Below are 128,251 nucleotides of genomic sequence, written 5' to 3'. Positions count from 1 at the left end.
CAAATAGGGGTTTTGGAATCTATCAGCAGGGTGAAAATGTATGATGGAATAAATTAAACATAACTTGAAAATGTAACTGCATAAAATAGCTACAATATGTATTTTATGGCGATGATGGAGTTTAAGGGCAGTAATGTGATCTATATGACATGGATCATTCAATTAACCTGCAGTAGCTCGTGCCTGACATCATATACTCAAAGGGAAAAGTAACTCTTGTATTTAACGTGGAAAAATTATGACCCATATTTTAGCTTATTAAATAACTGTCACTTTCAGCCCTCTCAATTAACATATGATTTTGACACTTGTTAAGCAGGTCGTGTCTGAACTTGAGGTAGTGAAAGTGATGTAGAAACATGGAGATCCATGTCTTTTTGGGAAGTATGGCATTTAGTTATGTTGGGTTTGATAATTGATTTGGATCTGCAGTATGAGTTAAGAATTGCAATAACAATTTAAGGTAGTCTCTAAGGTGGCTCTGAAACCATCAAGTAAATTCTTAGTCACTCACAGTTGCTTATTCAATCATATCAAAGCTGTTTTTTTGTCTTTGATAATATCTAGATGACCACACCAAGCTTTTTGCCATTTGACACTTTTTCCAACCTTCTGAAGGTTCTCATTTCACCATGGATAATTTTGAACAAAAAGATTACTATAAAGATTTGTTCCTTTATTTTGATTGGAGCAAAACCAAATCACATGCTAATATTTTCCTTGCTTGTACATCTGCAGAAGGAGGCTGTTGATGTGCTCTGGTGTTTAAGATGACCAAGAATGAGGACGTATTAAATGATACGAAATATAATAGAGACGAATATTAAGCTGAATACCTACTTGTTATTTTTTTTAAAATTTAGATCCTGACTAGACTGTTGAATACTTCTGAAAGGGCTAAATTAACATTTGCTACAACACACTTTACCTTTCCAAATCAATCGTCCTTTCAAAATCGAGAACTGCATCAAGGCTAGAGAGCAAACTTTTATCTTCTGTCGCCTCCATGGCTTCAGCTGCCTAAACATTCAAAATGAAATATGTCTAAGCATACTCATTAGACAAGACACTGGTTTCTGTTATGTTTGTAGAACGTTGTGCTTAGTGTGAGAAGTATGAGAGAAATTCTCATGGTATACAGTAGACCTTCCTTTTGCTGAATATTTTTGTACAAAGTATAGATACATCAGATGTGATTGAAGTAAAGGGTTGTCCTTACAGGGCCCCCTCTGCAGAACCACTAAATTCTTGGTCGGATAAAGAATACTGGAATGAGCCTTTTGTGTGATCACTGCTGGTTTGAAACTTGTGAATCCCTATCGAAGGCCACTCTCAGCCTGTTTCAAAAAGCGTCATTTGAACATGTCTTAGAATTACTTTGAGAATTTATAGTTTGAGTGCAGCCCTTCATATGTCACTATCAAGGCTTTGATACGAATTGTTATTTTGGTGTTTATATTCCTCCTGAATCAAGTAATTCTAGAAAATATTTTCAAAAATAAAACACTGCCAACTCTGTGTTGCATATCCTGGACATCCCAGCTGTGTGTTCTCCACCCCATGTATCATACATACACAGAAGGCAAACAGAAAGCATCTCTTTGATAAAACAACACATTCAGCATAGTCCATAGATTCGCTCAGTAATTCAGTTGCATCATAAGACAAAGCAGCAGTACTGTCCTGACCTCTTTCTGCATACAGTAATCATAAACCTGTGCTTTATATTGCACTAATATAGAACTGGGAAAACAGTGTGCTCAGATTTGTGGCTTTGGTGTGTGCATTTTGGATTAGTGGTAGTTAATAGTTGTTTGTCATCTCACCATATGAGTGCTATTAGCTTTGTTGACAGAAGGGGTCTGAGTGATGGATAGATACATATATATCCCGCACACACCCTCATAAGTGTAGGAGTGTGTGTGTGTGTGTGTGTGTGTGTGTGTGTGTGTGGGAGATATTGCTGGAAAAGTCCCCAGTTTGTGTCTCCATAATTGTGTGATGACCCAGAGAAGCTTTTGTGTGGTGAAATGTTCTGAACTATTTTGCTTTATGCCATTTGTTTAAAACATTCTAAGTAGTTTACTATTTCTGTTTTTGTTGAGATCTAAATTAGATCCCAAATGATGACACTTTTAAATCTGCTATAGGGGACATGTATGTAGAAAAGTGGTTTTAAATATGCAGAGAATTTTTTCTTGATTTTGTTCTTTTTTCTGATTGCTGCATCATGGTATCTCTTAGCAATTTATCACATATTTATTGTGTTCACTGAATCTGACTTGAGTGATAATACTCTAAATAGCTCTGTTTATGGAGACAAAGTAAAGCTACATGAAACTATCCTTTAGTTCATGTAAGTGAGCAAAGAGGGGGGTTATCTAGTTTAGCAAGTGGAATAACATAAAGAAAATAAACTACATTTTTAGATTTTCAACAAGTTATTTCACATTTCTCATAAACTATGAGCCTCTGTCAAATTAGAGCAAAAATATAATTTTATCATTGGCTTTTTAAACAAAAGAGAAAGTCAACAACTCTGGCCAAGGATGTCTGGGGCATCTTACATGTTTATATGATTAAGCCTGGAGTTTATTAAATGTCTTGTCCTAGTCGTACTCTTGTTGAGAATGGATACAATACTTTGAATTTTAGAACAACCTTGGCTGTTTATAGGCTTTTATTTCCCTCTGTGTAGTGGATTGGCGGGATGGTTTAAACAGCCAAGTAATCATTTGGTGCATTTTTCCCTTTTTCCAATCTGAATATCTGTTCTTAACTAGATAACTATAGACAAATGTTCTTTCCTGACCAGCTTTTGTTATTGTCCTGGTATTTTAATGTTTTACCCCCATTGTTTGAATGTATATGTTTTAATGATTTTAATGGCACAAAGTAAATACACGAATGCATCTAACCTTAACCTTGACAAAAACAGAGATGGAAACAGCACTGCAATGCTTGTATGTCAGACTCACAGACACTGGTAGAAATTTCCCCACTGACTCTGTGATGTTCTGATGTGATGGACTGATGAATATTGTAAGCCTAAATGAAATGAGGTGGGTTTGTTCCTCAGTAACTGAAATCATTTCCATAGCTTTGTCTCAAGTGTCATATGAAGAGCAGTTCTTTACACATGTCATCTGAGTTTTATGGGTAGTGCTGATTTTTCTTTTTATCATTTACCACAGCTGGTTCGTCTGCTTTGTTTGACTATCATCAATAACACACGTATGAAGCCAAAACTTCAGGGACTACAGATGAAAATGAGCTTTAGATAACTCATGATTTAGATGACACATTTACATGGATCTGAAACTGAATTGTTGGTTAGTGTGTGCTGTTCTTGCAAAAGAAAGAAAGAAAGGAAGAAAGAAAGAAAGAAAGAAAGAAAGAAAGAACATTGAAAAAAACATGGAATTCACTATGCTTAACTTTCTTATGTATAGATGTAGAGAAAGACAGAGGGGATTGGGCAGAGTGGTATCAGCACATGACTGAGGATCCGGAAACAGGATCCGGTTCCTGTCCTTCAGTGGTACTGACCGTAAGGGTCAAGAGCATGCAGGAAACTCCTAGGGAATATCAGGACTTCAGCCCTCAACAAAAACAGACCCACACATACCCATAACAAAAAACAAAAACAAAAACAAAAACAAACAAACAAAAAAAACATATGGTGTAAATAAAGAATACATATATTGCAATATATATATATTTTTTGTAAGAGAAAATGTCGCACACTGTGGCTGTTGCTGGGTGAAAGATAAATGCGTAATTTTATGGTCTGTGCCTATCGTATAGTGAAATATGGTACAGGCCTCCATTTTTAGATTCTCTACAATATGAATAATAACAATAATGAAAAATATGTTATGTTATGTTATACATTAGTTATGGCTTGATATTATTGATTAAAAGATGTACACATAATATCATGAGGGTTACAAACCAAAATGGATTACATTATCTACATTTGGAGAAAAAAAAGGATAGAAAAAATGTATAGAGTGTATCATTTGATTTATTTTTATTTTTGTATACAGTTCTGCTTCCAGTTATCAAGAAAAAAAAAGATATCACAATCTAGTTTGTTGCTCACATTGTTTAAGTTGTATATGAAAACAATTATAAAGGTGCACAAATACAGATACAATACAAATAAGTGAACTGAAATGTATACTTATATTTTCAATGTCATATACAAATGCTTATGTAATTATGAGAGGGGAAAATGCAGGGCTTGTTTTCATTTAATCAAGGACATAGTGAATATGATTTCCAAAATGATCTCCAACCTCTGGAAATCAAACCCTTCATTCTGTTTATTAACACCTTAATCACTGGTTATTTTCAGTGATTAATTAAATATATTTGTAATTCCCTGTTATTGAGTCAGACAGAAATATGGTCATTGATCTCCATTTGATAACAGACTTTTGGGTAATTACAACTTCTTTACTTGAAGCATTGCGAACTGAGGCATAGAATTTTTGGAGTATGTCAGTCAGTCATTAGCTGCTTCAATGTTTGTGAGTTCTGAGCTTGGACAAAGACCATCATGGCAAATTTAGCGTATTTGAATTTGAACTGTATAGTTTTTGTTTGACTGAATCTACAGGCTGTTTTGTGGTTTTAGATTTCCATAAGTGTTTGATGTAACAGCAGAGAATGCTACTTACTTCATCACAAAAGTTGTCTGGCTGCAACGTTTTGAAGGACACTAGAACTCTGCATCTAGTGTTTAAGACCCAGCTGGCTTTGCAAGGTGGAGAAAGGGCCCCCCTTGCAGTACGTAATAGCAGCCCAGTTCAAAATATGTGTAATCCGTATTCACCTAGTCAGAGGACTGTACAAGTAGAGCTATTTTGACAGTGTACTGAATGTATAAACGACAGATATTCCTAGCTGCTTAAGAATGAAAAAAAAAAAATAGAAAATAAGGAGGGGCACCCTAACTTTTGTTCTGCAGTATAAGTAAAGCAAGTGTGTTTCCCATTTAGGCCTCTTGTTTATGGAGTGATATGTATGTTTTCTTGCTGCTAGATGCTCATGGTAGCAATGGATGTGATTATTAGAGTTACAGCAGACAAATACACACTGCTTTTATATTCGATATCTCAGTAACCACGGTGACGTTTTCTAGAGATCTTAGAGTGGCATGTATTTGCGACGTCATGCCAGGGGACATATTCTGACTTGGTGCTATTTTTTGATCCATTTCATGGTGCTCTGGACCAGAGAAGACTCTCTGCATCACAGTCATTCAAAGCACTCTGTTCTTGCCAATGATTAATATTACAGTGGATTTCTGTCAACTGCAGAACAATACACACAACATAGGATTCTTGCTTATACCACTGTACATGTTCTGTGCACTCGACACTGGTATTTGACACAAATAATGGAGCCAATCATTAAGAGCAGAGCAAGATGTGAAGAAGAGAAAGTAAAAAACAAAAACAAAAAAAACAGATAAAGTCAAGAGGACAGTGAAGATCTAAGTTTGTAAAAGTCAAGGTCAGAGCAAACCTGTTGAAAAAGAACCGTTTAAGGAGCTAGATGACATGATGGTATTTGAGGATTTACTGAAAATGACTTTTTGATGTGTTTTATCTAAAATGGTACCAGGATGTTGAATTTCGCTGGTTTTAGCTATTATATTTAGATCGTACCCCAAATTATTCATCAAATTTGATTCAAGCACCCAAGTCATTAGAGACCTTCATTTCCAAGCTCTCACATTCATAAATGTTAACCCTCTTGGTGGCCTCTTCATGCAAAATGTATTTTGTTTTGATTTGATTGTATGTGTCTTTTCACACACACACAATGCAACATGGATGTACAATGACTGGTTTTGATTCTGTCTTCCCAGTCTCAACTCAGTCACTGTCTGACCAGGATGGTGCTGCACTTTATAGTGCCTCTTTGTGGACATCAACCCCCCTGTAAAACAAACAAACAAACAAAAAAAACTGTCATATTCAAAAATGGAAATGATTCCTTACAGCATGTCATGATTGTTTATGATTAATGTATGTCTCCATATGTGTTAACCTGTTACCACTTGCCAGCACAGACAATGGACAGAATGTAAGAATGCATCAGATTTTTTTCCCACTTCTCTTTTACAGTAACCAGTTCATCAAATGTGTGATTTTTGGGTGTGTCTTGAAAAGTTTGTCTCAGTTTGGACATGTGAATGCTTACTGTTTATGTTAAGGAAATGTAAGTACTTACAGTCTTTTGTACAGTTGTATAGTTGTTTTTCAGTGAGATCACATAGATTTGTGGAACATGTTATTCCACTGCATGCTTTTGTGTTTGTCCCATACTTTAGCCAAACACAACCAAACAGCAGAGTTCGTGTTAGTATCTCCTCCAAGGCACACATGCGGTGTTGTTTTCTGGTCTTTCTTTCACTTTGGGTAAAAATTTAGTTAATAGAGGCTCCCATAGGGTTAACTATGTGTCAGATCATGAAAGAGAGAAAAAAATCCCTGACATCTTTGTCTGAAAAGGTGAAAAACATCCTACCAAAGCTGTATATATGACATCATTCATCTTTTCAGGTGCTCACCAGAGCTCAGAGGGACGCTTTAGGCAGTCCCTTGAATCTCTGTCATCTATATTCTGGTATGGTTTCTCTTCTATATTTTTACTGTTCGGCTACCGGCTACATAGACGTCACCATACAGTACAGTTAGAGACTAGAGAGCTAGAGAGGTGAAGAACTACACGTGCTCCTTTGCTTTTGCCACCCCCTTTCTTTCCTTCTTTCTCTCTTTCTTTCTTTCCTTCTTTTTTTTTAAAAGAAATTGAAATTAATCTTTTTTGGTGGGGGGTGGATGATAAAAGGAAATGTCCTATTGGCAAAAATTCCCAATTCCAAGTTGCTGAATCTCACATAATTTGAAACTGGGGAACTAAAATGTTTGGAGATTCCATTAGAAAAAGGGACATGATAGAGGAATTCCTTGAGTGGTAGTTTGGAGCAGTGTGGTATTGGGGGAACACCTGTCTGTTAGATTTATATTGGTCACAATGTCTTGTGAGGGAAAATGGTAGTTTTGCTGAAATGGTTAGTGTTGCATCAAAGTACCAGTCACACTCTCTCCACTCATTCTCACATTCACCCCAGGTAGGCTTAGTAAAGCTGAACGAGTCAACATTTTCAAATGCTAGTCTCATGTAACCTTAATTCTGCTTCAGAAATGTTTTGTATTTTGATATAATAAAACTAGCCAAAATTAAATGTTTGTATTAGCCTGTTGTGTTGAATGAATATAAGATTTACTCGTTTCCTGATAAATGTTCTGTCAAAGGAATAACAGGTTAAAAAGCATATTCAGAGGTTTTGTGGCGCTCTCAAAATCTCAGCGCGGAGATCGACTTTAGCCGGAGCAGAACAGAACACGCTGGATGTTCGGATGTATTCCATTGGGTGGCGATGTTGTAAGAGTGCTAATCGTGGCCTGGAATATTCAGAATTACACACACACGCACACACAAATAGACAAGCAAATAAACACCATCCTTCGACTGTTATGTCAGTGACACTGTTGGATTTGTTTGCTGAAGTCATGAAAATACAAAAACTTACATTTTAATGGAAATTTTAGATATCGTATGAACGACTGCGTACATTTCATAAGTATTTACTCTATCAGAAACATGCCTATGTACCTTGCAAAGACACTGCACTAAAAATAACGTGCTTCAACATGCTCGACGGTAAGAGATACTATCAGTCCCAATCGCCAGTAGCAGGCAGCTCTCCACGACCGCGGCTGCGCGCAATGTACACCCCTGCGCGTTCACAACTTCCAATGTTCAGCGAAAGTCTCCGCTACGAGTGGCAGTGCGGCTTTCAAGCACAGATTTTACAATGTGTTCACGGGTGAAACGTGCACATGGAGTACAACATTGCATTGCCCTGGTGACATAAGCAGCCGCGTTTCAAGTTAGACGACAGGGTTATTAATATCTGTCTAGTACGGGAACGCCACAAGAAACAGCTGGTTGTGGTTCCAGCTAGCTAACTAGCGTCACAGCTAGCAATCTCAAACCGATAAGATGATTTTACGCGAACATTTAGAACGCTGATGTTAAATTTCACAGCTCTACAACATGTAACATTTTGCGCGTCGTCTTTATTTTCGTTCACAGTACTTTGCGTTTTTTCAGAATCTTTTTTGTAGTTTTTCGCAATGCGGCTCTCTGGCACCAGTTTACCACGCTGTATTTCAGTACTTTCAAACGGAGAGCAGTGGAGAGAGAACTGCTAAGCCTCAGAGTATCTCCAGATAGACGCTACCGGCCAGGTAAGCCAGGTCGCCCGTGGTCATTTTAATGTGGCCACGTTCACCTGTATACATTGTACATATTCTTTATTAGTTGAAGTAGCTTCGTTCTACAGATGTGTTTCATCCTACAGTGTTGTCCATGTATACTCGCGCGTGATTAACTGACCTCTGCGTGGTCACTTGTGGTCTGTAGTTAGCAGTATTGGCGGGCTGTGTCTCAGTCTGATGAGGTCAGGTAATTTTTTAATGTCAACGACATTGTCCGTTACACTCATTCCTCGCGGTGGGAAGACAAGTTTTTTCCGTTATAAAATTCCGTTAGGACTCTCCTGGGTATACGCACCCTAGGTGCAGAGATAATTTCGAGAATCATTCACGTACGACGCCTATGCGGGCTCTATGTTTTAGTGCCTAGAAATTGCTTGCTGACTGTATAGCACCTGCGTGTAGCTTTTATCCTCCCCTAACGTTTACAGATATACAGGCACAGCCTGACGCCTGCAATATATGTCACGTCAAAAGATGTATTAAAATCGAAATATTGCCTCGGAACTTTCCAGTATATTACATCAAACGGATTGACAACTTAGTGGTTAATAAATCCACGGAGAAATGTTTTGATTCTGAGAAAAGTATACGTGTCAGTCATTTCATGAGCTCAGATTTTTAGCCTTTAGAAACACACCTAATCTTTGTACTGGTATGCAGATATGACTCTCAGTCTTCCTTGCATTTGCCAAGTTCGGTAATACACCTTCGGCTCTCTCACCCCCACGGGGACGTGTGTTCTCTTCCTCAAGCTATATAACTAAAAACTGTTCAGAAGGGTACCTAAAAGGGTTCAGTGCTACGTTCGACTGTCCTCGGCACACCTTCTGTCCTACGATTAACGCAGCTCAACGATTTAGTGCCTTGGTTTTAATTTAGAGAGCCCTCAGGGCTATAACTGGGAAAGACTAACTTGGCTTACTTTACATCTTAAAAAACAAGGGGTCAAGTCTGTTCCTGTTCTCCCCTAAGTCTGGATGTGTATGTTGAAGCACTTTGTGCTTTTTGCATGAATATTTTAAAAAGCACAACTTCACTCTCTCTGAGACAAATATAAACGTTCCAGAAATGAGATAAACTCATCACAGTTCTGATGTTATGGTCGGCTTCTCTGCTGCTGTTGAGCTTCACTCTCATTTTGGGTGAATTATGAAAACTGGGATTTTCCTATTCAGAATATCAGTCATCAGGCTGAGTGTGCTCCTGTTATTCAGAGGCTGAAAAGGAATCCTGTCAGGGGGGAAAAAGCCCACCCTAGCATTAATTACTGCACTGTACACCAGGGTAACATTGGTTATCTGATATTGCCCTAATCCTCCTGGTTGTCAGGGTGTCCGCGGTCGTGAATTAGCTGAAACTGACGCTTCCTCTTGTTAATGGCATGAATGGCATGATGACAGAATATCTGAGCAGTCACCGCCAGGTCCACAAAAAAAAGTGTCCCACAGACAAGACTGACTCTCTCCTTTCACTGTGCTGGAAATTTGTTGCCTGTATTGTAGCCTGTATTGTTTTGTTCTTGTCCTGTCTGTTTATGCAGGCAGTGTACAAATATTACTGAAGCACTTTAAGAAGTCCTTGGAAGACGGCGCTCCCCACACAGTGCAACGTTGTGGTACTCTCTCAGTCATGACTGAGGGATCCTCACAAGAATTCCAATGCCCTTATACATTGTACTTGGGCCTTATAGCAGAACTTCTTAACAATGTATTGAAAATACATGTAATGGCTTCTGTTTGCTTTGAAAGGTTCTGAATGATCATATTAAGCTGATGATAACTGAAAAGCTTTCGGCCTAATGCAGAGAGCTGTTTTGGAAACAGACACACACCCCAATTGCGTTCTGACAGCCTTACAGCCCTCTTGTGTAGATGGCGTGACTCGTAATGGAGATCAAAGTTGATGCGTAGATTTTTATGTATTCCACAGCTCTGAGGCGTTCAGCATGTCTGCGTGGAATAGGACATGATGATCTGCTCTACTTATGTGCGTAGTCCAGCCCTTTAACGAGCAGGAAGGAGGAATTTTCCACCCTCTATTTCTCCACTGTGTTTATAATATTATTGCTACAGTGCTTTTTCTGTTAGAACTACTCTGTCATTTTAGTCTGTGCTCTTAAAGCATCTCCCGAAAAGATTTCTGATTTCTGAGAAACAAAGCACATTTGTATGAAGTGAATGCGACCCATTGTTGAAAGGTCAGGATGAAAGAGTTGTCTTCACTTATTAGTGTCTTTGACTCAATATTCAGCAATGTGCTACACTCCCATTGCCTGAGGTTGCCCGGTCGCCTTCTTTCACATCTTTTCACACTGGCTGATGTTGCAGTTCTCTGAAGATGTTGGGCTTATAGGTATTCGTCACAGTTAGACTCCATATTCTCTGCTTTCTGTCAATCAAGAATATTAAACTCAGTTTGGTCCTCATGGGATTATGTAGACAGGAACGTGAACAACTTTGACTTGTTCAGCTGAATAGTTATGTCAACCTGGAGCTTTAAAATTTCACTAAAATACTGAATTGAAACTGTCTAAAACAGCACATGCCTCATCCACACAGGTCCATATCTTTAAGAATACTCCATTTTCCCCTAAACTGTGCATTTAAAAAAAAGAGGAAATAAAATAATGATTTGTAATCAGAGTGGACCTTCATGTCGTCTTAAATGTTTTAGTCAACATTTAGCATCTGTTTGTATTTGTTCTTATGTTCCTCATTCACTGCTTTGTGACACAGTGAAATCTGACTTAATCATTTTGAACAGTTGTGTGTTTCAAAAAGGCCATTGGATGATTTGCAGTGCCATGGTTGTTACCTCCCTCAAAGTTCTATGGTAACAGTCACAATTAGAGATGCTCTCTTAGTTTCTCTTTGGACCTAGGAGGCAGACAGATGGGTGAGTATGTTTTGAGGACTGATGAAAATTTGGCCCTAACCTTTGTAGCAGTGTGGAAACAGGTAACACTCTTTTAGGCCATATGTAAATTTTTGGAAAGAGGATCCAAATAAGTTCCATGCAGATAAGTTCTTTAGAGGTGACGTAAACCAAGCAGGAGGTTGTCTTCTTTTACCTTTGTTTGAAAGCAGAGAAACAGAGAAGAAAAGATTTGGTTTTCAGTAAGGTGGTAGACCACATTGCCAAAATCCCTGCAGTCTTCCTTAGACCATTATTTTCTCCCTATTTTGAACCACAGGCCTGCTGGTCCACTTTAAACAGTGCTGGATGTAGAGTGATACTCATATTTTTATTATTCTTATTTGCCTAAGTGCTGCAAGTACAGCTATTTATCACCATCTGTGCCAGCTAACTATGCTGAAGTAATTGCTTTGTTAAACACATATGCTTTGGTCAATATCAAGCTCGAGATATAACTTTTTACATTTTACTATTTTGAATGTTCTTCGGGAGTTAGGCTCTAAAACATGGACCAGTTAGCAGGTTAGAAAACCCTAGTCACTGACAGGTTATAGATTGACAATAATGGGATTTAATGAATTTATACTGTATGTTGTTCACATTGAATGCTGTGTAGTTTGCTACAGTGAGCCAGTTCAATCATTAACGCTTCACACCTCAGCTGGCCCTCTGCCCTATGTTGGATCCTTTAAGATAAGGCCATGGCTAATGCAGAGAAAATTGGTACATTAATATGAAATATAGTTTTTTTGCACATTTGGAACATGTAGGAACATATTGTTAATGCACAGCATCAGAAACAACACTTCTACAACAGTTTTACAAAACTTCTTACCTGAGGGAGGAGTAGGATAGAGGAGGTGTCTCTTAGTTTATTGGAAACTATGGTAAAACCTAGAGACAGGTCTGATCTTTTATACAGCCATTCAAATTCTAGTAGAAACCCAGAGATCCTCCCTTTTTTAGACTCTGAACAGCCATGTGCTGTAGAGAGATGTCTTCCCCGATGGAACACTCCTATTCTGCATTGCTTGCAAATTCAGTATGAAGGAGTCTTAATCATGCGTTTGCTCATTGGTACAATGTCACAGAGACATCATTGCTTGGTGCTGAGTAGCTCTTTTAAAATGGTCGAGCAAATTTTATGCCATTTATAAAAATATCACGAAGTTATGGCATAGCGCAGATGAAAAGCCAAGAAATAAAAATTCTGTCCTCGGAAGTGACTAATGTTATATGATCAACAGTGAAATTTTTATTTTTGTGTATCAGTTATGTGAAATACTGTAAAATATTGTGAAGCTACAGGACATTGTTTATGTTCGATATTCTCATAATATTTTGATAAATTAGAAGGATTAAGTTACCATACATTTGTGTAACTGTGACAAAATGTCTTTCATTTTTATAAACACATGAAGACCTTGGGCTAAATCTGTGCTTTTTAAAGTTGCAGTTAAGGTGTAACAAGCGGAGGGAAAAGATATTAAATTCTCTAAGCCATGCTGATTAGGTTGCCTGTCCTGTCAAACTGGACAGGCCCATTGGAAGAATTGCACTAGGCTAGGACCGGGCAATAGCACGATCTCGAAACGGGATCGCGATAAAATTTATGTCGATAACAATGATAAGTTTTGGACATTTTTACCTGATATGTATAGCTCTAACAGCAGAAATAAACAAAACAATAGCCAGTCTGTCTGGAGTTTTTGGCTTGCATGTCAAAGTACACGCCCATTTCCCAACCACAAAGCATTGTTTGAGCTACGGTGAGGAAGCTCTGGAAACAAGGGAAAAAATGAGTGGAACCGGTGAGGGGCACGAAAGAAACGGTGAAAGTGAACTTGTGTTATCCTCCAAAGCTGAAGAAATTGTTGACAAAAAAGGTAACACGATGTCAATTATGTGGAAGTGGTTTTGATATCTTAAAAGCAACAAAGCACAGGTTAAGATGGTCTGCAAAATGTGTCCTCAGTCTGTGCAAACCAAGACAAATTATACATCGTGATAAATACTGATATTGATCAATATGGGAAAAAACTAGTGTGATCATATTTTTTGCCATATCGCCTAGCGCTACGCTAGGCTATACTCACTGTAAAGGTATGGTAAGCATGGATGGTCCCATTGGATGGACCATACTTAATGTAAATGTAAGGTAAACATAATTTATGTCCTGACCACATCTATTACAAAGTGTGTAATACATCAGGTTGCTCTGTTGTTCAGAATACTCCAGGTTGTCATGATGCCATCACAGCAGTAGCGACGTGATCAAGATGTGGCCAGATTTAAAACTTGGTTCGTCTTTGTGTGAATGAAGTCGAAGAGTTTCTGAGTTCACACAAGGGAAGGTGACACATTTCTGTGGCTCTTATTTTCTGAATTTAAAAAAAAAAAAAGAAGAAGAAAAAAGTAATAGAATTCATTTTTTTTACTGCTTGTTGCCTCATACTGTGCTGTTTCCTGTTTTCACTGCCTGCTGATGTGTACTGCCGCAATGCATCTGTCTCCAGCCTCGGCTGACGCTAAAACTCTAAATTCGCTTTGGCAATGGATATGTCTGGCCTTGCCTATAGCTGCATAAGAGCTCTTCATTTGACTTTATCCCCTCATTGATTCAGACCAGAACTCTAGGCTGTGATGTTTGCTTTTATGCTGGTCAAAGGCATGCTGTGTTATGTCACATCACATTGGTCTGCTTAAAACACTTCACATTGGCATGTAATCATGGTAAACTTTCTGATATTACAGACTTTGGCCTGTTTCCTCAAAATGGTCAAAATGGACACAAACTGTTCTCTGAGCCGCTGTCAGATGCGATTTGACAAACACTCCTTCATACACAACCCGGCTGTAGCCTAATAGTGCAGCTGAATGGTTTATCATTCAACTGGGCGTTCCAGTGAGGCCATGGCGCCGTGTTTCCATGGAAGCTGGACTCTGGCTGTTGTTTGGACAGGGTGGATGTAGTGAAGGGGCTCAGGCCATGATGAGACCTGTGAATGAGCAGTGGGGACAGACAGCAAAGAGAACAAACTCACCTTCTACTGGAACTGAACGTGCTCACACGTCTCTTGTCTGCATTTTTCCTCTTTGGGCCTTTCAGCATCAGTGGTAACGCAGGGCTTTGTCAGGGCTGCTGAAAATGAAAGTGATGGGCTTTGTAAGTGGTACGCTCTTACATTAGCTGCTGCGGCGCTGTGAGCCTGCTAACAGGGCAGGTCCCAGGACAGGAGATGGCAGAGCCCAGTACTGTGGAGTTAAAACGTGGATCTTCTGCTGGTGGTCTGAGACCGTCAACTTCTGGAGCATTATTATCTCTGAGTGTTCTGGCTGGCAGAATACAGAGTAGAGAGAAGTGGATTGCAGATGACTGAGGTTTGTGGTTCTCCATATTCATAACATCAAACAGGCCTCTGACCATCCTTTCATCCGCTCTCAGTGCATGTGGTACTATCAAAGGCTTCATTGTGTCCTGACTGCTATTCCTACCGCACATAAAGCCTGGGCTGACCTCTGACCCCTGTTCCTGAATGCTAAGGGGGTACTGTGTGAGCAAAGCGGGCTTTGTTATTCCATTCTGCATGTTCATTAATGACTGGAATCCCATACAAACACACTGCTCCTCAACCCCACACACTAAGTGCCTGAATCCCCCAGAGCATGAAAAGCATCTCTACTGGCTAGCAGCACACAGAGATGCCATGGAATTCCCTATCGGATTCTTTCCACGTAAACAGTTCCCACGTTGAGAGAGAGTTGGATGACAGCCAGGGAATTCCTATAATGGCACTATAATGAGGAGCTGGTGACAAAGGGAGTTCTCATTCAAATTTCAGTTGGCAATGTAGTGTATGCAGGGCTAGTGGAATGCAAAGGAAGGCCAGTGCATAGATACCTGACTCTTGTGTGCGTACCACAGCTCCCATTGTTAGCATGGAGGACAATCTGCATTTGGTCCAAATCACAAAAATGAAACGCTTAAATGATTAGGCTAACGCTTAAATATCTTTTGTTTGTTTATTTGTTTGTTTGTTTTTTTAACACAAGCAATCAGTTTTTTCAGAGGGAAAAAACTGTGCTGATAAAGATGGTAGTGTGATCAGGACTTGTGACCAGTACTTCTTAAGGCCAAATGTTGATCAGTTGGTATCTGAGTCCAAATATTGAACAGCATGGAATGATATACAAGTAAACATTTTTTTTTTCTCATTGCACTGCATCAGGATGTGCATTCCTTAGCTATTACAACTCAGCCTAAATAAACTGTGCAAAATAAAAAACAGTTAACTAATTTTAAAAACATTCTTCCAGATTCCAAGCCATATGTGTCATGGGATGAATTTCATCTGCATTAGCAGAAAAGGAGATACAGTAATTGAGACATGTGGATAATAATGAGTGAAAAGACAGTCCTATCAGTTCCACAGTTTCAGAGCCCATAATGGAAACGGATTGCAGAGGATATATTCATCTCCAGCGTTGGTGGTAAGTATCCGAGAGCCATATCCACAGCTGTGGGAAGGACCAGTCAGAACAATGACTCATCCACTGTGAATCCTCATTGAATTTCCATCTGAACAGATGGCTGAATTTTCTCCCTGTTTTCAGTGTATATGACTTAAATACAGATAGAGGTGAGTCAGAACTGCCACTGTTTTGACTGTAAAGACTCGGGAAAGTGGCGAGGTGAAATCTGAAATGTGTGCAGAGGTGCGTGGCCACGATGGCTCATTCCAGACACAGTCAGTAAACAGTGAAGCCTTAGAACCCGTAACTGTAACTTCCCTTACTTCCTTAGCCAGTAGCGTAGTGTTTTTTTTTTTTTTTTTTAAATCTCTAAGCTGATGCTGCAGGGTGTTTGAGAGTCCTTTTAAGACTATTGAGGTAAGACTTTGAACAACGTCAGGGCTCGAGAACGTCCATGTGAAATTGTACCACAAGCTGCCATTTTGTGATGTTTGTGATGAAGTTGAAGTGAGAGAGATTACTATGGCTGTGCCCATGTCGTGATCATTTTACAGAACTGTGACAAACATAAATGACTCCTCAGTGAGTCTTTGTCTGATAGGACGTTCTCTTTTTGCTCTTCTCTTCTGCCAGTTCCCTGCTCCTGTGTGCTTCCTGTGGGGAGCCCAGCAGGAGTAAAGCTTTAATTAGGCTACTGTCTGTGTGTGCTCAGACATGTGGAGAGGAAGGTAATCCCTCACACCTGTAATTGGATTGGGATTTTGAGATTAGGTCAGGCAAGGTCACCCATGTTCAATTTGTGAGACCCACTTGGTATTTATGAGTGATTGGGTGAAGGCTTGGCGTAACGCTGGCACGTGGACTTAAAGGTGACTTCAGTAAGCCTTAACAGGAGCCTCACAAACCTGTAACTGTATAACAGTGATGTCAGTAATGTGTAGTTTGCTTTTGTACATGCTGATTGGGTGTAGGGCCTAATAAAGGTGCCTTTGAACCAGTGACATTTCTGGCAGATCCAGTAACCATAATTAAAGGGCAACAGAAAACGTGTCTAATGCCTGATGTATGGTTGTGGAACTGCTAATTTTTACAGGTTAAAAAGTAACACCATTCAGGGAAAAGACTTTTTTTTTTTTTTAGCTTCTTAAAGCTGTTGAAGGAGGAAATATTTTGTTGGTTGAAATCTTTCATTGAGGCTACTGTGATAAAATGTGATGAATTTTAAATGTGCTTTCAGAAGGATGGTCCTTGGCAGGAAAAAAATGTTTCTAAAAGTCTTTCAGAGGGAATTGGTTGGCCTTAGACAAATGAGATGAGTTGGCCTATGTTCCGAGCACTGAGAGAGATATGGTATGAAGCACACTTGTGAATGGAGATTTAGTATTGGTCCATGTAACATAGAACCAAATTTCAGCCATCAAATTTTCTGAAAAAACAAGCAAACAAACAAAAAAACAAACAAACAAAAAACCAACCAACCAAACAAAAAAGAACCCCCAGAAAACAAAACCACCACCACCAACAACAACAACAAAAAAACAAAACAAAAAAAGGATCATTTTAACTAAAGTAATGGTTATTAGGGAGGTCTCCTGTAGTTTTAGGGGAAAACTTAGAAAAGTGAGCCACAGTAAAGACAGTTAGAAAACACTCAGTAACCTGTCAGCATGCTTATAGGCCTAATACTCTGTCCACCAAACATGTTCACAGCGGAGTCCTTCACTTGGCTTTGGTAGTTTCCAGAGGAAAATGATCTTATTTAGACCAATACATTATTGCTGATAGTGAGAAGTTCACACCAAGGCAGATTTGGGGTGAAATACGGACCGTCTCTCTGATTGGTGGGAGTGGACATATTAGGACATGTCAATAGGACAGACCCATGGCTCTCTCCAGGCATGTAGGGCAGAACCATGGCTCTCTGCAGGTGTGTGTTCTCCCATAAAAGCTCGGTTTCAGTGAAAGTTCCCAAGAGCACTCAAGACCATAAACTATATGTGAAACTGAATAATTCTCTTGTATTTGAAGTTTATGAACATTTATTTCAAGAATATGTTATGTTCTGAACATCTCACTCCTAATGTTACTTGAATCTCTATAGATAATTAAAAAACACTCTGCCACACCCCAAATGTCTTCATCTATATAGATGAATAACCATTTGTCATAAGCTTTTGAGGGTGTTTCAAGAGGGTGTTTCAAGGTCAGCTGCTTGCCTAGGCAATCTACTGTGTCATAGTTTTCATACTTATAATCTGGTTTTGATGTAATTCCAAAATAACACACACACATGCAGCAAGTACAGGGGGAAAAAAAGTACTAGAAATTTCAGCAAGAGAGGTCCTTGTTTTTCAGCTTTGCTCCAGTAATGTTTAGAGGATGGCCTGCATTATTATGGGCTGAGATACATAAAGGTGTTTTTTACAGGACGAACTAATGTAAGTATGTCATAAATCAGTCAGCTACTGAAGGCCCTGACAGTCACTTTGTCCTGTCCATTTCAAGTTTTGGATTTTATACTTTGCCATCACCGAAGAGTGATGTGGAGGAAATTTATTTCTCTGTTTTGTCTTTCTTGTTGCCACAGGGCACCCTGTGTCAGCCGATCAGACACTGGCAGTAGCTTGGTTCAGGCTGGTGATGGCCAGCTGTCTGCATTGGCAGAGAACCACTAGAGGCCCTCACACTGTAGTGCTGCTAGCTACAGGGACTGCACAGCTCCCTCTCAAAAGGCTTTACTGATGTGGCACTGATGGGATCCTTCAGTCATCAGTCTCTCTCTCCCTCTCTCTCTCAGCCTCTGACCTCTCTCACTCATACACCCATTGTTGCCAAGATACAGAAATGATCATCTGATGTGTGAGATGGCTACAGACTTTAACTGATTTCAGAAACTATTTATTTTATTGGCCAAGTAAAGAGAAGTAAGGAGAAAATTCTCATCTTTCTCTTAGTTTTGCAGCATCCTCATGCTTTGCAGTTCTCTGTATGTTATGTGGTGGGAAAGGCCCTCTTGTGCTCAGACTTTGTCTCTGTTATGGTGGTTTCTGGCCTTGTACGTATAGTACAGCACACACCCACCCCGCACATCTAACCCTATACACATGCCCCCTCACACACCCACCCACAGGTCCACTCTTAGGCACCCATCAGCCCACACTAGAGGTGTAATGGTTCACCCTATTCATGGTTTGGTTTCTACCCTTTTTTTGGGCCATGATTCAGTTTGATGGTCAATGGTCACTGTTTGGCTTGAATGAGAATTCAATTCAGAACTGAAGATTTTCTTTCCTTTTGAACATATAATGAATTAAACACAAAATAATAAATTTAATACAAATAGTAACAAAGCTCTTCAAAAAATGAAAACAAAAGAAAAGTAGTCTTCAGTTCCTTTTCAGATCCTTTATTTTAAGGTTTCTTTTAACAATCCTTTATCTTAGGGTTCTTCTTTTAGAAAATGAGTGTAAAAAAACTAAACTCGAGCAACAGTTGTTTTAAGGCTCTTCCCCATGACAATAAGTGTAAGAAATCTAAACATTGGTATCTTTTAAGGCTCTTAATCTAGAAGATAACTGCAAGATTTCCGCTGTAAGTGAGAGCAAAACCAAACTACTTCCACATCAGTGATTTGAATGAGGCAGGAGGATCCTCTGTCACTGGACTGTTAGCTGATGCAATTTCAGCAGAAAGAAAAGCAAATGACAACTGCAAAATGTTGACCAACTGCTCTGACCTTTATTCAGGTCAGTGCACAGCTACTTCAAATAAGAGACACAAAACTCCACGTAGAGAAGCCTAGAGATTACATCTACTTTATCTGTTTATGTAGATTCATATATTTCAATACAGTTTTTTGTCATGATACCATAATACTCAGTATTTTGTTATTTAAAATGGTTCCTTGCCTGCCATTGTCATTAAAGCTATTGTAAACTGTTAAAGCATACATCCACATGTAAGTACAGTCTGTACATGTTTTCACAGTGAGAAATGAAAAGGTGTCCCAGATCCCAATGAAATGAAAAAGTGATTAACTTTACTCTGAATGATCAAAAGTGCAAACATGGAGCAGTTTTCTCTTTTACTGTGAACATTTATTTCCTGTGATTTGGCATCAGGTTCCCGTGCTTCCAGTCCTGTCCGTGTCATCTCATGTTTGAGTCCTTAATAATTTATCAACATGACCACATATAGGTTATACAAATATTTTAAATCGAGTGACTACAGACCATCTGCACAGTGGAATGATTTGATTTGATGGGGAACCAGATGTGACTTACCAGATATGAATCAAACTGGGGTGTTTGGAGAGCAGTCAGTGATCTCCCAGTGCTGCTGAAATATGAGTTGGTCGGTCAGAGCCGCACAGGGTAATCATATAGTTAACACAGTTACCGACTGAAATAGGAGCCAGTCCTGTTCAAGCAACACAAAGCTTTAACAGGGAAAACAATCATATGGATTGCAATGAATGCCTTTTTCAGACTTCATACAAATCTCTCTCTCTCTGATCTCTACTCTCTCTACGCACACACACACACACACACACACACTTATGTGTGTATATACACTGCCTGGCCAAAAAAAAAAAAAAAAAGTTGCACACTCTAATATTTCGTTGGACTGCCTTTAGCTTTGATTACAGCACACATTCACTGTGGCATTGTTTCGATAACTTTATGCAACGTCACAACATTTATTTCCATCCAGTGTTGCATTAATTTTTGGCTGAGATCTTGTTGACAACGGGAGAGTCAAACCATTCCCTAAAGTCTTCTCCAGCACATCCCAAATACTTTGAGTGGGGTTAAGGACTCTGTGGTGTCCAATGCATGTGTGAAAATGATTCCTCATGCTCCTTGAACCACTGTTTCACAATTTGAGCCTGATGAATCTTGGCATTGTCTTCCTGGAATATGCCTGTGCCATCAGGGAAGAAAAAATCCATTGATGGGATAACCTGATCATTCAATACAGTCAGGCACTCAGCTGACTTCATTTTATTGCCACATAATGTTGCTGATCCTAGACCTGACCAACTGAAGCAACCCCAGATCATAACACTGCCTCCAGAGGCTCCAAATCCAAACGAATCCAATCCAGGCTGTGTGTGTGTGTGTGTGTGTGTGTATATACATACATATATATATATATATATATATATATATATATATATATATATATATATTAGGGGTGTAACGATTCACTGATACGAATTGGAAACCGGTACGACTACTGGTCTGAACTGGTCAATGGCCCAATTCTAAAGTTACAAATCGGTTGACCGAAGCGTTGCTGCTAATTCTACTTTAGTATAAACTAAGCTGCTGCAGGAGACTCACTGATCTAATGTTACAAGTCATGTTACTTTCAAAGTAATAATGACTGCCTCTCATTCGCTAATAAATCTGCACAGCATCTCGCGTTGACCTTTTACGAGAGTAACATCAGCATTGCTTGTGAGGTAAAAACAACAACATGCCTGACAACACTGACACGGTTTACAGTATGCCATCATATCTAAAATCTAAAGCTTGGGAGACATTTGGATTTTACTGGAAGTAAAGAAAATGCTGTCAGTTCTTCAAATGCTAAAGCCTAGCTCCCACAGTCATACATGGATATACACAGATTTTTTTTTACCGGTAAAGGGGTTGAAGATGAAGCGCGAAGATCCTGTCATGCTGAGCCAGGAAAACAAGACGTGTTTATATGATTTCCAAGTTACATGAGCAAGATATGAGCAGAGCATAAGTTATATACAGATAACGTACTTTGCATCGCATTGTAGCCAGTTAGCAATGATAGCTTAGTTGTGCCTCTCCTTGGCTAGCGACACCAAACTAGCCTAGTCTCGTGTTAGATAGACAAAAGTTTTATATTTTAACGGCCTGGTAGTGCTACAAACAGAGAGGCGAGGCAAGTTGTATGACCAACTTTTTTTCTGATAATGTCAGCTTCCATAAAACAAAACTTTAGGCTACTAGCCGAGCTGATAACGTTAGTCAGTTTAAAATGTTGGCTCATTCACAAGAGATGTCAGATTAAACTAGGAAATGAAAACTAAATCTAAATGATTTAGATGTGTCACACACACACGCACACATCACTGTAGGTCACTGATAGTGGTCATAAATGATCATGAATGTAACTGGAGTTAAACAAATTGCCATACCAGTTTGCACTTTATCTGCAATTGAAAAAAAGTTGCCATTGTCATTGCTCTGTGCTCCTCACACTCTGTATTGTAATTTGACAGGCAGCTGACCACCTTCCCAGTCAACAACCCGTGGTTCTAAAAATGATGTGGTTTATTGATAAAAGGTGAAACTAGATCGAGAAAATAGAAAACCTCACATTACCTGACGTTACGTTACCTACCTAGGTGTCTGATATGACACTCATTTTGGTTTGAGACATTCAAATTGCTGGAATATTCATGTGCAGATGAAATGGTAAATCAAATCCAAACCCTTCCTTCCTTCTCCAGTTTTCACATTTTTTAAGCAATGTGTAGCCCTCACATGCAAAAAAAAAATGCATGGTAATAGTCTATATAGATGTACGATTTTAAAAGCTTTTTGATGAAGAATAATCTGGACTCCTGATTGTTAACAGTCTAGCCAACACCCTGGTTATAACCAAATTGCTGGTCATATATATATTAGAGCCCGACCGATATACGACTTTCAAGACCGATACTGATTTCGATATTTGAGGATTTAAAAATCCAATAATGATATATTGGCCAATATTCTTTTTTTTTTTTTTCCCAGTAACACAACAGATCTTCCCTAACATTTTTTATGTGTAATTTATTCAAGAGTCCTCTCCAAGATAACATGACATAATGCAGTTTAAAAATAAACTTGTTTTATTGTCATAAATAGTACTTTGAAGTCCAACAAAATACATTAAAGTTTTGATAAATAATGCAGTAGACTCATACAGTTCAACTAGAGTAAATGCTGTTGTTGAATGCATCTAATAGGCCTACTACATGACTGTCTGCAGTGAGAGCTTGTGACTTCACAATTTCACACTATGCGTTTGAAAGAAAAGCTAGATAACTTTGTTTGGCTACCAAGGCGTGTTAGATACTTGTTCAGCTCACGTTTATTTGCGTGTCCCCTCTGGTTTAATAATTCCCAGTGCACCAACTGTAACTACAAACATGCGAGTCGCAGATATATTTACCGTTGCTTCATTTAGGCAGAATAAGTTAAACACTGTAGTTTAATCGCCCGTTAACATAAGTGATCTTCCACTGATGGCATTAGCTAGCTTTGTGGGTAACCTGTTTTAGCAGTAGACAGTGTTATAAGCTGCTGTAAGTGATGTTGCTAGAGAATTTTTAGAAGTGACCGGGAAGAAATGACAGGACTGTTCACAGTGTTGAATGCTAAGCTGAAGTCAATGAACAGAATTTTGACGTAAGAGTTCGGGCTGTCTAGGTGGGTCAGGGCAGAATGGAGTGCCATGGAGACAGCATCCTCTGCTGACCTGTTGGTGCAGTAGGCAAACTGATGGGGATCCAGGGTAGAGGGCAGACAGGATTTGAGATGTGTTAGAACCAGTCTCTCAAAGCACTTTGCAATGATGGGGGTGAGTGCAACTGGGCGAAGTCATTCAAGGCCATAGCAGTGGAGTGCTTTGGCACTGGTACGATGGTGGCAGTCTTGAAGCTTGTGGGGACAACTTCCTGGGCCAGGGACAGATTGAAAATGTCCGTGAAGACCCCAGCCAGCTGCCCTGCACAGGCTCTGAGCACACGGCCAGGTATTCCATCTGGACCAGCTGCCTTCCGTACATTCACCCTGCTCAGGGTGGCGCAGACATCAGAGCTGGAAAGTGAGAAAGGCAGTCAACCAGGAGGGAGATCTGCTTTGAGGGTGACCTCCTTGTTTTCCCGGTCAAAGCGAGCGTAGAAGTGATTGAACTCGTCAGGGAGGGAGGCAGAGCTGGATGGGGGCACAGTACTGGGTGGTTTGTAGTCCGTGATGGTCTGTATGCCCTGCCACGTGCTCCTTGATCCTCTGTTTGTATCTGTATGTCTGCATTAAAACGTTCTTGTTTATACTGATCAGTGGTTTCTGTTGGAACAATTTTAAACTTTTTTATTGGAACAATTTTAAACTTGCATGCAAAAAGGGGTAAATCACAACCAAGTTAAATTTAACAAAACAGTATTTGTTCAACCTCTTCCTTGCAATACCCAAACCACTGCCAGACGATGGATGCAGTGCTGTTTCTTTTCAGAACCAATTCGTCCGCCTCCATCCTCTATTACCGTTTCCGAACTCAACACGTGTAAAGTCACCTTGGCGCCTCACTTCTTTCACTCTTTCCAGGCTCTTTCCGTGTTCCCTCCAGATGCAAAAACACACCTATATACGTCACACGCACTCGGCCAGGAGAGTGGTCTGGATGGGTGGGCGAATGTGTGTGACGTATGTATGTGGGTATTTTTTTCTTTTGTGCCTGTGAAACAGAGAGTGAGAGAAGTGAGATACCAAAGCGAGTCTCATGCCGGCGGCTTAAAAAAAAAAAATGTGACAGTTTGTACTCAGTGTTCATGATATAGTCATTTACTACATCGCACGAAGAACAAGCCATGATACATCGAGTATATTTGAAATATTGCCCACCTCTAATACATACATACATAGATAGATACATACATACATACATACAGAGAGATAAACATAGATATAGATGTATAGATATATGTGTTATTATATTCAGCCTATCAAAAATGATTTTTTTTTGATAGTCTGAATTTCTAATGAATTATTGCCCTTGATGAGAGTGCAGTACTGTTTTCCCATACGGGATGCTTGTTAAAGTTTAGGCCATGCTGTGCTGTTTTGAGGTCAGGTAGAGGAATGCTGAGTCACTGGTGGCTCAGGGGGAGAAAATAGGCCAGTCATCATATGGACAGAGAACAGCTTTGGTCTGGGATGACAAATGGTGCTGCTTATGTGCTGTGCCCACTGAACCATGCCCAGACTGCAGTCGTTTAGGGTTTACTTCTTCTTTTTTGTACAATCATCAAAGGTGGGGAGAGTAATCTCTGACTTATAAAGGACCCCACCCTCCCAATTAACAACTCTAAACAAAAAATGAAATTAACAACAAAACAAAAATGTGACTGTCTGAAGGATCTTACATTGTTTATGAATAACCGGATGCAATAAAAAACGTAACATTTTACAACAACACAGAGGTAGTAGAAAACAGCGTAAAAGAGAGGAGATGTTCTACAGCTAAGCATTGTGAATGTGTGGATACAGTGCAGGAGATACATTACTCCCAATGGGTTTTGAAGATTAGGGGGAGTGGGAGGAAAATGTTGTCAGAAGCTCTGTAAAGCAATACCACCTTTCTGTCATATCACTCTCACCTCCTTTGTGTTTCTGCTTGATGCCTTCGAGGAATTGTTTGTTACTAAAAATATGAGATCCTTTGCTAAATGTTCTCTTTTTTCCAGTGTTAAGAGTGAATTTAAAGAATTCTGTAACAGGTTTAGGTTGGTTTAGGTCTGTCCCCTGTGGGTGATGGGGTTATCAGCTCTGCTTGCTTGCTCAACTTGAGTATCATACCAACCAAGGTGCAGCTTGTTCAACTTTCTGACTTTGAGGTCCTGCCCGTTTTTTGTCTGTGTTTCCTTTATTCCTTCAGCGATCAGCCTGTTTAGCTTCATCAGTCTTCCCGAGTTGATTCATGAGACAATAGGACTTTTTTAGCTTGTGTCAGACCAAGATCATTTGTATGTCTTTGCGGGCTTCATCACCATTGTTCTATGTTGTCTGCGTCCCTTTGAGATTGCCAGACCAGCTTTTACGTTCTGAATTTCCATTGGGTTTGTTGATCCTTTTTGTAGAAGAATTCATAACCATCTGGAAAAAAAGAACTGAAACTTCCTACTTGTTGCTGAAGTGAAGCTTGAAGTTGTGTAAAGCTCTATCTCTTGTTCCAGAATCTTCTACTAGAGTTCTGCTTCGATTTGAAATGCAAGTCTGAAACGCATACTAGCCTGAAATATTCAGGACTGAACTGGTTTGCTCCTGCCTTGTTTTTAGTACATCCCAGCCCGAATTTTATCAGGAAACAGAGATAACGTGTCAATGTTTTAAGAAGTTATGTTGTGTCTGGCATAAGGAGAAGCAAGACTCCAGCTCTCTTCAGTGGCACAACACCCGTCATTGATTAGTGAGTTCTGGAAACAATGACGATGTACCTCAGAGTTATACTGTGAATAAATGCTTTAAGCAATACCAAATAGTACATACGGAAATTCTCATTCTCCCTCTACTGACACCTGAGGGAGAGAAGCAGGTGTGTCAAATGTCAAATCTCTTGCTTTTACTGACCTTACTGAATTAATACTACAGCAACTAGTTTTACAAGTTTGAAATATCTTGTTTATTCCAACTTTAACATGTTAACTGACAATTAAAAAATCAAATTAAACTCTATGTCCAAAAGAAGTCTTAAAAAAGCCTCATACCTGAGATACCAAGCGTTAGGCTGTAGCTCACAGAATCACACGCTGCTGTAAAGCCTTAGACTGTGCTGTATTTAGCTCACAGAATCACACACTGCCTTAGACTGTGCTTTATGTGGCTCACAGAATCACACGCTGCTGTAAAGCCTTAGACTGTGTTTTATATAGGTCACAGAAACACACAGCGCTATACAGCCTAAGACTATACTTTATATAACTCATAGAAACGCACAGTGAGTGCTGTAAAGTATGAGACTGTACTTCATGTAACTCACAGAAACACACAGTGAGTGCTGTAAAGTATGAGACTGTACTTCATGTAACTCACAGAAACACACAATGCGTGCTGTAAGGCATGAGACTGTACTTCATGTAACTCACAGAAACACACAGTGAGTGCTGTAAAGTATGAGACTGTACTTCATGTAACTCACAGAAACACACAATGCGTGCTGTAAGGCATGAGACTGTACTTCATGTAACTCACAGAAACACACAGTGCTATTGAAGTTTCACTGTAAGGATGCTTAGGGATAGGGATTGGACTGGCCCAGATGGCAAGCTGTCAGAACTGTCAGCCAGTGGTTTGTAAGGTACTGAAAGTTCTAAGCAACAGACCAAACATATAAACTTTATGCACAATAGCTTGAACAACCAACTGTGTTACCTTAACAGCTAATTCATTGTTCCTTGCTTTCCTTCTGCACCTTTTGATGTTACAATCAAACTCTGTCACAGACATTTTTTTTCTTCACCATGTGAACTGTCTGTCAGTGATGTGGATCCATCTGAGTATTACTGAGAAACACGGCAGATCAGATCAGGCATTTGTAAACATGACTGAAGTCTCCAGAGGTACACGTGACCAAGGACACTCAACAAGTTTCATTTTCCACCCAGAAAAAAAAACAACACCTAGAACTCAGCTGAACTTTTTCAATTCAGATAGCACAAACAAGTCTCTTATAAAAACGCACACACACACACACACACACATATATATATATATATATCAGTGCAAGTTAAGAGACCACTCCAAATTTTTCTTAAATCAGCATTTCTACATGTATGGCAGCCATTCCATTCCAGTGTCTGTTTGAATTCCACCACAAGCACATGTCATTTTACTTCATAGGGTACTGATTAAGTGATCACCTGAACAAGGAAAAAAAGGAAAAGTATAAAAAACACTGCTGTGGTCATCACTATGCTCTTGCAATAGGACCAGCCGGATCTACCAGTGCTAGTACTACCTCAAAAGCAATTGGGAAAAAAAAAGACTATTGACCATACCAAAAGAATTGAAAAGGACTAGAGTCAGGTGATCCTCTCTGATGAGTCCAGTTTTCAGCTTTGCCCAACACCTGGTTGTCGTTTAGACAGAGACCCGGAGAGGCCTACAAGCCACAGTGTCTCACACCCAGATCACTGCCCCCTCAGATAAAATTTTTGCCCCCCTCGGTTTTAACTGTAGCCTAATCATAATGTACATGTTTGCCCCCTTGCAAATCTCAAATGCCCCCTCAGTCATTAAACCTTGCAGCTAGCCCTGCATGCCACACAACCAGGTAAATCAAGGTGTGGATAGAGGACCACCAGATCAAGACCTTGTCATAGCCAGCCCAATCCCCAGACCTGATCCCCATTGAAAACCTCTGGAATGCAATCAAGAGGAAGATGGATGGTCACAAGCCTTCAAACAAAGCCCAGCTGGTTGAATTTTTGCGTCAGGAGTGGCGCCCAACAGTAGTGTGAAAGACTGGAGGAGAGCATGCTAAGACGCATGAAAGCTTTGATTGAAAATCAGGGTTATTCCACCAAATATAGATTTTTGAACTCTTCCTGGGTTAAAACATTAGTATTGTGTTGTTTAAAAATGAATATGAACTTGTTTTCTTTGCAATATTTGAGGTCTGAAAACACTGCATTTTTTTATTATTTTAACCAGTTGTCTTCAGTTTGGAAGAAATGATATTAGTAGTTTGACGTTTCCTGCAGAGAAACTGATAATTTTACAGTGGTCTCTTAATTTTTTTCATATGTGTGTGTGTGTGTGTGTGTGTATATATATATATATATATATATAGATTTTACTGTTACTCATGAATCTCACAGTGACTCATACAAACATGTGGTCAGAAGTTGTTCGAATTGTTAAGTAAATGAAAAAGAAGTAACAGTAACAGCATGCAGATTTGTGCACTATTAGCATTGGCCAGTGGACTCCCATACTGTCTATATTGGCTGGCAGCCATGAATTGTAGCACATCCCTTGTTGAAGGCGAGTGTGTTGCACACATCACAGTCTGCTTTTATTGTAACTACCCATTTGATGAAATCTGATTTTGGCATGTTCTGTCTTGGATTGCTTGCAGTCATGTGACCTTTTGAGGTAGGTAGACTAGTACAGATGAGTACTTTATGACCTATAGCAGGTCTCTCACAGGTTTTTAGTTTGTGTTAAACCTCTATGACATCATGTTTATTATGGCTTGTTTACTTAACATTAGACATGTTACACTTCAGTGGAAAGATTAAGATTTTAAAAAATGTGATATTTTACTAGTGAATCATCTGCAGAGTGTATGAACAGAGTTTCCTACTGTTGGCTTTAGCACTAAAAGCCAGAGTAAACAGGCAGATTTTGGTGATCCGATCACAAGTGGACAGCTGTAAGTACGTCCGTTTACACCTGGCTTTAGAATCTGTATCTCGAGTGACTACTTGAGATCGGATCTCACTTCCCTGCTTTATATGCAAATAAATACGTAAACTATTTCCAACACATTTCAACTTTCATTGAATTTCAGTTTTCGTTTTTGATTGGAGATAGTGCTTATGACATGTGAGATGTCAGACAAATTTGGTGATCATTGATCGCTGTTTGGGTGGCACGGTGGAGCAGTGGGTAGCGCTGTCGCCTCACAGCAAGGTCTCGGATTCGATTCCTGGCCGGGCGGCCAGGGTCCTTTCTGTGTGGAGTTTGCATGTTCTCCCCGTGTCTGCGTGGGTTTCCTCCAGGAGCTCCGGTTTCCTCCCACAGTCCAAAGACATGTAGGTTAGGCGAATTGGAGATGCTAAATTGTCCCTGGGTATGAATGTGTGGGTGAGTGTGTTTGTCTGTGTGTCTGCCCTGCGATGGATGTTTCCCTGCCTTTCACCCTATGAGCGCTGGGATAGGCTCCAGCACCCCCTGCGACCCTAATCAGGGTAAGCGGCTTAGATAATGAGTGAGTGAGAGTGAGTGATTGCTGTTTTGGGACATTAAGGCACGTTAAGCTGTTTCCTGATAATGGGCGTCAATGGAGAAGAAAAAGCTTAAGGTGAGATAACAACCATACTCCTAGGATTTCGATTTTGATTTTTTGACAGGAGGAGGCGTTTCTGACAAGAGATGTCCGAGAGAAATTTGGTGATCATTGATCGCAGTTTTGGAACATTAAGTCATGTTAAGCTTTTTCACGTTAAGCGTTGTTGTTTTTGATCGGCGGGAGGCATCAATGCACTTCCCATACCCAGAGGAAATCAAGACTATCCATTTTCCCTGTTGTTTTCGTTGTTGCCTGTTGTCGCACGTAAATACTATGCCGTTAGCGAGCGTATGTGTGCACACGCGACTGAGTTCGTACTTCCGTACTTAAGCAGAGGACGTCAGTTGGGTAGGTGGTCGTCCAATGTGGTCAAGTTCGCATTCGCGTTTACGCTGCTATAAGAATGTGGTCATATGCGGTCCAGACCGCCTCCCAATGTGGTCTGAGTGATCGGATTTCGATGCAACCTCAATGAACACTGGATGCGTTTGTATCTGTACTTTTGAGCTCTCCACTTGTGATCGGATCACCAAAATCAGATCTTAATGCAAGGTGTAGACAGGGCCTCTCTCGACCCTGCCTGCCTTTACTCTGTATCACTCTCTCAAACCTCTGAACGCTGTTGTGCTTTGAAGAGTGAAAGAGTGTCGGCTTCACTCCTCCTGGTCAAACGAGTCCCCCGATCCCTGCATTGACAGAGCCTGATAAAGAGGTTGGAGACAACCAGGCCTCTGAGGCTCTGAGCAGACCACCTGCCTCTCTACGCCTTTTTTCATCCGTTTTTATCTCTTTGCATTAATCCACTCCTGTCCTGTCACCCCCCCCCCCCCCCCCCCTCTTCTGAGGCGCACGCTTAGATACCAAGCTGTGTTGGTAATCTGGTCCAGAGATTTTCTCCTTGGCTAGACCACATGCCCCAGTGACCGAGGGCATTGCTGGAGTTTGATGTGCCTTATGCTCCTGATTCAGTGGCTCTTCAATTGCGGCTTCTGGAATAACTGCCCAAGTCCATGTACAACACTGCATTTCTCTCCTCCCCTTCATTCATAGGTTGTAGGACAGTTCATGAGTTGCAGTTTATAAATGCCCTGAAGTTCTTTGGTAAAAGACGTCTTATCTGTTCAACACCCCTTGCGGCTCTTTGCTAATGCATTGTTTCCCCTCTGTAAAGTCAAGAACAAGGCTTTGTGTTTGCCTGCATGACTGAATTTGTCCTCAGAACAGTGGACTTGAGTTGTGTCGAGCTGGAAACTCTGAAGTTGAATGACTTGAAATGGTATGATCTGTAATAATCTAAACAGAAATGAAATATTTTTCCTTTTATTAATTTACATAAAAAAAAAAAAAAGCTAACAGAAAATCCACAGTATTTTGGATTTGAGTTTTGGGATAATTCTGGAATTCTTCAGAGAGATTGCATAGGGATTAAAAAGGTGTCTTGTTTCTGAGGGACTTTACACTACACAGGGAGATTATCAAAAGCTTTTGGTGGGTGGTGCCATAGACACACATACATTTTATGAATGAACCTCTTATGAATGACTCCACTCTCACCACTCACACTGCTGAAACTGAGGCTTAAAAAACTGTTAACTAACTATCCAGCTTGGTTCTGTTCCTTAGACAAACATATTCTACACACAGACTGCACCCGTGCTCTGCCATTGTTTCTCGCTGCCTTCTTAAGCCCGTTGACGCAGTGGGCACATGGTTAAGGCATCTCTGTTCCTTTACTCCTCTGAGGCCTCATACTATCAGTCATATCAGCTCGTCTCTGCTCTCCCACTTGGGGAAAATGAATGGCTGCTAAGCTGTTTACAAAGTGGGCTCAGCTGCTGATGTGTCACCCATCAGCTGGTGTGACAGGCTTTGAGTTTCAAAAGGAAGGAGCATTTCTGGCCTCTTTCCTTCCCCAGAGACTAGACAGGACCAGATCAGATTGCCCAGTTAGAGGAGAGGAGGCAGAGGAGATTTACTTCATGTTCCTGTATGTATTGATTTAGTGTTGAATGTCATGGCAGCTGCATAGGCTGCAGGCAGCTTCCCACACGTGTGTGTGTGTGTGTGTGTGTGTGTGTGTGTGTGTATGCCTGTGTGTGTGCGCGCGTGAAAGTGCATATGGGCGTGTATGACTGCATGCATGCACGCCTGTTTCTGTATGCCTGTGTGTGTATCTATGTGTTTGTGTAAGTGCACATGCCTGTTTGTGTCTGTGTTTGTGTATGCCTGTGTGTATGTCTGTGTGTATGTGTGTATGCCTGTGTTTGGCTCACTCTCTCGCTCTCTCTGTGTGTGTGTGTGTGTGTGTGTGATGGACTGGTTGGAGGGCGTGTTTTTCTGGCCACCCTGGACACATGGCCTTCAAAGTCTGTGTCAAGATTGAGAGACAGCTGTTAGTGTCTGCAGCTCTGCCGCTTACACAGGCTCTGAATTATGACTCAGTCATAACCTAGCCTGCAGCTGATAGGACAAACAACAAACCAGTGACCCCTCACCTTTTCACACTCTTCATTCCTTAGTTTATTCATTTATGTGAGGGAAGACGAGGGAGTCTTCCGAGGAGAGAGTTTTCAATTAACCAGGAAGTTGAGGAGCTGCGTCCTTCATCTAGAATACCAAGTCAAGACTCCTCACTTATTGCTCTCAGCTATAAGCAGCACTGTAACCCAGTGAATATAGCATTCTCTTTGTGTGTGTGTATGTGGTTTTCTGTTAGTCTGTCCAGGCTGTGTTTTGGGTGGCCCAGCGTGGTGACAGTGGTGCAGTCCTCTGGGCGATGGCCTACTTCCTGTGCCACTCTGACAGACATTAGCCCTGGGGGATGAGCTGTCCGCTGAATTAGGATCAGCGCTCTTTAGCAGCAGATCAAACAGCTAGCACTGATTAGGAGAGGAAGTGAGAAAAACGCTGGTGTTTCACCGTGGCAAAGAGACTGTGATACCCCCCGTCCCTGAAGGAGTGTGCCCGTGTGTGTGTGTGTGTGTGTGTGTGTGTGTGTGTGTGAGACTCAGGCCTGCAACTGACACTCACCTGTCCACAACTTTGGTTTTGATCATCTCTCTTTTCATCTAATTCTCTCCACACCTCCTCTCTCCTCTAAAGGTGTTAGTTTTAAAACATCCATTTTCTTTTATGCAGGGTTCACAGTAGTCTTCACTGTAGTCTCTTTACCCCAGACAGAGGGACAGTGCAAACACATTATTTTGTCAAGAGGAAAAGACTGAGAAAACAGGCAGAACATCACACTGACTGTTTTTGTTTGAGCTGCGTTCAAGACATGCAGATGCTTTGTTAGTTCCTGCCTATTCCACTGGTGTTTTTCTTTACTTCTTTCTTTCTTTGCTATTTTTCTTCATTGCAAAAGTTATTGTGACTGTCAAGTCCTGTTGTTCTCTGGGTGTAAAACGGGTATGTGTCACGTTCTGGACCTCTGATACAGGTCTGGCATGATCTGAGCTTTGCTGGGCTCCTGATGATCAGTGGAAACTGGTATGCTGAGAGTAGGTGTGTGTGTGATGCTCTCTGTTAAATCCACAGTACGGCGGACAGGAGGCCTGGCCTCACCACTCATTTATGGAGCTTTCAGTAGTTTTGCACATGGGGATTTTTTTTAAAACAAAAGGCTGTACTGTGGGCCATTAGTCACACTTGTGACCGTGCGTAATCCAGTAGCTTTTCGGACGAACTCTCCAAAAGCAGCTTTTTTTTCTTTAAGTCTTAAAGACTTTCGTAGTGCCTTAGCTTAATCATAAAAACATTGGCCGTGTTATAGTGTGCTGATGATGGTAAAATATTCTTCCAGGCCTCATACAGTGTGATTCATCCCAGTGTTGACCACTGGCCTCCAGGTTCTCATTTACCACCCGGTGACTTCCGCTCAAAGGCCAGAGCAGTGTGTGGAGAGCTGCTCCCAACACATCTCCAGTCAGTGTGCTGCAGAAATCACTCACACAGCAAGGTCTAAAAATATTTCACATATATATCATATTTATAACCACATAGACTGCCTATATGTCAGGGAATTCGTACTGCAGTGGCAAAATTTAAATGAAATGTGTGTGTTTTGTTTTTAATACATTTGAGCATTGAGAAGCAGTTTTCTTTTTCGGTTTTCTGCTCAGGGTGATTATGTAAGTGTGAGCAGTAATGGTTTGGGCTTGCCTTTAAAGCAGCGTGTAGATGGATTGGCCTAATTCTCGTGCTCAGACCCTGCCCCACCGGCGTTGAAAGGATGGTAATGTTGAGTGCAGTAACTGGCCGGCACCTCTATCTGCTGCTTGCTTTTCCGGGGGAATGGGACGTGAAATGCCATCTCCTGTGTCCTGGCACATTGAGGAGATATGAGGCCAGACTCTCTCCGACCACAGCAAGACGGTGTGATCTTCCTCTTTTCATTAGCAGAAATCTAAGGAGAAATAGTGTAGTTCACAGTGTACACGGCACGAAGAACCTCCAACCTCATACATATGTATATGTATCCTCAGCTGTGCCACATGCCCCAGTTTCGCTCTCGCTCTCTCTCTCCCTCTCTCTCCCTCTCCCTCCCTCCCTCTCTCTCTCTTTCTCTCTCTCTCCCTCTCTCTCTCTCTCTCTCTCTCTCATAGAAGGTGTGGTGTAGTTTTGGTATTTAAGGTGAAGTGAAGCAGATTTTGTTACTGTTGGTGGTGCTGTTACACTCTGCTCTCTGATTGGTCAGGATGCCACTAGGAGAATGGTCATGTTGATCAGTAACTGGGAACAAATGTAGTAAGAACAAGTTTAGAGCCTGATCGATACCAATTTCGATATTTGATGATTTAAAAATCCGATAATGATATTAGCTGATATTCTTTTTTTTTCCCAAGAAACACATAACATAAACAAAGATTTTCCCTAATATTTGTTAAGTGTAGTTATTTAAGAGTCCTCACCAAGATAACATGACATAATGAAGTTTAAAAGTAAACTTATTTTATTCTCATAAATTTTGCTTTGAACGAAAGTACAACAAAATATATTAAAGTTTTGATAAATAATGCAGTAAACTGATACAGTGACCTAGAGTATCGCTGCTGTTGAATGCATCTAATACTACATGACTGTAGTCATGTCATATCGAGGAATTTCGGGCTACACATTTGAAAGAGATATAACTTTGCTTGGCTACCAAGCCATGTTAGATACTTGTTCAGCTCATGTTTATTTATGTGTCCCTTCTGGGTCAATAATTTCCAATGCACCGACTGTAACTACAAACGTGCGAGTCGCAGATATATTTACCATTGCTTCATTTAGGCAGAATAAGTTAAACACTGTAGTTTAATCGCCCATTAACATAAGTGATCTTCCACTGATGGCATTAGCTAGCTTTGTGGGTAACCTGTTTTAGCAGTAGACAGTGTTATAAGCTGCTGTAAGTGATGTTGCTAGAGAATTTTTAGAAGTGACCGGGAAGAAATGACAGGACTGTTGTTTGTTTACTGGCTAGAACTGCCACACTGTTTCATAAATAAACCTACAATCAGGTCTGTCAGCAGCTTAGTCTACACCACTCGACTACCATAACTTTAAATGTAATTTTGATGTTTGACTGATGGTGCCGGCTTTCAAGTTACTGCAGCAGAGCCAGGCATGGCTGACATGAATGTCAACATGGTTGAAGGATCCATCTTCCATCTCTTCTTTAATTGTCACTGATTTATCTGCAATGAGCTCATATCGGCTGATAACATCGGCATGCCGATTTATCGGTCGGGCTCTAAACAACACAATGGACTTCTCAGCACTGGTCTCTGGGACCATGGAGACTTCCACCAAAACAACAGAGGTTTTTAATTATAAATTTTCACTGTGTTATACATTTTAACCACTTAAAGTTAAATTAAATTGTGTTTGGTCTGTAGAAGTTCTTCATTTTGGCATCCTGGTTTCTGTCTGTGACGAGTGGAGAATTCTTCCCGGATGGAATTCGATGCTGCACCTTTAAAGTCAGGCAGTATTAGAGCATTGTTTTAGTAGACTGCCCCAAAACAATTTCTGCTTGTCAGAGGCACCAGGTTCCATACCCAGAGAGAGAATGAGAATGAGAATTGGACCCCTTTGTTAGCAGACTAAGCCTCCAGGCTTTTTGTCTAGAGTCTGGAACTCTCCCAGTGTAGCATGGCTCTCCCCTACTCGTTCATTCATCTTTTCATCCGCCTGCGTGCATGTATTCCACCCCCTCCCTTCCCTGATTCAGGCCCAGGCTCAGTATTAATGCCTGATGCTTTTGCAGCAATGCTGTCTGCTTAAAGTGGGATGAATGAGTGGGTGTGTGGCAAGCTGCACAAGACCCTATTTTTTTACCTCTCTTTCCTAAGAAAAGCAGAACACACGGGATGCAGTGAAACAAGCTCTCTTCCCTGACCCCCCCAGTCCGCTGCTATCAGTCAGTGCATTCAGTCATTTGGTCCTGCTTATGGGAGACTGCATAGAAGCAGTTTTGGGCACATTGTCCGTTTGTTTTGTTTTGCTAACGAAGCAGTGTTCCCATAGCGACTCTCATGGGAAAAGCAGACCTGTTTATCAAAGGCTGCTAATTACTCTCTGAGCGAGGTGCCACCAGGAAGATCATCCTCAAAAAACTTTTTTTCTCCTGTCTTACTGCAACACTCCGGCCCACCCCCAGAACCCAACATTGTGAGGTTCACTTTGGCAGCAAACGAGTGTTTGTCATCAGCTCAAATACACCGGGCCGGGAATTCATAATGTGTCCTCCACAGTCCAAATGGGCGAGAGAGAAAGAGAGAGAGCGGGGGTGCTGAGTCATTCGCGCCGTGGGATTCTTTTTAACCTCCCAGAAGCGTCAGCCAGCACTAAAAACTAAAAACCAATCACTGACTTTTATTTTTTAAAATACTATCCTGGTAATGTCACTGGGCAGAGGGAAATGCAGTCCATTACAACATTCATTAGTTCATACACAGCAGGTCCTGTTTGACAGCTGACAGAAATTAGATTAGGGATAGAATGTATCAGAGTTGTGTTGTTTAGTGGATGAGCTGCTTTGTGTGTGTGTGTGAGTGTGCGCGCGTGTGCACGCATGCGTGCGCACGTGTCCGTGTGTACGTGTGTGTATTTGTGTATGCATGGTTGTGTGTATTTGTGTATATATGGATGTATGTATGTATGTCTGTGTGTCTATTGCTGTTGAATGAGGTTGTATTCTATAGGGACTGGGTTTTGCCCCTGATGTAATGTCACACAGCCTTTTCACATTAGCTCCCACAGTTCCTTGTATCTGATGGATTAGGTTCCACACAAAAGCTCAAATTACTCCTCTATGACCTCTCACTACTGATGAAGTCCATTAGTGTAAACACACTAGCTTCATTAAAAAAAAAAGTTTGGGTGACAAAGTTCAGAGGTTAATGAAGCTGGTCAGTGGCTTGGAATGTCCTAAAACTGATTTCTTCATTTGAAGAACCAGATATTGCACGTTCCTCACATCTTTACATCACAGTGCTTTTTAAAAGTGCTGTTGGTGATGATGCAGTGGAAAGTGCAGCATTTGAAGTCACGTGCTTATTAACTTTTGTCTTTCCATTCCTGTCTCAATGATTTTGTTCATAAATGTTTTCTAGTGATGGCGTGTAATTTTCTGAGAATGAGGAATTCCAGGGAACGGCTTCAAGTTTGTCAACTGATTGTGGGAACTTCAGTTCATGTTGCAGGTGTGTGAGAGGACGTGAGATCCAGTTTAGTGTTTTAATCCTTGTGATGGTTGGTGATGGAACAGAGTGAAAAGGTGGTGAATGTGAAGCAGCTGAAGCCCACGCTGTGCTGACTGAGAGGAAGCACTGATTAGGCCTGGACAGTTTGAATGTCTCATGTTGCCGGCATTGTTCGTGGCTGTCAGACAGGAAAACCCACGATAATCTGCATCTCATTAAAAGCCTGAATGTTAGCTTATGGTAATGTTAGTGCCAGGTATGAGTAATCAGTGTGAACAGGCAGGCAGTGGAGACACAGGAGAGTGCTGTTGGACTGCAGCCCAGCGGAAACATGACTAAACACTAGAGAGACGAACTTGGAGGCTTTGAATGCACTGACCCAATCTGGGAGTAGAAACTATGTGTGTCTGGAGTACGTCCTCAGACACACCCTCGTCTTAAGTGTCTCTCCCAGGGGCACCCCCACCCCTCTCTCTCTCAGTCAGTGTTGTGTGACCCATTGATTCTCATATAGAACCACACATATGCCTGTCAATGAGTCCCACCATCATGGCCAGCCTGGCGCTGGGTTGTCTCCCCTGTGCGTCAGTCAGGAGCTGTCTTTTTAGACTGCCGGCAGTCCACTGAGGCTCATCCCTGCTCTGGTAAATTCCAGAATGTGTTTTTATTGAGCTTCTTGGCTGTATTGTGACAGTAAGCTTACGCAATGTCCTCGGACAAGGGCAGCCAAGTCTGAGGCGGGGGCTGGTGTCTGTGCGGCCTTCTGCCTGCTCTCAGGTTTCTGCTGCAGTGGGGAGAATTACTCCCCAGTAACAGGCCAGTTGAAAGAACCACAGACAACATCAGCCAGAGTGAGGCAAAGACACAGACAGCCCATCTGTGCACAGTTTTATACACTCTCTACACTGAACAAATTAAACTCATCAGTCCACTGATGAAAAGTCTTTGAGTGAAGTTTCTGTTCCTGTCCCTCTGCATCATCTTAATGATGCAGTCTCTCTCTCTCTCTCTCTCTCTCTCTCTATCTCAGACAAACCGTGATGAGTGAAGGCATATGTGCCCGTTTCTCTTCTGATAGAGGATGAGCGGCGGGCGCTTGGGTTGTGAGTGGGTTGCACACTTTCCTCCCTCTCCTGATCTGCCTTGGCTTCTGTGATATAATTCTCCCTGCTTGGCTCACAGGAGACAAAGAAATCTTTAGTGCTGCCAGTTGGAGCATTGCTGAGGGGCCTTTTTTTTAGTTGTTGTTTGAAATTGGAAAGGGGAGATGCATGGTTTTCCCATTATTCCCTTCCTGTCGGTGCAATTAAATCCTGTGTGGTGTTAGCTCTTAGGGTAGGTGTTTTTCTGTCTGTCTCTCTCTCTCTCTCTCTCTCTCTGTCTGTCTCTGTGTGTGTGAGAGACACACACACACAGTTGTTGTCTCTGATGATGACTCCTCTCAGTGATCATTACGTAATGATGAACATGATTCTAAACACTACCCTTGGAGTCTTCAGCCTTTTCATACCACAGTGGGTTTATTTTAATGTGTGTGGATCAAGCATAAGATTTGTGTGGGTTCTGTTTGAATGAAACACTCGGAAAGCTATCAGGAAATATTGTGGTTTAAAAATGAAGCCTGCTTTTTCCAGCAAAAGCACTGAAGCCTCTATTTAATTGGGCTGTGTTTGTTTGAGTGTTTAAGTATGTGTTTCTTTGTGTCCTCTATGAAATGACTCCAGTGAGAAAGTATTTGACATGATCTGTATTATTATCTAATGCACTGGTAATTTACGCAGGGTCTGTCCCACTGTGTCATTTCTTTGTGTTGTTTTTTTTTTTTTTTGGCCTTTGCCTCATATATGTTGGTTACATTACAACTGAAAATCTCTCTTTTTTTCTCCTCTTCCACTTTCATTCATACTTTGTCTATCCTCTTCTTTCCATCACTTTGTTTTCCTTACACCACATCTCCCTCTCCCTCCCTCTTTCTCTCCCCCCTCCCTCCATCTCTCTCTCCCTCTCTCTCCCTCTCTCTCTCTCTCTCTCTCTCTCTCTCCCCCTCTCTCCCCGGTGACAGGCAGGCTGGTTCTGCAGTGAGACAGTATCATGGAGGGAAGCAGTGGGGCTGCTGCAGCAGTAGGGAGTGCAGCTCTAGGACTGTTAGGAGCCACGGCCAGTCATGATGTCCCCGACAGGTAAGACCATCTCCTGGCACTCCCTGCTGCATTGGACCTGCTCTGGAACTCTTGTTCACTTTACTGCCCAGTGTGTTCTCTGCTGCAATGGGGTAATCTGTCTATTACTGTTAGAATGTGTGTGTCTGTGTATGTGTGTGTGTATGTATGTGCGCGCTGTGTATAGTGAAGGTTATGTGGGTGCATCTGAATGCTTTTAGGGCTGGGGTTAGTGTATCCTGTCTGTCTCCTAACTCAGAGGGAGAAATAGCGAGTGTATGAATTTGAGCCATGGGGAGAGGCAGGCTCTCTCTCTCTCTCTGTCTCTGCTGTGTGATGGAGCTCAGCAGTGCTATGGGGGACTCATTGATTTCTCTCTGCCGTTCAGCACTTACACACAGCACTTCTTCACCAGCCCACTGACGGGAATGATCAGATGGTTCTCACTAATCATGCGTTCCGTCCCTCCGTGCAGAGTGACATCATCCCTTGGCTCCTCTCCAGAGAGCCGCGCTTTGGTCCGACGCGCAGTTAGCTGCCGTGAAAAGCTTGGATTGTGGGTCACGGGACATGCCGGCCAGAGAGAGAACAGAGCCTTGAGATGGTCCTCAACTCTGCTCCTCCTGCAACACATTGGAAGCAGACTGTGGAGTGGGGATCATGTGGGAGCGAGTGCTTGAGAGTGAGAGCACATGTTTCCTCTACACCAGCTCCCTCTCTCCAACTCCACTCACAGCCTTTTCACAGGATGCACTGCTCTGGACCCGCAGGTGCCCACTTTTTCGGAGGATTATTGTCCGGCCGCTTCAGCCCTCTGCCTCACTTGAATGGGATCCAAATCCGGTGTGCTGAGGGTTGCTATGGCAGCCGCAGCTTAGCACCCATTAGATATTAGCGCAGCATTACAGAGGAGAAGAGGACAGGGAGGAGAGGGGAAAACAGGGATCAGGAGAGCTTGTTTGTTTTTTCCCATGCAAAACTTGAGTTTACTGTAACCACAGCAGGTTTTGAATAAAAGATAGTGCTTCTGGGTCCTTTTTTGACAGCATTCTAGCTGCTGGCTAAGAGAGAACTCTCTCTCTCTGGGGCTAACACAGGCATGCAGGTGAGACAGTGTCCTGTTTGTGAATCATTACATCACAAACACTCCCCACAGGCCCCCTACTGCTCTTCTCATCATGTCGTATTCACTGACTGTTCATAGTCCTGTCTAATTCTGTGTGCACTATAACAGTGTATCAAAAAATGTTTATTCTTTCTCGGCCAACTTAGACAGTTTTAATAACACTGAACAATACTGTAATTATATCTGGTTTGAAATGAAATATTTTAATATCTTTCACTGAGTTGTAATCATCAATGTTTGTATGAATGGTGTAAACATTCGATGGATGTTTAGCTGAAGAAGGGTGACTGGACTTGCTCTGGTCTCTCGTTCATATTCTCTTTGAGAGCTCCACAGACCCTTGCGTGTGTGTTTGTGTGTGTGTGTGTGTGTCTGTGTGTCTGTGTGTGTCTGTGTGTGTGTTTTTGCATGTATGCGTATGTGTGTGTGTGTGTGTGTGGTGTTTTTTTCTCCTCTGTCCTGTGGCAGACCCATAGCACTCAGATTCGTGTGTGAAGCTGGAGTCTGTTCCTGTGTGCTTGGTCTGAATTCCACTGCAGGTCTTCAGACACTACCGTGACACTGAGACCTGTTACCCACTGCTGCTGTCAGTGCAGAGGGTACAGGAGTCAAAGACAGCACGGTACCACACTGTGAGCAGCCTACAGATGTCCCCTCAGTGCAAGAGCAGTTCTGCCACCAAACCTGCACTTCTGGGCTGTCACAAGCATTGAAAAGGTCTGAACCTAAAGGAGACAAACCATTACAGCATTACAGTAGTTCAGGGTTAGGGTTAGAGTTAGATGAGTCCTGTGTTTGATTGCATCGCCATCCCCTTTGTTTGTGTTCTGCATTTACTTGAAATTGTAATTGCCTGCTGGGTCGGCACCTATTGCACACCTGTCTGGCCAAGAAGGGGTCTCCTCTCTCTGTGGTTCTTCTCAAGATTTCTCCCATTTTTCCCCTGTTATTCCTGTTACACCTGGGGTTTTGGGGAGTTTTTTCTTGCCCAGTATGAGGATTAAGTCAGGGGGTGCCGTCCTGTTTTGATTTTGAGTGTTGTGGCACGTAAAGCCCTTTAAGACTGTAAACAGTGATACTGGGCTCTAAATAAACTTGAAACTTGAAAATTGACATAGCTCTCCCTCCTTGAAAGCTCTGAACAGTCAAGTGATTGGTTTCTTTACTTCTACAGGACCAACCCCCATGTGTACTTCTGTGAATCCCTGCTGCTTAAACTGAAGGTTAATATAATGTGTGTGTGAGAGAGAGAGGAAGAGAGAGAGAGAGAGAGATAGAGACTCCTCCATATAGGAAGTATGTTCATTTGTTATGGAGTGGAGTAATTATTGAATAACACCCCTCTAGCCTGTGTGTAATCACTCTCAGAGACATGTGTCCACTACCATCAGTACTGTTCCCTGAACTGTAGATGAGTGTACAAAATAGGTAAGGAAAGCATGACTGCTGAGATCACAGAGACACTTTTCAGATGTGAAACATGTACTGCAGCAGTTCAGATGTTCAGACTTGCGCTACTGTGGCCATGTGGACCGGCTTATTTCAGTGTAATTTGTACAGTACTTTTGTACAGTTCACAGTTCAGCAGCTTTAAAGAATACCTGCAACAGTGACGAGGAAAAATTTCCTTTGGCTGGATAGGAGGAAACTTTGAGGGGAACCAAGGCTCAAAAGGGAGAGCCCATCCTCCTCTGGCTGACACAGGAATAGTTAGAGTATTAAGATAATAAATGGAATGCGAATGTAGCATCTAGGAAAATTTCAAGACATACAGAAAAAATAAGGTGCATTTGAGGGGCTTTGTCGAGTCATTGTGAGTTAGTGATGGAGTTAGAATACAAACAACTCCAGGAGATGGACCGGAGCTGTCTCAGTAGAAGTTAGGTGAGTGTGGAGTGGTTTGGGGTTTAGTGTTTACTGGAGCTGTCTCAGTAGAAGTTATGTGAGTGTGGAGTGGTTTGGGGTTTAGTGTTTACTGGAGCTGTCTCAGTAGAAGTTAGGTGAGTGTGGAGTGGTTTGGGGTTTAGTGTTTACTGGAGCTGTCTCAGTAGAAGTTATGTGAGTGTGGAGTGGTTTAGGGTTTAGTGTTTACTGGAGCTGTCTCAGTAGAAGTTAGGTGAGTGTGGAGTGGTTTGGGGTTTAGTGTTTACTGGAGCTGTCTCAGTAGAAGTTAGGTGAGTGTGGAGTGGTTTGGGGTTTAGTGTTTACTGGAGCTGTCTCAGTAGAAGTTAGGTGAGTGTGGAGTGGTTTGGGGTTTAGTGTTTACTGGAGCTGTCTCAGTAGAAGTTATGTGAGTGTGGAGTGGTTTAGGGTTTAGTGTTTACTGGAGCTGTCTCAGTAGAAGTTATGTGAGTGTGGAGTGGTTTGGGGTTTAGTGTTTACTGGAGCTGTCTCAGTAGAAGTTAGGTGAGTGTGGAGTGGTTTGGGGTTTAGTGTTTACTGGAGCTGTCTCAGTAGAAGTTATATGAGTGTGGAGTGGTTTGGGGTTTAGTGTTTACTGGAGCTGTCTCAGTAGAAGTTAGGTGAGTGTGGAGTGGTTTGGGGTTTAGTGTTTACTGGAGCTGTCTCAGTAGAAGTTAGGTGAGTGTGGAGTGGTTTGGGGTTTAGTGTTTACTGGAGCTGTCTCAGTAGAAGTTATGTGAGTGTGGAGTGGTTTGGGGTTTAGTGTTTACTGGAGCTGTCTCAGTAGAAGTTAGGTGAGTGTGGAGTGGTTTGGGGTTTAGTGTTTACTGGAGCTGTCTCAGTAGAAGTTAGGTGAGTGTGGAGTGGTTTGGGGTTTAGTGTTTACTGGAGCTGTCTCAGTAGAAGTTAGGTGAGTGTGGAGTGGTTTGGGGTTTAGTGTTTACTGGAGCTGTCTCAGTAGAAGTTAGGTGAGTGTGGAGTGGTTTGGGGTTTAGTGTTTACTGGAGCTGTCTCAGTAGAAGTTAGGTGAGTGGAGGAATACATTGTCATACACAGCTGTGGCATCGCTGGCGCACTCTTGAGTTCTCTCACATGCACATTACCATCAGTCTGGCTGAGTGAGGCTAAAACACACACACACACACACACACACACTCTCCTAGCAGAGAGATGAGAGTCAGAAAAACAGTGATGTTGGAAAGCGTCCAGAAGCCTCGTGGTTAGATACCAAGAGTGCATCTGTACACCAGTTATCCTAACAGTATAGTCTCCTGAGATTTGGTCTAGGTAAAAATTGGGATGGCCTTACTTCCTCTCCAAACATCAGTACCACATCATGTTTCACTGTATGTCCCATTAAAAAAAAGCCAACATCAGACTGTAGGGTACAACAGCATTTTGGTCTCCACACAGACTTAACCGCATTTTGGTCTCCACACAGACTAAACCGCATTTTGGTCTCCACACAGACTAAACCGCATTTTGGTCTCCACACAGACTAAACCACATTTTGGTCTCCACACAGACTAAACCGCATTTTGGTCTCCACACAGACTAAACTGCATGTTGGTCTCCACACAGACTAAACCGCATTTTGGTCTCCACACAGACTAAACTGCATTTTGGTCTCCACACAGACTAAACTGCATTTTGGTCTCCACACAGACTAAACTGCATTTTGGTCTCCACACAGACTAAATCGCATTTTGGTCACCTTTCATTCTCAGTTGTAGAAAGTACTTTTGTGCTTGTGTCATCATCTAATATCTGTAAAACAACTCTGACTGTAATAGTTGGAGTTTTGTCATTTGTCTCATGTCTGCCCTGTGACAGTTTCAATGTCATGTTTAACAGACTCTTCAGAGAGGCCTGACATTATTATATTATGTTGTGTTTAGAGTGCACTGCAGAGCTCTGTGACTGTAACACAGCTGGATCTCTGCTCAGTCATCCCCACTCAGCTGAATCAGACCCTGTTTGTCTCACACCACTTCCCCTTGCTCTGGAGTTCACTCAGACTCCCACAAATAGGGGCATGCCCAGTGCCATGGGGCGGGGGTGGATCTGAACAGAAGATTGGGTTGTTGTGTCATCTGTTTTTTGCTGTAAGATCTATCAAAATGTGGACTGACATGTTGTTGGGACTTTTTAGTGTTGAGGGATTTGTCACATGCATCTCTGTCAAAGCAGTTGTCTAAAGGGATAGCTTTATGACTGTTAGTCTCTCCAACTCTCCTGCCTCCTTCACTCACCAGCGTCCTCCACTCTCCTGTCTTCTCTCAGTCTGCAGTCTCTCTCTCTGGAGCAGTAATAGGACCATTACAATGGTCTTACTGACTTGTTTTCTGGCATGTGGCTGATGGAAAGCAGAACATCTTCTTATGCAGATACCAAGCTCTGTGAACTTGATCCAGCGGCAGTAGATTTGGGCCAAAATGTGTGCTGGTCCTAACAGGTGTAATTAATATTGGCTGTGGATGGAGAGTCTAGGCTAGGGCCACACCCGCTCAGGTATGGCTGCAGAAGACTGTGCTATAGTTTAGCACGAGAATGCTGTTTGTTCTCTTTCTCTCCCCCCCCCGTTGTGAAGAGATGCAAACGCTGCTTTTCTGGAGCGACATTGAGGATGACAGTTTGAGGTCAGTGCTATATGGATACCCCTGAGGTGTGTGTGTGTGTGTGTTTATGCTGGAGAGAGCGAGGCAGAGAGAGAGAATGTCTGTGACTGGTAAAGGTTTTACATGTGTATGTATGTATGGCTGAGAAGAGATTAGACAATGCTGTGGTTGGACCCTCTGTGGTGAAATATCTGCTCCTCTCATACCCACTCAGCTCTGCATATCTGACTCTTTCATTGTCTTTGAAAAGAGATGGGAAAGCACAACACTTTTCATTATTTTAGCTTTCTGTGATCCACATCTCCTGCTGCCAACTGCACATTTCTGCTGTTTTGCTTGCTTGCGTTCGTTCAGACTGGGTGTGGCTGAAAGCACAGGTCTCTGTTAAGTTAACCAGTAGAGACTGGACTGGGCCAAGGGCCACAATTCCCTATGGTTGTCAAAAGAATGTTTAGAAACTAGAAAACAGATTGACAGAAACACTTTAAATGACATTGTCCTGGATTTGCTTGCCTTGTGTACGCTTAAGGGGTCAAACGCATTGACCTCTGCTGCGTGGCGTTAAATATGGAGAAATACGTCTGTAATGCTGTTTTCCAGGTCAGGCAGTGTGATTTAATCTGTGGGGAATAGCTTTTATGTCATGGCTTTCACAGCTTTCTATGGAAACATTTTCCTGTGAACAGTGTGAGGATGCATCTGCCTTTGGAACACTCAGTAACTGTGTTGACAGTGCTCCGTTTTACACCTTTAAACAGGTTTGACATTTTTCTCACATGGAAGAAGCAAGACACTCTCTCTCTCTCTTTGTCTCTCTCTCTCACACACACACACACACACACACTCGCTCACTTTCTGCCTCTCTCTCTCTCTTTTCTCTCTCATGCTCTATATCTCTCTTTCTCTCACCCTTATCTCTCACTCACTCCTGTTCTGACTCTGTGATATCTCTGACCTTGGTTTTACCTACACCTATATCGCGAGTGAGTTTTCCTTCAGCATATAAAAGTGCTGAAAAGAGGGCAAGCTAGTCTGTGTTGTGTGGAGAGAGAGTCAGGACAAATGAAAGTTTGTCCTGTCTCTGGGTTTGTATGTATGAAGCAGGTGTACTGACACTCTGGGTCTGTATGTATGAAACAGGTGTACTGACACTCTGGGTCTGTATGTATGAAGCAGGTGTACTGACACTCTTGGTCTGTATGTATGAAGCAGGTGTACTAACACTCTTGGTCTGTATGTATGAAACAGGTGTACTAACACTCTTGGTCTGTATGTATGAAACAGGTGTACTGACACTCTTGGTCTGTATGTATGAAGCAGGTGTACTAACACTCTTGGTCTGTATGTATGAAACAGGTGTACTGACACTCTGGGTCTGTACGTATGAAGCAGGTGTACTGACACTCTTGGTCTGTATGTATGAAGCAGGTGTACTGACACTCTTGGTCTGTATGTATGAAGCAGGTGTACTCACACTCTTGGTTTGTATGTATGAAGTAGGTGCACTGACACACCAGGCTACTCTTAGGGAAGTGTATAGTACATTCACTTATGCATTTAGAGTGGATTTCTCTTCCCCCCTCCCTCCCTCCCTCCCTCCCTCTCTCTCTCTCTCTCTCTCTCTCTCTCTCTCTCTCTCTCTCTCTCTCTCTCTCTCTCTCTCTCTCTCTCACACACACACACACAGACTCATAAAAATCATGCTGTTGGAGCAGTGCCTTAGTAGTGCAGGGACACCGTGTCCCTGCTGTAGCATCCAAAACACACACAGGCTGACTTAGTCTTCATGGTTGGAAGATTTTTTTTTTTTAATTAATTCATTTATTTATTCCTCTCATATTCCAGTGATGAGTTTTGATGTGCTCTGGATTGAAATGATGTGACAGGAGAATACCTCTGTGGGAGCTTGTCGTCTGGCATTCATCAGCTCAAGGCTAGCAACTGATCTGAGATCAGTTTGAGTTCCTCTGTACCCTCCTGGCATACTGCTCTATAGTGTGGTGTTGAGACACACAGAGGGGCAGTGTCACATTCACAGAATGTGTGTCAGTATGGGAATCTGTGCCTGAGTGTGTCTGTTCTTATTCCTCTCCTCTTCCTTCCTTCCCTCTCTCTCTCTCTGTCTCCCTCTCTCTCTCTCTCTCTCTCTCTCTCTCTCCCTCCCCCTGTTTTCCCTACAGGGGACTGAGGCCTGGCAGACACCCAGAGGAGGACGACTTTGTGCCAGAGCTGACCAGGAGTATCCACCCCAGAGAGAGACCCGACTGGGAGGAGACTATCAGCGCTATGGTGAGTGTACTCACACACACATGTACACACACACACACACACACACACACACAGACAGACAGGGTGTTTTCACCCTAGAGAGAGACCCGACTGGGAGGAGACTATCAATGCCATGTTGAGCAAGCATTCACACATGGGTTTACACACAGGTATTCATACACAGGTATTCATACACAGGTATTCATACACAGGTAGTCATGCATGCTTGTTCACATACAGGGGTACACACACACACACACACACACACACACACGCACACACACACACACACACACACACACATATACATGTGCACTCTTGCACAAACAGAGTGTATTTGCTGTACTCAACTTAAGAGCATTTCATTAACCTAAATTTGATATTCCCTACTTCACTCCCAGACACACTAAAACTCTCAATGTGTTATTATAGAACTATCCTTTCTCTTCAGAAGAAAATAAGTCTTTTGATTTGGTGCACTAATTGTCTTTCACTGCCATGGTAACAGTGAGATTTTACTCAGAGAGGCAAGTGGCATCGTGGGCTTTCCATGCCTATATCTGTCCATGTCTATATTTTAAATGCAGTAAAAGACACTGTAACTTTGTGAATGTACTGACAGAGTGAATGGTGGGTAAAATATCTGGTCTTTAAGAGGAAGCCAGTGTACACACCAGCTCTTGTTGTGCTGTGATCAATAGTGACGCTGCTCAGGTCATGATTATTTTACCAGCTTTGACATACTATAGTTGGCTTCACAGCTGCTGGGATGGATTGGTCTCTATGGCAACCGGTTTGTCAGCTTATGGTTTTTTTCCCCCTCTTTCTTTCTTTCAAGAACATGCATTAACTATTGACTATAAGGAAAGGGAGAACAGGCTCTGGAGTAGCTGATAAATTTTTGTTCTTTGGAGATTTATGTGTTTACTTTTTTGCAGTGTTCAGCATTACTCTGGCCTATTGTCAGTATTACTCTGGGCTGTTGTCAGTGTTACTCTGGGCTGTTGTCAGTGTTACTCTGGGCTGTTGTCAGTGTTACTCTGGCCTGTTGTCAGTGTTACTCTGGCCTGTTGTCAGTGTTACTCTGGCCTATTGTGACTACAGACATCAGTCAGAGCACTGCTCACTGAATGGATGTGTAATTGTTTGTGTATGGAGGAGTGTATATGTGTATGTGCGTGTGATGTTGTTTATGTTGCCCTGCCTATTGGTGAGGACTGCTAGGTTTATGGGTAATCTGTGTGACGAAGTAGTTAAGACAAGTGGAGCTAATGATTGATTAGTTCTGCCTCGCTTTCCGCTGTTGTAGGGACTCTCTATTGATTTGTGCTGTGTGCATGTGTGTGCCATTCTCGGTGCGTAGGGGTTTGGAGAATGTGTTTGGGGAGGTTGAATGAATGTCACAGAGAGACTGTGTATTGATGAGGTGTGTATGTGTGTGTGTGTGTGTGTGTGTGTGTGTGTGTGTGTTACAGGCGCGGAGTGCTGAAGTACCAGAGCTGAGTTCAGAGCCACTCCTGCGGTCCTGCAGTAGCACAGCAAGCATGAAGGTCAAGAACATTAAAAAGTAAGACGCTATTTCATCTACCAGCAGGTACACTGATCACACACACATACACACACTGAGACATGCAAACAGTCAAACACCAAGAAAATAGTCCTTTTGCACAAGCTTTTGATCTACTTTCTGACCCTAATTTTGGCCTACTCTGCTTTGTTTTTTAAATGTTTTCCTAGACTTTCGTTCACAAAGGGCCACTTTCCAAAGCTGGCGGAATGTGCCCATTTCCACTATGAAAACGTTGATTTTGGGAGCATACAGGTAAGATGTTGTTGACGTTTTTGCTGTAGAGTAACTCACTTTCACAGTAGGGTAGCTCATGGAGTGCAGATCCAGGATCAATGTGGAGAGGACATCCACTGCTCTGGCGTCTGCATAAAGAGAAGCACGTGTGAGATAAAGAGTGGCAGCTGTGTGTGGCCGTGGTGTCTGTCCTCGAGGACAGAAAGTTGTGGAAATCAGCCGTGGTTATAGAGGCCATGACTCCAGCTCCTGTCTTTGCCTACAACAGGCTTCCATGTCTGTTGGGTTGAGTCGTTCCATCACAAAGGTACACTTTCAACACTGGCAAAATGAATGTATGTTTTTTTTTTCTTCATGGTTAAAACAGTTAAGAAAAGTGTCCGAGGAACTGGGATCTTGCTCATCTGGGTTGCGTATTCCATGTGTAGTGAATGCATTTGTCTGTAAAAAAGAGACTTGGACACCTTTCTAAATCTTCACCTAGATTTTCTGCCTTTGCCTGGATAATGCTCTTTTCTCAGCACTGCTTATTTTCATCCTTATTCAGTTGTAAATTCACTTCATTTTACATTCATCATTATCAACAGTAGCTGCACTGGGTGAAAAGGAAAGCACAAAAGCAGTGGTCAGATGCCTGTGTGGTGTCCTGCTGTGTAGGGACACAAGGTACCAGTCTAGCTTTTCAGGGGCCCATGCATGGACTCTTGTGTTAGGGATTAGCGGCTGGAATAGACGACATGACATAATGGGGTAGTTTGGTGAGAGTTGGAGCAGTACGGAAAGGAGCAGGAGTTTGCTGAGAGAGGCCTCTGCTTGGAATATTAATCCTGTATGGTGAGGCCAGAGACAGGGTGGGTTTAGACCAGCACTAGAGCCAAAGCACCGTGAGAAACCACTGCTGTGCACTTGCTGTGTCTGTCCTCAATGTATTCACAACACATGTCTAAGGCAGTGCATATCTCTGTTGACTCACAGTGAATGTCTCCACACACTCACTGTGAACGTCTCCACACACTCACAGTGAACGTCTCCACACACTCACAGTGAACGTCTCCACACACTCACTGTGAACGTCTCTACGAACTAACAGTGAATGTCTCCACACACTCACAGTGAACGTCGCCACACACTCACAGTGAATGTCTCCACACACTCACTGTGAACGTCTCTACGAACTAACAGTGAATGTCTCTACACACTCACAGTGAGCGTCTCCACACACTCACTGTGAACGTCTCTATGAACTAACAGTGAATGTCTCTACACACTCACAGTGAACGTCTGCACACACTCACTGTGAACGTCTCTACAAACTAACAGTGAATGTCTCTACACACACACAGTGAATGTCTCTACACACTCACAGTGAATGTCTCTACACACTCACAGTGAATGTCTCTACACACTCACAGTGAACGTCTCCACACACTCACAGTGAACGTCTCTACGAACTAACAGTGAATGTCTCTACACACTCACAGTGAACGTCTCTACACACTCACAGTGAACGTCTCCACACACTCACAGTGAGCGTCTCTTCGAACTAACAGTGAATGTCTCTACACACTCACTGTGAACGTCTCCACACACTCACAGTGCACGTCTGTGCGTACTCAAAGTGAGTGTCTGGGTGTGTCCACTGTGCCCATGCGCTTCACTGTGACTGCTGGAGTGTGATGGGGTGAAGCCTTTGAAACTCTGCTTTGAAGTTGCTGTGCTTTTGAGCTTTGTTGTTTTGTGAGAGTACCCCGATTCTGTAACTGTGACACAACTTTCCCTTTTGAAACAAACAACTCTTGATTTAGTTCAGCCAGGAAATGACATCAAACATAAAACAAATAAAGCACAGCCACACACGAACACCACACACACACAAAAGCATGCAATAAAATGAAGTTCTTACTGGTGTCCAGTAGAGGGTAGCAGTGTATGCTTCAGGGAACCATGGTGACATGGCAGCGCATGAATAATTCCTTTTTCCTTTGCTGCGTATGCAGCACAATCATTCAGCCCCACGCCGAAAACAGCAGCGCGCGAGAAAATTCGCGGCTTGCTAAACTGAGCTCGCTAAACAGAATGACTCAGAATCATAAGTGAGGAGGTATTACGCAGCGCAGACGCTTCTGTCGGGACCGTTAGCTCTGTTCACTTGGTTGGCGCTACTTTTTTACTGGCAGGAGATGCGGTTGAAGTGCTTTGTTCCGATGTGTCCCAGCCCTGGCTTTCTCTGGGATCGTGCGTGTGTGCGCCACGAGAGGGCTGCATAACCCGAACCCTAAACATAACCTTGGCACCTCTATCACCCAGATTCAGATTCCACACACAGCAATGGTACATTATTTTGGCCGCTACATCCTGAAACAGTTGGATACGTAGTTGACACACCATTGGCAAGAAACTAACTTCTGAAAGTAACTGCTGTTTAATTACGGACGAATCACTTTGTAACAGTAAATGTATTAACCAAACATATCGGAACGAAATTTATAATATGCTCTATATAAAACCACACTCGGCGGTTGTGATCTGATTCACACATACACAATCGCATACAATGACAGTCCACGAGGGCCTTATAAAACAAGTACGTTCTAGTTTATTTGTAACGCGCACGTGTACCGAACATTGTTTCAGATTCTTAGCCCAACGGACAATTTCTCTAGGGCAAGGCGCGAGACGGTCGTTTTCTCTCCACTAGCATGTCTGAAATGGCGTGTGAAAACGACAGTGATCAACTCAGCAGCCTTAAGATGTTCTCCGTCGAAAACGTAACGTGCTGAAAAGTAACTCCAAAAGAAGTACGTAGCCGACCGAACCGTGAGTTTTTGGACCAACGTGACGCTGAACAGCATACTTGAAATTTCGCTCCTTTGCCGTGATCATACAGTGCAAAGGCCATTTTGAGACTGACAATTGTATCAGATTATGTGTATCAGACTGATAGTTGTTACTCTCTCAGACTGTTCTCGCAATGTGGTTTGAAAGGATGATGGGCTAGAGGTTGACTCAAGGTTGTAAAGATGTGTCTTGGTTCTGTCATATTGTATGTATTCAGTAGGCATTTGCTGAATGGAAATGTCTCTTTTAGCACAAGGTTTTCCATTTGCCCACAGTGTGTGCACGCGAGTGTTCGTGCAGCACGTGCTGACTGCCTTGCTGGATGCTGTGTGGGATTGTGGGTAAGCAGGCACACAGAGCAATGGAGTTGTGGATCTGTGGTTGTGCTTGGTAGTGTAGAAATGACATATCTGCAGTGCCCAGAAAATCCACGACCAAACAAACAAGTGCTTCATTATAGACATCTCTGCATCTGTCCGTTGTAACGACCATGGAAAAGACTCGCCCTGGTAGGGAGGGAGGAAGAATTGGTGTGACTAAGTGAGGGGCAGTGCCCCCCCCCCCTTTTTTTATTATGTATTTACAGCAGACGGGTGCACTTTGTTACCACTGCCTTTCCCTTGTCCTAATTTGACTGTGTGCTCACACAGGGACGGCCTGCTGTGTGAATTCATGACCTCTGAGTTGTCCACATCTTCTCACAACAACACATCCAGTGCCAGAGAACTCTTCCGCTTCGTGACTTTGCCTCACCACATGTTCTCTGCTTTATTCCCTTATTTTTGTTGTTACTATTGTCAGTTTAGGCGGTTCTCCCTGTGTTGTCTGTCATTCTATATACCACTGGCTGCAGCATACTCCAAATATTTTCTACAGTATATGCTTATATGCATTGCCAGTGCTCTGTTTTACACCTTTAGACAGGTTTGATGTCTCTGCTCGCTTGAAAGAATTAAAGTTAGTGTTATTTGTTTTTTTTTTTTTTCCCTCTCTCTCTCTTATGTGTATATGCCCTCATTGCTCTCATTAGTTTAAAGTTACATCATTATCACTTTAGTTTTCCTGTCGAGGGAATATCTTTATTGATGTGGATTTTTGTTTACAATTACATATTTATCATCATAGATTTGCCACAGAGATAATATTGGTTTTTATTTGAATTTTGGTTCTGTTCCCTTCATGTATTATTTATCAGTCATATTCATATATTTGTTTATTGACTTAACCGTTTTGAGAGCAGACATGCATTTCTGTCACTACCTTTGAAACAACACAACAACAACAAAAATGAAGGCAGCAATGTTGTATGGACTCTCTGTTGACTGTCCCCGTCTGGCAGTGTGTGGGGAAAGTGAAGTGCAGTGGCAGACAACATGTGGTGTTTAGTGATGAGGCAGCCTGTGGCCGGAGAAAACAGAGAGAGAGCGTCTCCTCACTGGGGCTCAGACAGACCCATATGAGAGCTGTCAGCACGCCCACATCTCTCTCTCTCTCTCTCTCTCACACACACACACACACACAGAGCAGCACACCCTGCAGCCCACAGCCTGACTCATATCCAAGTGTGCAGTCACGTGCTTGAGCTTGTACGCCTTGGCTAAAGATTTCCATATCAGATCAGCTGCTTCCGTCAGGAGTAGGCTGTTAGCGTTAGCGAGCAGGGGTAATACACTCGCTACCTCCTTCACTCACTCTGTCCCTTCTTCACTTTCACTCACCCACGTGCTCTACTTTTTTTTTTTTTTTCCCCCACCAGAGCACAGCCTAGAACCTACTCTCTGTGTGTTTGGAGAGGTCAGCTCTGTTTGTAGGATACTGTTAATGCGGCCATCTGCACCTCTGCACCACCTGCCGCTGCACAGGAGTACACTGTAAGACTGAGAGGAACAGTTTGTCTCGTTGGTTTGTCCGATTATCTGCGTTTTAAAGGCTGTCGGGGGCTTGGGTTAAAGTTGAGGTTGAGGTAGGTTATTTTTGTTGTCACTTTTTTTTTTTTTTGTTGAGAAAGCTCTTCCTTTGAAATATCACAGCACCACCATGGGCACAGCTTTGACATGATCCAAACATATTTAAAAATACTGAAAATATACATACATATATATACACACACACACACACACATATATGTATACATATGTATGTATTTGTATGTATGTATATGCGTGTGTGTGTGTATATTAAAGAAGACTGTGCCAAGATGAGCCCTCCCTGTTCTCATTTTCTCCCTGAACCTGTGTTAGCTCAGATTGCTCTCTTTACTTTATATAGCAGGCCTATTCGACTGGTGGCCCACGGGCCAAAGCCAGCCTGACAGTGAGGTCCAGTGGCACAGACGAGATCACAGACAAATTCAGAGTACACTACAGTTAGTCTCGGTCAAGTAGTTCGGTTGGACAAGAGGTATTTCATATGTGGTATGTAAAGGATAGTCCACAGCAAGCTGAATGTTAGAAGATTGAGCTCACAATGCAGAGGTGAACAGTTGCCTCCATGGAGTTTGATATAATCCTCCTACTCACACCTGGGAGTGGATTATCTAGCTAATACCATGGTCACTTGCCAAGAATAAAAAATAAGATCAAGTTCAAGTTCAGGTTTATTTAGAGCCCAATATCACTGTTTACAGTCTCAAAGGGCTTTACAGGCCACAACAGTCAAATCAAAATATTCACTTATTTTTGTTTAAGGTTTGAAATAAAAGGTTACTGTTCCCATGACAGTTCCTTTAATAAGCTGCTCCCTCCCATGGGCTTTGCTGTGACCTCAGTATCGCTCTCCATCACTGGCATCACTAGGTATTAAAATTCAGTACAGAGGAGTCTCACAGTATGTTGTTGACATGGATAGTCTCTTAGCTACTTATTGCATTTTTTTTTTTACAGCAAAGACAAAAGCTATTCTGTGGTCAATTGAGTGACACTCACTGGTGTGATGGATTGAGTTTACATATATTCAGCATATGAATATAGATCTGTGATTAAACTTAACTTTAACTGCTTGAATACTAGTTTTAATGCAGAGCTTCCATCCATTCAGAAGTGAGCGTTCACCCAGACTACAGTAAAATTAGTGACTGTGTATATATGTATGTGAGACTGTGTGTGTGTGTGTGTGTGTGTGTGTGTGTATACATTGATCATGTCTGTGACTGACACATTGCTATATTGATAGGCTTACCTCAGCTGGGTAGTGATTGCAAAAGCTAATGGCCTATGAAATGAAGGATAGCAAGGGCCTCATAATGTCAGTATCCATGTGGCCCCACCTGACCCATTTTCCACCCCCTGAAACCCACTAGCTTTCAAAGAAACAGGAGAGGAGCAAGAGGAGAATTTGTGAACGGGCTAGTATCAGTGTTATTGAAAACAATATGCTGAAACCTTGGATTTGAGTGTAGCTCAGATGGATGTGGCAAACAGCAGCTAAAATACTCAGTCTTTTTTCAGAATAATTAAAACACATCTACCAATTGACTCAACCCATGTACACACACACTTCTGACTCATATTAACCCTCACTGACTGTATCTTTTTTTATCTGCCACAACAGGTGAAAACTTGTTGCATGTCTGAGTGATGAACAGAGCTGCTGACCATACACTGTAAAACACACTGTATGACTGTGTGCAAATTTAATAACCAGTTTTGGGATCCATAAAGAAGTAGGCCTGTGGAGTCTGTAATGAGTAGAGATGATGATGTGAGAAAGTCAGCCGTCTTTTTTTTAGTATCTGTATTACCTGCTACCTACCCCACGTTGCTTAAGAGGTTCTGTAACCTGTCTTCCTCTGCCTCTCCCCCCCCCCCCCCCCAGCATGGTGACCTTAAGAAAGAGCAAACACTCTTAATGGTCCTTTTGTGCCTAAATTACAGGACTACAGGATTGGGCATTGCTTTACTGCAGCCATTTCTCTGTGTTTCTCTGTGTACAGCATTGTGCAATTGTTTTCAAGGACTCAGAGACTGTTGGATACAGTCCAGAGCTCTATAGTACAATCAGTACAATTAGCTTAGGAAGCACAAGAAGCAGCCTATCAGGGCTGAATGATTTGGGGAAAATATCTGAGTGCGATTTTTCTGACAGACATTGTGATTGCGATTTGATTTGTGGCATATTTTTTTTTTAAGTCGAGCTTCAGTTCCGTGTTCACCGTATAATAGATTTAAAGCATTAAATGGGACATTACCACATGAGATACCTTCAAAATATTAACAGCTCTGTTGTTTCCATTGTGTGTTTATTACATTTTTTTAATTGGCATGGAACATAGAACAATTGCACATAGAACAATTATCACAAAAGCTGTGACTGTGTTAAGTTAAATAAATAAAGTAGGAAGAAGAAGAAGAAAACAATTCTAATAAGAAAATAATAGGACCTTTCTGTAAACAATCTCTGACACTGAAATAGGTAGGTCATTCACTGATGGCTCAGGAGCAGCATCTAAATATCGCACATTATATTTTCAAGTTAAATAAAGTACAGTCGGCCCTTGGTGTCCGCGGGGGATCGGTTCCAGGATCGGTACCAAGATCCATGGATGCTCCAAGTCCCTTTTTATAAAGTAGTGTAATATTTGCATATAACCTACGCACATCCTCCCGTATACTTTAAATCATCTCTAAATTACTTATAATACCTGCAAATTCCAGTTTTGCTTTTTGGAACTTCCTAGAATTTTTTTTCCCCCGAATATTTTCGATACGTGGTTGGTTGAATCCATGGAGGGCCGACTGTGATGATGATAATAATAATAATAAATAAATAAATTCCAATAAGAAAATAATAGGACCTTTCTGTAAACAATGTCTGACACTGAAATAGGTAGGTCATTCACTTATGCTTCTGACTCAGTGAGAGCCATTTTTATGCACCATGAATGTAACATTTTCCTAGGGTTTCATGTGTTTGCTGCTGGTGGGCTTATACCCAGTCGCCTACGGTCACTTTTATTGGTGAGCATGACTGTCACACAATGAGGACAGCATGCCTTTGCAAAACCGTTGACTTGACAGTTTAAATCCTGGGTCTGGGGTCAGACGTGCTGCATAGGGTATATATTAAATTGCAACCTTTACAATTTGCTGATTGCATTGTTTCAAATCGCGATTTTGATTTGAAATTGATTAATTGTCCAGCCCTACAGCCTATGCACTGTATCCTATTCACATTCAGTGTGAATTTGCTCCTTTCAGCTTTAAATGAAAAGGCTGACAGTCTGAGAGATGTGTTAGCCAGTTTCTAAAGACATGGGATTGAACTATCGTAGACAAAACCAAAACAGTGCTGAAATAGAGCCCTAAATCAGGTAAGCCCATAAAAATTATGAGGTTTCATCCATCTGTGGGTGCAGCAGTTGATTTGACATTGCAGGGTATTCGTGTGTTAATGCAGAGGATATTTGTGATAAATTAAATTTGTCTATGAGCGTAGGAAATCTAACATTGCTGAGATGAGGCTTCGTGTCAAGATCTCTTGGAGATCCGTAAGGATGGAAACATCTCACAGAGTCACCGGGGAATAATGTTGAAAATGTTTCACTCTGTGATGGTCCTTTTGAAGGCTTGAAAGAAGTGTTTTCAGATGAAACACGATAACAGGTCATTCATGTCTGGGCAAAGCTGTGTAGCATTGTCTTTTTTGGGGGTGGGGGCAAGCCTATGTATGCTAGGTCCTTGTTTCATAAGAAGATTTTTAGGTTGAGTTAATCTGATCCACTTGTCCAACCTCCTGTCTGAAAATCCTATCAAAGCAAAACTTGCCCAGTTATATCATAGCTCTGTGAGACCAATAGAGTCTTGGTTCTGAAGTGTTCTCTGTGGTTTAGCACTCACAGGTACAGCATCATACCCCAGCCCACCATGGGCTGCCCTACTCCTGTAGCCTGCCCCAACTGCCCACTCCAAAATCTTTATTTAAAATCATATCTCTGAAGCATCTGTGTCTTTTGCTCATTCTGTCATTTTCCAGCAATCCTCTGCTGCATTATCATTGCGTAACTCACCCTCACTCAGACACGTTTGGGTTCCTCTGCTTTATTGGTTGATTCTTCTTTAAATGAAACAGCATGTCTGCTGTAATGACCTTTCTGTGACCTTTGCTGTAATGTCCCCTGTGGACAGGGCGTAGTTTGTGAAACTGTTTATGGGTTGGTGCTGGTGGCATGCAGGCCTTCTGCGGTGGAGAGCGGTATGAAGTAGGTCAGCAGTGGATTATGATATTTATAGCCATTCACAAGCCCAGTTTACGTGTTTGATCCAGCTGATGACATTGCATCCCCGGCCTGGGCAGCTTCATTCTGTTGCATGGTCTGTGCTGGTCTGTAATGAACAGGATTATAGACTGTTCACTCCACTACAGGGTTAGGAAATCCCTGGCCATTCAGTCACACACAACTCTCTCCAGGATTTTTAATCGCTCTGATTAATACACACTAGTGCTTTGTACTTCATGAAATGTATAACATATAATATTAATGCACATTGCTATATGACATATCTTTATTGTATTTTATTAGTGTGAAATGGATGAATTCGCTTACAGACTGGTGAAAGCTGCATTCCATTGGGATCTTGTTCAGGTCAGCCGGTTCCTTGAATACGTTATCCACAAAAAGAGAAAAAGGGTATATTGTTTCCACCCAGACAGATCAGAATACTTTTATTTAGATACAGGTGTTTTCAGTATATGCCTGCTATTAGATTAGATACAGGTTTTTGCAGTATATCCCTGCCATAAGCAATATGCTTCATATCAGATTTGCTTATGCCATCTTAGCTGTCTACAGAAGTTCTGAAATGCTCCAAGTTGCTTTACAGCCAGAGGACTCAATAATCAGTCTACTTGTTAATGAGTAGTTTATGATAATTCCTTTGGTTATGACATTGCCCTGAGTTTTGATGTTGTCTTTGGTTTATTTTTGTGTCTCTTGGGATGGTAGAAACCTGCACAGTTTCAGTGAGTAAGGTGCATCTTATGTGTAGTAGTGCACAGTTAGCTTATTTCTTTCAGTGCTAAAACTGCCTTACAGCCATCCACTCATCATTGTATATAAGAATCAACACGAGTCTTCTAGTGTGGGCTAGCTTTTAATGCTGAATTGAAAAAAGGGGAAGATTGATGTATATATGAGGTCCTGTGCAGCAGGGTGTTCTGTCAGTGAGGAGACTTTGAGATTTCACTCTGAGCTGTGGAGGTTATGACATTTCATTCATACATTCACCTTCTCACGGTTATTTTTGTTCTCTCAATTCTCTCGTTCAGTCCAGTTCTCTGACTCTCTCTTTTTCTGTGTTACAATCCTGCTCGAATCCTTTAAGGGAAATAACTGTGTAAATAATTTATTACAATGTATTCCTCTTTGTTAACACACTCTGTGGCCTCATATGAATACTACACAGGGAGAATGTTAAGGTTTCATACAGTCACGTGTTTTCCTTAGCCTGTTGAACAAAGCTGTGTGTTTAGTACACATTCCTTGCTCGTGTGTAGCTTTTGTCTTTTATGTGAATTTCACAGGGCCATCCACTTTCATCACTGTTAATCTCATTGGAGTGTGTGTTGCTATCCTCAGTAAATAGCACCAAACTTGTCAGTGATTGGACAAAGTTGTGGCAGTTTGGACTCCACCCTCACACCAAAGCTGTGGTCCCTTAGTGCTTATATTTGTTTTGGTATGTTTGATCTCCAGAGCCACTGTGAGATCATAGTGCAAGCATAGTGTTCTGTACTTTTATCCAGCACACGTTGTGTCTTCTTTCTGCTCCTGCTCTCACAGACTTTCTCATGCACATGGTTTCTCTCTCTCTCTCTCTCTTTCTCCCTCTCTCCCTCACACACACATACACATGTGCACATGCAGTGCGAGAGAGGCCATGTGTTTATTCTGGCAGGTCAGACTCTTGGGAGACATTTCTTATTTTTGCAGGTTGAGAGGCACAGTTCTAGCTCTTGGAGCTCATCCTGCCATTCCATGTGGCTGCTATCCACTTTACTTGAGTTTTCTCCAGGAAACATTTTTAATCACCCTCAGATGTGATGGCACAAGTGATGTCATAACTCTACTGCGCTCTCTTTCTCTTTCTCTCTGTCTCTTATTCTCTCTCTCAGACACTCTCTCTGTCTCTCTCTCTCTGTACACTCATTAAGCTGTAAGTTGTATTAGCCCCAGTATGTGTGTGGGGACCTTCATTGCATGTCGACTGTGTCAGACTGCCTGCTGTTGTCTGTGGCTGGGGCAGTTCCCCAGGCCAGTCTGAGGAAGGCCCTGTCTGCTAGTGTGTGAGCCCAAGTGTAATCAGTGAAGTGATCGTCACCAACCTCAGTCCACTGACTCTAATATCCAAGTCCAGTCCACTGGCTCTAATATCCAAGCCCAGTCCACTGACTCTAATATCCAAGTCCAGTCCACTGACTCTAATATCCAAGTCCAGTCCACTGACTCTAATATCCAACCCCAGTTCACTGACTCTAATATCCAAGCCCAGTCCACTGGCTCTAATATCCAGGCCCAGTCCACTGGCTCTAATATCCAAGTCCAGTCCACTGGCTCTAATATCCAAGTCCAGTCCACTGGCTCCAATATCCAAGCCCAGTCCACTGGCTCTAATATCCAACCCCAGTTCACTGACTCTAATATCCAACCCCAGTTCACTGGCTCTTTGACAGTCTAGCATCTAGCAGTCAGTTAGCACTGGCCGCTGCTCCTCCACATTCCTCAGAATGACAAAATGAAACTGGCCACTGAAAAAGAAATAACTAAAAGAATTAATGAAGATCAGCCTAGCTCTGTGGGGCTAGACAATGCCTGTCCTCAACCAGACTTGTCAGTTCTCTGTGGGAAAGCTGTTGCCTTTTTTTTTTTCCCCCGGCTAAGGGACAGGGTGTCCTTATTGTAATTTGTTTTTACTTGTACTCAGTGTAAAAAAAAAATAAATAAATAAAACTTTTGGTGGCTGCACCTTGTTGCTGGAAGCTGTCCATAATTTTCAGGGGCATCTCCAGTGTGCTCATGCTCATGGTCCCACAGGATGAGGGGGTAGTGAGTCAGGGTACACGCTGGACAAGCGTTTTCAGCTCCCCCACTCAGGATCCACATCCAACCCTCCCCTGCTTCTCTGTGCTTTGTCCTGCAGAGTGAACCAATGAGAGATTGAGAGTGTGGGGGGATGGAGAGAGAGAGAGAGAGAGAGAGAGAGAGAGCGAGAGAGACAAAGAGGGAGGGAATAAAAGCATGTTGGAGTGAGGCAAATGTATGATTGGTGCAAGAGGAGAACTGCTTTTTTCATCATCCTATCTCTCTGGCCTGGCAAATTGAGCATAAAAATGTGCACTGTTGGAGAAATCTAGCCAAGTAAGGAGGAGAGAGAGAGAGGGAGAGAGAAGCACACACACCAACACAGCAGAGTTGATGGAAAAACCAAAACAGTGAAGCTGAAAACCACAGCAGATACTGTGGAATTTACTCAAACGTTCCAGCCCTCACTCTTCTCCGCATGTGTGTTGGTCTGTGGTGGGACAAACGACGAGACTGACATCTGTGTTCTACCAAGTGGATTTGTGCTGCCTGACTAAAACCACACTGTCTGTGACGCACACGCACACACGCATTGAGGGATGGAGGTACAAGGCTAAGGGGGAGGATGGCTTGACCGTGGAGTGGGGCTCTGTTCCCGACCCGTCTGCATGCAGTCAGTGTCTTGGCTGGAACAAAAGACCAGTGGGTGCGTTAATCAGCAGAAACGGAACAGCGTGCCACTGTGATTGTGAGATAGCACGCTGTGCTGTCTTTCTCTCCTCTTCTCTTCATCATTGTCTCTCCCTCTCTTTTCTTGTGTTTCTCTTTCTCTTTTAAACTTAATCTTCCTCTTATTTTCTGCACAAAGGCAGGGTGGGCAGCTGGATACAGTTGCTCTATGAGACAGCAGATAGGACAAGGGTGCTCACTTGGAGAGAGCAGAAGGCTACAGATGTGTTAGTGTTCACTGTGGTTCACTCAGCCACACTCTTTACAGCAGTGCCAAATCTGCACTAACTGGGATGCCTGTGTCTGATGACTGAAATGTGCTTTTGGCTGCTTCTTCCTTTCACACAGAGCCAAGATGCTCAAGCTTCCACAATGCAAGTGAATGTGTTAAAGTAGTGTTTCTGAAAGTTACGGTGAAGTGCAGAGCCAAGCCAAGTGTGGAGCTGCTTTCCAGTGGACTTATTTCTTCCTCTACAAAAAGCTTGTACATTCTGTTCCTGTGTGTGGAGGCAGACCCCCAGCAAAGCCCTGTGTCCTGATTCCTTTATCAGCTGGAGTGTCAAATGTCCCTGGAGCAGTGGGAAAAGGACTTTCTCTGCCTCACACAAAGCAGTGCCTGGGCACTTACTAAGGCTCTGTCTGCATGGGTGTGCATGTGTGAGTCTCTGCAAGTGTATACGTGTGTTTGTATTTGTATTTGTATATGTTTGTATTTGTGTGTATGCTGTTTGGGACATGAGCCATAGCGGTGTGGAAGAGAAGTAGGTGTAGTGTTTATGAAAGCTGTCGTGTTGACCTGAGCGGGGTTAGGAAGATATTTCTTCTAATATGAGTCTGAATGTTTTTGGAGGAGCTGGGCTGTTGATTTCTCTAGCTGTTCTCCCTGGTTTCCCTAACGGAGAGCAGAGAAAACACTTCCATGTATGCCCTGCATTTTCTATTTGCCGAGTTTGACTCCCTCTTATCTCCCCTTTCTTTTGTTCTCCCTCTTTATTTTTCTCTCAGAGATGACATTCCTCATGCACAGCAGCATTAAATCTTTTTTTTTTCCTCTCTGCCTGTTTGATTTGGGTTTCAGGGTTGAAAAGTGATGTCAGTGGGAAAGTGAAGTGTTTCACTTTTTGAAACGAACCTCACCAAGACAGTAAGAGTTTCACACACAGTCTCTAGTCTCACGGAGAACATCACTCAGTGCAGCAGACACAGTCCTGCTTGGGTCTTCTTTTTTTTCTCTCACAGTTCTAGCCACTGAACTGTGGCAAGTGGCAAGAGATTGTCACATTCACTGATGACAGCAGTTTACTGTACTTTTGGAATACTGCTTTTAGATGCAAGCGGGCAGGACCTGGAGAACATACTGCTTCATAGGAAAGTTTAAGCAGCGGTTTTTGTGACAAGTGTCTTGTGACAAGTGTCTTCTGGGACAGGAGTGAATCAGTGCCAAAAGAAACCCTGCATGTTCTGTGAGTTTGAGTGACTGAGGAGAATAAGATCAGTATTCTCAGGTGCAGCTCACATTACTGTCATTCTTACAAGAGTTGTATGGAGGAGAGGCGGAGAGGCTGAGAGTCGTGCTCAGAGACACTGGTAACAGGATGTCTTTGCTCCTGCCACAGCGTGAGGAGCAGCACTGGAAGTTTAGTCAGAGCAGCTCCCAGAGCATGCACCCCCAGGCACTGAGGACACAGGACACCATTCACAGCCGCCCCTCCTCCCCCTCCACAAAACCACACACTCTCAATAGGTAATAGTGTGATATGAGCTTAAGACAGCAGAAAGCGGGTATCTGTGTGAGTTACAGCCATCACACTGAGAGCTGAGGAGCAGATTAATGCCTTACATGTGCTGGGTTTGGTATGGATCATATGCATCCCATATATCACATTTCTCATCTTTGTCATGTGGATCAAATATGACTAGAAGTCATAAATGTCATCCATCTGCCACAGTGTAGTCTCTTAAAGCTGAGGTATTAGGAGTGGTCTGAAGCTGAGTGATCCGGACCACTGACACAGAGTCGAGCACTGGTCTGAATATGGGCTCAGGCTTTGTAATCTAGGCTAGTGTGTTTTCATAGAGATCATAAATATTTGAATGATGGACCTGTGTTTAAAGAAATCCCCTGATAAACTGTCCTAGATTGTAAAAGGTGGGTGAGTTGGAAATTGAGCTTTGCTTAATTCAGCATGGTTGTTCTATAATCATAGCCGTTGTCTCATCTTGTGTCGTGATTCCGTTTACTGTCTTCCAGTGTAACTGAGACATGGACTCATGGCTGTTTTTATCTAGAGTCAGCAGTGCAGTACTTCCACAGAGCATCATAACGCTCTTTTATGGAATCATCCACAGAGCGCTGCCTTCTCCCCCCTCATCTCTCTCTCTCTCTCTCTCTCTCTCTCTCTTCTCTGTCTTTCTTCTCCAGCTGACCCTTGCTGAGGAGCAGAGTGAAATCACGTGGAATGGCCTGGAGTCTAAAGAGCTGGTGTATTTGGTCCAGATCTACTGTCAGGTATGAACGCTGTGTCAGGTGTTAATGCTGTGTCAGGTATGAACGCTGTGTCAGGTGTTAATGCTGTGTCAGGTGTGAACGCTGTGTCAGGTGTTAATGCTGTGTCAGGTATGAACGCTGTGTCAGGTGTTAATGCTGTGTCAGGTGTTAATGCTGTGTCAGGTGTGAACGCTGTGTCAGGTGTTAATGCTGTGTCAGGTGTGAACGCTGTGTCAGGTGTGAACGCTGTGTCGGGTGTTAATGCTGTGTCAGCTGTGAACGCTGCGTCACGTGTGAACACTGTCAGGTATGAACACTGTGTCAGGGTAAGTGCCCAGGGTAATATGGCACTTTTGGCCAAGTCATAGTCTGCCTCATTCACACGAATGCGCACACATGCAGTGAAAGCAGCAGTGTTGTGTCAGATGATAGTCATTTGGTCTAATGCACTAATGTTTGTTGCGAAGATGTGGTAGGCTTTTGTGGTCAACTCAGTTTGTTTTGGTTCTGAGGTTGTAAAGTGAAAAGTTGCAACAAGTAAAACATGATAAGGAGAGGATATTTGTTTAACGGTTCTCAGTTGAGTCACACCACAAACAATCCTATTCAGCACAAGTTTTCAGACTGTGAACTGCACTCACCCGACATCTGGACACCTCTGAAAGATGTCTGCCGACACGGTTGGTTTTGTCATAGGCATTGACATGTCGAGCCTGGAGGAAGCAGACAGAACATGAATAAATGAATATCAACCGGCAGTGTATGGCATTGAATGAACTGAATGGAAAAGTATTGAAGCATTGATTTTATACAGAGTGATTGTGTGCAGTTAGTTGAGGATGTGCATGGCCCTGGACCAAATTTCCACACGCCTCTCCGGATGATAGGTTCGTTAGACAAGGCTCTGCCCCTCCTCATGTCCTTCTCATGTTTGCTCCCTGGTAATGAGCTCTGCTCTGTTATGTGTGATCAGTACAGAGATATAACCATTCTGTGTACCCAGAGACAGAGAGAGACCAACTGTAAGGTAGAGTAGAGAAAAGAGAGGGCTTAGGATAAGGGAGACACACAAAGTGGAGAGGATGAGGAGTGGATTTCTGTAGCTGGACAGTGATTCCCTTACCCTATCCTGTGGCTGACCCCCTGCAGGGGCGGAGCTGGATCGTAAGGCGGAGTTATGAGGATTTCCGTGTCCTGGACAAACACCTCCACCTCTGCATCTTTGACCGCCGCTTCTCACAGCTGCCTGAGCTCCCCCGCTTTGACAGTCTGAGAGATAAAACAGAGGTAAGACTATACTCTTTCTCTAACAGCATCTCTCTATACACGGATTGCCATCCCAGCAGCCAGCACACTGTTTTTGGAGACAGTGATTTTTGGGGGGGTTGGGGGGGGCCATAAATTTGTTGCTGAGGCAGAGGTGTGACTCAGGCCTGGCTGCCCTTCCCCTCCTGCAGCAGCACTCAGCTGTGGGCTGGGTCCGGGGGCTGAATGGCTTGTTTAACTGCCCCTAATGTCTTCTGATGACAAGCAAGTGTCTGTGTTTCTCTGTGTGTTTACATGTTTAAAAGCCTCTCTTCTCTTCTGCTGTGTAGAGAGCTTGTGTGCTATTTGGTTTTTTGCCTTTTATTTATTTTTATTTTTTTGGATGGAGTGGTCTTGAACTGTGACATTTTTTTGCAGCTAAAACTGATAGGCTTTTAAGTGTGAGTGAATGTTAATGCCTGCCACTACGGCGTTGCAGTGAAATGGGAGATGGGAGCTGGGTTTCTTCCTGTTAGAGGATGCTTTTCCCTCTCAGCACTCTGCTGCCCGTCAAATACAGCCACACCATTTGCTCTGCAGAATGGAAATGCCAGAAACTGCAAGGGTCTGGTTTTAATTCTGTCCAAGAACTACTGTCTCCACTTCATACAACTTCATTCAGGCTCGCTGATTAAATATCCATTACTTTCCACTAAAATATTGGAGAAATATGTTTGCATGAAATTGTTCAATTAGGACACCTCAAAGAAAGCAACGTAGCTTAGTTTGGTGAGATATTTGTGTAATTGCATTGTTTAAAAATCTGAAAATTTAGGTGAATTTTTTTCTTTCTCTCTCTCTCTTTTTTTTTTTTTAAATTGCTTTTAAAGGGCTGATTTTCTCAACCCAGTTTTTGATAGATATAATTGAAATAGTTTAGTATCTCTTATTCAGCAAAAAAAATAAAATGAATTACACAAAGCAACCCTGTATCCCTGTTTAAAAGTTGTTTGTCTGAAAAATCTCCAAAAGTTTAGCCGTGTAACAAAAACATTTTTCATATATGTATTTCCAAGTGTGGATTTTGTGTTATTTAATGTGTTTCACTTGTTATAGAACAGAGGTTCTTTTCAAACCGAAATAAATACCATTCATGAAACCTTTTAAATCAAGTTTATTATGCTGAATGTTTAAGAAACACCAGCGATTAATACTTTACTTGATTTTGTTGTGTTTAGGAGTATGTTAATGTTGCTCCAGAGCCATTAAAACTAATATGAAAGAATGGACCAATGTGAGACACATTTTATAGCCATTTTGCTCTGGTTTTGATTTCCTTTGGAAGACCTTTTGTGTTTGTGCTGTATATCTTTCCATGTGAGTGGGGCTTAGAAACAGAGAGCAGCAGTGGTCTTTTGGATGAATTTAGGCTCGCACCCATCACTCTGTTTTTGTTTGTCTGTGTTGACATGGGATAAGTGATTCATAAGGGAAATAGCTAGTATGTGATGAAATTAAGGCCCTCATCACTAATCAAACAAGTAAGGCCCAGCAGCTATGTCTGATAACCACTGTCAACTCCACACTGCACGCCTTCCACTTCACGGCTCAGGCAAAGCGCTTGGGACCTCAGCGTGCAGAGTGTCTCAGCTCTGTGAGGTAATAGGGGCACATGGGTTGATTTAATTAGGCTTTTCCCTCTGCCCTGTTTGGCCTTTTCTGTGAGTGTTTTGACTGGGTGAAGCTGGTGGAATTGGTGTCACAGTGGGTGAGAGAGTATTTGAGCTGGTCCCACCTGCTCTCCCTGGGCTCTTCCCCTACCTGCACCCTCTGACCACACCTCCCCTTCTCTGTCTCTCACTGTGCTTTTCACTCCTTATGGGGGCCAAAGAAGCAAGGGGTCACTCTTTCACACTGTCCTGGGCACACCATGAACACTGACTGTGTTAATACTTTTAATAGGTCACTGTTTATCTGCGTTGAGCATTGGTTTTAGAACACTTTCCTCCACTGCAATGAGTGTGAGAGATCTTCTGTAACTTGAGTGGATCTTTATGTGGAAATGGCTCCATTTCTGCTCCTGTCAACATATGGTCTGTCAATCCATGACTGTCAACATATGGTCTGTCAGTCCATGACTGACATTCCTTTATCACCCTGAGTGCAGCTGTAACTTTTCTTTCTGCTTTTAGTCTGCTAGTATGCTTACAAAGTACTTAAACTGTCTCTCTCTCTCTCTCGCTCTCTCTCTCGCTCTCTCTCTCCCTCCCTCTCTCTCCCTCTCCATTTCTCTCGCACTCCCTCTCTTTCTAACACACACACATTCACACAGATCCAGACACAGGCAGGCATTCGTTTTGTGAAGTGGGGTTGTTCTGGTGATTTGTTTTGTTTGCTTGTGAGTTAGTGGGGAGATTTTAAAGCCTTGTTGTGATGGAAACAGGTAGAAACATGTTTGGAAGCAAAAACAGACAACAGACTGTATGCTGGATGACCCTGCCATGTCTCCAAGCTGATTACGGAGAGTGCACATTTGGTCATGCTCAATCATGGAGAACTCATCTTAGGATAATATGAATGATCCCACAGAAGGACTGTGAAGGAGAAATAATGCAGAATGCTTCAGAAAGCCACACAGTGCTCTGGGATCTCGACCTCTGCACATGGCACTGGATTTTAATGACACTGTTTCCCAAAATACACTCCATCAGGCCGGTTTGTGCTGTTGGAAGTGGGGACAGTATGATCAGACATACCATTGTAGCATTCATATGTACAGTGTCTTACAGTGCATGGTGAAAACAGTAAAATGCTGAACGTTTTCTCTTTTTATCTGCCTGATCAGACGGTTTCCCAGATGCTTATGGCTTATCTCTGTCGTCTGTCAGCCGTCGCTGATAATAAGATCAACTGCGGGCCCGCTCTCACATGGATGGAGGTAGGAATCTGTCTCGCATTTTATTCCTCTCATAAGAGCCCAGACCAGCTAGAGCAGCTTTTGGCCTCAGCACGGTAGATCAGTGTAGAAACACTAATGCAGTCGGCACAGGCTGGGAAACAGGAGCTCAGGGAGCTGAGTTCTGTGTTTCCTCTCCTGTCGTGATGCACAGGAGTGCTGAGATAAAGAGTGAAAGAGTCTGTGTTGCTGAAAAATGGATTCGACTGCGTGTCCTGTCACTGCTCTCATTACTGTTACTCATTGTCACGGACAGGTGGATAACAAAGGGAACCATTTACTCGTGCACGAGGAGTCCTCCATCAACGTCCCCGCCATCGCTGCCGCTCACGTCATCAAACGCTACATTGCACAGGCCGCAGATGAGCTCTCCTTTGAGGTGAATGAGTGTGTGTGTGTTTTTGTGTGCGTGTGTTTGTGTTTATGTGTGAGAGAGAGAATGAGCGGTGTTGTATTTGTATCTCACACGGTTGAATTAACAGTAAGTTTCAGCGACTCATTCTGAGAATGATGCGTTTCCTGTTCTCTGTCAGGTGGGTGATATAGTGTCAGTGATTGACATGCCTCCTAAAGAAGACACCACGTGGTGGAGGGGCAAACATGGCTTTCAGGTTTGTTTCGCACAAGCACATGTCTGCATCCTTTACACTTCAGTTCTCTCCCCAAAGCATACAAAACTCCATTTGGCTATGCAGCACTAGTCCAATCAATGCAACGATCAATGCCTGTGTGTATATGTGTGTTTTGGAAATATCAGTTGAGTGTGGTTGAGTCCAATCATCAGTGATCAGTGGCATTGAGAAAAGTTATGTGAGTTTGTGTCTGGGAGAGAGAGTGTGTGTGCTTGTGTGTATATGTTTGAGTGTGAATGTGTATGTTGTGTTTTTAGGTGGCAGCAGAACTAAAGAGTGGACTCTTAGCCTTGACTGACCTGTTTGATTTTCCAAGTGCTTGGCTGATGGTTGCCCTGAGGGAGGAAACATTAGTCCAGCTAGGCGGGAATGTTTGGGAATATTGCCATACTGAACTAGGCTCATGTTGCATTAGTGTGTAGCCCAGTTGTTTGAGTGCAGTGCTCTGTTTGGTTTTACTTAGGCAGTATTATTCACACTGATTCAACCCTCTTAAATCTGTCCATGTGGACTGGAGCATATGACAAACCCAGTGCTTTTTATCTGTACCAGCTAATCACTAGTCTGGGACTCTTTGGTGACATTGTGTATCCTTTTTTTATCTATTTATTTTTTTTTATATAATGTTGTGATTTTCTCACATTACACAGCATGCTGTGGCCCAGTGCTGGGGTGGTGTGGGGGTCATTGCCACTTGGGGACAGTGCTCAGGTCAGTGTGGGCTCTGACAGCCTGCAGTTGGAGACAGGTCAGTCAGTCGCTTATTGTCTGGACAGAGGATAAAGCCTGTGACAGGACCCAAACCAGCTGTTACCCAGAGGAGTACACACACACACACACTCGTGTGTGCGCACATGTACACATATAGACACACTCATGCACACGCACAAACACACACACACACACACGCACTCAGATTGCGGCAGGGTCAGAGTGAGGTTAAGAGCTGGGTTTGGACAGGAAAAGCCCTGTGTTGTGTTGGGAGATGCGAGGGGTTGGTATATGCAGTGATGTGGTAATAGAATAATTTAGGGGCCAAGGTCAGGGTCACAATGAGACCTGGGTGAATAGGTAAATACTGTCATGGAAATAGATACAGATGAAATAGTGTTGGAATTGGGGCAAAATTCAGACCGGTGATTTTTGTGCCATTGGCTGTGGGATGTGATATATGGTGGTTTATGGTGGTATTGGTGGTTTAGCTTTAGCTGTTATCCGTTCTTTGTGCATGTGTTTGTGTTTTTGTGTGTGTGTGTGTGTGTAAGCGCTGAACTTTGACTTGAAGTTTATTGCTTCATCTTTGGTTCTTATCTCCAATTTTATTTTATGGGTGGTGCTTAAAGGCCTTTTAAACAGACTCAGGATATTATTGCAGAGAGACGAGGAACTAGTAGCTTTACAGCTCACTGTGAGAGAATGTTATCTCTATTTCCAAATGACTGGGCTGGAAAACCCCAAGTGGACAGTAGTTTTATTCTTAGCATTAGTTCATAAGGACAGTTTTATATCAGTGTGCGTGAATCCTAGGAGAAGGCTGGACAGGTTGCTGTTTGAGGCTTAATAAACACTTGCACTGAATGCAAATTTTTCACCATGACGACTCAACAGGCAAACATGTCATCCGTTCTCATATGCAGCAGTTTTAACCTTTCTTTTAATTTTTATTAAAACTTTTGTCAAAATTTTCCTCAGAAAGGACCAATTACTAAATACCCTGCCAAGACAATGAGGCTCCATTACACACAGAGTAGAAATTTCAGTACGCCTGCTTTTCTGTGAATTACATTTGTTTTCATGAAGATCAACAATATCTTAATATCTGTGCATAGATCCTAATGCTGATTCGTTGTCTCATCTGTCTGTCATTTTTCCCATAAATGCCTATGTTTCTCAGACTATTCTATGCCGCACTGCCCTGGGAAAACACTGGATTAAAGCTTGGCTAAAAAAGGTGTCAGGTTTACTTACCACAAGAATTTACTTACTATAAAGCTGAGCTCCAGCCAATCCCTGGACTTGTTTACCACATACCATAGAGTTTTAATCAAGAGCAAAGAGTCTAACTGTGGCGTAGTGTTGTCAGTGAACTGTGTTTGAAGGTTGGGACCGGAGTTCACATGTCTCTAATCGCAAGTGTCATGTTTATATATGAAAAGTGCATGGAGAGGGGTAATGCTAATACATCAGTATATCTCTTTCAGTCCTGAGAGCCTTCTGAATCTTCTCTACTTCCCTCCAGGTCGGCTTCTTTCCCAGCGAGTGTGTGGAGCTGATAAACGACAAAGTCCCGCAGTCTGTCACCAATTCAGTGCCAAAACCAGGTATTGTACCAACTGCATCTGCCTCGCATTCACCTCAGACCTAACCTCTGGATGAAGTTCACCTTAAACACACTGCTTATGGCACATAACACATCATAACAGATCAGTCACAGAGAACGGTATATGAATACTTTGGTGGGTATTACCAGGATTCACAGGGCAGCCGCCCACAGGTTTCTAGGAAGAGTCTTCAGACAAGCAATACATGAACAAGTAACCGGATGGATGGACTGATGGGTGTATGATTATTTCTCTGTGTGTGTGTGTGTGTGTGTGTGTGTGTCTGACTGTATTATGTGAGAAGGGGACAGGGGGCTGTTGAGTGTGTGATGTGTATGGAAAAGCTAATGTGTCCCAGCTTTAAGAATGTCTGTCAGTGGACAGCAGATGAGACGCTGTTATCTCATACAGTGAGGATTAGTGCTTTATGTGACTGTGCAGACCGGAAAGAAATATCGTAATATCATAGGTTTTTATGTTGACCTGTAGCTCTCTGTAAAAGCTTTGTTAATTCACTCTGAGAGAAAAGACGGGGGCAAAGTACACGGTAATATGTGAGCTATAGATGTTCTCTGATCAGAACTGGTGTACAGACTCAGACACACTGAGGAATAAAGTTGGTCATGTGGACATTGTATCCTGCATGTGGTGGAGCTCTTAAGTCTTTATACATTCCTGCCTGCTGTCTGTCAGCCAAGGAGTATCTTTGTCACACTTTGGCCTAGTATGCTTCAGATTTGTTCTCATTGGCCTATGTGGACTCATCGTCATGACTACTGACAAATGGGCGGGGTTTGAGTACAGAGACATGATGATGTAACCAAGTGTTTTATGCTAGCTTATGAAGAATTGTGAAAACACTCTGAGAGGAATTCTGTACCTTAAGGCAGTAAACAGTATGTGTCCTCTAGAGGACCTGACTGTAACGCTATAACTGAACTCACTCTGTCCTCTAGAGGAACTCTCTGCAAGACTCTAAATGAACACTGTCTCTGGCCTCTGGACAACTGTGTGTAATGCTATGACTTAGCATAATATCTGTCTTCTTGAGAAACCATCTGTAAGGCTCCAACTGAGTGCACACAGTCTTTAAGGCTTTAACTGAACACACTCTGTGAGACTGTAACTGTGTGTTTTGGTTACTTGCAGGTCTGTGAGCCTTACATTAGCATTGTATGTACTTGTGATCATGCTGACAAGTGTTTGCTGCTTCTGTGTGTTTGTGCTTCTGATCTGCTTTTCTGCACTGCACTGTGTGTATGCATGTTTAATGCTGTTATTTCGCTGTCTTCCTGCACCCCCCACAGTGTCCCCCTGCTCTGCTCTCCGGCCGGCCTCCTGGAGTCTGTTTCCACCCTGTGCGTGCTGGTATACTGCCATCCTCCTCTCTCAGCTCATCTCTCTCTCTTTCTGTCCTGTTCTCGCTCTCTCTCACTCTCTCTCTTTTGCCCTCTCTCTGTCTCTCGCTCTCCCTTTTCTCCCTCTTTCTCTCTCTTTTGTCCTCTCTGTCTCCTGCTCCCCCTTCTCTCTCTCTCTCTCTTTTGCCCTCTCTCTGCCTCCTGCTCCCCCTTCTCTCTCTCTCTCTCTCTTTCTTTTGCCCTCTCTGTGTCTCCTGCTCCCCCCCCCCCCCCTCTCTCTCCCCCTCTCTGTCTCATATCAGTGCTGTTCTCACAGTATCAATGTCACTGATTTCAGCGGTGGCTCATTGAAGTCTGTGTGTCTGTGGTGAAGTGTGCTCTTTACTGCATTAATGTGTTTATTGTCTTGTTTATGGCACAGTCTAACTGAAGTAAAGAACTGCCTAATGGACAGAGAATGTTTCCTCTCCCCTCCCCCAACCAACGTCCTGTAACACAGAGTTGACTCCCAGCCTAGCAGAGAGCAGTGAGTGCAGCTCTTACTCAGAGCTTGGCTGATTGGCTCTTTCTCTCTCCCTGCTACATCCAGATTTGGAGATGGAGAGCATTAAACAGGAGAGTGCATGGGCTCCAGACCCCTTGAATCACTACAGACTGAGTTCAGGTAGACACACCCACTCCTCTGTGTGCCGCCTAACTATCAACTAACCTTCTCTACAGTAGTTTATGTACAGCGGGTTTCCCTAATAACGACTCACTCTCACTGATACTGTTCTCTTTGCCTTTTTCTCTCGTCGCTTCTTTAAAGTCACAACTCTCAACTTTCCTCCACTTCTTCCTCTTACAGTCTGGAGCAGAACTGTTGCACACCATTAGAATGCCTTTCTTCTATGTGTTAACATGCTGGGTTTTTTTCTGTTTGTTTGACTTTGATTTTGATTTTTGTTTTTTTGAACCACAGGTGAAGATGTTTATTGAAATGTCAAAACTTTATCATTGTGTGGCAAACAAATCTTCTCCTCCTGCTGCTTTTCCTTGTACTATTTATAGTAGTTAGACCAGTTAAGTATAACTCAGCTTGTGTTAGTAAAGTGAGCATAACAGTCCATCAATTCTCTTCAGCATGAATGATTTTGTCCTCACACAGTATGAGCTGTGGTCTCCCTGTATGTCAAAATGTTTCAGGATAAAGTAGTGTTCAGTTCATAGCCAGACTTCAACTAGACTGGCACAGAGTATCATGAATCATTCACAGGGTTATGCTAATGTCCATTTTCTAACCCAGGATTTCCAGGCCTAGCCATTATCATTCAAGGCAAAATGTCTTGTTCAGTCACAATTTATTTCCAAATCAAACAGATGATTCCTGTGTGCATATGTATGTGTAGACATAAGTGTGTGTGTGTGTCTGATTTTAATGAATGTGTCCTGTTATTACACACACACTACACTTGCCCCAGTGTGCTCTCTCTCGCTCTCGCTCACACACACACACACACACACACACACACATTACACGGGTCCTCAGTGTGTTGGTCTCTTCTGTTGTAGCAGGTGTTCTTCCAGATGTTGGTCTTTTGCTGCTCTCTCAATCCCTGATGAACAGGCCCTGTCTTCCTGTTTCTGTGTGTGTGCATGTGTGAGAACCTCAGGACAGCTGAGAGGATCTGTGTCAGAGTTGCTGTATTAGGAGGATAGAACAATATCTGTGTACTTCTCCTGTGAGGGGAGGGCAGTCTGTTTCCTCAGTGTCTCCCTCACACTTCTCTGTTGGCTGCATGTTTTGGTTTAATATTGCATGTTGGCTGTTCTGTATACCTCACTCTGTGTTGGAGAAGAAACAGTTCTTAAAGTGTGTGTGTGTGGTGTAACCCACCCTTAGGGCAGCCCGTGGCCTAGAGGTTAGAGAATCAGGCTTGTGTGTCGCCGGTTCGATTCCCAGGACCCCCAACTGCTCCCTGCTCCCCGGGTACAGGTTTGTTGCCCACTGCTCCTGGTGTGTGTGTGTGTGTTCGCTACCAGTGTGTAAGGATGGGTGAAAATGCAGAGGATAAATTCACTGCTCACTGTTCACAGTGTGTGTGCGATCATGGGATTCAATTCGATTCTTTGCATATTGTCTGATTGCACGGAAAAGCCTCATAGCATAAAAGCATGAAATGCTTAGATCCTTAAACAGATTGTAAGACTGAACTGGTGCTTTTTTTCCCTCTCTCCACACACCCCCCTCATCACTGATGCATAGCCAATGCATTGGCCAGCCAGACAATGAAAGGGCCCATACTCACCTCTCTGAGTCTGTTCTTTGCCCCATCTGTCAGGAAGCAGGCCATCTCTGGTGATGTTTGGTGCACTGCAGTTTCTCAGCCCAGACTGTTGTCACTGCCCTGTGCAAAAGAATGGGTCTCGTAAACAAAAGAATCTTTATCGTAAACAAAGAGTGCTAACAGCTTAGCCAAAACACATTTCCAGAACATCTCCCCTTTCTCTTTTAAAGCTAGTAACTGAAAGCCAAATTCCTTTGGCAATTAGTAATTGATAAGCTGTTGCCTAGTGCTGTTTGTAAACACATGTAGATTTTGCGCTACGATGACAGCATGTACAACGTAGCTGCTGTGGTTTATGCCTGTATGGTATCCTCAGCTCGGAGACTGTCATCGTTCGTCTTTGAATTTGAAATTCCTCCCCCCCCCCCTTCGGATCAGCAGGCAGTTTGAAGAATGCAGTGTGGCTGTAAAGTGATACTAGGGGCTGGACAAATACTGAGGGAAAAGAGAGAGGGAGAGAAAAAACGAGGAGGAAAGAATGCTTGCTGACTATGAGCGTGTAGATGACACGACCAAAAGGCAGAGTATATCCACAACCCACTACGCATTATCTTGTGTCGCTTTGGGAAAGCGGAAGGTATCGACGTTTTATTGGTGTTTTCCTACAGCAGTTTTGAATGAACTCCGAATCTTCTCCGTGTCAGTTCGTCGGTAACAGCCGTCCGATTTCGACAACTTCTTCTCTTGTTAAATCTACTCCGTCGGTTTAGGGATCATTCAGCATCGCTGTCCTGAGGTAATGTTAAGTTTGCTTTTGTCTCATTGAAATAGTGACTTATGCCCAGTTCCTTTACTTGATTTCACAGCCTTCGCTGGTACAAATTACCGAATTGCTAGTTAACATCTGGAATAGTGTTCAGCGTCAGTATGTATTTGAATGTCAGGATGTTTGGTCTAAATGGTATACAAAGTTATCTTTAACACGGTTTTCCTCATACTGCAAGGCATTTATCTGTTATTAACCTTATCAGCTTTTTAGTTATGTTTTTTTTTTTTTTTTTTTTTACATTTTATTTGTCTGTTTTTTCTCTTTCCCCCACTTCGCTGTTAAGTGATACCCCGAATATTTTGATCACTGTTTCAATGAGAGTAAGTAAATGTCCGCTCTGTGCCTTAAGCAAATTCTTGAGAAGGGCCAGTCATAACCCAAGTAGCCATGAAATGTCTGGGCGAAGTCGCCAGTATTTGTTACTGTTTAACTGATATTTGAAGACTCAGTGGCGTGACTGTGCCTTTTTAAAAATGAATTCATTATTGAAATATTCTTTTAACTTTTCATTCGCTGAATTATGTTTTCCATATTGGGCACTTTAATAGGTTTAACACATGGAAGTATTCCTTTTCGGTACGAAATTTTGTAAAAGGAAATTGTCAGATTGGGCCAGGTTATGCTCTCCTTGACGGTTTAATCCCAGGTACTTTACATTTTAAATGTTGATGCAGTTGCAAAAATCATAAGTTTATCATATGTATTACAAATCAAATGCTGTATTATGGTGGTCGTACGCTGTAGTATGGTTTTCATTTTCAAATCTTAATTGAAGAATGATCAATTGGAAAGTGCGTCCTCAAATGTTGGTATTACCTGGACCAGTCATCCACGCGGTTACTCTGACAGAACACACTGAGGTTAATCCAAACAGAGGTCGCTGTCTTTACACGTGTGACGTGTTTATCGTATGTTTGGGTAAAGGGCCTAGTCAAATTCATGGTTGTTTGTCCCTTGGCACGTATGGGATGACTGAGTTAATATTATCTACAGAGCTGGACTTGTTTAGCCTGTCAAGCTCGCCCTCTTTGATAGAGGTACCTGCTCCCTGAAGCGTCTCCCTTAAACTGGGTAATTGCCGGCATTTTTTAAGAACGGGAGTTCGCTAGCGGGAGGGGCATGTACTAACTCGAACTTTACATGGTGGAGTGATACTTTGAGTGTCAGTGTACAAAATACACTTAAGGAGCGTAATGGTAGCATAGCCTCACACTTCAGGAAAAAAGGTGGCAAATATAAATTGCTTTTCATTTATCTCGAGGAATGTCAAATCTAGAATTTTGAAATAACTTGAGCACCATGTTGCTTTAGCTTTAGCCTAATGACTTTAAAGCTACAGGACTGTCCAAGTAGTTTTATACATTTCATTACCCTGGCCCAGAGAAAAGTTGTTCTTTTTGCAATGTCAGTGATTTTCCTCAGGAAATGCATTTCATATGACCATTGTCTATGGAGCAAAACAGCCGTAACATTTTTGAAAACAGTGCAAAGTAAGTTAAGAACCTATGGAGTATTTACCACAAGTAGCATTTAATTGTTTTTAAGCCATTGTCATAAGCTACTCAATTTCAGAATGAGTGTTGATGACTCAGGTTCTCATTTTGTTGTGGTTTGTACTACCTCATCCACCATAGAATCAACACGTCCCACTGTGGTCATGTATGGCACACTCTACACGATCTAGGATGATTCGCTTGGTTTGAGAGGTTTTTTGGGGATATCCAAGGCTTGAGATGGAATAGGATCTGTTTCAGTGAAAGACCTTCCTACTTGTGTCACTTACAGTACTATATCCTGTCCAAAACACACACACACACTCTAATTCACATGTGTTATTGCAGTAGGACTGGTTTTGATGGTCCTGGCCTCCTACAATCTCTCCACATCTCTGTAGCAGCTGACTTAATGAAGCAAACATTTCTACCATATGGATAGTTCTGTTGGTAGTCCTGGGGGTGATTTAAATGTGCAAAACAGAAATGAAGGAAACTCCAGGATGGATGGTAGATTTAAGAGATAATATTCTTTTATAACCAAAACTTTACTTTCCATGGCCTAGTTCAGTAGTGTCACATTAAGATTCAGATGGGATCTTTTGACTGTAAATGTGTGCGTGTGTGTGTGTGAGTGTTTTTCCTCTGCTCTATTCAAGAGCTGTTGGTGTGAATTCTAGCACAGGCTTCTGGATGGGCTTTGTGTGTTATGACTGTCAGCAGTGAAACATTAAAAGTTGCTCATTTCAGCCCTCTGTTCTTCTTCTGTTTGATGACATGAAAGGGAATAGTGTTCCTCTGTGATCTCATACATGTCACCAACCCCTTATCTGTGGTTGTCATGCTGCGTCTTCTGAAACAACTGACCGTAAATGTCCATAAGGTCTGCTTCTCTTTGTTGTTGTTGTTATGTTGGTCCAGCTCTCCCTTAATTATCCTACTCAGTGAGCTACCCCAAGAGATAATAGCTTTTGGAAACAGCACAAGTGAGTTAACAGCTTTAAAAAGTCAACAGCAGCATGCCCTTTATGCTCTGTAGGACTATAATAAAGGTATGACAATCACGCAGTTGGTCATCACAACCAGGGTCTCTTGCTCTGAGACACAAGGGGAAAAACTCTTCCTTTTCCAGATGGTTGTGAAAGACACCAGTAACATCACAGATCAGAGCTGCTCTTTCTTGACAGAGTCAGTGCTTTGTTTTTAGTTTATCCACTTTATTTGGTGAAACAATTGTTTTTACCATACAAGTAGATCCTCTGATTAAGGCTCCCATTTTGGGATGTAGATGTGCAGTACGCCAAACAGACTAAAAGGAATGCTCAATGTCGCTGGGCTAGTTAGTTTTTGATGCTCATTTCTTATTTTTGACAGAGATTGTCTGCAGAAGTGGTGTTTTGCTGTGGTCACTAAACACTGATTATCAGTCATGACTTTGCAAATGGTCTGTTAGAATACAGTTCTCTTCCTCTTTGCTCTGGTTCTTTTTTTTTTTTTTTTTTGACACCTTGTGAGGACAGTTGTTATCTGAAAACTGTCACTATGAGATGTTTATTCTCTGATTCAAACTTGCCATGCTACTTTCTGATGCAGCGTTGCATTGTCAATAACAAAAACAAGTTGAGCACCTTGACTCCAGTCTTAGTGTACACGCTCAGTTATGCTTGTGTGTGTGTGTGTGTGTGTGTGTGTGTATTTCCCTTTCCAGTGTCAAAGAAACACGGCAAGCTGATCACTTTTCTACGGACCTTCATGAAGTCGCGACCCACCAAACAGAAGCTGAAGCAGCGAGGGATCCTAAAGGAGAGGGTGTTTGGCTGTGACCTGGGCGAACACCTTCTCAACTCAGGCCATGACGGTAAGACTCATCTCTCTGCTCACCGTCTGACTTACAGACAATAAGACTCGTCTCTCTGCACACCGTCTGACTTACAGACAATAAGACTCGTCTCTCTGCTCACCGTCTGACTTACAGACAATAAGACTCATCTCTCTAATCACAGTCTGACTTACAGACAATAAGACTTGTCTCTCTGCTCGCCGTCTGACTTACAGACAATAAGACTCGTTTCTCTGCTCACCGTCTGACTTACAGACAATAAGACTCGTCTCTCTGCTCACCGTCTGACTTACAGACAATAAGACTCATCTCTCTAATCACAGTCTGACTTACAGACAATAAGACTTGTCTCTCTGCTCGCCGTCTGACTTACAGACAATAAGACTCGTTTCTCTGCTCACCGTCTGACTTACAGACAATAAGACTCATCTCTCTAATCACAGTCTGACTTACAGACAATAAGACTTGTCTCTCTGCTCGCCGTCTGACTTACAGACAATAAGACTCGTTTCTCTGCTCACCGTCTGACTTACAGACAATAAGACTCGTCTCTCTGCTCACCGTCTGACTTACAGACAATAAGACTCATCTCTCTAATCACAGTCTGACTTACAGACAATAAGACTTGTCTCTCTGCTCGCCGTCTGACTTACAGACAATAAGACTCGTTTCTCTGCTCACCGTCTGACTTACAGACAATAAGACTCATCTCTCTAATCACAGTCTGACTTACAGACAATAAGACTTGTCTCTCTGCTCGCCGTCTGACTTACAGACAATAAGACTCATCTCTCTAATCACAGTCTGACTTACAGACAATAAGACTTGTCTCTCTGCTCGCCGTCTGACTTACAGACAATAAGACTCATCTCTCTAATCACCGTCTGACTTACAGACAATAAGACTCATCTCTCTAATCACAGTCTGACTTACAGACAATAAGACTTGTCTCTCTGCTCGCCGTCTGACTTACAGACAATAAGACTCATCTCTCTAATCACAGTCTGACTTACAGACAATAAGACTTGTCTCTCTGCTCGCCGTCTGACTTACAGACAATAAGACTCATCTCTCTAATCACAGTCTTACCTAGAGTTCAGGCCAGCCAAAGAATAACACTCCTGTGCTCGGTGCACAGTCTAGCTGGACTGTAGCTTTCCTAAACAATAAATGACAGTACTGCTGTCAGCCACTCCGGGCTCCAAAATCTGTGCCTGGCAGGAATGGTTTCCAAAGCAACCACTTGGCTTAAAGACACATAAAGGTTTGGGAGTGTTCAGTAAAAGGGTTGTCTTTGGAGATTTTGTCTGCATTGATTCAGATCTCCCTGGCTGCCTTTGGCCTTTCCTCTGTTTGCTTTCCAAAGCCACCTAACCCAACCAAAGGCCTCATCCTTTTCAAACAGGGTCCATGCAACAGTGTGTGGCCACCCAGCCATCACAAAGTCCAAATCCAAAGAGGAAAGTCCACCCAGATTTCTTAGCTTGATTCTCTCTCATATGATGCAGTGGTGAAGATTTTTTTCCTGAGAGAATGGCAAAACACTGATTTACTTGGTTTATTCGTCCCCCTGCCTTTCTTTCTTTCTTTCTTTCTTTCTTTCTTTCTTTCTTTCTTTTGTTTACCAAAACCTGCTCTTAAAGCTCCAAGTCATAGCTTGCTTGGTCAGACCACTGGCTTTGCGTGTTTGAAAATAATCTGTTGAAGTGTGTCAGTGCTCAACAGATTTGTGAACTGTTTGTGTGGTTTAATGCTTAAATTTTTGACTCTATTCTTTTGAGGTGTGTGTGCGGTTTGACTGTGTGTGTGTTTGCGCACGCACTCTTTGTCACACACTGCCTGATATCAGAGAAATGAAACATAATGAGGATTCCTTTGACAGGGATAAAGAAGAGGGGGAAAATAACAGAAGAACAGGGCATATCATGCTCTGCTGTAAGCTTTGATTTTTTTTTTCAGCAACAAGTGAAAGCCAAATCCTTGTCCTCATTGAGTCGGTCTCTTTTGAGATGGCTGGGTGTCTCTCAGTGTCGGCTGAGGATTTTCTGCTTCGCTGCGTTATGTATGGAATTTGGGTGAACAGCTGCTTCCGAGAGGCTCTAGATCTCACTCATCATCCAGATAGTCTGTCAGAACTGGGAGGCCATTCGAGGGGCCTTCATCTCTCCCTCCACTGGGCTTGTCTGCACTGAAATGTTGGGAGGTTCAGGCGGAGGTCTGGAATCTGTCTCATTCCACTGAAGTTCATCTTGAGCAGCTCTTTACTGGACGAAAGCGTCTTTCTCACTCCCTCTCCCTCTCTCATTGACAGTGTCTTTTTAACTGATGATCATGTCCAGATAACTTTTTCTGTATATTATTGATCATTGCCTGAGTTACTTTTGCCATGGTCATTGCCAAACACAGCTCTCCATGGTTTTGTGCTCTCCAGTAAGGATCACTCATTTGATGCCTTTCAGAAGTGTGTGAGTGGGAAGTTTCTGTTGTAGTGTGCAGACATGGGCTTGCAGTAAAAAAGGCCATTTGCCAGAGACAAATCAGCTCCCTACCCTCATTTGTGTGTGTATGTGTATGTGTATGTGTATATATGTATCAGGGGTGTAACAACACGCCAAAGTCATGGTTTGGTACGTACCCCGGTTTTGAAGTCATGGTACGGTACGGATTCGGTACAGTGAAAAAAGACGTGCAAAACTTTAAATTTCCTTTCATTTAATACGAATTTACTTGTAATCTTATACACTTGCACAAACTTGTAAACAATGGCAAACTGGCCACAATTTCCAGTTTGCTCTCCACTCTGTTTTTTCCTTGTACCGGTAATATTCACATTTGGATGATGCCGTCTCAAATGAGATCATGTTCGATGTACTGCCAGCAACATACCCGATTTCAGTTTAACAATGCCGGCACGCTGCCTTCATTTTATCCACATGCCTTTGCCCATTGCTACTGTAGTTCACTGGAAAACTGAAATGTTCCCAAACAGAGGACCTGAAGGATACGGGAGGGTCCTCAAGCTCTGGCTTTATGGTCGCCATACTTACGAGGTTTCGTCACTGAACATGTGCTAATTCAGTTGATAAGTTACTGCTCCATTATGGACGTTTCGGTTGACGGACCATCAGAACATAAAAAAGTAATGCACGTAACGCGTGTGGTTATAGCTAGACTTTATTCACTCGAATCACAACGCGCACTGAACTGAACATCCTGTACCAAATATGTGTACCATTATCCCCCTAACACAGAATATACAGCTTGACATAACTTTAAATAGAATAATAATTTCATGATTTACATGTCTTATAGTGTTAACTGTGAAATAAAAAATGTTACCGAGTTTTGTTACCGTGTTCCATAACCGCGACACGAGACGTTTGTGGACGTTTGTATTGCGGTTTCGATCTTGGTTTCAGAACCATTACACCCTTAATATGTATGTATGTATGTATGTATATATATATATATGTGTGTGTGTGTGTGTGTGTGTGTGTGTGTATATAAACAGTAACATAAGCTTGTTGTCTTTTTTAATGTTCACACTTCTGACATGTGGTGCATTGTGTCTGCTACTGTAAAAGCCCATCCTGGATGTGGAAACAAGACAGGTACAAGCCGTCCAGACCGGCCTGAAACCACTTCATGAGTCTGTTTTTACATCCAACCAAAAGTTCTCACCTAGTCACTTTTACTCTTATTACACCTCTAATTTTAAGAATAGATGACTGTTTCACTTTACTGTTTTTGTGTTTGCGATGTGTTTGTGCAGCTGCAATTAAAATGCTGACAGTTTGGAATGTGAACCTTCTGTGCTGTGGAAATTTTAGCTCACCATAGACATAAATCAAATAAAAATGCTTTTTATTTTCTTATTCTTCCTTGTTTATGTTAAGAAGCATGAGTAAAGTGATTCAGGGAGCAGCTGCTCTTTGACATTTCTCTCCCTGTTCCCCTGTGGCCTGTACATCCCAGGTATACCAGTGAGAGGTCTGCTAAAGCAGTGTTGAGGCTGTAGGGGGAGGGAGCCCCTCAGTGTTATCCTTGTGTTGTTTTTCTGCATGGATTTCAGGGCTCGCTGATTTGTCTGATAGATGAAGTCTCTAGCAGACAGATAAGGGCTCACGGATTCTTTAGCCCATTTAAGAGCCTGGCTTTCTCTCTCCTCTGTGGGGTACTGTCTTTTTCCCTTTTATCTCTTTCTTCATGCAGAGAGAGGTCACTGGCCTTGCCTTTTGGAGAGTAATTCACATGTTTTAGCTTGCTCGCTGGTCCTGGAGTTGTACAGTACTTCCCTCCTATTTATCTGGGGACTTTAGTAGATTCCAACTGACCATTTCCCTCAGGCTTTCCAGCTTGTGCCACATCTACATAGTGGTGAATGGATTGTAGCACCTAGCGCTCAGCTGGAATGGTAGCCACCTGACTCTCCTAGAACACTGCCCAGTTTCCCAGTCCTTCCTGCCGTATACAATGTCAAAGGAGAGGACAGAATTGTGTATCTTCCCTGCTAAAAAAACACTGTGCAACACTGAACCTGTCTGATTTGTGAATGGTAGGGACTGGCTCTGATGACCTTGTCTCCAAGCTGATTAAATAGGTTTTACAGCAGTTCAAGACACATTCTACAAATTTGTAAAGTGTAAAGTTACCTTATGCTATGCTTAGGGGGTCAACAGTTTTGGAATGTCAATATCTGCTTCCATTATATTTTAATAATAATAATAATAATGATAATAATAATATTTATTTAGAGCCCAATATCACTATTTATAGTCTCAAAGGGCTTTACATGTGTATAACAAAGTCAAATCAAAATTATATCATGCATAAGTTCGAGAAAATAGATAAGTCTTTAGTCTTGTTTTAAAGGTATTGAGAGAGTTTGCTTCTCTAACTTCTTTCGGTAAACCATTCCAAAGGAAGGGAGAGCGGTAGGAAAAGGCTCGGTTGCCAGCGGACTTCTTTTTAACTCTTGGAATAACTAATAATCCAGAATCTTGAGAGCGCAGGGTGCGAGGTGGGTTATAGGGTGTAATTAAGCCAGACAGGTAGGAAGGCGCAAGCCCATGTAAAATTTTAAATGTTAATAAGAGGACCTTAAAATCTGCCCTTGCATGAATTGGGAGCCAATGAAGGGAAGCCAGGACAGGGCTAATGTGATCAAACTTCTTCGTTCGGGTCAGAATTCTAGCAGCTGCATTCTGGACCAGCTGAAGACTATTGGTACTAGAGGCAGGCAGGCCAGAGTAAAGAACATTGCAGTAATCGAGGCGAGACGTGACGTATGCGCGAACAATGATTTCTGCATCAGCCATACTTAGAAAGGGCCTAATTTTAGCAATGTTACGGAGGTGATAAAAGGCCGTTTTGGTTGTGTTCTTGATATGAGTGACTAGCGAGAGACTAGAGTCAAAAATCACACCAAGGTTCTTAGCTGAAGAGTTTTGAGAGGTGATGCAGTTGTCAAAATTTAGAGTTAGATCACTAAAAAGATGCTTATGCGTAGGGGGACCAATGACCAGCATTTCAGTCTTGCCTGTGTTAAGCATCAGGAAATTTGAAGACATCCAACCCTTAATAGCACAAAGACATGCCTCAAGGTTAGCCAATTCAGAGCGGTCATTATGCTGGATAGGTAAGAAAATCTGAGTATCGTCAGCATAACAATGGAAGTTAATGTTGTAACTACGAATAATGTCTGTGCAAGAGTGACTCTTGAAAGTCAGTGATGATGAAATGTTCTGAGTTTGTTTTGTGACATTAATGGCACTGCTGTAAATGTTTATTGTGTCAAATGAAGGTTTATACAGTGAAGATCCTGACTGAACTCTCTTCTCCTTCAGTTCCTCAGGTCCTTAAGAGTTGCACAGAATTTATTGAGAAGCATGGAGTCGTGGATGGGATATACCGTCTCTCTGGAATTGCTTCCAACATCCAGAAACTCCGGTAAATGACAAACTCAAATACATTCATCTGTCTGTGGGTTTGATATCAGCTCTCAGTACAGATTCTCATGTTCACCATTGTTCAACTTTTTTCAGGAGGTCTTATCCCTGTAGAGTGGATGCAGTTTGCATTTGTAGTAATGTGGTGTTAATCTGAGGAGCTGAACAGAGCTTACATACATAACACTCACTCACATCTTCCCCTCACTGAAATTAGTAATTTCAAAATTAAGCAAATATGAAGCTAGCCTGATCAACATTTCCAGAAGCCGTTTGTGTGTGAGATGCTTCAAAGGACCTGACGATTTACAAAGGACACAACTGATGTTTTACGTAAACAGATTACTTATTGGAGCGGCTTTCAGAATCCACTCAACATCACAATGTATGCCTTGTCAGCCTGGGCCATCGATGATTTCACATTACCATTTCTGTGTTAAGACACTGCTTTAAACAATCTCAAATTTAACTTGTGTAAATAGGGCCTGTTGTCTTTTTTTCTGCCGTGTTCTATATGGGCTGTAACTTAATTAATCTATTGCAGTGAGTTGTATATGCTCTGTTTGCAGGCATGAGTTTGACTCTGAACAGGTCCCAGACCTTACCAAAGATGTTTACATCCAGGATATTCATTGTGTGGGGTCCCTGTGCAAGCTCTACTTCCGTGAGCTGCCCAACCCACTTCTGACATACCAGCTCTATGAGAAATTCTCGGTGAGGACCTGTGACCCAGATGGATTTCCATCAGCCATACCAAAGAAAACTGTGGGCCTGTTCTTTTCCCCCCTCACGGCAGTTCATGCCGGCAGTAAAACCATTGTTTGGGTTTAAGCAGAGGCAGTTAGAACTGAGTGTCATGTGTAATGCTTTCCTGTGTGACTGTGGTTTTTGCAGTTTGCCTTCCTAAACTTTAATATCTTACTTTAGAGAGCTTTGTGGCACCATGGCTGAGCTATGCAAAGTAGTGGAAAGTAATTGTCAGTTTTAAGTACGTGTTGTTAGGTGCCTGAACATTTTATTGGTATGCAAAATGCAGGAGATATGGCCAGATCTGCAAATAGGGCTTCATATACTGTCTTTGCCAAAGGCTCTTTGTATTCATATGCAAATAAAAACAGTGACATTACAACAACTAGCCATTAAATCCCCTTAAGCAAAGAAAGGTAGCTGTGAGGACAGTGTAAATGTTTTGGGGTTGCTATGGAAGTGGGGTGAGGGAGAACAACTGGTTTTTGAGGTTTAAAGAGTGGAACTGAGCCCTCTGCTTTTGTGTCTTTGGCTATACACAGTCATGCGAAAATAAATCCGCTTGCTTGTACAGAGGGTGTTTTTGCTGAAAGCATCTCTGTGCGAACTCTAAATGGATCCCCCACCCTTTTCTCTCACCCTACAGGAGGCCGTGTCAGCAGCAACGGACGAGGAAAGGCTAATCAAAATACATGATGTCATCCAACAGCTGCCTCCTCCGCATTACAGGTCAGAGACAGACTACAGTGCCCTCTGCAGACCGCCAGACCACACGAACACAGCATCTATGATGCAGTGGCATTCTTTTATTGGTAGATTTAGAGCCTGAATTAGTATTAATTTAAAGAGATATGTTTTTAGTGTAATGTTTCAGTCTATTTGTTGTCAAAAATATTTATTTAATTTTATTAAAGCAGCTTTCAAGTTGAGTTCTTTCCTCTCTGAGGTGACGTACTAGAAGGGACCATGTTTAAGGTTTAAAAAAAGGTTAAATTCTACTGTAAGGCAAAAACACATTTATTTGATGACTGTATGTGTATGACGGTTTGTGTTCTCAGGACTCTGGAGTTCCTTATGAGGCATTTGTCTCATTTGGCAACATTCAGCTATGTAACTAACATGCACAGTAAGAACCTGGCTATCGTCTGGGCACCCAACCTGCTCAGGTAATTTTGCATCTGCATGGAGGCATCAACAACTGCCCACCACTGCCAGAAAACTCTATATGAAACTCAGTGCAGTTTTCAGTAATGCTAGGTCATTCCTTCTTTAAAGACTTGCCTTGTAGTCGTGATATTAAAATGTGTGTTTACTTCAATTTGAATAGAGGACTTTCAGGACTTTGCAGTTGTCTGTGTGTCTGTCTGAATGAAGACATGTACCACAGTCCCAGTGACTCTCTATATCCTTTTATCCTCCACCAGATCCAAACAGATAGAGTCGGCCTGCTTCAGTGGAACGGCGGCGTTTATGGAGGTGCGCATACAATCAGTGGTGGTGGAGTTCATCCTGAACCATGTGGACGTGCTCTTCAGCCCCAAGCTGAGCTCACTAATCAGAGAAGGAGCAGGTATGTCACAGGACCAGGCACAGTGTAACACTGTAAACATCGTTCAGTCATCTGATAGCACTGCACTCAAATGCTTCCTTGAAAAAAAAACCCAAAAAAACAGCAAGATCATGAAGACAAATACTTTTGTCTGTGTATTTCCCTGTTTTTACAGTGTGACTGATGTTTCTATGCCACATTTCTGTACCACACTGAATGTTTTGGATCCTGTTCCTTGTCCTATTCCTCTACAGGACACAACTCGTTATCTCGTCCAAAATCTCTGCTGGTCCCCTCCCCTTCCACTAAACTGCTGACCCTGGAGGAGGCGCAAGCCCGCACCCAGGCCCAGATTAACTCTCCTGTCACTGCAGACAGCAAGTACATTGAGGTGGGAGAGGGCCCTGCAGCTTTACAGGGCAAGTTCCACACAGTCATCGAGTTTCCCACCGAGAGGTATGGCACCTTACATCAGCACAAGATTTTCCATGTTTCTCTGTCTTATCAGATGGCCATGGATTGTCACACCCTCTGAAACCTGTTTCTGATAAGCTTGTCTGATTTAATGTCAGACAGTAGCTTTTAAAGGAGTAATGTGTACCAGCCTCTGCCCTCACCTCTTCTGTGAACAGAAAACATCTTATAAAGCATGCTCAGCTGGAGGGAACAAAGTAAAGTACAATAAGTTGTCTCAACCCCCCCCCCCCCCCCCCCCCAAAAAAAAAACAACAACTCCCTGAAAAGAATTCCAAGAGTGCTGTCTCTGTTTGAAAAGGTTTACAGAGATCCTGTCCTTTCAGAATAATACTCTTATGCACAGTTGCTGACTTTCTTTCTTTTGATAGCCACTTTTTCAGTGAGGTTTCCTGACCCCTGGGTTTTTAGGTGTTCCTAATTCGTGTCACTACCACAGTAGCTATTTTGTTTTGGCGAGGAGAAAGGACTGTGTTTCACCTGGACACCGACCACCAAGTTTATTTTGATGTATGTTCTTTATCTCGTGTAGGAAAAGACCACCCATGAAATCCAAGAAGTCTCCAGTGGGTAGCTGGCGGTCTTTTTTCAACCTGGGCAAGTCGTCATCCATGTCCAAACGCAAACTGCACCGCAACCCCAGTGAACCAAACGAGCTCAAGGCCATGGCCCTAGCAGGTTAGGCATCTTCTTCTCCACCTGCCGTCATCAGATTTTTCATTGGTCATATTACAAGTTTTGCAGCATTGGTTTCTTGGGAATAGTGATCGTGTTTCAACCGGCTCTCATTTTTAGCTTTAATGTTGACTGTTTCTGCTTGTGCTCAGGAGGCCGAGGAGATACTGGGACTCTTCGATCGGCCAAAAGCGAGGAGTCTCTGACATCATTACATAACGTTGAAGGTATATAAATCCAGCACTGATGTTAGAGCTTTTTACAGGAAAATTTAAAGTGAAATCCCCGATAATAACATATGCCACATGAGTGATGTTGTAAAGTGAAGTTGCTATTGTGTATTTCCTAAACAGGAGAGTCTAAACTGTATCGACCCCGTCGACCTCGCTCCAGCAGTGACGCCCTGTCGGCCTCCTTTAATGGGGATCTCCTGGACAGCAGACAGCACTGCAACTCATACGACAACCTGGAACCAGATGATGGAGCTGTGGATGATGGCCCGATTTGTGTACCAGCACTCATCTCACCCCCACGCTCTGCTGATGATGTGGATCTGAGCCCCCCTGACATTGGCATGGCCACTCTAGACTTCGACCCCATGTCCTTCCAGTGTAGCCTGCCTGTCACTGAGCCAGAACTTCCGTCACCTGACACAGGAGATGCCATCAGTCTGAAGAGGAGTACTGGTGTTGCCAGTGGATCAGAGCCTGCCTCACCCAGTCATGAAAAGGCTAGTAGTCCATGTTTGTCCACTGAACTCAGTCCAGACTTAAGGCGCAAAGCTGATGATAAGGACATCATCTCAGCCTCTTCCTCAGAGAAAACCACGAGCTGGTCACCTGCCAACACAGCGCAGCTGGGCATCTCAGAGCCCTTGTCTCTCTCTTTGCCTGGTAAAGGGGCAGAGTGCCTGGATTTCCAGCCGTCCTCTTCTCCTTCAGTACCCCCAGATTCTCCAGGCCAGCTGAGCTGTTTGTCACTGAAAGTCTGTGAGCTCCCTCTGAGTGAAGCCATACAGATTGAACTCATGTCTAAAGCTGCTGCCACTGAGAGTGCGGATGCTAGACATGGAGCTGATGTGGAGTTACAAGGGCTTACCCGATCTGAAAGCAGTCAGACAGGTGAGTGCATCTCTTAACACAGACACAAGTCAATGGAGGTCATCACAGTCAACTTTGTCCTAAGGATGAGAGTGACCATATTGGTTTACCTAGTTATCAGTGATGCATGAGAATGTCAGAATCCTATTGTGAATGAAGGGTAATTGCTGAAAACCATGTTATTTGCATAAGCCTGATGTTAGGTTATGGCTAAAAATTTGAATGATGGGTTTTGAGGCAGTCATATTGTTTGAATTGAGTGGACCTTTATAAGTAATATTGGTGATACAGTTAAAAAGTGTTGACAGCAGCTTTTAACAGTGATTGAGCACAATATTTCTAACACCAAGACCAGTCTTCATAATTCATCTGAATTTTTGCTCCCAAGATACCTCTAAGCAATTTCATTCTGTCATTGCAGTGAGACGTAGGATGCTTTCGTTGAGTGTTTTATTTGTACTGTCAGTGTAATTTATTACATTTGAAGTGGTGAAATGGTTGTCAGTGTTAACATATTACCATGATATTACTTTTTATAATTACAATTCACCTGAGATAAATTTGAAATGCTTCCCTTATAGGGTATCTTTTTACGCCAGGAATCGCAAAACAATAACAATGCTTTCAGCTCAGCACAGAATTTCTTTGAACAGGAGTCCCTCAGTGCTGCCCTCTCATTGCTACCATTTTAATTCCTAAGAACTGACATGTGCTATAATTTGGGTAGGTAAAATTAATTTGGTTGAGGACTTGGAAATTGCGTGTGAAGGTGACAGTCCAATTGATTGATAAACTTCACATTAATATGATGCCAACTGTTATTCACTTGGTTGCAGTCTGTATGTATGCAAAGTGGACAAAGTAAGAATCACTGGCGTGCAAATATGTGTTGATTATCTCGGATGCAGAATTCTTGTACTGGTGCAGCACTTTTTGCATTACCAACTTTATTCCTCATTAAAAAGCAATTCTTTCATTTTTAGGTTTAGTGTCCCAGGCCTGTTGCTTTAACACTTTGCATGAAAGGGCTGTGTGTATAAAACCTTATCACCAAGATACAAGAGGTCCGTGTGTGCTAGCTCCCTATGTTCTTGAAAATCAGCCTACTTTTTCCTGAGCTTTCGTTCCCTCTATTTTGTCCCTTACCAGGAGCTCTGGATTCCACAAAGGGCCCCATCCCAGTCACCTCAGTTTCCATCCTTCCATCCAACCCCCCACCAAAGAACACCGCCCGTATGTTGGCCCTCGCCCTAGCAGAATCTGCCCAGCAGGCCACCATTCTCTGCCAGAGGAGACCATCTGAACCCCTGGCTCCACTAACTCCCAGTAGGCCACATGAGTCACTGGACACCCTCCCCCTGCAGTCACAGCTCTCCTCAGAAGACAGGGCCAACTCACCACAAATTCCAGTCTGTTCCTCACCTCCTCCTCCCTGCACCCCAACTGAAAAACCTCAGTCCACCAGCCTGCTCCTGGGCACGGACAGCAGGGCCACCATCTCCTGTGATAGCCAAGAGGTTATCTCGCAGGTGGATATGAGGCAGAGCGTAGCTCCTACTGGCCAGCCTGCTCAAGCATCCCCTACACATAAGAGTCCGGAGAGACAGCCACCTGCTGTCACTCAATTTTCTGTCAGTGGACACTCTGACCCCATCACTGCTGCCCCCACCACACCCTCTATCAGCAGTGCCAAGACGACTGAAGACACGCCACAGTCCTGCTCTGAGGTAAGCAAACTGGATAGGTTGCAGTGATGTGTGAGTACCATACACACAAGGAGTGGTCATGATTAATGAATGGGTTTTGCTTTTTTTCTACAGATTCATTTGAGTGAAGATGTCCAGCCACCTCTGGTCTCTAAAACCTCTGAATCTGTGCCCTCCAAGCACTCTGAACAGCCAGTTGCCATTCTCCAGCCACAGCTCCAAATGCAAAGTCACTCCCACCAGCACTGTCAATCAAAGCCCTACCCACACCCACAGCCTCAGACCCATTCTGCACACCAGCCACAGCTTCAGTCCCAGCCCAATGCCAGGATCGCACCTACTCTTGCAGCACCGGCTGACACTGTGGAGAAACCATGGGAGGCTATTAAGCCTGTGCAGTTACAAGTAGAGAGTGTTCCCCATCACCATGGTCATGGAGCCAAGCCGCCGACTCCGCCAGTTCGCTCGATCGAAAGTAAACTTGCTACAGCGGCCCTCAGCAAGACAGAGGCGGGCAGCGCAGCTAACTTTCACGCTGTCTTAGCAGAGGCCTCTGTTCCAGGTTCAGGTGAAGAGGCTCTACCTCATCCTCACCCGCACCCTCATAAGTCTTCCACTCATCAGTCAGCTTATGTTTACCACTCCAAGGGAGAGGCAGCACTAATGGAGCCCACTGGGGAGGCTTATTACCACCACAGGGTCATCCCTGTAGGGCACTCACCCATGGGTTACCATTATCGACCTGAGAGCGTGCCCCCACAGCTCCCTTACGTGTCCAAATCAGAGCCACAGATTCCCTATGGTACCAGAAACGACAGCCAATACAACACTATTGGACCCAGGTCCTTCCACCACTCCATTAAGTCTCGTGGACCACCAAGAGGTGAGTACATCTCTCCAGGCCCAACCATTCACCGCAGCCATGCCTATAGCTCCATGGACGGTCCTGCTATGTACCCCACCATTCGCAGGGTTCATTCATTACATGTGCCGCCCACGGCCATCCGCTCTGTGCCAATCTCCAGAACCGAAGTTCCTCCTGACGATGAACTGTTTTACTGCCAGCGCCCAGTCTACCACTGCAAGTCTTACCAGCAGCCTTCCCAGGTCGATTATCATGTCACTCAGCTGCAGCCTTATTTTGAGAACGGGAGAGTTCAGTACCGGTATAGCCCCTATACTAGTTCCCATCCTCTTGATGCCCCTTATTACGACGTAGACCATTATGGGACCATCCGCTTACGACACTTCCACTCGTTCAGTGGGCGAGACCTTGGACCTCACCTCAGCAGGTCTGGGGGCAAGTCCGGAGCCTATCATTACCTGTCTCGCCACATGTTCCCAGCTGGGAAGGAGCACAGCTTTGTCAGCAGAGACATGCCTCCTCTCTACGGCTCAAAGGGAGCGTTCTACTTTCCGTGGGACCTGGAGGAGGCAGAGAGGCTTCGAATGCACTCCATTCGGCGAGAGAGTCGAGCAAGGCAAAAGGTCAAAGCTCCTGTCATGTCTCAATACGACAACGTGGGACCCTTCATCCCTGGTGATATGGGGGGCTTGGAAATGTTCCACTTGCGCAGTAAGTCTGATCCCGGTAAGGCCGGTTTCGTGGGCGCTGAGGGAAAGGATGGGCGGTACAACATGGGACCTGTATCACAGCATGCCCCCAGACACATGATCCCAGACCCAGACATTCTTATGTATATGGAAACGGAGAAGCACTGCGCGGGAAATGGTATGAGTGACAAAGCTTTTGCGTCTAAACAAAGTAGCTCTAGGGCCCACCAGTCCTCTCATTCACATCAAGCCCAACGGAGCCTGCAGCATCTGCAGGAGGCTGCACGTTCTGATTCCAAGTTTGAGCCAACAGACAAGCAGCCAAGTGCAGGCGTCAGCGTTAAACACTGGCAGGAGCACACAGAGCCAAGGGGCTTTCCGCCTCGTTACGACCGGCCTGATCCGGAAAGGCACACAGGTAGGGTCAAAATCGTCGGTGGCAGCGGTGAAGATGACAAACAGACTGTGCCTGTGAAACCTGTACCCCCTCCCAAACCTGAAAGGTCACATGTGGTCAGAGAGCAGCAGCAGTACAATCAGCTGCCTTCTCATGTGCCAGAGAGCCTGAACAGAGACTGTGGCGGACCTTACAGCCACCAGTCCCAGAGACAAAACACCGTGACAGTGCAGTCCCACTACGATAACCTGGACGACTACCACCCAGTACCTCAGTCACAGACCCCCGTAACAAGCCGGGGAGGACCCTGTTCCTTCTCAACCACTGAGTTTTCGGCCTCGCACAGTAACCGTGTGTACTCCACTGCCTTGGGACAGGGTGCCTTTGTCCAGGCTGAGCTGGCCATGCAGAGGCCTGAGACAGAGATAAACACAGAGTGAGCAGACTTTTCAAGAACACTTTAATGAGCCTTTTGACGTTGTTAAAGAAGATAGAGTGAGATTTCAGCAGCCTCTGCAGGACAGTGGACTGTCTCCTTACTGTTTCCATCCATTTTCCTTGAATTTTTTAAAATGGGATGTTGTACAAACCCCCCCCCCCCCAAAAAAAAACGTAAAAGACTTTTTACTGTGCTGAATGTATCGCAGGTTCTTCAGTTGTCTATTAAAAAGCCGCATTGTGATTGCGAGAGGTGCCTGAGCATCCAGACATACAGATAATAAGAAACAAAACATGAATCTGAACCACAAAAGTCATGTATATCTCAGCAAAGGAAAAAAATAACTACTGCTGATAAGGGATTGTTATATTATTATATTGATATTTTAGAGGAGGCCTGGGATCTGATATAAGGAGGGATTCAGGTTTGCATTTTAGAAATGCATGTAATCTATATCTTACAGAACAGTTCTGTGTAACTTCATATCCACTGTGTACTTTCTGGTTGTTACAGTAAAATTGTGGATGAGGGGGGGTGTCTGTGTAGAGTCATCACACCCACCTTCTACCATCGATGTACTCAACTAGGTGGCAACAGCTAACCCTTACACATAAACTCTCCATGGTGTTGGAAACTCAAAAAATCAACATTTTTCATCGAAACTTTTGCTGTGCCATTCTTGCATAAATGTATTTTTGCTATGAAACAAACTGTATTGAGTGGTACAGTTTTTAAAGAAAAAAAGAACTGTCTTTAGTGAAGATGTTCTTGTGTAAGAGGGACCAAACATTTTACAGAACTTACAGACCAAGGAAAGAGTTTTATGAGTTTGTCTGTGGATGACTGATGTTGAGAGTGGCAGTGTTCATTTGAGGAAATTATAATAGTTTTTCACCTTCACCCTCCATGCACTCTTAAAAAAAAAAAAAAAACGCAAGGGAACAACAGAAACTGACGTGGCCCCAGTGTTAAATCTGTCTGCCCAGTAAAAGCCTCAATGTTTAATGGAACACTTCTGATAAAGTGATTGTTAAACAAGCACTTTAACATTCACCCAGAATTATCTCCATTAATATTCAACAGGTACTGTTAGATTTAACGCCGTGACATGTTCTCTGTATAGTTCCTCTGATAACCTCATTATTCTAAAATGTTCCAAACAGCCTGAAATATCTGTGTTTATATCTGTGGAGGATGGCATATAGTCCAGGGAAATAATTTGGCAGAAACATCTGTATTTTCCATAGCTGATGGAAAATTCTTCCTAATAAGAACGCCGTTAAGGTAGAGACAGACTGTTTTGCTGGACCTCTACACCGGGAAGCCTGATGTAATGAAAGGGCCGTGGAGTCCATTAAACACTGTGGTCTATGTGAGTAACGGTATATTGGTGTAAAAATGAGAAGTGAAGAGAGCTTGTTTCATTATTTCATGACCCGTGCTGATGCCCTGCATTTGTTCAGTGTTTTCTTTAGAGGTACTTGTTTTATCAGTGGAGTAATCAGATATTTGTTCTCATTGTACACTCTTATGATTGACCTTTGACTTTCCTATGTTGACTAGAGAAGTGTTTGGAGTAACAGTGGAAATATTGTTTGGGTGGCCTATGTGAAGAATGAATAAAGATTTTCATATGATTGGCACTGTCATGGGACCAGTTTTAAAGTTTAAAGGGAAGATTCACCCTTGCTGACACATTTTTAAAGTGGCCTTTTTGTGAATTGTCATTTTTCTAACATGTAGACTAATTGCAATAGACCAGCATTTACTGATTTCCCTTTTTTGTTTACATTTTCAAATCCAATGTATGTGATTTTCACAGGTTTACCAAGTGCAAATAGTTCTACATCCATCTAATTGTGAAAATGATGTTTGACCTATGTTCTGTGAGAATTAATGATCACTATCAATGCTATGACACTATCAACACAGTCACACATCTCTCAGAAAAACTCATTCTGGCAAGAAATAGGTCTTGGGGTTTATTTTTTGCCATTGGACATTTCTAACATTGTTCCTTTGGAAATTCTGAACTCAAGTTACAGGCTTTCCTGTTAATGGTACAGTGAATCCATAATTGCATTTTAGGATGTCACAAAACATGAACAAAACAAAACACCAAAAAACAGAGTAAACATTTGCCAGCAAACACCAGAGTAAGGATTCTAATCATCACAGGTGTCAACAAGGGTGACTCCTGGCCCTTTTCCCTCCCCCAGTTTGGCCTGTCCATTTATCCTAGAATTTGGAATAGTTGCATGTAATCTGCCTCACATCTTAGTATATGTAAGTGAGGCTAGCTCATATGCTTTCTCCAGTCAGCCTTTGAGTGAAGCCAATCACTCATCATTTCAGCTGTTTAGCATCACCAAATGATGCGGTGCAGAAGAGCTGTTTCCGTGACAATAGCTGCAGCTGTGTAGACACCTGTGAGTGACTACAGACTGTCACTGAATGGGAGCAGGGCCCCCATCGTCCATTCCATTCCCTTGTTTCCCTGGCTACTGTTGGTACTGGTGTCAGAGTCAAAAGGTACGTACTCAAATCCAATTTTAGGGAAGCCAGAAACAATGAATGAAGAAACTGTGTGCAACTAACAGGTTCAGAAATACTCCTCATGTTATGCTTCCTCCTAAGTGTTTTTACATTGTCTGTGACAAGAGCCTGGAGGCTGTGACGGTTTGATTTGCCTCCATGCATTTTTGTAGTGATAATTGTTCTGAGTTAGGTTTGTGGTACTCCTACCATGAAAGCAAAACAAATATTTCCATCAAGGTTCTTTCCTGGGAAATCTATCTTGTAGCATCATCTCAGGTGTCAGCAGTTGTTCAGACCCCTAAACTGAGCCTGGCCATTTAAAGACTATTTTTAATACAGGACTCAAACACTGCTTGTATATTCATAGACTGGGTACAAAGCATGTACATGGAAAGTGGGCTATGTCTGAGGGGATGGAATGATTCAGCTTTATGTCAAATGGACATTCTTACACCCCCCACCCTTCTGACTGCAGAGCCACCTAGTTGGGTGCTGAATGTGAAAACATCTCTCTATTTAATATCTAGGGAGAACAAAAACAATGTTAGATATTTTAACAAAATTTTCAAGTTCTGAATTAGCATTGAGTCAAACTATATTTATGCTCCTTGTGTTTACATTGGAAGAATTTCATTGTTACCGTTTCAAAATCAAATAAACTTGTGTCCAGACAAAGGAACTGGATGTAACTTAATTTAGTTTATCAGTTTCGTGCCTGTTCTCTTATTTCCACATAACCATTCCATGAAGCATTGCTTTAGTCATTTAACACTTCTTGGTAGTATCTGTTTTAGTCAGTTAATTGATGTCTTTAAGAAAATGCTTAAAATGTATTTGAAGCAATTAAATCAGGAAACATTTTCCATGAGTGCTGCAAGATAAAATATCTAAGCAACCATCAAATATTTACCAAAATGCATGTGATATGAATAACACCAGTACAGTGCTGCCATACCCAAACATACAATGTCTCTTACTTGTCTTATGTGGATGACAGACACATACAGATCAATGCCTTTAGCTGCCTTTAGAACCTCTAGCAAGCTCACTGTGCTTACCCTGATGGTTTAATGAAGTGTTGATCCAAAAAATGAGTGACTAAAGTCAAGACTTTCTTCCCCTCTTGTCGGTTTGGCCTGCATGGACTAGTAACTGCAATATGTCCATATATTAGTTTTAAGAAGAATCATTCAGAGTTGGTAAGAAAGTCTGTGAAAGATACAATCCTGCATCTGGGTGAGCACTGTATAAAAGAAAAAAAAAAAAATGCCTACAATTCCCACAGAACCCTACCATATATATATATATATATATATATAGCATAACGTTTACAGCAAAACACTAATGTTGCTAAAACAGGAACTAAAACTGCCTTAAATCAACAGAAGCATTCCCACCACTCTTCTCATACATGTTTAATCATTGTTTTAGTTTTTATTTTATACAGCCTAACTTTGAAATATTGTCTAACCAATGAGTTACAGTGACATTTGGAAACAAAGACTCAGTCATGACGGCGGCAGCTGTTGTGTATGTCCGTTAGGTGGTGGTCTGTCACGTCCCGGTGTTTGGAGTGTTCTCGTGCAGACTTTGCAGTGCTAGATCGGACCATTTCATTTCTTGCTCTTTTACAGACTCCGTCGACCCGCCGTTTTCTTGCTCCGCTTCAGGGAGTTCGCTCTAAGTTAAGGAAAAACAGAGAGAATGAAAATTGACTTGGGTTAGCAAGCAAGTTCGTTTACAAACTAATTCCCACTTCTCCAACCCCGTGTGGCCACTTACAAACGCGTAACTTAAAAGTTGTCTGTTTACAATATGAAGACACCAGTCCTTCTAGACGTGTACACCACTGCAATTCAATACTATCTCAGAGGAAGGACAACATAGCAGCGTGACCTCTCAAAGTATACACTCAGTAAGTCCTCTAACATGAACAGTTTACATTATTTACGACCGAGAATTTTAACTGTGGATGTCATAGTAGGTGCAGAACCCTAAGATCTGTAGCCGGCTCCTCGTCTGACTAAAAAATTCTGTTTATTTCTGTTTGGTTTGCCCTCATTTCTGCGAACTACCTATGTAAAACGTTAGTTAGCACGAGTGACACAGGAAAAGAGTAAATTAAATAAAGAGTGAGATGACTTTAGGAGCTGATACGAGTTGATAGGAGCCAATACGTTATCTATTTTCTTTTAGTCGTTCTTACCAATGGGATGGTAACATCTTCATATGGGAGACGGTCCTCTCTCCAGGCATCATCTGTGAGGTCAAGGACTCTTCCGTCCCTCTGAAATTCGCTGTCCATTTTAAACATCTACTAAGTCACAACCAACTGTTTTCCAGTTGCGTGGTTAGCTGCAAAGCCGTCTGACGTTAAAAATGCCACTATGTGCTGTGTATTGAGCAACTATTAAGGATGTTCAACTATACTATGTATAAAACCCCTTAGAAAGTATTAACGGCGCTGTATAATCTTTGAAACACGTCTCTTATAACGAGATTCTAAGGCGAGATGCGCATTGTCTCATGAATTATGCTTTGATTGCATCAGGAATAGTACTGAGTGTCGCTCAAAGATGACGACATTGCATCAGCGACAAAATTGGGTCGCTGCGTTCATAATCAAGTGCGAAAACCCGAGTGAATTTAGAAATAGCAATTGAGTACACTCTTGTGCTCTGAGGTGGGGAAATGTCATTCGGCGCGGAGTAGCTCGTTCTTGTGCTGCTCCTTTCTCATTAAGAAGTTTATCCCGAGTTGCTTTCACTTTTTAATAAAAAAGCGAAATTAAGCGAAATACGTCAGGTGAAATTTAGGTTTCATTAGAATTAATTGCAATGTGCGAGTCCCATTAAAATAACGTTAAACAGCTGTAATTGGCGGAAATCGAACCAGGGGCAACGAGTTTCCTACAAGTAATTAAGAGTTAGAGGGGCATTCGATTGCATTTGCCTCTAAGAAGCTTGTGTTTACGAGTGTCCCAGATGTCGTGAACGCAGCAGCTCCACTCTCCCTGCTTGCTTGATAATTTGCTTGCTTGCTTGTTTATTTGTTTACTTATTTACTTACTTACTTATTAATAATCTAGCACCGAAAGTTAATAAATAATGTCAGAGTGACACTGATTATATTAGTGTATAAAATAAGCAGTCATCGAACTAAACCAGTTCAATACGTTTTATAAATCAGAAGCGGTTAAGGTCAACTCTTATATAACTCTTGGATGAAAATGTGTCTTTAGATTACGTCGTGTTCTTGCAATGTTAACACTGTTTCTTTAAATGTGTGTCATTTCAATTCATAACGCCATGATCAGATTCCGCGTTATCCAATCAAATGGAAGATTCATCCTTGCGTTGAGCAGAAACGCTCTGCCATTGGTTATGTTCTCTTACTGTGGTGTCAATCGTAATATCGGCCTGCTTCCCTGAACCTGTGGACTTCCATTAGTTCAGTACCAAAGGGTGGACATTAAAGAACAACGACTGAACAGGTATGTGGACTGATTTTTGTCTTATTAACAGAATCAAAGCGTTTAAATTTTACATGTGGAATGCAATTATAAGTCTATGGTACTGATTACTGATGTTAGCAAGACCTTACTATTTTTAGTTTAGCTAGGGTGTCTTAAAATGCTGTCAAAACAATTTAGCTGTTTGTGCTATTTTGTGCACTTCTTTGATCCAGAACGAATCATGTTAATTTCTGTCAGTCACAGAATAAGCTGTTTTAATCTGTATGACATACTGTCAGTATTCCAAACAGCAGGAAGCATATAGGGGCCTTTTGATTTTTGGCTTGGTGACTTGCCAAAAGACCAAAAACCAATTTAAGAATACCTTTTTCTTTTTTTTTTTTTTGTCTTGATCCTACAGACTCCAAGATGGATCTTGTGCTCAACGTTGCTGATCATTACTTTTTCACACCCTACGTTTACCCCTCTTCATGGCCAGAAGATGAACCTCTCCGTCAAATCATTGGTCTGCTGATCCTGACCAATCTTGGGGCCACTGTCCTGTACTTGGGCTTGGGTGCTCTCAGTTATTATTTCATCTTTGATCACACACTAATGAAACACCCACAGTTTCTGGAGGTTTGTCAAACTGTCACATGAAACTGGACACAAGTTTGTAATGAGTATATTGGAGCTTTCATGCGGTGGAATAGAAATAATACTCTCTCTCTTTTTTTTGTTGTTGTTGCTGTCTCACAGAACCAAGTGTGTCGAGAAATAAAGTATGCTCTGGGCTCTTTGCCATGGATCAGTATACCCACCGTAGCTCTGTTCTTCGCCGAGGTTCGAGGATACAGCAAACTGTACGACAACGTCGGTGAATCTCCGCTGGGTAGGAGAGCCACGTAACGTCTAGGCCTGCCAGCTGATAAACCAGTTCCTTTGGACTTTATGCTTCAAGCACAGTCTTGAATTTCACTTTAAATGTGAAAAGTGTTAAAATTGCATACTAGTTGTTATTACAAGTGTGAACATTTCCCCATTTTCAAGTATAAACAGTACATTTCCTGTCACAGTATGTAATCATTGTCTTGCATTTTACTTTTCCTCACAGGATGGAGTGGTCTGATTTTCAGCATGGTGTCTTTCCTCTTCTTTACTGACATGTGCATTTACTGGATTCACCGATTCCTCCATCACAAACTCATTTACAAGGTTAGACACGTTGCATATCAGTATTTTAGTTGAATAAAAGTCACTGATACTGTGTTAATAACTGTACATTCTCTGGAGTGTCTTATGTGGTTGAAGTGACGTAATATACTCTAGAGTTAGCTGAAATACAGTTAGCTTTGTTCATTAAGTATGTGACATAACCACAGTTATATCATGTATAAGACAACTATATCATGTATAAGACATATCCCATTTGGTATTGACCTCAGGTTGTGCGTTAGTCATCAGTATGAGGTATGAGCACTGTTAACAGCATCTTGCCTGTTAATCCTAAGACACGTATATAATTATAAAGCATTTCTGAGAGGAGTGTTGAGCATAGATGCAGGTAAATCCACATTAGATCTCTCAGTTCAGAGGCTGGACTGTCTTTCACTCACAGCATCTCAAGTATGACTGTTAACAATGAAGCTTTTAACTGTTGTCGATGAATAATCTTTATTTAAACTTTATGCCACATACCCGTATGTGTGTTTTGCTTAGGAGACACACAGGTGTTGTTTTGTGTATTCTAAAGTGGGTTCTTTTTCATCTACTCTTACAGCATTTTCATAAGCCTCATCATGTGTGGAAAATTACCACTCCATTCGCCAGCCATGCCTTCCACCCAGTGGACGGCTTTCTCCAAGGCCTGCCCTACCACATCTACCCATTCCTCTTTCCCCTGCACAAAGTCCTCTACCTGGTCCTCTACATCTTCGTCAACATCTGGACCATATCCATCCATGATGGAGACTACAGAGTTCCCATCCTGCTGGAGAAAGTCATCAACGGTTCTGCACATCACACAGACCATCACCTCTTCTTCGACTACAACTATGGCCAGTATTTCACCCTGTGGGACCGCCTCGGAGGCTCCTACCGACACCCCTCAGCGCTCATGGGGAAGGGACCCCTCGACCTGGTGAAGAAACTTACACAAGAGGGCAAGCTGGCTAAAAATGGACACACAAACGGACACCAGAATGGAGCTGCCACGCGGGACAAAAATGAATAGATCTTCCTGTTCTTTCATCACAAGTGTAATTTCACACTAGAACTGATGGAGGTAACATTTCACAAATACTTTCACTGGCTGATCTTTGTCTTGTTGGACTGTGAGTTATAAAGATGTCAAACTCCTTTGGTTCCACAGCATTATTGGGGAATATGAAAGTGAAAACCCTGATTACTGAGAGAATACTGGTGTACCAGCATACTGATAAATTAATTAAAAACAACCACAAAGTCTGCCAAATATAAACATTTGCCAATATACACTGTTTGTAATTTACTCTTCCTGAACAGCAATAACAATAATTCATATGCGTAGGTGTGGTCATAGATTATATTTTTATGTCACTAAAAACAAGACACAAAACCAAACAAAACAACCCTGACCAGTTCAAAAGAGTGTCACTCTGTGATGCGTCACTCTGTGTTTTTCTCTTAATGGTCTGAGTGATTTGCTGCTGTTTTCCTCTTTCTTGTTTCTAGATTTCATCAAAGGCAACAAAGTAACATCGATGTAGCAGTCTTTTCCTCATGCTGTTGCTATGTGTGTTCTCAAAGCCAACTTTGCTTTTGTTTGAATCTGACTTTGCTGAATTTATTGGGGCCTTTTGACAGACTGTTGTTTGTTTTGAAGGCTGGTTTTGATCCCTTCCAGTGTAACAGGAGAATATGTTGACCTGGAGAGAGATGTGCTTATGGAAATGTTTGAGTGGTTTCATTGCATGTCAGCGAGCTTTCATTCCGCTCTCATGTACAACTAAACTCTAGTGCAATAAAATTTGATTTGACTTTATCATAAATGGTGTCATTTGCACTTTCGTTCCTGAAATGGAGGGCCGTTGACACAAGCCCTGATAGTTCTAAGGTCACTGTTTTACCTCTGAAGAATGACAGATGTTCTTCCACATTACAACCACCAGAGGGCAGTGTTGAATTAGGGGGAAAAAAATCAGTTCTCGGGTTATTCAGGAACGGTTTCCAATCTAACAATTCATTGAATCATGTACATAAAGCATATGTTCAATGGAACACACCCATCAATCAGCTCTCAAATCAAACTAACAGATTGAGATTAAAGCAGACTGAAATAGGTCCCAATTAGAGTAGATCTCTTTTAGTAATACACATGACATCCATTCCCTGCACACTGTCGGGGTAGGCCACACAGATTTCATTTTTAAGTGTTTGACTGTGTTCTTGTTGAAATGTTAAAGTCATATCAATTTACAGATCACAATCATAACATGTCAGTTAACACTTCCTCCAGTTCTCCATGATTTTGGTCTCACAGTAGTCTGTGTCAACACAAAAACAACGGAGAGTTCAGGGCTGTTTGTTTTGTTGTTTTGTTTTTTATTTATTGGTTTTGTTGTGCCATTTTCCCAAATGTGAGATTTAAATAGAACATGTCTCTGAATGATTTCTCCCATAGATAAAAAAAAAAGAGATAAGAGACATTAGATGTGTTATATTTGAACCAAATTGAATCCAGCTGTTATACTGAATCATCCTCAAAATTGATTTGTGTCTATGGCAACAAGCTGAAAAAGCCACTTAGAAGTTACTCTTTTTTGTTCCACATGTCGGTGATGATGTGGCACTGTAAAATTAAAAAAAAGGATTTACTTACTTCGCACATGCCAACAGGTTCTGCACTAATCAAATGCATACATTTAATTTGAAAGAATTCATTCTGATGAGCTGGACTCCTGCACTGTACTGACCATAAAAGCATCATCCCCTACATTTACTGACATTACCCCAATGTTATTCAGTGGATTATATTCATGTTATCCTAACATTGCTCAGTGGACTATATTTATGTTATCCTAACGTTATTCAGTGGATTGTATTAATGTTATCCTAACGTTATTCAGTGGATTGTATTAATGTTATCCTAACGTTGCTCAGTGGATTATATTTATGTTATCCTAACGTTGCTCAGTGGACTATATTAATGTTATCCTAATGTTGCTCAGTAGACTATATTTATATCATCCTAACGGTATTCATTCATTCATTCATTCATTCATTCATTCATTCATTCGTTTTCTAAGCCGCTTATCCTAATTAGGGTCGCGGGGGGTGCTGGAGCCCATTCCAGCGCTCATTGTGCGAAAGGCAGAGAAACACCATAACATTATCATAACATTATTCAGTGGACAGTATTTATGTTATCCTAACATTCAGTTTCAGTCAACTGTACATAGGCTAATCTGACACAGCTCAGTTGTCACAATTTAAAAAGTCAAATTATAATGAACTAAATTTACCATGGCTCTGAAAAAGTAAAGCTGATTGAAGTTAATTATCTGTTTTAACAAACTCATTTGTGTCATATTTTCTTATTGAAAGGTTCTTATACACGAACAGGTTCCACCCAACTGAATTCAGGACAAATCCATCTTGCATTTCTGCAACATGCATAATTATGGATTTTCACTGCAGGTGGAAACTGTTTAGAAATATCAATATTCTCTAATCATGATTTATGAGTAAGTAGAACAAGGCTACAGCCTACTCAAAAGACAGTGTTTTTAGCGTACGGTCAGCCCAGTGCCAGACCCCAGCTCATCTGACACCTCAATCACATGACAGACTAAACACTGCTATCCATAAACGTACTATAATTCTTTATGTAGCGAACTCACTGTAGTCTGTGCACTGGTCCAACTAAACATAGATTATAGACATGTAAATGTGTAATTGAGCATTTTTGTAACAAGTAAACATATACATGCATAAACAGACATGTTAGTAACATGTGAGCATATAAAAAGGCAAGTCAGTAAACATGAAAGCATGTAAACAACCAGATTAGTAACATTAAACTAGTAAACAGGCCAGTCAGTAAACATATAAACACTTAAACAGGCATGTTAGTAACATGTAAACAGGTTAGTAAACTTGTAAATGGGCAGGTTTTCCAACGTGAATGTGTTTTTTGATGACTGATACCCTGAATGATGTAGCCACTGTAGTGTGGTTACAACGTGAACGTTTTGGACAGACAAGGTGTGTTCTCTTTGGCTTCGTCGTTTTGTGACCGTAATCATTTGATTCTGTTTGTGCATGTGTGACTGAATCAACTCAGTGTTTAATTACTGAATGACTGAAGCCAGTGGTGTGGCGTTAATTCACTGTAAATGACATTGAGCTGGTTTCTATGACAGGGATTAATGGGACTCAGCTGCATGATGCTGTGTCAGCCTAAATGAATGCTATTACTTTAAACTGCAAATAGATTTACACACATTTTATTAAAGTCCTCGTTTCAAGTCAACAAACATGTTAAATAATACGTCTCCTGGAAGACAGTTTAACAGTCTATAGATGTGTTAGCTGTTGTCTGTAATGGCTGCTGAAAAGTAGTGTTATTAGAGAAATGCACTGGAACAGTTTGTGTGTGTTTATATGACTGTCCTTATCTCTGTCTCATGCAGGGATGCCTTTCTCTCCATCCCTGCCCTGTGTTGTCAAATGTTCAATTAGACTAAGAGTGTTGAAACAATACCACAGACACAGCAAACAAACATCCTGTACAGTCTTTGTCTCAATGGCTTCTCTTACACTAAAAATTCAGATTTTTAGCTGAGCTCTGTGTTTTTTTCTCTTCACTGTCAGCCAGTTAAGGTCCAGATCTGGACAAGTCTTGTGTGCCATCAGAGTCTAGTTTCTTTTATGGGGCTTCTAACCATAAGGAACATGCTATGCTAAATACTACATGAAATGGGAGTACCGACTGAACTACTCTCTGTGTACGTTCCTCAGATATGGCTATGTGAAGTGATGAATATAAAATGCAAGTTGTTTTCTATAATTCAAAGAAGTCACATGTGATCATTTGCAGCTTGTATGGCAAACTGAGCCGTTTGATCAGTGTTACTTTTGATGAGTGTTGTACTGACAGAGACCAAAAAGCAAGGGAAAGAGAGACAGAGAGAGAGAGAGCGAGAGCAAGAGAGAGAGAGAGAGAGAGAGAGAGAGCGAGAGCAAGAGAGAGAGACAGAGAAAGAGAAAGAGAGAGATGGATTATGAGTTTGGCTACTGAACTTGAAAACAGTCTGCCTTCCCACTGGGTGAGTGAGAAACAAGCAGGTGAAGTTTATTATACAGTGGACATGCAGGATCTGAGAGCGTGGGGACAGGTTTGACTCATTTGTATCTGTGCCACTCGCGGAGATAAAAGAAACACATCGTTTAAGGGTTCACACTCTAAATTATAAATGCACTGACAAGGCAATGTGTCCTTTTATCTTTTTCTTCTTTTCAAATCATTATTACAGTCAGAAAGACCAACAAGAAAATGAGTGAAAACTTTATATTTGGTATTAACTGCACCTATTCTTGCATTCAGTATCTGTTAAGGATCACATGACACTAAAAATGTATCAGGCTTTTATTTTTCTGGCCATTTCTGGAGTTGTTGATAAGTATATATGCCCCCCAGAGGATGGCTTTTCCAAAATTATTTGCCTCACACATCATGCCAACATGTTTCTTCTCTTTCATTCATTTAATTTATGTTTCTGATCCCTCACAGTCGAATTACGTGGACCTTAGAGCAGAAATATTAAATAAACTTCAGTCGACCTGCTTTGATGAAAAATGACAAGAAATAACAAAATGTCCTTGCCTGAGGTTGACTGAGTGGAAAGTCAAGAACAGAGTTTCACTTTAATATGGTAACATAATATTTTCATGTCAACACAGCTTCAGTGTTCCCAAATAATAATCTTTTTCAGGGTGAAGTTTTTTCCTTTAGCTAGTACTAACATGTCAGTCAGGTTGTGTGTAGTGTCTCCATGTCCTGTTTGCTCTATCTGCTATATGCAGACAGTGTTAGAAGAACAAGTCAAACAACAGGCATGATCTGATCTGAATGACTCAGCCAAGATGAACAAGTCCCTGAGACAAAAGACCATATTCAATAGAAGCAGCTACAGAGCTGCAACGCTCACAATAGAACCTGCCACATTAGCAGTGACACCTGCTACTTCATCAGTTTAGTCTTTCTCTTCTTCAGTGGTCATTTACACTGGTCTTTTTACTGAGTAGGGAATTTTACAATCTATCCATCTATTTTTTTTTTTTTTATCTGACGTTTCCATTTGTGGAGCTGAATCTCTTGAAGCTCTTTCTATCACAGCCTTCCCACAGAATTCATAAACAATTTGAGCAGTGAGAGAGAGAGAGAGAGAGAGAGAGAGAGAGAGAGAAAGAGAGAGAGAACACTTCTGAATGCTCTTTTACTGTTTGTGTTCACAACATAAAACACCTTTCAATCACATTATATATGATAAATAGTAAATCACAGTATAATGTGATTTACTGTGATTTACTATTTATCATATATAATGTGATTGAAAGGTGTTTTATGTTGTGAACACAAACAGTAAAAGAGCATTCAGACCACATTATATGTGATATAATCACTGTAAATAAGTACTTTAGCCATAGAAAAAAGACATTAAGAAATTATCCTAAAGAGCTGAAGGTTTTCAAAATGATCTCCCCCGTGTGTTCCTTTGTTTTATGTGTGTTGATTGGCTGTTTTTTTTGCCATGTCATTTGTGATTATGTTTGAGGAGAGTGATGGAACAGCTGTAGAAGCTGTCACTGATGTTTATGTATGACTGGGTCTGTGCCCAGAGACAGAATAAGGTGAATAATAGGGGGAAGTGAGAGAATAAGGAGGTCCAGTGTGGAATGACTTGAATGTTACCTGGTTCTATATGCCATCATTACTACAGCAGATGATATGTAGCATTCTCTAAGTCTTTATTGTCTTAAATATGGGTTTCCAACATGAATAGATGCATCTTGATGTAGGGAGCTTTCTTATCAACATCAGTCAGCAGATTTGTTTTAGCTACCAAGCTTCTGATTGGTCAGAGGGTTGTTGAGACTTCAGAGGAGCTCGCATTTCTAATCTTAATGAGCCAAGAGTTCAGTGACCTGTCCGTTACCGTGGCAATGAGCCTTGGAGATGGACAGGAGTGTTTATATGAGTCACGTGCAGGGAGAGGCTTCTGGGTGGGCGGGGTTTAAAATAATGTTGCAGAGTGTTTGAATTGCAGAAGAGACTACACAAAGACACAGAGACATTTGATTCCTTCAGTTAAGTGAATCTTAATCAAAGAGAGAACAGGGTCTCCATGGGAATTGGATTATTTGAGTGGCTTTTTTTTTTGGCTCAGTGGAGCTTTGTGTTGCTCATTGAATATGCCTTGTCATGTTCATAATTTTTGATCTTAGTCTTTCATTCTGAAGAATTGTAATGCACATTACAGCTGACAGACAGAAACGTTTTCACTTTGATGGTGTGTGTGCTAGCATTAAATATGCAGCACATTTTGGCCATTATTTCTGAGCACTGCATTCTATACAGATGTGAAACTGAGCCAAGTTTTGTCCAAAAAAAAAAGCTCTTTTCTTCAGCCTCCTTCCAAAGATTTGTTGAATGAAAGGAATCAATTAGCAGTATGGGGTGGGGGTGGGGGTGGGGATGGGGTAGTGCTTTCGTGTGCCACAGAGCCGTCTCTGTAGACAAGCATGATCAGGAGAAAAACAGAATGAGAGGAGTAAAGACGAGGGAGGAGCCACTGCTCACACCTCAGACATTAGACGCTTCATAGACACCATTCTCCTCATTTTTAGCCATGATTTCAGAGGAATGGCTTCATAGAGACATTATCACATGTTTAAGCATTCTGAAGGACCCCACATGCTGGCAAACCATACACGCGCATACGTCAGCATGAGGACAGTGATCGTATGTGGTTTGTTTGTTTGTATAAAGACCCACCATCAGAGTGCAGGGAATGTTATTTTCATATTTGCGACAGTATTGCACCAGACAAGATCTGCTTTTCTCAATGAACAATACAGGTTTTTTTTGTGGGTAAAAGTTTAAAGATTTAAGTGAAGAGGTTTATGCAGATTTGCAGCGTGGGCATGAATCAAATGCTCTGCTCTGTTTCCCTTTCAGCAGAGGCTTGGTGGAGCTACAGAGCTACAGCACAGAGCTCTAAAAAAAAGTCATTTCATGTCCGGTTATGTAGGCAGGGTTGATCTGATGGAATCACACTGCTGAACGAAGGAGAAGCAGTTTAAAACAGTCCTGAAACAACTCCATGCTGAGTAAATGAAGATGACTAATTGATGCTCTCCCCTCATTGAAGGTCTTCTTTTAAAGGGAAGACCACAGCGTAAAATGCCATGGTATTTATCAGGGGCAGCTAAATGTCAACCAGGTCTGCCTTGTTTGAAATTATGACCTGTGAGCAGACTAACATAGATTCCAGACGTCATGTTTATTTTTCAACATGTAATTCTAATTTCTGAATATTTTCAGATTTTTCTTTTTTTCTGTCCAGTGTTTTTGACTGTTTGAAAATTAAATAACCTAAGACTGAACTAAACCAGCTAGTGCTGTGTTGATATGAAAGCTCAGGTTTACAAGATTTTTCCGGCAGCTCAAAAGCCAGTCAAGTATTTCTGTTCCAAATATCCCTACTGAGAAAAACATGTCTCTTCTCATATGGATATTAACCTGTGGTATTCTAAGGAAACATACATTCTTTTTTTTAGGAAAAATAAAAACACAGGGATATATGGAGGATTGGATGATTCCCTGCAACAGTGCTGTAGATCAAGCATCTGTCTATCTAATTGTGTACATCTTCAGCAATGTGTATTCACAGAAGTGACACTGTCAACCTGACAGATACATCACAGGGACTGACGCGTGGGAGGGGGGCATATATAGAGAAATATATAGAGAAATATATAGGCCTAAGTATAGTGGTGAAACCTGAGGCTCTGCGTGTTGGTTTGGCGGATTGGACCTTAAAAATACCAATCCATTATTCTGCATGCTGAGACTCCCATGAGTGAGCTTTGAGATCTTCTTAAGGAGTACACGACTCCTCTAACTCCACATCTTTCAGTTTCCACGCTAAATCTGTCTCAACATTTCTTTAAAAAAAAAAAAAAGCAGTAATTTCATCGGAGATGCAGTTGCTGGTCTGTCTGGTCTCAGGCGGTGTCTAAATAATGTGTTAATTAGAGTCAGGCCCACATGACATTATCAGTGGAGTTGACCTCGCTGTCGACGTTCAGGCTGGCCTAACACTCTCATCCACATTTCAGTTACACCAGTAGAGGAGCAGACCTTTGCCACAGCTTGGCAAATAATCAACCACACACACACACACACACACACACACACACGACACACTCCAAACCAGAGTGTTTTGGCCTTGCTCTGTCAGATGTCTCATTTGATCTCCTGCTGTCTGGTTTCCTCAGACTAATCCATGAGTTCACTTTCCACTCATCCAGGCTGATCTGGAGTGTTCTGTAAAGTGTTGGTCCTGCTGTGTGTGTATTTCTCCACCCTTCAGTCTTTGACACACGCAGACAACAGCCCAGCTCCACTGGGGTCAGCATTAACTGCACACATTCACATATTCACATTTACACCCTTCTCCCCAGTCATATTTCTTCCATTAGCATGATACAGCAGTCAAACATGCTTTGCCATGACACAAAACCACTAACACCGTCATTGCTTCCTTCCCTTTGTAACCATTGTCAGTATTGTATCAAAAGTCTCACTTGTCATTTTGAGTCAGTTTATGGAAATGGAGTGTAATGAGGAAACTGGGGATAGGGAGGTAAACATCAGGACCAGAGACAGTAGACAGGAGTCCGTACAGAAGCGCCCTTCAGTGGAGAACAGTGTGTCTCTGAGAGCTGGATCAGGATTTTTATGATTTTTTGTTTTTGTGACCAGACCTAATAATTCCATCTTTAATCATCCTGTCCTGACAGGGTACATATTTGAACTGTTTTAATTTCCTGATCTCCTTAAGAAGTAATTTTTCCCTACAATGACAGATGATTACAGAAGAAGGAAGTACACACATCTAGTTGTGAGTTTTTAGAGAAAAGTTGAAAGACATTGAATTCAAAATGGCCTAAATTATACATCCATCTGTTTACTTTTTGTCACTCTCTAAGTATAGGCACAGTCATCTTATTGTTTTAGAACTGACCCTCTTGCAAGAGTCTTGTGTACTCTAAAAACCATTCAGAACAATTATATATTTCCCCCATTTCTCCACATGCAAAATATCTGCCATCTTTCCCTCAGGTTCCTGCCTTGATGAACTACAGACCCAAAGTAGGAAAGCATTGTTCACCCAAAACCTGACAGTACACACAGGCTCTGTCTCTCTAAATTTATTTCCACTGAGGAGACAGTACTGTCTGCACACATGGCTACAGGATGTGAAATTAGTGGTGCAGCGGTTGAATCATCGGAGGTTTGATTTCAGCAGCTAACTGAATGGAAGTGAAGTCTCAGGCTTTCTCTATTATAAATGAAACTGCCGAGCAGGAGGGAGCCAGACCCAAACAGGCCATGTGTCTCTCTGCGCATTGCAAAGAGGCTTCAAGAGACTTCACCAAATTTATTCTGCCTCTCTCTCTCTATCTCTCTTGCTCTCTCTCTCTGTATCTGTCTGGTTCTCCCATTAGCAATCTAGTCTGTGACAGTGTGTTATAATGGATGGTTAGACAGAAGAAAATGCAGTAACGTACAGTGCAGGATATGGAAACACTGAAAGGATAGGTAGGAAGTACAGGTGAGACATAGTAGACATGTTAGAGGACATATGGTAGACATACTCATAGTTCGTCTCAATCACATCTCTCTTCAATCCTGTCTGAGAGCAGGATCCAGGTCCAGGTTCCAGGATTTCCTGTTTGTTCAAAGCAGTTGGATCTGTTCTAAGATTGGTGAGACAAAAGTAGCAGAACTGAACTGGATTTAACATTTTAATACAGAAAGCCTCTACAAACTGTAAACACAAGTTATATTTGTATTTATGTTTTATTTATATTTGCATTTTGTATTTATTGAAGTAATTACCTGAGATTTATGATAATGTCACACTCATTCTAGGAAATATCCTTTGCAGGGACCCTGTCACAACCTGCACCGCCATTTTGGACTTTTAGTTTGCCATGTCTTTGTGCTCTTGTTCTGTGCCTGTCTCCGCCCCTCACCTGTTCCCGTTTGTCTGATTATTACCTTGTTAATTTCGCCCAATCCTGTTTTGCCCTGATTAGTTTTCCTTCTATTTAAGTCCTAGTGTTTTGCCTTGTCTTTGTCTATCGTTGTTTGTGTATTTTGCACACTGTTACGCTGTACCTTTTTGTTATCGGTTTTTTGTTATTAGTTTGCACTGTATTTTGGTCCTCATTTTAAGTAAAGCCTTCCGTTTTTTCACCTTCAACCATCGTGTCTTTGCACTTGGGTCCTGCACCACACCACCAGCCGTGACAGAACGATAGACCAAACAAGGACCCAGCAGACACTTCTGTCCCCCGGGCAGAGACGGCTCCAGCTCCTGACCTGAGTGCGGCGGGGCTCCCTCTCTTGGTAGGTTCTCCAGCCCCTAACCTGGGGGGGGAATTTTTTGGGGGGGGGGCTCCCAGCCCTAGACCCAGGCACCACATGGACTGTGGTGCTGGGCCCAACCATCTCTAGGGCTGTGTCCGCTCCTGGGTCTCCTGTCTCTGCCACCCTGAATCCCCCTCTTCAAGCAGCGACTCCGAAGGCTCCATGGAGGGTGCACTGCCCAGCGCGAGGAATGCGCTGCCCGGCGCACCATGGAGGGTGCGCTGCCCAGCGCGAGGAATGCGCTGCCCGGCGCACCATGGAGGGTGCGCTGCCCAGCGCGAGGAATGCGCTGCCCGGCGCACCATGGAGGGTGCGCTGCCCAGCGCGAGGAATGCGCTGCCCGGCGCACCATGGAGGGTGCGCTGCCCAGCGCGAGGAATGCGCTGCCCGGCGCACCATGGAGGGTGCGCTGTCCTGCCCTGTTCCCGAGGCCGCTTTCCCGGTCCAGGTCAGCTCCCATGCTGACGCCCTGTCCAGGTCAGCTCCCATGCTGACGCCCTGTCCAGGTCAGCTCCCATGCTGACGCCCTGTCCAGGTCAGCTCCCATGCTGACGCCCTGTCCAGGTCAGCTCCCATGCTGACGCCCTGTCCTGGTCAGCTCCCATGCTGACGCCCTGTCCTGGTCAGCTCCCATGCTGACGCCCTGTCCTGGTCAGCTCCCATGCTGACGCCCTGTCCTGGTCAGCTCCCATGCTGACGCCCTGTCCTGGTCAGCTCCCATGCTGACGCCCTGTCCTGGTCAGCTCCCATGCTGACGCCCTGTCCTGGTCAGCTCCCATGCTGACGCCCTGTCCTGTTCCCGAGGCCGCTTCCCCGGCCCTGGTCAGCTCCCATGCTGACGTCCTGCCCTGTTCCCGAGGCCGCTTTCCCGGCCCTGGTCAGCTCCCATGCTGACGCCCTGTCCTGTTCCCGAGGCCCTTTCCCCGATCCAGCTCAGCCCTCTAGCCATCGTCGAGGCTGTTTTGAAGACTGCCCCGTTCCTGTTCTTCTGCCAGTTTGAAAGTCTGTTCCAGCCAACCCCTCACCTGCTCGGCCGCAGAGGGGGCCCGTCGGCTGCAGCACCTTCGGTCATCCCTCTGTGCGCCCCCCCCACCCACCCGGTCTGTTCTGGACTTTTGTTTTTCTTTTGGGCCGTCTGGAGCCGCCCCTTAAGGGGGGGGCTCTGTCACAACCTGCACCGCCATTTTGGACTTTTAGTTTGCCATGTCTTTGTGCTCTTGTTCTGTGCCTGTCTCCGCCCCTCACCTGTTCCCGTTTGTCTGATTATTACCTTGTTAATTTCGCCCAATCCTGTTTTGCCCTGATTAGTTTTCCTTCTATTTAAGTCCTAGTGTTTTGCCTTGTCTTTGTCTATCGTTGTTTGTGTATTTTGCACACTGTTACGCTGTACCTTTTTGTTATCGGTTTTTTGTTATTAGTTTGCACTGTATTTTGGTCCTCATTTTAAGTAAAGCCTTCCGTTTTTTCACCTTCAACCATCGTGTCTTTGCACTTGGGTCCTGCACCACACCACCAGCCGTGACAGACCCCTCACTTGGTGGCTCACTTTGTCCTTGTTCAATTTGTTGAAGTGAAATTACTTGACATGTGTCCCTAATAGTGTATATGGCTTAAAAACAGCCTTCAAAAACAGAAGCACTTTAGGCTTTTCCCTCATATATCCGACAAAATGAGGCTTTCTGCTGAGCAGATCTGAGGAAGGGTAATAAACAGCAGGTGGAGGACCCTGGGAAACAGACACAAAATGTGTGACAAACTGCGGACAGCGGTGAGTTTTCTAATCCCCTGCTCCAAAGATTGTTTCCGCTGAGATTGTCTCATTCCACAGTGCGAGATCATCTTCTGCTAGCAAGGTTTTTTGGTAACCCTCCATGATCTCACACTGCACCATATTCATTTTCCTGGAATTTAAGGGAGTTTTGATCTCCACAGCATCTCCCCGACTAAACGCTCAGAAGCATCAACAATTTCCAGCTCAGGGACTCAATTTAAAAACATCCAGTTTTTGCCTTAAACTTCGATCCTTAGCATTCCCCTCATAGTAACAGGATACATTAACCCCCATTGATTGCACTTCAATGGACCACACTAACGGGTCAAAGTTTTGGCTGGTGTTTGATACCCCTTAACTGCGATAACATGCAAGTATGTCTCTAAACCTGGCTATTTTGTATGCTTACTTTCACAAGGGCCCTGTTACTACTATTTTAGGTCCCATAATATAACCCTTTCAGTGAAGTAATCTAATTTTGACTCAGCACTCCACACCTGTTGCCTGTGGTTTGACGCAGACATAGATGCTCTGTTAATGTTGAAAGTGAAGAGTCAGTAAATAGTTTGTGTTGTCCAGGACACATTAGGATACAGTTCAGAAAACCTCACTGTGAATACATGTCACTCATCTTCCCTTACACTCTCTACCAAACCCAGAGCCTGCACAGGAGGATCTTTCAGCGTTGAATGGCAAGACGTCTTGACAAGGCAGGGAAGGGAATTCTAATTTGATCCAGAGCGTCAGAGCGCTCCGAGGCCCGTAATGACTCAGCAGACTCACAGACAGGGAGGCTCACTGTGTGATACCACTGAGCGCCTGAACCACTCAAAGTCAGCGCCGAGCACTTTCCTACAACCTCCTGACAATGTTTTTTTTAAACAACATGAAAAGGAATAGCTGAGCTTGATGAACAGCAGCTCGTTCCTGAAGAATGAATGGAGCCAGGTACTACCTACTGTCATTCCACAGCTAAATGTTCTGTAGAATTCTTCTGTTTTCTTTCTCTCTTTCTTCCTTTTTTTTTTTTTAACTAACTTAATAGTGCCGCATGTTCTAGGAAAGACAGCAGCATGTGAAAAGTGATGTTTCCTCACATATACAGCTTTGATCACTCTGGTGCACAGATTAAATAAACACATCATGCCTACATATTCTTGTACTCTTGGAGACATTAAACATTAAATTGAGGAGCATGGCAATTGATGTTTTGTTTCTTTCTTTTTTTCCTCCTCACAACTCACTGAGAGAGTTTATGTGGGTGCAAGTCTGACAATAAACTGAGTTTAGCACTGTCCACAGTCCTGTGTAGATAAATGGTAAAAAAAAAAAAAGGCCAGAAAGTGTTTATTTCTACAGACTTCCAAAAAATGAAAAACTGAAAAGTAGACTGTAGCCATAAACTGAAGATTTTTATACCTACAGACAAGATAGTGAAGAGTCAGGAGAACGTATTTGGCATTGTTGCATCGTCTGCACAATTTTCACCATGGCCAATCCTATCAGTGCGTCTCTGTGTGACTACAGAGACACACCTCACATTGTTATGTGGCTTAGTAAAAGACAGTTTACTTTCATTCACTAACTAAGCCTGACACATTATCAGGTTCTCGCTGAAAACTGACACTGTTTTCAGTGTCATATTAGATATGTGCTGCAAGAGTAATAGTAGAAAGGTGTTGGGTGGCACCAGACAAAGTTGTACTGCATTTCAGTCCTTTGAGCTGAATATGTGCATATACTGAAGTAAACCCTAAACTGTTGTGTATGGTAGGGTATGTGGAGGACATTATTTTTAACAGAACAGTTGGCTTTGTGGGCAAATTGCAAAAAAGTTTCATTAGTGAGGTGGATGAGAGTACTGCATTCTACTGCATATGCTCAGATTACATGTTCACAACAGAGCTCCACAACTATTCTATTGGCTACACAGTGTCACATGTTTAAAGGAATTAGTGACCATGCTTCTAACATTAGTCATGCTAGGTGCAACCAATATACTCAGATGGTTCCAGACATGGCTTGGTGTATGGTCCACAAAATGTCACAGGCAAATTACTGCAACTTTGAAAGCTCAGGTAGTGGAAATAACAAGGCTTTGTCAGGTTTTTCATGGTTCCACAAGGGAAAAAAAGAATACACCTGCTGTTCATGTGGGCATTAATCATGTCCTGTTATGGCAATGTTTGATGTGTAGAAACACCAGAGAGCTGTGTAAGTTGGCAGGAATGCATGTGTGAGTCAATGCAGTGCTCATGCTACCTGGGTGGTACAGTGGGCACTTCATCTACAGTGGAGTCAGTCTGCTCATTGGGTGTTTGAATGGTACCCACAATACAACAGTTAATCATTTAGTTTGGTTAATAATTGGCAAAGTTTCTGACATAGGTCTGATCTTTTGTAGAGAAAAGTCATCCTCTGGAGGGTACAGCTCGCTAATCTAAAAACCTTTGATCCTGCTTCTTTTTCTGAATCTGTTGGTATTCACTCAGAATTTGTAGGACAAACACATGGCTGTAATCAGACACTTGACCTGATCCTAAGTTATGGTATTTCATTTGGAAATGGTTCTGTTTCAGAATCCCATTATCTCAGATATGTACCTTATTCCTTGTGAAACAGAGATGAGCCAAGATCCGTCATCGGTGCCTGAACACACACTCCTACCTCATCTACTGCTTCAGACTACATTTACAGGCTTCTTACTTATGAATGTAGTCCAAGGTTTGAAAAAACTGCAATGCAGATGATACTCAAGTCTGGAAAAGAAAGTCTTTTCAAGTCCACCATCTCCAGCACCTTCTAGGTCAACATATCGCTCCACTTTAAGAGAAAAAACTCAAACAACCCCAGATTTCTCTTCAGTGCAGTCTCAAAATGAACTATGAACCAGGATAAGGCTGGCCTCCAAGTTACAACTACTTTTAGCAGTGGTGACTTTATGTGTATATTACAATCATCAGACAAATAATTCAACTTAAGCTCACTGATCACATCCTCCAAATCATTTACTTGCTCAATCCCATTTCAGCAATGTTAGGTCAAGAACTTGGTGAACTGCTTCTTTGAATATGTTGCATTTTATTTAGACCTTTGGCATACACTCAGATCACATAAAGTGGTTGTTATTAAACAAGACTAAACCTGTACTCATGTCACTTGTAAAGTGAGAAATCCCTCCAATCTTTCTTTTATCTTCAAAGTGTAACAATGTCATGTTACTAAATGGCTGTGTTCTTTCCTACAGAGCAATAAAATCTCTGGAGTGCCAGGCTTTAAAGCACACACTAGCATGGAAACCTTTTTTCACAGAAGTGAGTGATTATCCTTGACCATGAATGCCAAAAGTGTTGCCATTAGTGTTTAAAATATTAGATCAATGTAGATTCTGTGATACCATAAGATACCATGATATTATTTTAGATGGGCTGGACCTAAACAGACAGGCACTCTTTAGCTTTATAACTTATCTGATTGCAATCGCCGCACGCAAATGAAGATTACTTTCTCTGGGTCCACACAGGGAAAGTATGTCAGCCATTAACTTTAAGTTCTTGAGCTGCTTTTCTTCTTTTTGCACATACCATACCTCTTGTTGATATTATTTGTGAAGCTACACACATAGCTGCATCAGTTTCTTATCATGTCATAAACTGTCTCATGTCTCCAAGATAGAGGCTGGTTCAAAGGACATTAGAAAGTCGAAGATTTAGGAAAAAGAAGCATTGATACTTTGTCTTGAGGCTGCCAAAATTGAACCAACTCAGCAGTAGTTCAACCCGTTTCCCCTCTGCATCTAACAGAGTATTAAAAAAGCTAAGCATTTCATTTTTATTTCTACTCTGGCCCTCGCTTCAGGACAACTGTTCATCTTACAAAGATACTCTCTCTTCAAGATGCTGAAAAATTATATCATCATTCCCTTGAAGGTTCAAAACTGCCCAGGAGCAATGCTTTGGTCTGTGGACACCCCTTAGTAGCCCTAAATTGGTTTCAGTTACTCCAGAAAACTGCAACTAGAGTTTTTTCTTGAATTCTTTTTGAGCCATTTTTCAGTCATTCTTAAGGCCTATAGTGACTTAGGTTATGAGACAAAACCTTGGTAGCAGAACCAGGGGCAAACAATTCAACTTGTGTTCTTTATTACCCACAATGCACCAGGCTGAATACATTTGGGATACGTCACCTACTAAATAACAACCATCAATCACACAGAGCTACTTAACCATTAATATTCTACCTACACCATTATTGTTACTGTTGTACAAACCTTTTTACTCTGGGGTGGAATTTCACTTTCTGCCTTAGGTAGGTTCCACCCACAATCACACTGTGAGTGGAATAAGACTTTTTGAAATAAGGTTGTTTGAAACTTTAATTAATTTTTATGTCATCCTTTGTAGCTCCCTGACAGACAGGAAACTGTTTGCTTGTGCATTTTATTTTTCTGCAGAAAATTAAATGCCATTGTTGATAATCTCAGTAAATTTGGCCCTTAGCTTTTCCTGATCCGTCTCACCTTTTTTCCCTCACATACAGCAGATTATTTGGCAATTCCTAGACCAGCAGGGAGTACAACAGCACTACACGCTCCAGTCGAGCTCCCGGGCTATGGAATAGCCCCCCAATGAACAGATTTCAGACACACTCTCAGTCTTTCAGTCTAGACTAAAAACAGACATGTTCAGTCAAGCCTCCAGACAAATTTGTTTATGTTAGACATTCTCCCCTAGTTAACCCTGTAGCAGAAACAGCAGAGCTGGATGGGAGCCAGTGACATCGTGGCTTATGGTGAACAGAACTGTTTCATTAGCTGTGTGCTGGTAGTGTTGGTCCATGCTAATGTCTTAGAGAGAGAACTCTCATGTCATTGTAGTCTCATGTCTCTCTTTCTCATATGTTCTACAATAGCCAGACCTTCTGGATTTTCATCATTAGACAGCATATAGTACTGTCACTCATAACACATTATTCAGCTAATTCATTGGCCCACAGTCCAACACACATGTGGCATGTGACAGTTCAGTCATTTACAAGTTTAATGACTCCCTAAACAAATGTCTACTTACTTCTGTCAGTTGCATTCACTGTGAGTAGTCCCAAGTAAATTCAAACCCTCACATGCTAAGTGCTTTGACAATAAATCTCATTAGATGGTCCCATTTCTCTTATCCCTTGCTGTCGCCTAGTTTTCTAAAATAGACAACCTGTTGGAACCTTCCTCATCCTCATCTAGCCAGTGTGAGCCACGGAAAGAGGGTGAGTCATGTTTGCCATCTGGTGTTATGGTTGGGGTTGGGGTGAGGGGTTAGGGTTAAGGTCAGGGTTTAGCTAAGAATAGGGTTGGGTTTAGGGTTAGGCATAAGGTTAGGGCTAAGGTCAGGGTTAGTCTCATGTCTCTGTTTTTCAAATCCAGACCTGGATTTTCATCACTATACTGTGTATAGCACTGCCATTCAAAACACATCATTCAGCCAACGGTATTGATACACTGGCCCACACTCCAACACACATATGAAAAACACGTGCATGTGACAGTCCAGCTATTTGCAACTTTGATGACTCCCTAAAAACCCTGAACCCTGCATACAGAGCTGCCTCTTGGCCTGTTGCTTCCTAATGTCTGCTCACTATTCCTTGTGAGTAGTCCCAAATAAATTCAAACCCTCACTGGTTAAGTGCTTTGACGATAAATGTCATGAGATGGTCCCATTTCTATTAGACCTTGCTGTCGCCTAGTTTCCTAAAATAGACAACCTGTTGGATCCTTCCTCATCTAGCCAGTGTGAATCAGAAAATATTTGGAAGATGGTGAGTCATGTTCCATGTCCTGCTGCCAAAGGGATTTTTTCTGTGCCACTGGCATGCTCCGTGGGCGATCTCAGACCCCAGCTTCTGTAAAGCCGATTTACAACAATGGCTACTGTCAAATGTTGTACAGAAATAAAATGGAATTGAATTGATCGTGCAGTTCAAATAAAAGTCACCTGTGGATCTCTAGTTGGGTGTGAGCAAAGTTCACCTGATCATATTCTAGGGGGCCCTGATGCCCTTCACTATGACCTATCCATCTACGGCCTGCCTTTCTCTCCTCCCAGCAGTGAGGCAAAGCTGGGACCAAAGGCTGGATGCAGAGATGGATCTGACAGGAGGCTGAAACCATCTTCGGTAGCTTGCCTTTGTCACTAGTCTTTGAGCTGGGAAACATGGCTTATCTTGGCCATTGGGACCAGGCAGTGATGTCCATCTTTACTGCTGATATTTCCTTATAATGACCTGCACAATGGCAACTTTAGATGACGTTGTTAATTTCGCAAACAAAAACTGAATTTAGAATTTATTCATCTCCATAATGAGTTAAAATTGCATCCTTAAAAAATGTGACAATATATTCCCCTCTTAATTAATCAGCAATAATGACCGAAAAATAAAAGAGGTGGATGAAAAGCAATTGACCACATATTTGTAACCCAGTGTCTGCATGCATTTTTTTGTACATATTCCTATGTTGTGTCCTTGTAATTGAATGGCTATTCTCTGTGCCTGTAGAAAACTGATTTCTGAATGAATTTGTTGGAACTGTAAAGTGGAGTAGATAAGAACATCCTGGCTACTCCAGTAATGATGGGGCCAGGAAGACAAAGAAAAATAAGTACTGATACACAGACTAACTTTAGACAGTCACTCTGAGAGCAAAGAACAGCCATGCAACAACCATACAAACCATGTGGACACAAAGTAGAAGGGATAAACAAAACAAATCTAAAGAGACACACAATGGCAGGCCACCGGAAGCTAATCAAATTCAGAGGTATTCTTTGACAAACTGAAATGTGTCTGAGCACTCGAGTGTGAGTTATGTTGTACAGCATAAACTAGCTAAGCCAACAAAGCGGCTATAGTACACTACACACTTGAGCCTGGGTAAGTCGACATCAAGTTCTCCCCTAGTACTTTCATAAAATAATAATAAAAAAACCTAAATACTAAAAAGTGACTGAAATATCTGTGAGTGCATTAGATTAGAATGATTAAAATGTTAAAAAGACTAATATACAATTTAGTCAAAGTAGTGGGGCTCCCTGGATCTGAAATGGCTAGCAAAAATGAACAGTTATTATGTGTGATTACTCTTGTTTCACTCAGTATGAAATAAAACAATCAGAACTTTTAATCTTCCAGATCAAGATCAAATGAATATGTGATGAGTCCATGTGAAGGGAGGAGTGTAGTCCCAGTGTCACACTCTGCTTTCTATACATTAGACATGTAAACTGTATCCTAAGGAGGGATTAAAATGTCCATCGTTCTTCTGGCTGTTGATTTGTTTGCAGACTAACAAATCCTTCGCACAGTGTCACTGGGACTAACACTGTTAAACAGTGTTAAACCCAGGGACCTCTCACTGCAGCACAATCTGACCAGACTGCTTGCCTTCCCCTGCATAAAACACAGAGAAATGACAGAGAAACAGGTTGTGCTTTTGCTATAGGGGAGAACCCTGTCACTCACTGCACATCACAGGGAGCCTGTGCACACTCAGATTATCCAACATTAAAGATGACTGCCAAAGGAGGTGGAAGGGAGGGGGTTACCCAGGGCGCCATGGAGACAGCTGAAATTACGTCCTCTCCAAGTGCCAATTAAGCAGGGAGCTGGGTGTGGGAGTTGTATTTTTTTCATAACCACAGGTGCTAAAATGTGATAATATTCCTCAGTACACTCTACATGGAAAAGAATTAAAATGCACTTAAGAGCAAATTGCCTCAGCCATTTTGGAGTGTTTTACAGCCACCCAAATGTTCATAATAAAGAAAAGAGGAGTCAGAGAAAATCTAAAATGACCTGAAATCTCACCAAAAGAATCACCAAATCCATCTTATCTGGAGGGTGCTATCATATCGTAAAAAGAATGATTTGCTTTATCAGTTTGTTTTGCTGAGAGAAAAACAGTGCAATCCTACTACATTTGATCAGACTGTTAAAAGATCAGACTATTTATGCTTTTGGAAACGTCAGGAAAAATAACAGAGATGTCTCAAAAATTTGAAACAGATACAGCTGGCATCTCTGTTTATCAGTCCTTTACTGTTGGCATCTATATTTATCAGTCCTGTGCCATTTGCTTTAGCATCATTTGTGAGAATGTTTGCTGCCAATACACACTTCAAACAAGCTTATCTGAAAACTTGGCACTAATCTTTCATTTGCCTCCTTCGGCATGTAAAATGGTCTGTTTTTGTCATTCATCCTGCATCAATGCAATGTGTGAAGTTTATTTTATGCTCTGTATTTGTTGCCTTTTATCTCTCTTTGTCTTTGAGCAGCATATATCAGTTTTAGCTTTAGCCTGCAGTCTTTGCTACTGTAATGGCGGTCTTCATCATTCGGTGTAACCCAAAGTCTGTTTTAAATCAGTTTGCCACTGTAATGGCGGTCTTCATCATTCGGTGTAACCCAGTCTGTTTTAAATCAGTTTCGACTATCCCACATTACTCACTCCTTCATCATTTTGTTCATGTGTATAATGAATGGATGAATACATTTATGTAACTGTTCTCCTGTAGGTATGCTGATAATTTGTAGTCATGACAGGTTTGTCACAAGACTAGATTTACACTCTCCACACTTGCATTACATGACAATGCTTTGAATAAATCAGACCATAGGAGCTGTCCTGTCTAACCTCTTTCATTTGCAACACTCAGTGTAACACAGAATCATACATATTATAGAGACAAGTACATTCTATTATTATACATATGGTGTCAGGCAACAATTGGAGCAGAGACTTTTTACATTGCAGTATGTGAGCTAATAAATGCCTCAGTGATTCTGAGGTTAAACATTGCACAGACTCTCCCCATGTTCCCCTCTTTCTCTCTCTCTCTCTCTGACCCTCTCTCTTCTTCCCTCTGTTCTTGTTCCTTTGACCCTTTCTATGGCCCAGGCCTCTCTGCGTTCAGGACCAATGCACACCAGTGCAAAAACCACTCACCTTAACACCTAACACACACCATACTTGATGTTTTAGCACAGTAACTCCCGTACCATTTCGTCACAAGTTGATAACGATCAATCCCAATGAAGACCAGATCATCTCAGATGTTAGTTTCCCTCAGGCAAGGGTGTCAAAATCCAGTGGCAGAGGGCCATGGTCCTGCTGTTTTTCCTGTCAACCAACTAAATACAATCTCTGATTGGTTTTCACCTGTTTTCAAGGTGAAAATCAACAGGTAACTAAGAGGTGAAAACAAAAACTGACATGAACTTGGCTCTCCAGGGCCGGATTTTGACCCCCCTGCCCTAGGGAGTGGAATTCGGACCACGCCATTAGCCCTATCTGCATTCCTCCACTCATTCACTAACTATGCAGAACAAAAGAAAATGAAACTAATGTGTATCAGACCTGTAATTAATGGTATAGCCATAAATGGCCAATTACCCAACAGCTAATTCTCAAACTTTCACTGAAAACTACGTTGTTCATAATGTTCGAGCAACTGTATTTGATCTCATTCAGAAGCATGAAATGCTGCGGATGCAAGTAGGCTTATATCATTTTACCATTCCTTAACTGGAAAACTTATGTAAAAATGTTTAAATTTAAAATATTTAAATTTAAAGCTGAGATTAACACTTCCCAAATTCCAATGTCTCCTCCCTTCAGGTAGCACCTCCGTTTCCAAATCAGATAAAATGCCAGACCTCCTGATGTCTTGCAGTTTAGCTTTGCTCATAGTCATGTTGCACCAGCTCAAGTTGAGCTATGGTTTTGTCAACCACCATGCAGTCCGTCCTGCTCGTCTCTGCAAAGAATCAGCTCAGTCTTATCTCTTCAGAAGATCCGCAACACTAAAACACTCTCCGGGTATCAACACGAAGTTTTGCTCGTGGTCTCCTAAAGTCAACTTCAGTAACTTCGGTCTTTCATACCTGGCCGTGGCTGGGCCTGCTCCTCTTCTTCCTTTTTCTCTTCCTCCTTCACTACCATTAAGAGTAAATAAGTCCAGCAGCACACCCTTTAGATAGACTTCCCCTTTGTTTAAGCCACTACTCCATATTTCATATTTTTCAATCGTCTTCTAAATGTGGTGCGGTTGAATCATTAATGCTATTGCCTACTTAGTCCTCTTTGGCGTAGAAGCTGTTGCCTATTGTTAAATGTTGATTAATCTGTTTATTTAGAAGTTATTTGTATCTATGTTAGCGAATGTGGTAAAGTTCCATCTGAAGCCTGTTCCATTTACCAATAAGTTCTTTCTGCATCGCTACACTTGGTTGTTATAATAACTGCTTACATTCACATTTCTATACCCTGAGTATTTGACACATTATTTCCTATTTTCTGAATGTGGTGACCCAGGAACTTAGTTATCTAGGAGAGTTGAATTTCAAGAGTGTTAGTGTACCAGTTACATTAATGCTATAATTTAACAGGTGTTCCTGCTTATGAAGCCTTATTTTGAATAATTTCTAGGTTTTTTGTTCTGAGCTCTAAGCTGTAAATAGAATCAGAATAACAGTAATTTCGCTGGGTTCAGATTTTCAAACCAGGTTATGGTTACAGTTAAGTGATATAAGTATTAAGTCTAATACTCACAGTGACACGACAATAGTAATATCAAAATATAAGGGTAGAGTTACAATCCTATAACCACCTTATTCTTACTCAGGCCCAGCTCTGCCACAGTTGCTGGCTGTGTCCCTGATATTTAAATGAGTTAGTGACTTGATTAATAGTTGCCCAAGGGGGTGTGGCCTATCTCCTCTGTTTTAGAGAGTTTGATACATTACAGGAAGCAGCTGTGAGAAGAATCTAGGTTCTCAGCTTGAAGGTGTTCTGCTCTTTTTAATCATACCATTTAATCACACCTTTATTATTTTCACTGACTCAGACTTTCTTGAAAATTTAACTACAGACAAACATAGGCTAATTAGGTACCTCTTTCAGTTTTGAATCAAATGGTGATCAGCTATGGGGTAATTTTGAAATTTGAAGATAATTTTGAATGACATCTTTTGAATTCCTTAAACAGCATTGTAATTCTCCATATCTGCACTGTCATTTTAAATTTGCTATACATTCAGTTTAGCAAATTTAGTTAATTTTCATTCATTACATCGGTTTACACAATTATTTAACAGAAAACACAGGCAAAACTTTGCTGTCACACAATTAGGTACATGTATAATTTTATCTACTCTCCCTGCACACCTGATGCAGTGGCAATAATGACGCTTTTCCACTGCATGGTACCGGCTCGACTTGACTCTACTTGACTCCACTTGCTTTTTGGTACCTGGTACCTTGTTCGTTTTCCACTGCAGTTAGTGACGTGTTCAGACACCTCTGCATGTGTCTTCCCGTTCTGTGCTGCCACATCCAGCTCTTTCTGGATTCTTTCATTGGCCAAGAAACATCTGTACATCTGTAAACATCTGTACCTCTTCAACCAGCCACGTCATGGTTTTGCAGACTGCCATTGTAATAGTTTGGCAAATCAAGAATCAAACAGTGGATAGGAAATTTGTGATTGCTATAGCAGCTTGGAATTTTTAAAAATGGCAGGTGACGATTCTCTCTGACCAATCAGTAGTCTGCAGTGTTTTCACATCTTGTTTTGGTACCTACTCAGCTCGCTTGGAACCACAACAGAGTAGGAATGAAAAATAGTGACAGGTACCAGGTGCTAGGTACTAGGTACTAGGTACTAGGTTCGCCATGGAAAACTGAAAAAGGCGAGTAGAGTCAAGTCGAGTAGAGCTGGTACCATACAGTGGAAATGCACTTTAGGAGAGTTAACTTCTCTACAGAGTCATAGTTTGCATAAACAAACTGTAGACATTCAAGAAATATCACAAATATATAAACACTCCATCATTTGCACTCTTAGCACATTACATAATACATCGTGTGGATATACATAATGTATACGATAATTTTCAGTGAAATATAGTGATAACTAAAAGCCAAACAATTCTAGAACAAACAAACAGATAGAGGGAGAGAGTGGTCCTAACTGGTTTGTGATATGTTTACTGGTCGGGCTGATGTTGAAATATCTGATTTTATAAACAGATACCAACAATGACAAGGCAGAGTAATCATCTGTATAAATGCCTCTTCTGCTCTCAGCATGACACAAGTTCTCCTCTATACATGTTGACCTCCTCTTTATATGTGTTTGTGTGTGTGTGTGTGTGTGTGTGTTTCTTTCATGGTTGAAGTTCATGATAACAGTCCATCTTTCCATGCCAAATGTGAGACAACGTGTGCCTGCTCTAATGTATTCTCAGATGAGTGTCCTTGTCAGCCAATCTTTTGAAATGTTGTTTTTCTTTTAGCCTGCTTGTTTTGTGTTGCTGAATGGTTCAGATCAGTTTCTCAAGCAATTCTGACAAAATGCCTTCAGTAGGAAATCTCCAAGCCAAGCTATTGTTGTATAAAGTATTTTCCTCTCTGTTCTCTTTAGCTCTGGAGATTAACAACAAAGTTGTTTGACTCTACTTTTATCAAAAAGGTAAATCTGCATCTGCCAACATGTTAGGTTTGAAATTACTTTCCTGTTGGTCATTAAAAAAATCCTCATATTTTATCAGTTACATCAGTTAAAGTGCCTTCCTGGACACGGTACCAGACATAGAATTTTACCCAAGTTCAGTGAAGTTTCTCCCCCTGTGGAATCTGAGCTACTTTTCATTCAGTCCCCCATCCACCAAACAGCATTGCCTAGCTGAAAATTTGGCAGGCATGGTCTTCCTTTGTTAGACAATTATTGAGTACACTGCGGCAAAGGTGGCTCTGATGGCTGAGGGTAGGAGAGGCAGTGAAATGCTGTTTGAATGTAACACTTTAGCATTTCAGTCACATCTCCTCTGGGATTTTCATCTGAAAAAGATTGAGAAGAAACAAATAAAGCTAAATTTGATTGAAATTTTGCTATTCACTGCCAGAGAGATCCTGGCTTGTGGGGAGAGAATGTAACATATTCTGCCTTAATCAAATCTTTTTTTTTTTTTTGCATACTTGCCAGTCTGTCTGTATGCTATCAGAGTCCGACACAGAGGCGTGATACACAATGGTGCCATTCACCGAGTGTCCATCCAGATGGGAGCTCCGAGGTTCGTTAGCTCCACAAACATGGACACAGGGGCTGGGGTCCAGCTGACGGGCTCTGCAGTGTCTAAGTGCCAGCGGTGAAATAATAAGATTGACACCCTCCTCCACTGCACACATTTGTCAACATTTCTCTCTTTGCACAGAGGCAAGCTGCTGGTTGCTACTGGAGATATGGTGAGTGAATGTGTGTTTGGGCTGGCCGGGAGTACAAAGCAAGACTGAGGCACAAGCGGTGGCAGGTGGAGAGACTCCAGTGAATCAGTTGATCAAAAAAAAAATAAAATAAAATAAAATAAAAATAATAATGATAAAGAAGAAATATTAAATCCCTCTAGGCATGGTTAGAATTCTTGACATCTCTTGTAGAATTGCAGTTTTATTCCTCTGTTTTAAACAAGACTGGACAGTTCAAAATAAAAAGAAAGAGTCTCTTGTGTCTGAAAGATGAAAGATTTCTCCTCAGTACGACCCCAGACATATACTGTGGTAATGCATATTGGACAGCACTAAACCTCAACTGAGTTCAAACACTGAGCTGCAAGATCTTGTTTTAAACTAGGAAATACAGGAAATATGTCAAAGACTCTATAGCACAATGTATATATCTATTAAAATTTCACCAACTTGAAACAGATGGGCTTTAACTTAGTTTCATAAGGGAATAAAATAGTACAAACCATACTGTCTGAAACAACCAGAGAACACTGTATTGGAAGTGTAAGAGACCAGAGAACCTTGTATTCGCTGTGTAAGAGACCAGAGAACACTGTATTGGCAGTGTAAGAGACCAGAGAACACTGCATTGGCAGTGTAAGAGACCAGAGAACACTGTTTTGGCTGTGTAAGAGACCAGAGAACACTGTATTGGCAGTGTAAGAGACCAGAGAACACTGCATTGGCAGTGTAAGAGACCAGAGAACACT

General features: G+C 42.2%; 3 protein-coding genes across 3 annotated transcripts; 2 read left to right on the top strand and 1 right to left on the bottom strand.

The window, feature by feature from the left end:
- Positions 1-8,245: 8,245 nt before the first annotated feature.
- On the top strand, positions 8,246-93,880 carry arhgap32b (Rho GTPase activating protein 32b). Its single transcript, XM_030783003.1, has 26 exons — positions 8,246-8,330; positions 39,324-39,441; positions 45,093-45,113; positions 47,247-47,355; positions 48,810-48,901; positions 49,072-49,156; positions 64,144-64,230; positions 65,359-65,496; positions 68,300-68,392; positions 68,667-68,789; positions 68,944-69,021; positions 71,282-71,363; positions 72,671-72,721; positions 73,311-73,385; positions 79,019-79,168; positions 84,997-85,099; positions 85,668-85,812; positions 86,492-86,574; positions 86,904-87,011; positions 87,270-87,415; positions 87,649-87,850; positions 88,401-88,546; positions 88,696-88,770; positions 88,897-89,664; positions 90,793-91,370; positions 91,464-93,880. The coding sequence occupies exons 2-26, from the start codon at positions 39,353-39,355 to the stop codon at positions 93,738-93,740; spliced, it is 5,904 nt and encodes a 1,967-aa protein (XP_030638863.1). The 5' UTR covers positions 8,246-8,330; positions 39,324-39,352; the 3' UTR covers positions 93,741-93,880.
- A 3,765-nt stretch (positions 93,881-97,645) lies between these two features.
- Positions 97,646-98,796, bottom strand: anapc13 (anaphase promoting complex subunit 13). The gene is made up of 2 exons (XM_030782761.1): positions 98,484-98,796; positions 97,646-97,957 (listed from the first exon to the last, which is right to left on the bottom strand). The coding sequence occupies exons 1-2, from the start codon at positions 98,589-98,591 to the stop codon at positions 97,832-97,834; spliced, it is 234 nt and encodes a 77-aa protein (XP_030638621.1). The 5' UTR covers positions 98,592-98,796; the 3' UTR covers positions 97,646-97,831.
- Positions 98,797-99,683: 887 nt separating this feature from the next.
- Positions 99,684-102,760, top strand: sc5d (sterol-C5-desaturase). Its single transcript, XM_030781360.1, has 5 exons — positions 99,684-99,770; positions 100,153-100,370; positions 100,491-100,623; positions 100,846-100,946; positions 101,512-102,760. The coding sequence occupies exons 2-5, from the start codon at positions 100,161-100,163 to the stop codon at positions 101,962-101,964; spliced, it is 897 nt and encodes a 298-aa protein (XP_030637220.1). The 5' UTR covers positions 99,684-99,770; positions 100,153-100,160; the 3' UTR covers positions 101,965-102,760.
- Positions 102,761-128,251: the final 25,491 nt, after the last annotated feature.

Source organism: Chanos chanos, chromosome 8 (genome assembly GCF_902362185.1).
Source record: "Chanos chanos chromosome 8, fChaCha1.1, whole genome shotgun sequence".
NCBI lineage: Eukaryota > Metazoa > Chordata > Actinopteri > Gonorynchiformes > Chanidae > Chanos > Chanos chanos.
Note: the sequence above shows the minus strand (reverse complement) of the source record. Positions and strands in the feature narration are given on the sequence as shown.

Bases quoted from the DNA above. Each gene is read 5' to 3' on its own strand.
- sc5d (XM_030781360.1), top strand. From the start codon at position 100,161: ATGGATCTTGTGCTCAACGTTGCTGATCATTACTTTTTCACACCCTAC. The intron at 100,371-100,490 runs GTTTGTCAAACT...GCTGTCTCACAG, and splicing joins AACACCCACAGTTTCTGGAG to AACCAAGTGTGTCGAGAAAT. The intron at 100,947-101,511 runs GTTAGACACGTT...CTACTCTTACAG, and splicing joins ATCACAAACTCATTTACAAG to CATTTTCATAAGCCTCATCA.
- anapc13 (XM_030782761.1), bottom strand. From the start codon at position 98,591: ATGTTTAAAATGGACAGCGAATTTCAGAGGGACGGAAGAGTCCTTGAC. The intron at 97,958-98,483 runs GTAAGAACGACT...TCCTTAACTTAG, and splicing joins AAGATGTTACCATCCCATTG to AGCGAACTCCCTGAAGCGGA.
- arhgap32b (XM_030783003.1), top strand. From the start codon at position 39,353: ATGGAGGGAAGCAGTGGGGCTGCTGCAGCAGTAGGGAGTGCAGCTCTA. The intron at 48,902-49,071 runs GTAAGACGCTAT...ATGTTTTCCTAG, and splicing joins AAGGTCAAGAACATTAAAAA to ACTTTCGTTCACAAAGGGCC. The intron at 88,771-88,896 runs GTATATAAATCC...TTTCCTAAACAG, and splicing joins ATCATTACATAACGTTGAAG to GAGAGTCTAAACTGTATCGA.